Source organism: Notechis scutatus, chromosome 4 (genome assembly GCF_049901735.1).
Source record: "Notechis scutatus isolate UNSWTSFEM ecotype Mainland chromosome 4, rNotScu1.2, whole genome shotgun sequence".
Taxonomy (NCBI): Eukaryota; Metazoa; Chordata; class Lepidosauria; order Squamata; family Elapidae; genus Notechis; species Notechis scutatus.
The window spans coordinates 130,309,213-130,440,300 of NC_142012.1; the positions used below are offsets into that span (position 1 = coordinate 130,309,213).

Sequence of the window (131,088 nt, forward strand, 5' to 3'; positions counted from 1 at the left end):
TCTTTCAGCCCTATGATTCATTTCTTTGTGAGAATACACAGGAGAAAAATAAAAGTGGGTCAATTTCTCTGCAAAGAAATCTTCCTCCTACCCAGCTATGCCTTTTCTCCCTGGCCTTCAGTTCCCCATCAATAAGGTATGTGCAACGACATGTTCCTACTAGGAGTGGCTGTAAATATGCTCTTGAGTCAAGGAGTGTCAAAGATCTTGGGGAAAAATAGAAAGCAGTCTCTGTGTACATGCTTGTGGAGGCACTTATAGTAACTAGGCATGTATTTAAAACTATGTGCTGCTGTCATCCTTCAGAAAGCTCAGAAATCTGCCCCCCCATTTCCAAGAATGAGGCAGATGTGCCCTGTGATCCAGGGACACACTCTGAAATGCATAAACTCGTGTTAAAAATAATGACCCAGACAGTCAGAAATGTATTAGCTATGGAGGACAATCTCCCATTGCAGAAATTTGATTACACAACCTCAGCAAGTACGAGGAATTGCAGTTATCCCAAAGAGACAATGGCTAGTCTTATGCTAAGAGACAATTAGATTTAGTTCTGGCTTAGTATGTTGTATGGCCCATCTATTGTCATTTGTAAACTATGACTAATAGCAGAAGAATGGACAATGGAGACCCAACACTCTATTTTCCTGGAAGCTACTCTAACCATGATTGCTAAAAACTCACAGCAAAATTATCTGCTATTTGGAGGTGAGAGACTCATAGAAATTAACTGATAAGCAAATCCTATAAGTGTTGTTGTTGTTGTTGTTGTTGTTTAAAGTACCTCATACTCTCCAAGCTCTCAGTTGTTCCAAAAGTATTAAGCGTATCCCTTGGTCAATGAAAAGTTGGTCATATCTGATTTGTGGCTTTTGCTTGGCATGATGTGTGAATGAGGTCAATGATTCTGATAGAATACTAATTTGGAAGATCACATTCCTTACCATTTCATCTCTACAGTACATAGGTTTGCTCATTGGTGATTGATATGTTTTACTTATTATTGCATGTTAATATGTATTCTAGTTTTGTTAGTACTGTATACTGTACCGTATACTGTACGGTATTATTACCCAAATTGTGAAGGGAGGTAGGGAGGTAAGAAGGTAGGAAGGTAGGAAGGTAGGTAGGTAGGTAGGTAGGTAGGTAGGAAGGAAGGAAGGAAGGAAGGAAGGAAGGAAGGAAGGAAGGAAGGAGGGAGGGAAGGAGGGAAGGAAATTTCCCAGGGACTTAAATATTGGTCTGCGGCAGAGGTCAAGTTGCACCTTCATTTAATTCTACAGCCTAAATATAAGTATTAGTTGGACCTAATTAGTTGCTGTTATCTTTAACACTATTGCTACTTATCCTTTTCTACTCTACATTTGCCAGATGTACCTACTGAATCAAAAAGACATCCAATGAGTAATGGAAATGGCAAGGGAATTCCAAAAAGACATCATTTTTGTTTTATTCATTAATCAAAGGCTTTTAACTGAAGTGATCACAATAAATTGTGAAATGCCCTCAAAAAAAATGATGTTCGAGGCCAGTTCATTTGTTTATTGAAGTTTGTAAGATTATTAGGAAACAAAAATTAGATCAGAATATGGAGTAGCTAAGCAGTTCAAAACTGAGAAAGGAATGTACCAAGGTTGTTTATTTTCACTATATTTAATTTATATGAAGAATATAACATGAAGAATATAACATGAGAAACGTTAGACTAGAAGAAATAGAAATTGGAATTATATGCTGTGAGAAACATCAACACTCTTATATATGCGCATGACACATCATACTTTGATGACTGGAAATGAAGAAGACTTAAAGAATCTCTTGTTGAAAGTGAAAAAGAAACAAAATGTGAAACAAAATCTGCTAGTGCAATTTTAAAAAAAACATAAAATTATGTTAGCAGACAATACCAGCTCAATTCAAATAGGCAGTGAAGTTTAGGAAGAGCTTTATCTTCCTAAGCTTACAAATTGACAGGGATACTGATAGTATAGCTATAAAATAAAGAAACATCTATCACTTGGGAGAGGCAATGATAAATCTAGGCAAAAAATTAAAGAGCAGAGACATATCATTGACAACAAAGGATGTATTTTCAAGGCTATGGTCTTCCCAGATGTAACAAGTAGCTGTGAAAAGTGGAGCATCAAAAAGGCTACACAAAGAAATATGGAAGCCTTTGAATTGTGGTACTGAAAAAAAGTTATTGAAAATACCTTGAACCTCTATAAGAAAACATTTGATACTAAAGCTAATTAAATGGTTCCAATTATCCATTATTCATTCCATTAATAATGAAGCTAAAGCTTAGATAGTCCAAACACATAATGTGAGGAGAAGAAACATTGATGAAGGCCCTGGTGCAGGGGCAAAAAACCCCCAAAGATTAATTGAAAAAGAGTTCAATAAAAGACAAGGTGGCTTGACATTCTGAAGATAAGGAAGTCCTAGTGAAATTAACCCCATTGGGTCATTAAGAGGTAGAGGTGACTGAATAACTCTATTTCAGAGTCTATAGAAAATGCTAGTTTTGTTCACAGTCTAAGAGATATGATACAATAGTATTTAAAGTTCCATGATATTATTATCTTCATCCTTCACTCCTTTTGAAATATTTTCATACTGCTTCATTGCCTCGTTGCTGGCTCAATATTTTCCATAAGCTAACAAGTGGTCCCTTAAATTGACCAATTGGGGAGCCCTAAAACTTGCAACTAGACAATCCTTTTTTCTGTCATTGTTATATTATTGCACTTAAAGAAAAAAATATCTATTGTGAGAGGAACCTACTCCTTTGCTCAATTTGAAAGAAACAATGAACTCATGATCATGGGGCCCTGACTATAAAGGTAAGAGAAAGTTGATAGGGCAGGATAAAGTTAGTTTTTTCGATAGGATAAGCCTGTCTGTTCTCACTGTTGCAGCATTAATGTTGAATAATTATCTGCAACAAGTTACTTGGCACAGGTGCACAAGAACTGCTGAAGAATTCCAATGACTTGAGAAATAGTTCTTATTTCAGAACATCAAAAATCGTATCATGGAGGGGACTTGAAAGGAAATGGATGTTCAGTTCTTCCTTAAAAGTAGAGAGATCCAAAGGCAGGGTGAGAGAGACTAATCCTCATACTGTTGCTATGATGTGATGGCACAAGTAAATAAACTGAATTGGACCATTGGGGGCATGTTTTTTAGTATGAGTATTCATGAACCTATGAAATACATTTCATGTTTTCTGCAACCCAGGGTAATTGTGAGTTGAGCTCAGTGTTGAAGCAAATAGAAAGTTCTAGACAACATGTAAGTTCTAGGCAATCAAAAAGTTTCATTGGTAGGAAAGTACATAAAGGTCCCTACTGAATTGCTATTAAAAAAAAAAAAACAATCCAAAGAAGAGGGACTTTAAAAGAGGCACTTTTTTGTTTCATGGAAAATTGTGTGATGTTTAATGTATACTATTGTAGCCTCTAGTCATGTAGGTGTTCCAAAGAGGAGGATTGAGAACTTCCTATAGCACCAATCACGTAATCTAAAACTAGAAAGAAAGAAAGAGAGAGGGGGGGGGGGTCGGGGAGGGAAGGAGGGAGGGAAGGAAGGGAGGGAGGGAGGAAATCTGGTCACGTTGCCAATTTCAAAAACCGATACAAAAATTTATGCCACCAGATAAAGACTGAATGCACCAATTATCACATTAAACAAGAGGAAAACCTTCTAAGCACCAATTCCACCCGAGCTTTTTACAATTTTGTAAACAACAAACTAAAAGACTCAAGGTCCATCCCTCCCTTGATAGGACCTGATGGTAAAGACTGCAACGACGACACCATTAAAGCCAACATCTTTAACACATTCTTCGGCTCAGTATTTGTAAACAGCAATGGATCATGCCCAGTATTTCCTAGCCGTACCACAGATAACAACAAGGATCTAATACATATCGATTTCACAGAAGACAATGTCGAAAAATCACTACGCAATCTAAAACCATCTCTATCTATTGGACCGGATGGAATATGTGCCTACTTCTTAAGAAAGCTATCCACTGCCATAGCCAAACCTCTAAGCATAATCTTTGAAAAATCTTTCAGGACCAGCTCCTTGCCTAACCTATGGTCACAAGCCACAGTCATCCCCATCTTCAAAAAGGGAGACCCAAGCCTAGTTGAAAATTACAGGCCAATCTCCTTATGCTGCGTCACCTGTAAAGTCATGGAATCAATTATTAACCAATCCATCATCCTCCACTTAGAGTCAAACAACCTACTCTCCAATAAACAATTTGGTTTCAGAAAAAAACTATCCTGTAATCTGCAACTCTTACACTGCAAAAACATATGGACGACACAACTCGACCAGGGCAAAGCAATTGACGCAATCTACATAGACTTCTGTAAAGCCTTTGATTCAGTGGTACACGACAAACTACTCCTAAAAATAAAATCCTATGGTATCTCTGGACAACTGAATAACTGGATAGAAGCATTCCTGTCAAACAGACAACAAATGGTCAAAATCGGGAGCGTTCTATCAAATCCAGTACCTGTCAATAGTGGTGTCCCCCAGGGCAGTGTTCTAGGACCAACTCTCTTCATACTCTACATAAACGACCTCTGTGATCATATTAAGAGCAATTGCGTTCTCTTCGCTGATGATGTAAAGCTGTTCAATACCACAGACAATACTGCTACCTTACAAAAAGACCTTGACTATGTATCTGAATGGTCAAACAAATGGCAACTCCAAATCTCAACAAATAAATGCTCTGTCTTACATATTGGCAAAAAAAATCAGAAAATAAAATACAAGCTGAATAGTCAAGATCTTGTTGATGACCCAAGCTCTGTAAAGGACCTTGGAATACTCACCTCTAATGATCTAAGTGCTAGAGCCCACTGCAACTACATAGCCAAAAAGGCATTAAGAGTTGTTAATCTAATCCTACGTAGTTTTTTCTCTGGTAATATCACACTACTAACCAGAGCATACAAAACATTTGCTAGACCAATACTCGAATACAGTTCATCAGTCTGGAACCCTCATTACGTATCTGATATTAGCACAATTGAGAAAGTCCAGAAATATTTCACAAGAAGAGTTCTCCACTCTTCTACTCGTTGTAGAATACCTTATGCCACCAGACTTGAAATTCTAAAACTAGAAAACCTCGAATTACGCCGTCTTCGGTCTGACCTAAGCATGGTATATAAAATCATACATTGCAATGTCCTACCTGTCAATGAATACTTCAGTTTCAACCATAACAACACAAGAGCACACAATAGATACAAACTCAAAGTAAACCGCACCAAACTTGATTGCAGGAAATACGACTTCAGCAAGAGTGGTCAATGTCTGGAATACTCTACCCGACTCTATAGTCTCTTCCCCAAACCCCAAAAACTTTAACCTTAGACTGTCTACTATTGACCTCACCCCTTTCCTAAGAGGTCTGTAGGGGGCGTGCATAAGCGCACCAACGTGCCTACCGTCCCTGTCCTATTGTTTCTCTTATTCTTTTATTTTTCTTATATGTACCCATTTCATGTATTCACAACTATGTATACACTTATACTTATTATCTTGTAAACAATTGGCAAATCAAATAAATAAAATAAATAAATAAATAAATAAATAAATAAGGAAAGAAAGAGTTAATATGTATTACTTAGAACAGGGGTCCTCAACAAGGGTCCCCAATTCGGAACCGATTGTGGAAGCCAGCCATTCACATGGAACCTGCCACAGCCAGACTGCAAAGTAGGAAGGCTTGGGGGACTCTGACTTAGAAGAAGAAGAGGATGGGGCAAGAATGGCCATACCATTGGTCCAAGTGCATACAGTGTGAGTTATTTTCAGTAGATGCACTGCACCAGCAGCACCAACTAAGTAAGACATACTGGCTTGTAGAGTTCAAGAGATATTTTGAATAGTGGTATCTGAAAAGGGACGATAAAGCCATAGATTTGCATGGAAGACATTAATCCCTAGCACCTTCTATTCACCTTTTTCTTTCTTAAAAATAAGATAGAATATACTGTGAAATACTTTTTCTGAGATGCCAAAAGGAAAAAAAAAAATCTATTGCTAGATTGCTAGGACAGCAAAACATCCTTGGTAAAAGATGCAGTAGAGTGAGAGCTGGTTTCTATATTTTAAAGAGTTATACAACATCTCCTAATAAAAGCAATGCAAAGGGATCTGCAGGAATTTTTTCTGTTCTTGTGGCATATGAAAACTATTGAGACCAGTGGTGGGATTCAAAATTTTTTACTACTGGTTCTGTGGGCGTGGCTTGGTGGGCGCGGCAGGGGAAGGATACTGTAAAATCTCCAGTCAGAGGTGGTATTTGCCGGTTCTCTGGACTACTCAAAATTTGCGCTACTGGTTCTCCAAAACTGATCACAACCTGCTGAATACCATCTCTGATTTGAGACCTTCCAGTGTTGAATATATCCATTTGCCCCTCTCTGTGTCCATTTTAAACTGATTTTTGAAGTCTTTACCAGGATCAGAAGCATACACACAATAACCAGTTACAGCCTTCTATATCAGAGCCTTTAAAACTAGTAAACCCTAGTAAGTGAAATTACAAGGCTCTATATAGCTTTTGACTAAAATTTATCTTCATGAATTTGGCAATTTTAAAGACCCATTTGAATGTAGGGGAAAACTAGAAAGAAAAAACTGTTAGTGAAGGCAGCAGTTACATTACAAAAATGTTCTCATTGTAGTATTTTTTGGTACAAGGTAGAATCCATACTGCTTTTTCGGGATTTTAGTAAAATGTTTTTGTTCTCCCTTGTGCTTAGGTTAGCAGTCATGTTATACTGATTTTTGCTTTGCCTCTGAAACTTTGTAAACAAAAATGATATTAATGTGTACACCTTTTTTGAATAATTCTATCTATGTTTATGCTTCTGACTCATACAAAATAAAATTGCAGTTGGTGCAATCTCACATGAACTAACTTGCTTTTTAGAAATCACTCTTTTACTGTGTCCCACGTGGTAGACATGAGCTATTATCTTTCTCTTCTTTCATTGCTCCATTTTTGTGAGCAAAAATAGAAGAGTCTGCAGTGCTTCCTTCAGTCTAGGCCAGAGAATTCTATTCGTATTTATTGAACCAGTCTAGCATATGATTAAAAACAAGATGATTCACGAAGTTTCCTGCTGTCTAAGAGACAAGGGGCACATCCACAAATACTCTCCCCCACTTTTTTTTTGAACACCAGTTTGCTACAGCCAGAGAGCAGTTAATCTCTTCCCAAAGAAAAATGTCTTTGGAGAAGTATTTTTCTTTCATGGATTAACATAACTGTGCTCCTACTGGAATCCTATCATAGTGTCATCTGATTGATTCCAAAATAAATTCTTTTCCAGCTATACTACACTGGTTGGGAATGGCAGAAGCTCTAATTCAACAGAAGTGTTGGAAAACACTTGGTTTGAGTAGATTAATTTGATCATTTATATGAATTCATTAAGTCCCAAAGCTTGATTGATTGACTGAATTATTTGCATAATTGAGGCCCCAATTAATGGCTCTAAATCCAATAGAATAGCATAGGGTAGACTGTTGCCGCATCACCAAATAATGATGCTGCAAAGAACAACCACTTAATTCTATAAGAGGGGGGTCATTATTTACAGTATATGAATAAAATATACAGTATAAAACATGTTATAGTTCTAGATAATGTGGAGGCATTATCCTTCTCTTTTGCTAATCAGTCAACACTAAGAAGGAAGAATCACTCATTTCTCAGCAAATGTGAATTTCACTGCTACAGACCCTACAGTCTTCTCACTCTATACTTTGTAGCCAATACATAACAAAAAGAATTTCCATCGGTATAACAGGCAGAGTCTATAAATTCTATATCGAAGGACATATCATAATTGAAAGAATCTAAGATCTAATTTAAATGTACATTTATACCTGGAAGTATGGTGGCAGAATGTCCACAATGTTTTCAAAATAGAAAACTCTAGTTGAAGATTTTGGTGGAGAATGTTGAAAAGCTACAAAGCAACCTCATGCAAAGTACCTCATGCACATGCTCATTCCGTAATTCATCTTAGCATGTTGACATGACATACAAAGTCATCTGAGATACTATTTATGAGTAAACCATCCAGAGTGTACCATATCACATGGCAAGTAGCTGCCAGCCAGAGTTTGGTCTCCAGCTTGTGTACCTGTATGTGTCCATATACGCGTATATGCATGTTTATCGTCCTTTTGGATACTGACAATAGAGATGGAAGTACCAGAACAACATGAATGTTCCATTTTATGGCTGCTCCAGCCTTCTGTTTCTCTGTACAAAGAAAGGCAGGAAGAGAGAGTTAACCAGCACATAGGGCTGAAGTTTAAATGAGCAGATCAGATACAAAATATGATTATAAACTACTCTTATTACAGTTTAATCCATGCTGTAGGTTCGGATGAAATGCTAGGCCTAACTATATTATAACCTAGCTCTCATGTGGGCCAGATTATCAATAGAACTTACAGTTCAGTAGACATGAACACTCATGTAATATTAATACTTTGGTACTACAAAGAAGGATACACCTATAATAGTTTTTAAGCTGCAGAGCATTTTCTGAAATCATTTGTGACTGCTTCCAACTTCCATGAAAACTCACCAGTGGAAAACATAATTCTCAGAATTTGAGGTCACTACACATGCCAATTGCTCTGTGTCCCTCTCAATTATCTGATTTTGCAAAAGAGAGGGCTGGCAGGTAAAGCAGAAGCAGAAATGTAATGACCTTCACATCCCTGTTGGAATAAGAGTCTTGTTGCTTTCATTATCTCTTATATAAGCTTTGGAATGTTCAGCCTATTATACAGATTGATTATTTGAACTCCCAAAGAATGGGGAGACAGCGGTATGAACAGAATGCAGAAAAGGTTTGCATAACAACAAATTTCTCCATACATCAGGGAGTGTGAAAGCTACATTTACAGGGGTGGGGAATTATTTCCTCTCTTGATGCTTTCCTCTTCTTTCCCCCTCCCCTTTTGCACAAGTTTCCCATAAGGATACTGACATGTGTTTTTCACTATTCTTTGTTTAGCTATTTGTGAAATGCAAAAAAGTTCTCTCAACTTCTGTGTTACTTCTGACTTCAAATGTCATAGAAAGCCATCCAGCCTCCATGATACAACCATGTGGTATTCCAACAACAGTAAAAACTTTCATAATGATTGGACTGCTCAGTCATGCAAAGGAGGACAGGGGGAAAATGATTCTGTCTGCCTGCTTGATATTGCTCATTGAGCATCATTGGTGGGTGAGCCACTGCAGATGCAGATAGCTATGCTCCATGACCTGCTGTGCATCACTTCCCACAATTAACCAGCTGCCTGTTGGGAATTGCAAGAACTATACCTTGCCATCATTGCTGAATTTAGATTCAGCTGCCAATCAAGCTGACTTTACAACATAAAATGGACAGCTATCTTGTCCTTGCCAGTTAACTGGTCACTCTGCTCTCATGACTTTTCTTCCCAGGCTTTCTCTTCTCCTAACTAATGTTGGAATTTTAGAGAGATCCTGGTAAAGGAAAGATGACTTCTGTTCATATTCTAAGATGGAGTGATAATCAATATTAAGGGTTCTGGCAGGCTATGATAGTCCAGACTTCCCAGAAACTGACTTCCATTCAATTGTCAGAACATGATGAAATAAATCCAAAAGAATATCAATACTTATACTAGTTCTCCATGTTCTAATACAATAACAATTTTACAAGTAAATAAAATAAAAAATAAAATAAATAAATAAAAATATTTTCTGTTGGGAGACATCAAGAATATTCTAAGGCATCCTGTCATTATTTCAATTTAAAGAGGCAGTTCTTATGAAATGAGAAATACAATCTGCACATATCCAGATTTTGAATCAATTCTCTTGAAAAGAAAAACACCCATTTTTAATACAGATTCACACATTAAGCTAAGCTGTAGTTGATTTAACAAGGCATGTTGAAGAAGCTACAATGATTATGCTTACATATTGGGCTAAACCATAACATCTTCAACCATAGTCCTTTGAATTAACCACAATTGGTTGGGTTTATATAATAATTAAGCCAGAAACCAGTGGCTGAGTTTGCATAGTAAAGGAATAAGATCTGGGTTGCAAAACACTAGTCAATCATGAAATGGCAGTAAAGAGATACAAATACCTCTACCATATTGCTAACATGTTGGTTTTATATGATTCTTAAATACAGGTAGTCCTCAACTTAAAAGAGTTCATTCAGTGACCATTCAAAGTTACAATGGTGGCAAAAAAAGGGACTTACGACCATTTTTCACACTTACAACATTGCAGCATCCTTGTAGTCACATGATCAAAATTCAGATGTTTGGCAACTGGTTCATATTTATGACAGTTGCAGCATCCCAGGGTCATGTGATTCCTTTTGCGACCTTCCAACAAGCAGAGTCAAAGGAGAAGCCAGATTCACTTAACAACCATGTTACTAAATTAACTGCATGTGTTCACTTAATGGCTGTGGCAAGAAAGGTCATAAAATGGGGCAAAACTCACTTAACAAACATTTCACCTAGCAAACATAAATGTTGGGTTCAATTGTGGTTGTAAGTCAAGAACTATCTGTAGTCAAATTGTAATCCCAACCAGGGCCCCCAAATATCTGGAAAACATAATAGAGTATTAACAGTAAAGGTAAGGCAGGGTGAAATTGAAAGTGCGTTCAAGAAATTTGTTGGAAACATAAATTCTTTTCTCATGTTCATAGATTGACCATCTTAGACACATTTTAAAAGTGTAATTTCAAATATGTGAAGTATAAGACAAATGATTCCTGAAGCAGCTGGGTATGATATCCTGATGTCTCATCAGGAGATTGTAAAGGAGAAGCAGTATCTGAGCCAAGGTAGGAATGAGGTGAAAGAGGCACCAGGTCAGTGATGACAGATGAAGGCAAGACAAATCCCCAAAGCAGTGCTGTCATAATTATCTCATACAAGGGCTTCTTTCTTCTAGAGTTTAACAATACTTGCCCAACTTGTCATCATGTCCTTTCAGTCTTATGGGCTGAATCAGAATGAAGGTGTAAGTGACCTACACTGAAAATATGTGATGCTTTTATATGTGTTTGAAGGAGAACAAAGCCAGGATACAGGCCTCTCCTTTTGCTTGAATAAGCAGAAGGTCCTGAATGTCTGAAAAAGCCTGCCAAATTTCCCCTCCCTCTTACCCGCACTGGACAGCCTGCCTTACATTCCTTGCATATAAACAGTAAACAGCCTGTTATTATCCTGACATGCTTGGAATAACTGTGGCTATTTTTTCCTCTTCCCAGAATTTTGAAAAGGCCAAAGAAAAAAGAAAAAAGAGTTGAGCAGTTCTGAGTCAACTCCCTCAATTTTTCTTTCCCACCACCTCTTCAGTTTTGAGGGAAATGGAGAAAAGCCAAAAGCTTCTCTCTCTCTCTCCCCCCTCTGCTACATTCATGGGTGGTTACTTTAACTATCCTGCTATTTGGGCTGCATTACATAGCAAGGTTCCTACACAAGTTCCTGTATAAAATGTGAGGACCCGTGTTTCTCCAAATTGGCAACTTTAAATTGTATGGAAGTTGAAGTCCACACATCTTAATGTTGGAGAATCCTTGATGTAGACCACCCCATGCGTGAGCCAACATTGTATGTACATGCAGTGTTTAGGGTCATTGACACAACAATCTCATCCAATCTAGGATTCTTTCCTAACCAAACATATATAGGATTTTTGTAATTTAAACCAGCTCTGAGGGAGGTTCGATTTATCGGCATATCCTAACCCTTCTGAAGTAAAATATCAGTTTTACTTTATCGATATTTTCCTGTTCTTACAGGATAGTGTGCTACTTTCAATGGGCTAATAAAATCCCTACATTTTTCATGTTGCAAACTGAAGGATGTCTATATGGCTTTACTTCAGGCAAAACCCACAGTTCTTGGGCTACATGTGGCTCTTAGCCGAATTTTCAAAAGCTTCTACAAGCCATCTTTTAAGATCTTTGGAAAATGTAATTGACTTTCCCCTGACAGCCTACTAGGTAGAGAGTGGGAAGTGGTATCCCTATCTGAGTACACAACTCCCAACTAATTACCATGAATAAATGCAACTCAGGGCAAAAAGAATATTTTCCCACCCCTCCCACAAAACCTTAGACTAAGCAGACAAAGTTGGTGTAAGTTTGCCTGGTTTCTTTTCATACTGTCCTAACCGTTGGCTAGCTGAAAATATCTTTGTACTGCAGATGGACTATAGGATCACAAGATAAATATTCCAGAAAATTTGTTCATAGGTCGGAAGGCATTTTTCCTCTTTGCAATCATACAACTATAAGGCTTCAGAGACCCTTTTTACATATTAAGGGCTCACATCCCTCTAACTGCAGCAGAAACACTCTCCAGTAAGCAACTACTGTTTCATATAGTGTCATCATGATGTTGCTTTTGCCTCATCCCCAGCCCATCTCTGGGGCAGTTCAAAGTCATCTTAAGCTGCTTCAGTTTTAAAATACAGTAATGTTTTGCCTATTTTACTGACACAATTTTAATCAGAGTTAAGGTTAGCCCTGCTATTTTCTTCGAGCACTAGCTGATGAGAAGAGTTTCCTTACGGTTTATATTCATTCCCCATTGCTTCATTACCAGAATATTTTATTTTATGTTTTTATTTATTTGTTTGTCAAACATGTACAAATATAAGTATGAACATAAACAAGAACAAGGGAGTAAATACAGATAAATGGGGACAGTAAGACAGGGACAGTAGGCATGCTGGTGCACTTATGTACACCCACTTTTAAAGATCTGTTAGGAATGGGGTGAGGTCCACGGTAGACAGTTTGAGGTTGAAGCTGTGAGGGGTTGAGACTGTAACAATGGAGTCGGGTAGAGTGTTCCAGGTTATATTAGGTTATATTAATATGTTAGTTAACTGTTTTTGAAAGGTAGAAGAAATGACATTTAAACACTCACCCATCCTTTCAAACTGACCTCAGGATGCATTTTTCTGCTTCATTCCAAAACATGCTTCTCTATATTATGTCTCCTTTAAGGTTCCTATCCATTTCAGCACATTTCTGTTTGAGGCAAGTCAATTCCAATAGTTCATTGCTGATACTACAGTCAGCAACTTTTTAGAACTATTGCTACTATAACTGCTACAAAATTGTCAGTTGAAAACGTAGCTGATAATTTAAACTACAAATTTTCTTTTTCTGAGATACCAATATTTCACTGTAGTTAAAAAAAAAAAAGTCAAAATTCACTGCTTTTACAGTCATATGTGGTAGAAGTGTCTCAATCCAGATCAAATACTTTACAAGCTATTGCCAAAAACCCAGTCAGGATTTTTAAAAGGGTGGAACAATAGCAACCTAAGTAAATGTGTCCTTATCTCAGTGCTTTTCTATCTATCTAGCTTACATGTGCTTGTTACTTTATTCACTTTGTCATGTTATGAAATCCCGAGTCCTTGGACTCTTTGTGAGATTGTTAATGCACTCATATTTTCCAATTGGGGAAAATTGTTGGCCACATTTTCTAGAGACAGTATGACGAGCTTTAATTTGCTAGGAAACCTACTCTTTCTTTGGAGATTCTCTCCACCCAATTTAACATTGGTATGCCAGCAGTAGACGCTGATGAACATTTCTAAGATGCCACGTCTGGTCTAACTGGTTGAGCAATGTACAAAACAAGTAAGTACAAACCACCTCTGAACATATGTGCTTAATAGGCCCTGGTAAATGGTATTGAAATACTTTTCCTGAGCTTTACAGAGCTTTCTAACAATGAATACACCAACAGGGGAACTTGTTTATACCTACTGTATCTATGTTTGCTTGGTAGCCTTTTTGAGGCTTAAGGGTATAATGGACAACAGCATTTTTGTGTATCTCTTTTGTCTTAATTACATCTAAAATACAAATTCAACATTTTGATATTTCCATCCAAGTATTCATATCAAAATGCTTGTACCCATTTGAAAGGAGGGAAAATAGACATAGTCAAATGCAGCACTTTATTATAACTAGCTGTCACAGAAAATGTGTACAGATGCTAGCAGTTAATGAACTACATGTAATCAAGTCTGTGAACCTGAAATAGCAGCCATTTGTGTCTTAGATAATACGAAAAAAAAATCACAGAGTTTTTAAAATCTGTATGTGAAGGGAAGAATTTAAATGGTAGCAACCTCATTTTGGGCAGATGATGAACAGTGCCTGGTTTTCTCCAGATATAATGTTTAGAATTGAAAGTTCAATCTTGTTCCTCACAGTCCTTTGGGTGCTTTTTTGCAAACTCCAAGCAGGCTTTCATGTGTTTTGCACTGAGGAGAGGCTTTCATCTAGCCACTCTGCCCTAAAGCCCAGGTCAGTGGAGAGCTGCCGTGATGGTTGTCCTTCTGAAACTCTGTCCCATCTCCACAAAGGATCTCTGGAGTTCAGAGTGACCATTGAGTTCTTGGTCACCTCTCTTACTAAGGCTCTTTGTCCCCAATTGCTAAGTTTGACTGTGCGACCAGCTCTTGGAAGAATCCTGGTTGTGCCAAACCTCTTCAATATGAGCATTATGGAGGCCACCATGCCCTTAGGAACCTTCAGTGCAGCAATAATTTTATTGTAGCCTCCCCCAGATCTGTGTCTCGCAATAATTCCGTCTCTGACCTCATGGCTTTTGCTCTGCTACAGTATCCATTGTCAGCTGTGAGGCCTTTTCTAGAGGGATGTCTTTCCAAATCATGTCCAATCAATTTAATTTTCCACAGGTCAATTCCAGCCAAGGTGTAGAGACATGTCAGCAATGATCAAGAAAAATGGGAGGCACCAGAGCTAAATTTCATGTGTTGTTGCAATACTTATGCCAATATGACATTTCAGTTTTTACTATACACATACACACAAACACATGGTAGCACACTGGTTTGAAGGCAGTATTGCAGACTAACTCTGCCCACTGCCTGAAGTTTGATTCTGACTGGCTCAAGGTTGACTCAGCCTTCCATCCTTCCAAGAACAATAAAATGAGGTTTCAGAATGCTGGGGGAAATATGCTGACTTTATAAACCACTCAGAGAGTGCTTGCACTATGCAGCAGCATATCATCGAAATGCTATTGCTATAAATGAACAGTTTAGTCTAGTGGTTAAGGAATCAGGCCAGAAAGCAAGAGACCATGAGTTCAAGTTCTGCCTTAACTATGAAAGTCAGGTCAGTGACCTTGAGCTAGTCAGTCTCTTGCTCAGGCCAACTATAGGAGGAAAGATTAGATATGTTCATTGCCTTGAGTTATTTGTAAAAATAATAAAGGTGAGTTATAAATAAACAAACAAATAATTAAAATGCATGCCATTTAGAAGAGCACAAATTTCAGAGGAGAAAAATGTTTAGCACCTTCTGTGTGCCGTTTTGATGCTGAAAACCATACTTGCATCCGAGCAGCACCATTTTGTTCTGTGTTCATTATCAAAGTGAAGGACTTTTGTTCCCCTTGATGATCAAACAACAGAAGGAATGGACAATCCATTTAAAAACAAAAGCAAAACAGTTGAAACAAACCATTCCCAGCATTGATCCTTTAAGTCCACATGGCTAAGTTTTCATTTGAAAAAAAAAAGGAGAAAATGGAAGAACAATCCAGGAATAATGTGCAGACAACATTAAAAAAACTCAGTGTATGCCTTTCCCATGAATAATTCTAGATTTTCATTCCTATCCCCCTCCTTTTTATTAGCTGTGCGATAGGCAGACATTCAAACAATTCAGCCTTTCCAGGAGAAAGGAATGCCTTCTTGTGTTTCTGTCTGTAATGCAGCTGTGAAGCCTATAGCAATGGGGATTGCAGAAAAGATGCCAATCCTATTTGCTACATACAGAAAATTAGCCTCTCTTTGCCTGGAGCAGCTCTGTAATGCAAGCCACCCAGAGCAGGCCTTCATTTTTTTCCCCCTTGCAGATGGAAGTCATTAGACCCTGTCAAGGTGGAGAGACCAGTGAGAAGATGATTTTGTCCTGCTACCCTAATTTCAGGGAAATGACAAACATTCCTCCTTTAAAATATGTGCAGATAGCCTGTACTCCCAAGGTTACAAAATAATGCTACTGGACGTGTGACTTCATATCTATTTGCCAAGAAAAGAAAATGATATTAGTTATGGGATATTAAGTAACTGATTGTCAGATGCTTTAATTAAAAAATGTATGATGTACAATATGTTGCAAGGCTCAATATGAGCTGAAAAAGATCTTGAATGTTTAAATCAATTGTTTTTAAAATACTAAATCAGTGGAAATGTAAGACTCCACCAGGATGGAAGAGTTAATTCAAGTTATTGCAAGAGATTTACAGGAACTATCCCACTTTTCTTTGGAACCAACATATGGGAAATTAGGGATGGGGGGGGGGGCAAAGGTACATAACTACATGCTTCATGTAATGCCTTGCATTGCACATTTCATTAATGAAATGATTCACATCTTTAAAAAATTATGTAGCAACATCTCTCTCATGAAAAAAAATGAAGGTACCAGCCAGCTTTTGTTAATTGGAGGTGATTAGATAGCTATATTAATACTATAAGTGTATGGAATAGCATTTATTATGCTAAGGAAGCAGGAGTGAGTCATCTCAGTGGCATAAATCTCCACTTGGGTCAATTGTCTAAATCAGTTGTGGAATCAAAAGGGATAAAGCCATAGGAACCGGATCTTTCCTCAACTTACTGCCCTCCAGCTGCATTGCAGTTTCTTCATCACTAGTCAACTGTCATTCATGGAAGGCACTAGAGCAGGGCCGGATGCGTCAAGTGCTGGCTCCGTCCTCGTCCAGTTTAGCAAAGGGAGAAAAAGTCCCGATACATTATGTGACACCACCGTGACCACACAAGTTTGACACCCCTGCACTCGACTGAGACAGGCCAAAGAGTGTTTTCTGTCAACTTGCAAAAATGCTCTGCAAGGTTCTTTGGTTTCTTCTTCAAAAGAAGCATAAGCAGAGCAGAATCAACTCCAGGTACAAATGAACCCCGGGCAAAGCAGCATCTCTTCTTTGCAGGAGATTAGTTAGATTTACTCAGCTGTACTGTTAGTACAGTACCAGCAGTTATGTCTAATCTCCCAAATGCCTCAAAGCAATGCCAAGTCAGGGTATTCGTGGCAACTTTAAAAAAGAAGGTTTTGCAATCCTAACATATCTAGAGGAATTATGAGATGTACTAAATAAGACGGTAAGTAATGATAGCACAGAAGCAACAAGGTACCAAGGTAAATGTTTTTCTTTTTCAAATTCCTTAAATTGTTTCACAGAATTTTAAAAATAGTTTTATTTGACAAAAAGATTTTAGAACAGCCTTTTTCAATCTGATGACTCTGTCATGTATGGGAACTTCAGCACCCATTGGTTATGCTTCTAGGTATTCTAAAAACTGTTGTCTCAGTAGCCTTTGCCTGTATCTGCAAAATCAGTTGCTGGTCCCAAAGAGAAAATTTTCCAGATACTCTTTATCTTGCCTCCATTTAATAATTACAAATTCAAACATAGTCTGGATTAATCCTTATTTGTTTAACCTCTGGAAAATAGTTGGAATACTTTGGATGCTTGGGTGTCCATTAAGCAACATGCAGTGCTTGCTTTTGCTGTCCCACTTTGTTCAGAAGGAAAGTGAACTTGCTCCTGGGTATTTTCACAGACCATGAAATTCATTTAGAGGGGGTATTTCAAAAATTTGCTCAGAAGCAGCTAAGCTTCTTATATGCAACAACTCACACATTATCCATCACCTCTGTTCCTGAAGGTGATGATTTTTTTAAAAAGTGAAAATCAATTGAGGTTTTTATTTCACAAAGGCCATGTATTTTTTTTAAAAAAGAACACTTTTACGATCTTATAATCCCATTTGGGGTAGAGCCAGGGCAACTGGATGGAACTGTTTGTACAAAGACCATGTATTAACCAAGCACAAATAGGTAAACTATATGTTGATTGGTATGTTTGCTTAGGATGCCTGCATTATGAACAAATCTCTTACTAATTGCCTGTTAAAACATAAGAAAAATCATATAGTATATGGATTAGATGGTTGACATAAACTCATTCCCTCCCAAATATAGTAAAAATTGGGGAGAGGTTGGGTAGCCAAAAAGGGACAAAGGAAAAGTGCCAAGCCAAGGCTGATTGACAGATAATATAACAGCAACTGGTTGCCTTTGGCATTTGAGTGAATGTTGTAGACATTTTTTACAAAAATGAGTGTTCAAAATGAGGTGGACTTGTCTATTTAAAAAAAATGGTTTCAGCTTTTCCCAATTGTCATATTCTATATATCCCATAAATCATAGTTGGTAACATCAACAAAGCCCAATAGAATTCAAGTACATAAGGGAAACATCTCAGTAATGTGTCATTGTTCAGTATGGCTTTGCATAACCCCACATTTTTCTCTGTTGATGGAGATCCAATGGACCTTATATCTCTGCAAATATCTCTACAGGTGTCTTATATGAATATTGTTCTCCAATATTACTATCTTTTTCTGTTTTTCAGCTTTTGACTCTATCATTAATTTTTCACACAACCACAATGTTGCCTGGACTCACATCTTAATATCCTGAATGTGAGAGCTGAGTCTTCTTACAAAGTGAATTATTGCTCACTGAGCTTGGTTTTCTAATGCTCAGTAACAAGCTACTGACTTTAACACTGCAGGGCCCATAATGTGGCATAATCAGCATTATAAAATTATTCCTATCATAATTCAAACTATGATATATTAGACAGTCTGCAGCTCAGTACTCTGCTATTCCTCTGAGCAAAATCTTGGGTGGTGAAACTACACAGGAGCTTTGTGTATAGAAAATACTTCACAAAGAATTTAAACTGAAGCAGAGATCAGCATATTTTAAAATCCCAGGGCTCGGCTATAATATACTACTGAGGACATAGAAGACCTTAAAATGGAGTAATCATAAGTCAAATCTCTCACACAGCCACACAGCAGGAGGTCTGATTTCCATACCCACACCCAATACCTCTGATTTAACAAATTAAACATACACTGCAAACTGAAAAGTGGAGTAATACTGATTACTCATTGTGGGAAGGTTTACGAGATTTCATAGGGAAGACAGACTTTGGAACTACTTTCAAGGAATGTCTTCATTCTAAAAACTATACATGAGCTATTATTATGAAGTGTAGCAGCAAAAATTTTCTTTTTAATAACAGTTTTTATTTTATTTATTACCATTCAGAAGAAGAATATACAAGTACAACAAAAGAAAAATAGAAATTTTTAAATAACAATAAAATAAAATTTAATGTAGCGGAATCAACAAATGGAAAGAAGAAAATAGTAACCAGATAAAATGTTGTAAAATATATATACATATAGATTCAAAAGGGTATATTTTCTAACCTGAAAAATTGAAGCCAGAATGAACAAGTTTTAAATTTTTATCATAATAGACAGCTCAGTAGCATTCAATATATGCTAAAAGATGACAAACTAAAATCTAAAATAAAAAGTAAAAACCAAATATATTGTTATATTTAGAGGAAGATTTTTTTTTTAAAAAAAAATAGTAAAACAACCCATAGAATCACATTTTGTTTTCTTTAAAAGATCTTAAGTAGTTCATTATGCAGGCCTATGATTCATTATGGTAACAGAGAAAAGAACGTTATACTCTACCATTTTTTAAACAATAGAAAATAGACTTTTATTGGAAAATTGTTTTATAAATTGACATTTAAACCATGATTTTGTAGACTGTACACATTTCTGTTCATTTAATCAATGTACTGGCATAAGGTAATCATATAAATGTAAAAAAACACATCAAAAATTTTGGATCTCTACTATTTTGCTTTTAAATTAAAATAAGGTTATATTTGTAATTTATCTTGGAAATTAAGGAAGGAAGTGTACACTTGCCAATCAGTCAATGATGTTGTTTCCAAACACATACCACTATTTTTATAACTCATATAAAATTAAAACATTTCTTTTAAAAAGTTAAGAGAATGAGATTAAAGCAATAAGAACCAGATGTAATAGTTCCTAACTTTCAAGGAAATTGGCAAATGTGATCAGTGTTGACTAATTTCCTAGTTTCCAGTGGAACAAAATCAGCAGGCTTCCTTAAAGATAGAATTCCACATATGGAACACCACAGCAAGGAAGTCCTATTTCTATCATCTTAATTTGGATGATGACTGTACTCAGTTGTGTTCCATAAGTAGGCCTCAAATTATAAAGCTAAGATGTCTATCTTTTCCTTTACTGTCCCAAAATACACTGGATAAATAAACACATTACAGTATAAAAGCAAAATACTAACATACTAGTAAAACAACATGAAACAGCAGGATAATTGTAAAAAAGAAGAAAGAAAAGCCTATGGAACAACAATTAAAAATATTGTGAGTGCACATTAAAATTCAAAAAGTGGGGAGACCAAGTGCGATCAACAACAACAAAAACAACTGTGTTACATATTTAGTAGATAGGAGGAAAGAAAATGAAGACAACTGAAGATTGGAATTTTAGGAACTATGCAAAGAGCTTGATCCTGGATTTTTAAAGACTTTTGAAGCAGTATGGTTGTTTAGATATTTAAAATCTATAGAAGCTATATGTCATTTGTTCCAACAATATTAATATGGAATCGCTATAACTTGTATTACTATTCTTTGTGAAGGATTCAACTCTATGTATTAAGGTATATTTAAATTCTGTAAGATTGGTTAGATACCAGAAATGTGAAAACAAACTATCTTATGTAAAAATGTGGAATAACTGAAAAATATATCCACTCATATTATAACTGCTGTATCATGCAACCTTTTCTCTCTTCTTTTTTTATATCACAAAATATGAAATGATACCATGTTCTTGAACACAATGTTTTGAAATTATATGGTATGGTTTTGAAGCTATATCAGTATTCACTATGCAAAATCTATTGCAAAAATTACTAGCATGGATACCAGAACTAATTAATTTTGAAACTGTAATAGCTTCTCAACTGATTACTTAATGGCCCAGATACATTTCTTAGAAACTATCCAAAGTTTAGAATTGTATTGCCATGGAAATGAAAACATTATTTTTTCCAGTTGTCAGAAATATTGAATCTAAGGGGGGGAATGAAACCAAGAGAGGAAATTCTGAGAAAATGAAATAAATGGGAAAGGCATTTGATTTCAGCTCTCTATTCCCACCCTTAAAGAAGAGGAAGAAAGGAAGGAAACCTCTAGGTTTTAAAGGTGAAAAACTGATAAGAATTGGGGAGCATATGGGTTCAGAAAAATAATTCCTAAAAGATTTAGAATAGATAAACATGTTTATGAATTTCCAAATGGGGGTAGGGTGGATTAAATTTTAAACATCCCACAGTCTATAACTAGATTCAGGCCATTTTTAAAAATTCAATCTTTAATCTGTCCCTTGTCAAATTTTCTCCCACTGTGTTCTGGCTGTTGCAGAATTGTTCTGCTGGCAAACAGATAGCAAATAAACAGAGTCCAAGCTGCTTTACATAATACCTATCCAACATTCCATTGGGTTAGAAAGAATAAAAATAACTATGGAGCTTAATCAAATATTAACCTTTGCCTCATAAATCAAATCAGATGAGAAGAATGAGGAACCTGTGAAAAGCATGAGGTGTGTTATCTGCATCTGGAACTGAGCCAGGGAAAGACAAAAATCTGCCTATTTTCAGGGAAAAGCTTGATTGCACTAAATGTGGAGGCTCTTTCTTTTTACTGGAATTAAAAGTAGTTTCAGCGTGACATGTATGTATTAAATCTCTTTTCATTTGCCATTAAAATAGTGATTCATAGTAAAAAAAAAATCCAACAGCTGGAATTGCAAAGTGGGAAAACATATTCATGCAAAGGAAACATTTGTGTTAATATTAATCATTCTGTTAAAGACACTAAAATCCCAAGCTAATGATTTTCATTTTATATACAGTGATGAGAGATCAAAACTTTCTATCCCAAACAATTAAGCCCGTATTTTTTTCAATTCTGACAGCTTTAAGATGTGTGGACTTCAACTCCAAGAATGTTGACTGGGGAATTCTGAGAGTTGAAATCCACACATTTTAAAGTTGCCAAGGTTGAAAAACACTGAGTTAAACCTCCTGCGGGTTACCCTGGGAAAGATATGTACATATGGAAAATTGTTTCTGATGCAATGCATCACAAATCAATTTAGCTTATAGTAACTTTCTAGTCGGCATACTATAGGCAACAATTTCCCCCTTCCTCCTTTTGGTATGAACTAGAGAACAAGTCAACGTGTATACTTTTAGGCTGGGGTTCAGCAGCCTTTTCAGACAGTGAGCCAGGATATAATCATGCAATTTGAGCCCCAAAAAGAAACAATGTTTTATATGAAGTTCACAATGAAGTTACATAAAAAAAATTCATATGATCGTCATGAAGTACAATTAAATAAATAAGATTGTACTCTTAAGCAGAATATTGTAAGAGATCTCAGATGAGAAAATGTAAACATCACAAGATTTAATGAGCTTGTAATATTTCAGCTTTTTTAAAATTACGTATCCTTTTTTGTGTTGCTTATGGTCCCATTTATGTTACCTCTGCCACCACCCATTTATCCATATGGTCTCTGAGAAGTTCACAATGAAGCTACATAGAAAATTCAAAGCATGTAGTGTTTATGTCCCCACCTGGACCATGCCTCTTGTTGCTGTCAGAAATACTTCAGACATCTTACTGGCATTTGATCAGATGTTGGATGAGACTTCAATGAAGGGGAGGGCCCTTAGTGAGCTGCATAGCAATATCTGACAGGCTTTATCTAGTCTGCAGGCTAGAAGATCAGCACTGCTGTTTTTAGTCCTCAAATATGTTTGGGGAGGATGAGCAACAAGTGATCATTTGCTGCATCAACTAGATGGATAGCATGGCACTTCGGAGTATCAAAAGCTGGTGGTTCCTAGAAGCTGGAACATAGACTCTTAGTCTCCTTCAGCAAAGTAATTCTTATGGATTGATTTCACAAATGGAAAATGGGCAGTACGTAGGAAGGAACAGGCAACAAGAATACAAGTGTGCATCCAGGAATGTCAGACAAAATTGCAACAAAAGTCAACAGGAATATCCTGTTTGAACCATGTTATGCATGACAATACTTAAAAATAAATAGTAATGTGCCTGACTTTTCAAGGGGTGTGTCTGGTGGGTGGATAATTACTTGACTCTATAATTATGATTAACTACTACGTATGAGATACACAAAGGCTAGAGAGTTGGGATTTGTAATTGACAGGAAAAGGTGGATTTAATGCAAGGTTGAAAGTTGGCAATGCCAACTTTTCAAGACCTTCATTCCAAATGACCTAGATTGTATTACTGAATGAAATCCTGATTAGGATACACAATATCTAAAAATCATATTGAATCAAATCTGCAACTGGCTATCAATTCTTCAGAATATCTAATAGACAGTTTGTAGGGACATGCTTATACACTCCAAATGTCCATATTAAAGAAATTCCAGTGCTCTTTTTGTTCCAACACATTGTGATTTCTCCTGTCACAATATTTCATACAAGTGTAAATAGGAGGCGACAATGTTTCTCGATTAATATGCAACTTGATTAGGAAAATATTTCACAGCCTGAATTACAGAAGAGTAATATGAATAATAGCAGAAAGCAGAAAACTGGGGCTTATTCATAAGTGAAGAAAACCAAACATCTCCCCCACATATTTTCCTGTCCCCAATTCTCTCCAGCAACCATCATCACCTCACTTTACATCTGCTATCACTGTGCATAGAAGATGGATGACCTCATATGCCATGATTTGGGAATGAACATTCTGTCCACATTCTTGGACATGGGATTGGAATGTCAGCAATGATGCCAGAAGCCACATTCCTGCCTGATATTGCTCCCAGAAATGCTATGATTCCCTTTGGAGAAAATGTAGGAGTACTGTTTATATTGGGGTGAAGGATCCCAGTAGAATCCTGCTGGAAATTAATTATTGTGCTTGTTTTTGAACTGAAATCTCTGAAAAGTATTGGGAATTTACAACATATAAACAGAAAAGAACGGTTGGAATTCTTGCCTTCAAAAATGCACTGTTCCCGCTCTCTCCACCCCCTGCTCTGCCTATGTTCCAGGCCTTGAGGGCATTTTATCTGAATGCTAGAATTTTCCCTGTTTCCATGATCAAATATTTCTGGGGGGAACCCCGTGGATCAGCAAATCAAACTACTAAACAGCCAGAGGGAGTTTAGGAGAGAGAAGAATTGTTGAACAGATACGCAAAAAATGAAACAAGCAAAGTTGAACCAAACTGATTTTCCATATAAGATGAAGAGATAATGTGACATAGTTTTTAAAATCCTACAAAACCCCCTCCACACTGTGATTAATTAATGTTCAAGTTTTAATTTGGAATGTAACAGTTCCGAAGCCTGTTAAGGTGAACAAGTTTCAGGGTTGTATGCATTTTCTGAAAACTGTGGGAAATCCCCAGGGCCTCTCCAAAAACTAATGCTAAATGCAATTTTGAATGACAGAAGAGGAAATTATTAAATAAATATTAAATATGGTAACATTAATACTTCAAAACCAACTGAACTCCTTGGACAAAACAATTGTACATTTAGGAGTAGAGTAGCTACTTTTCCAATTAACACAATTTATTAACAAGCGTAGACTTTCATGATGTTTTTAATGAAATGTTTAAGGTGCTACCAGACTCCTTTGATATTTTGCCATAGCTCTCCTCCCACTAGACCATCCCTAATAAAAGGTCATGTATTCATTTACTAGGAGCTGGATGAAACCTTCGCTACATTTAGTAATTAATTAAGAGTTTTATCTTCCTTGAATTTGGCTAGTGCATCTTTGACCCTAATTATCCTACTGAAATATATGTATCTTGTCAGTATAAATTGTATGAAAAAATAACTGCCATTTACTTCTTTTTAACATTACTCAAAAGATGACACATCTCTCACTGCCAAGGTTTTCATTACCCAAATTCTCCGATGCTGTTTGAAGGGAAGCTATGACTGAAAATCACCATCACCGCCATACCTGATATGTAGCAATAAAACGCTCATTAACCTGTACTCTACAGTACAGAAAAGAAAACCCTTGGCTAAGCCACTGGAACTTGTTTTCCTGGTAAGCGCAGAATTTAAAAAAAAAAGAAATTAAGGGGAGAATTCCAGTGAAAAATGGAAACATAACATCTCAAAAACTAAGCAAAACACTAGCTTCATAGCAGTTTCAATTATACTGCATCTGAGCCAGGAATAAATCACCTCAGCTCTCTGTTCTTCTGACATCATGAGAACAGAGAAATCTGGAGCTGTTTTCAAACTGGAATAGTATTCACATGTGGAAGTGGATATTAGCTCCTTTGCAGCAACAATACAACTAGTAAACACCAAATGAAAAATAACTCCAATGATAGCAATAACATTCAAGCCAGAAAGATCAATTGCTTACTGATATTGGTTATTCTTTTAAACTTGGATGCTAGAAGGCCATTGTATGTAAATCATTAATTTACCATAGCATTCATTATTTAATATCTCCATACATATATTTTCCCCTAGTTTATTTATCTTTCCACATGAATACATTAAGATGCTATTTGCACATTTTATACATTGTGCACTTTCTCAATGCATGATGGTGGAGTGTTCTTGTTGTTCAGATATCTCACTGTATCACTGATCAGGAATCTGCACAGTTGTTTATCATGTTGATTATACAAACACATGTCTGGGTATGTATTTCCATGCAAAAGCTGTATACAGGAAAAGCATAAATGTGGGGGGGAAATAGCATATGCGTATGATAATGTTAATCATAAATGGACTTCAACAAGAAAACTTATTGGATTGCCATAGTTTTTAAAGTAGAGCATTTTCATCTTAAAAGGAGGTATGCCAACCATGTGAGGCAATAGAGAAGCCATGTGCATTCACTGGACAAAATTATGACCACATGGGAGAACTAGTTGAGTATTGGCTTTTCATTCATATGGAAGAAATTAATTGTCCTATTCCCATTTCTACTATATTCTTTTAAAATGAGATTATCTGAATGTTAGTGAATCAATAGGGTACCATTTAATTGCATGACATTATTTTTTTTAAATTTTCTTTTTAAATGGCTTCTTTATATTACTTGCCGCAGCTTCTTTCAAAGATAAGTTAAATTGCCTGTTTGTTAATTAAAGGAATTTTGTTAATTAAAGAAAGAATAAGTTTTTAAAATTATTTCTACGGAAATATCTGAAGCTTTCCTCTTAAAACAAAAATATTGCCAATGGGAGAAATATGTAACAGTTGATGACTGCACAGATGGAGAATTTGCTTGAAAATCTCCATGCACTGATGAAGCAGGCTATGATTAAGAAAAACTTATGCAATAATAAATGTGCTTGTCATTAAAATGCCACAAAAATCTCTCCCCCCACCCCAAATTTGTATTCAGGATTCCTTTCTCAAGTCATTTTTATTAAGTCAGGACCTTTGAAAACACTGACACCTAGTGGTATGGGGACATGTCTTGAACTTGATTGTTATATTATAAATGTACATCTTTTACATCTTTATATACATTTTTCTGTGCTGGTTTGGTTAATAATTCATATTGTAGAATGTGTCTCAACACAATTGCTGCAAAGATGACCCATTGGACCGAGGCTGATGCCCAGTTGGTTGTTTTACTTTTGTTTGTTTTGTTTGTTTACTTCTTTTAGCTGGTATGTTAAACAAGCCATCTTTATTTAGGAAGGCCAAAACTGGACAAGTTAGTACACCCAGATTGAATTACCACAACATACTTTTTAGTTTCATTTGTCAAATCTATGAAAACTAATCTAGAATAACTGTGTTTGTACAGCAGCTAATCATGTTTTAGCCTAGGGTATTGTGTGAAGCTCAGCCCTTATTTTTGATACAGCATTTAGTAAGATGTACAGTCAGAAACATTTTTTTTTTAATAAACTGGGCTTTAGTTAATCTTGGGTGAACCTGTTAATAGCTGGTGTGTCAACAAGGGGATTTGGTAAGTAACCTCATGCTGGAAAGCATGCAAGACCTCTTTATAGCTAGAATTGGCTTTCAGGACAAGGATATCCATGGCTAAGATGGGGGTGGGGAAGGGGGGCGATTAAACAATCAGACAAGAGAGTTGGGAGCCTCCAGTGGCTTAACAGTCATGTAGCCTTACAGTAAAGTCAAGTTTTTCTCCTTGTGTTTCCTTTCTGATTTACCTGACAGAGCTGACAGCTGCTTGCATACATGTTGCAGTGCAAATAAAAAAGGACAGAACTTCTATCCTACTGTGTACATTTTGGCATCATTGCGGTTAGAGATGGATGTGTCAGTAAACAAAGTTGCAAGTAGTGATTACTCCTTTAAAATTCTTAATTAAGGCTAGCACTCTCCATGTATTTTATTTATTATTTATAAATTTTATTTGCTATCCATCTCACAAAAATACCCTAGTGGTGTACAACAATTAAGTAAGACAATAAATATACAAAAAGTCATATTATTAATATAAATACTCATTATTAAAACATTAACAAAAATATGCAAGGCACAGGAGAGAAAGAGAATGTCAGCCACAATAATGTTGTTATTCTTACAATGTTGTTATTCTTTTGAATACCCCAGACCTGATGATACAGCCTGAGATTGAGGGACTTCTGGAAGATAAACAGGGATAGAACTAGCCTCACTTAAATATTACTAAATATTTTTATATTTTATAAAATATTTTGTATTTTCACAACAATTTATTTAAATATTTTCCTCATCCAGTGCAGTGAATATGACTGGCTACTGGGAGATACGTTTAGCAACATTCCCTGGCATGATGGATATGTCTAAAAGGATGTTTCTTTGCCTGCCTTTTCTTTATGATTTGCAGGGAAGGTTACTGATTGTGTCTTGAGATCTGTTGGTGGGACTTGGATTAAGAAATTCCTCAAATGGTCATTTGCATTATAACTGGCATGTGACATACCATGCTGAGAAATTTTAAACCATTAATACCTTTTTTCCTAGCATTAAGTGTTATGAATATTTTTTAATTGTTTATATTTGTGAAAACTGCTCCAGCATTAAGATCACAACAAAAGGGTTGTGTATAACTATTTTAAAGAAGTTGACACACCCTATATTAAATTCATTATCAGGGTATGTATATTATATTTGCCAACGTGGTACATTCAAGCATAAAAAGGGATGCAGGTATCACCAAGCTTGTGGGGAATCCCAAGACTTTTCACTGAAAAACAATGTAAGAAGCACAATCATAAAGAGGTGAGCCAGTTGCATGGTTTTAAATACCAACTACTTAATGTAAAGATGATGATGGGTCATTGAGAAAGCAAGAATGCAGCTTAATATCTTGGAAGAAGCAATTCTAACTGGCTAACCTGAGTAAAATATCTGCAACATGTACTTGAAAACTGTGGGGCACACTGCCTTCCAAAAACATTTTTCACTATTAAAAGTTAATCATCACCATCTCATTAAAGTAACCCACCATTAAGTGTACCTTTTGATTTTCAAGGGAGATATAAAGAAGTGTGATTTATTTTATACCAATAAAAAGTAGATTATATTGAATAACGTATTGCAATCTTCCCATGATGAATATAGCTAGGAAGGTAACTCTTATGAATGCATTAAATATGTGCTGAATTGCTTCAGGCAAGTTATCTGGAATTATAAGTACGCTTATTTGGCCATGACATTTTACCAAGAAATGCCTAGATGTAGACATGAGCTTCTTTCAAGGAAAAAAGAAAAAATACTATCACATTTTTCCCATGTGATAATTTCAATCAAGTGAAACTAAACAAGAGGGATTTTGATGTCTAAACAGAGTTTGAATCATTGTTTTATTTACTATTTTTTCATTATTTTATCCTGTTGATAAATAGGGAGGGAAGAAATAAAGGATGGAAGAGAAGGAGAAAGAGAAAAAAAAAAAGAAATAGAAAGAGAGAAATAAATAAATAAATCGAATGTATAGGTTCTAACATGTAAAATTGGGGACCATATGAGTTGAAAAAAATAATCCATAAAAGATAATCTTTATACAATAATGATATAAGGAAAAGAAATAGAATATATTTAGAGATATTTTTAGCATTTCAGAGATTGAAAAGTAAACAGCAGATTGATCGATGTTAAGCATATCTTTTACAAAAGGACAAGAAAAGGGGAATACCCTCATTTTCTCTGCCACATTACGCTCTAATCTGCTCAATAGAAAACAGAATCATATATGACTGGAAAGTCATATGTTCTTGCAGCTTGAACAATCATTAGCATCTGATCACCATGACACTGTTTCAGAAATGTATGATAAATATTCAGATTACACTGAAGTCTGGCCAGAATTCACACAGAAATAGAAATAGGAACAGTGGCCTAAATATAGAATGGGTGGGGGGGAGGCACTTTCATGCTAAGTCCACACATCACTCAGCCCCTTCAATCTTATAAGCAAACAAAGGAATGGTACATAAGCTCCTAACCACAGAGTATAATAATGTGCAGATGCTTTACTTTTTTTGTAGCTTCAATCCACATGTGTGTGCTTATTTCATGTAATTGTAGAAAGAATTCACTTATTAATGTTTTAAGGCTGTGTTTCTCCCAAATTTCCCAAACATTGAAGGCTGTGTTTTCCAAAAATGCCCATATGTTCATTGCTAAATTTCCTAAATGCTTCACCATAGAAAGGAAAGAAGCATGCCCTAAACCACTGTGAATTCTCTTATAAAACTGTACTAGGTGCCCAGCTTCTGAAAGGCAGTTTCCTCCATAAAAGAGATTGAAGAAATCTCCATGACTATGAGCATTGAGATATGAATCATTTCTATAGCAGCTTAAACATTAAGCCCATTTTTATGCTATCTATTGAGCACATCGTCCCCATCTACCAAATTGTAGCTTTACTGATGCAAAAAATGGAAGGATTTTCCACAGTTCTGCATGGATCTCTATTCAACTGCTGTTCTGTAGAGAGAGAAAAATGAATTCCAACTGGAATGATCAAAGCCACTCATTTAAGTATTGTCCCTGGTAATGATCCACACTACTGTATTTCTAGTGTCCCTGAAAAGTTCTGTTTCAGACAGATGGATAGTCTTGCATATTGCTCTTGTTTCTCTTGCTTTTGCCTGCCTTTTTATCTTTTACCAGGTAACTACGTTGAGTGGATTGTTGATGCTTAATAAAAAAAAAAAAACATGAAGCTATATTTTTACAACTGAACTGTATACATTACATGCTTGCTTTAATTTGGCTGTAGGGATTAACTGGGATTGTGTAGGGTGCAAACTAAACTGTATATTACGAGCAGAATTTTTCCAAATAACAGGAAGTATGCCTATTCTGTGGTGCACCTGCATTCTGAAAGAGCAACACCTCTACCAAATCCAGATGGATCTGCTAGTATTTAGAAAGATCCTGAACACCTGGCACTTCAATTTGACCCTGGATCAGGATGTTGTGTGAGCAATCAATATGTGTCAATTTGTGTGCATAATATTGTGTTACATATATCTCAACTCTGTTAAATTTGGGTTCATGCACACTCAATGTTAAACAACATTGCCAGATGTTCAAACTGCATTTGGCATTTTTGTCCACCTATCAAGTCCTTCCCAAGGACCTGGGATAGGTAGATGTGAAGTTTGATACTGACAGATATCATTGTAGGATGCAAGCTGTTTCTTATTTTAGGGAAATATCTTTTAGAACTGCCTAAAATGGCCTGATCTGCAAACAAAATCTACAGTTCACTGAAAATGTATTAGCTGACACTGAAATAAATGTCCACAATAAAGTATTGCTGATAGAACAGTGAGCTGCATGAGAGAATTGTCTAAAAGAAACTTTTTCTGCAAGTCATATGAAAGTCATTATCTAAAGTATGCAAAGAAAACCTTGATAAGCTTGAAAATTTTGCAACAAAGTGCTTGGGATAGATAAATCTAAACTGAAATGTTCAGCCACAACAATACACAACAATTTAGAGGGGGAAAAAAGTTGAAACATTTGAAAAAATGAACACTTTGCTATCCATTAAGTGGTCGAGGTGCAAGTAGGCACCTCTTTTATGCTTTAGGAAGATATGACAGCCTGTGGCACAGGAAGTACAGTATTATTATACAAGTGAAAGATGGATTCAATTAAGTACAGTATTAACATACCCTAGAAGCTAATCTTGCATAGTCAGTGAAGGAACTTAAACTGGAAAAAAATTGATATTTTAGCAAGATAATTAAGCTCATCTCCAAATAAACTGTAAAATATTTGTCAAAAAGAAAGAAAGGCTTTGTACAATCTTCACAGTTCTTAAACTTAAATATTATTGAAAAATTGTATGGTGAATCACCAACCTACAGTTGACAGAATGAAACCTGAGAATCTTTCTAAATTAGAAGAATTATAAAAGAAAACATTTGTAAAATAACAATAGAAGATTCATAAGAGGCCACAGGAAACCTTTGGAACCCATTATTTCTGACAAAGGAAATTTTTACAAAGTTTTGACTGAAAGGTAACCCAGACCTTTGCACCTGCGATATTGACTCAATCTCATGTGCTTTGTAGTATTAGAACTATTCTCCAACATCCTTACTTTTGTTTTTTTAAAAAAATAAAAATAATTCCTTGTTTGTTGCACTGTCAGCCAGATATCTAGACGGCATTGGCATTTTTATCCACCTATTGAGCCCTTTAGAATGTGGGGTAGGCAGATGTTGTTTTTTTATGTTATTAGAAGTATTGTTAAATAGCCATAACCCAATATCCCAGATTTTAGATGGAAGATTGTGGGAATTAGGGCTAGAATTAAAACTAAATGCAATTTCTATTGGAGGTAAAGAATTTTCCTGCCAGGGACTTCAATAGGAAGAAAATAAGAAAGCCATCACATGAATAATTCTGCCGATTTCACCATAGCAAATGGTAGGGAATTGTAGGAAATGGAGGAAAAGATATGTTAGTTTGCAGTCTGCTCTTATTGAATATAGCTGTGGCCCAGGATGGGCTTTAAACCTGCAGTCTATCATAATTCTGGGACTGGGTACTTCACTATTGATTGCTGTTATTGGTTTTCTATTGTTGAATACGTTTACACATCATTCTAAGTCAGAAGTCCACAAACTGAGGATCTAAGATCATACATATTCCAAAGGTTAGTCCTGAACTATAACAAAGTAATAGAAGAGTAAAGTTATTAAATGCCTGCAAATAAACATTTTTTCAGTAATTTAATCTTCATGGCAGAATAAAACCCAGTTTAATTTTTATCTTGGTCTCCCGTTATTTAGTGTGACAATCAATACACTATCAGCCAGAAAAAAGTTAAGCAGGTCTACTCCAAGCCAAAGTTTCTTTAATCAAATGACAAATTTAGTCAATGACATCTTGGGATCTTCCAATTGACCCAGAAGCATTCTTGGAAATAAAAAAGATTGTGGAGATTGGCACTTTCTTTTCATGTATATTAGCTCGTTTACATTTTTTTAAAATGAACAGTGTAAAAGAATAACAAAACAGCAAGCGGCCTGAGAATCTGATAGGTGCAAAATGCTTCAGAGTGACATACCACTAAAGGTGCCAGGTGTGGTACATATAGATGTTGGATGTTATCCTTTTAAGTCATGTCCAACTCTTGGCAATTCTACGGATCAGGTCTCTCCATATCTTCCTATTTTGTGCTATTTCTTTGGCTTTTCTACCCTCTGGCTAATGTCAGCTTTGATAGTGTGCAGCCACCGTGTTATTTGACAGCCTGTTTTCCTTTTTACTGCTAACTCTTCCAAACGTAATTACTTTTTCCAGTGAATTCCATCACAGGCCATGGTCAAAGTGAGGCAGTTTCATAATTTTACCTTCTAGTGACATGTCTGCTGTTATGTGCTCCAGAATTAAGTATGCAATGCCACCATTATAAAGCAGTATTTCTCAACCTTGGCAGTTTTAAGATGTATGCTGTTTCAATTCTCAGAATTCTCCAACCATGCTCTTGAATAAAAAACATATACATGTAACAATATGAACTGTTACATTATAAAAACACTGCTTTCTTTTTTTTACTTTCATCAGGCATCAAAGGCTCTTTTCTTCAAATAAAGCTTCTATTAATGGTTCTGCTTAGGTATAGGCTGCAGTAAATGGATAGGTCATGCAATGACTGGATTCACACATCTTTGAAATAATTTTAGAATTCAGAAAGTGGTAATTTAATTCAGGTATCAATTTTCCAGCCACTGTGGTCAAAGGACGGTCCACTACAGCAAAACTAATTCCACAAAATAACTTATTATGCTCAATAAATTGTGCCAATGATAATAAGTGAGGTCCGAGTACCAGATTCTGGGAAGGACACTACTGTGTTTTAGAAATCTGACAAGAGGAAAAGGCGCTACGACCGAAGAGAACTTTCCATGTTTATGTTAAGGTTCTTTTGCGCAGGCGCGAAGAGGCCGCGGGAAAGAGAAATGCGCATGCGGAGAGAGCCGGGCCTTGCCTGTCCTCGTCGGATGTGCTGGCTCCTCGACCAGAGGGGCGGGTCAAGGGAGCGCGAGAGCGCGCGCGGGGAAGGGAGCTCATGAACCCGGCCCGGAGGGCGCGAGTGCGCGTGGCCGGAGCATGAACGGTCGTCGAGTGTGAGGCCTCGGGCCGGGACCCGGTTCCCCTGCTCTGTGGGGAACCGGGGGCAAGCGATGGTGCGGGACAGTCGGCGGGATGGAAGCTTCGACGCTGCCGCTGAGACGCGGCTAGTCCGCCGCCTCGGTTCCCGCCTGTTGCCGCTGCTGTTGTTGTTGCTGCTGCTGCTGCTGCTCCCTCCCGCGAGCTCCGAAAGCCAGAAGGGCCCGTTCCAGGCACCCATTCCAGCCACGGGACCGGGCCTCAGTGTTTATATGAGTCAAGAAGAGGTCCTGCGCCTTATCGGTGAGTGAGAGGCGGATGTGCACTCACTCTTGGCTCGGGTGCGCGCTCCCGTGTGTTTGTGTGTGAGTGAGTGAGAGAAAGGGATTTGACGTGTAATCAGAGTCTCTTTCTTTGGTAGGGGTGTGTGTTTTTTTTGGCGAGGACCAGGGAGAAGGCCCGCCGTCAAAGGGCTCAGATCGTGTGGGAGGTTGGTGGGTTAAATGGCGGGTGTCTCTCCTGGATAGGCGTCGGTATTATTCCTCTTCCTCCGGCCGAGCTATCTCTCCCATCGCCTGGCCCCTCGTTCCTTGTTGGGCCTTGCTGCGTTCCTGCAACTTAACCATCTTTGTGCCGTGAGCGCACCGCCTGGGATGGGATTTCGGGGTGGAAACAAATGTACGTGACTTTGGAAGAGGAAGAGTGCCCGTTTTAGGTTTAGCTTTGCGTTTTGATGGTCACTTAAAGGTGCTTCTCCGAGCACTTTCCAAATTCTGTCTTCGTCAACAGCCGGCTGGGATTATTTTCCCCTGATTTTGCCATCCAAGCAAAGTCACGGGCAGTCGTACCCCAAATCCAAAATTAACGTTACTTTGCAAATTAAGATTTCATTTTGTAGAAACCAATGCCTTTGACAAGAAATGATTTCTGTTTCCTATTGACAGGATGATGTTTTTATAGTTCCTTCAGAAGAAATAATTTAGAGCAGAAGTTAAATCCCCATCTTGAATAGTTTAACTGCTTCAGAAACAAAATTGTTATCTTTACAGCATGCATACCTAATTGTTTCATTTGTTGATTTCATGTGGAGAATAAGTGGAAGAAGATAGCACTTTAAAGCACTTGGTTTGCACAATTTTATCTAATTAATTTGCCATTTAAATTGGCAGTTAGAGCATCATTTTTTGTAAGTAGGACAACCTTCATTTTGAATAAACACTATAAGTGTTTATTGGTGGCAAAGGATAGCTAAGCTCCCTGCGAACCTGCATAAAACATGAAAAGAATAGTAACACCATTGACATGTAGTGGGAGGGAGTTGAGTTTGTGTTAATGCCTAGGACTGAAACTTGTTACTTGGCAAACCTATGCAGTGTAATTAAAATAGATATTGGGTAAAGGAGAATAGACCCCATTTGACATCCATTATGGTGGAGATAGAGTCAGTGAGAAAATCATGCTTTATTCCAGAGGTCTCCAAACTTGGCAACTTTTAAGACTTGTGGACTTCAACTCCCAGAATTCTCCAGCCAGCATAACATGGGAGTTGAAATCCACAAGTCTTAAAAGTTGCCAAGTTTGGGGACTCCTGCTTTATTCTATAATAAGTATTCTCCCAAAGTAGTATCACAGCAAGCAGCAATTAATAGAGGTTGCTGTTAGTTTCTCCCACAATCTTTGGATTTGTTATATATATAGGTGCCTAGTATATAGTTGACTAACTGTGTTTAGAATATACATTGGATGGTAGTTGAATGGATTAGATTTTTATCTGAATTTCTTCACATATAACCCAGAGAGGGAGAATGTGTTATGTATCACTTGAGTTGATTGGATAACTGAAACAGCTTATAAACTGAACAAATAAATTCTCCCATGTTATTGCAAAATCTTATGTCACATTTTTTAGCTTTTCTTTTGGTCCCCTCACCCAAAAACATAGATTAGGCATGACAAACTATAGTAACTCTTTATCTTCACCATCAGAGATGTTATAAATAAAGTAATAAATAATCATTTGAATCTGCCTTATAGAGCAAACATAATTCAGTGTCTCCGTTCAGACATAAATGCAACATTGGTTAATTTTTGTAACTACTCTCAGAGATTAGTTGAATAAACTGATAAACTATGGTTTGTAGTCTGTTCAAACAACACACTAAACCAAATCAATGCCATAATATGCCTAATGCAGAACGTTTTTCCTGGAGCGCAGAAAATTGGCTATGCTACCTATAGAAATCTATAAGTTCTGAATTAGCATCTGAAAGACACACAACTGTCTATCCTTCACTTGGCATTAAATGTCTGAATAAAATAGTGGATGTTTATTTCCTGTTGGTTTTTATAATTCCTTTTCTCAATTAAGCTTACATGAAGTTGGAAACAATGTAATATTTGACAAAAAGAACTGCAAAGTCCAATTTAATCATAAACAGTCACACTGAAATTCATTTAAACACCAGTATAGTTCACAGTATAGTTTCTATCACAGATCTGATAGAAACCAGAGCTTATCACTACATGTGGAACTATAAGCATGCATACATATGTGCTAATGATGCTGTTCCCTTTTATGGCAAGCTGTGTTATGTGAAGCACAGAAAAAGAGGAGGAAATTAAAGGAAAGAAAGAAAAATGAAATAAATTTAAGGCTAATTTACACCAACTCAATTCATAATACCTGTACTTTTCTTCCTTTCAAACCTTTTTTGCTTTTATCATATCCATACACTGATTCATGTTTTGCATGCTATTCTTTAAACTTAGCTCCTCATTAATTCAGCATAAGCATTACTTTCTCAGACTTCTCTATCTCCAAGAAATTCACTCTTTGTTCTTATATTTATTTTGCAATTCATTCCTATTTCATTCTTTATATGACCTAGCTCATTGTTTGTGTTGGTCATTTTTTAAATACTCAGTCTGAGCATTTATTCATTCATTCACTTTCAGTATACAGGGAGTTAGTTAACAACCACTAGTGTATCTACTGTTCAAAGTTATGAAGGTGATGAGAGTAGTAGTTAGTAGTCCAATGCTTCCACAATCACATGATCACAATTTGGGCATTCAGTGGTCATGTGATCATGTTTGCCAACATTCTGTTTTAGCTACCCATAAGTTAAAGGAATCTGGTAGTGAAGGTTGCAAATTGCTGCAATACGTTTCCCTCATCCACAAATTATTGCCTGCTCCCTCTGTGTTCATGCCTTGCCTCAAAGAACTTTGTGTGTCTACCCTAGACTCACTGCACTTGTGCCAGACTCTATGGCCACTTGCACACTTTCTCTAGCCACCCACACATCCTCTCCCAGTTGGCAGCAGCCATCCCAAGCTGCATTGCCATTAGGCTGAGCTTCCCCAGCCACCTGCATATCTTCTCACTCTCTCTTCCACTTACTTGCCTGCCAGCCTGCTTTTAAGTCATTCAGAACTTAAAACTTTCTGATGGGTCCTCCACTGACTTTGGTTGTTGGAAGCCAGCAGGAAGTTGCGAGGAGATGCTCACTTAATGACCTACATTCTCACTTAAAAGGGGCAGTCAGGATCACAGGGATTGCCATCACTAAATGATGCAGTCATGTGACATCACCTTTTAGGACTGTAGCACTTTACAAGAGACATTCTGGTCCTGATTTCTATAACTTCTTGAGCATCTGCCCTCAAATAAAAAAATAATTTTAGTAGTTTGTCACCATCTCTAAATATAATAACATAATCACTCTTTCCCCTATAATTCATTTGTATGTTTAAAAATCCATAAGCTTTTCAATTCCTTATTAGCAAAAGTCCAGCAAGGGAAACCAAATATAACTATTTTCCTGCTTTAGCCTTGATCAAATAAACCAACTTTTTAAATTTTTCCTAATTTTTAACATCCTCACTTTTAATCCTTTCAGAAAGAACCCCACAGCTAGTTTTCTATTTATCTCATTTTGTAGTCACAGGTCTTTCAAAACTTTAACAAATTTCTTTTGCTTATCCAGTAAATAACATTTGTCCTTTTATTCATCCCTTCAAAAGAAATTCTTCAAGACCTTAGCAAAATTCTCTTGTATATCCAATATGAAAAAAAATTCCAAATCCAATTCCTGCTTCAGTAGATGTACATCTCCTTCAGAAAATAAATTATCCATCAATTCTATTTGTATGTCCATATTCTTCTTCACATAGGTAGTCTTCGATTTATGGTTGTTTAAGTATCATTCAAAGTTACAATGGCCTTGGAAAAGGTGTTTTACAGCACATAAAACATTTTTGGCCATTGTAAAATATAGCACTATGCCACCCCTCTGTAGTCATTTGACTGCATTTTGGATGATTGGCAACTGGCTCACATTTGCAACCAATTGCCAAGCAACTTGTGATCGCAATTTTCAATGTATTCTGCCAGCTTTCCCAGAAAATCAGTGGAGATTTCAGCTCCATTTATGCAGCTGAACAAAGAAATTCTCTTCCATGCATAGAAGGGAGGAGTAATCCTTCAGGGAACTGCAGGAACAAAGCTGAAATGCTAAAGATTTCAGCTCTGTTTCTGCATCACCATGAAAGATTTCCCTTCCGTGCATGGAAAACCTTTTGCAGGTTGCAGGAACTAAGCTGAAATTGTGAAGATTTCTGCATCATTTCTACAGCTGAAATCCATTGGCAGGCTGCACAAAAGTTTGAGACCAAAAGAGCTGTCTGCTGGGAGGATTTTCGTTCCACAAAGAGTTGAAACCATTTGGCAGGCATTCCATCTAAAAACCTAGGAGGTTGTTTAACAACCAGAACCAGGAATGCCAGGATTGCAGTTGTTGAGTGAAACAGTCACATGAACATTTTATTTAATGACTGCTTCACTTAACAATGAAGATTTTGTTCCCAGCTGTGATTGGAAGTTGAGGAGTACCTGCATCATTGCTTAGACTAAATCTCTCCTCAAAGAAATTTCAAAAATTTTCATTGCAGCTTATTCTTGATCTGCAACTTCATTGTAACATGCTCTGCCAATTTTATGAGGAAGGTTGTTTATTTTTTCACAAAGATTGACCAAAAAAATGTGCAATAGCTTCTATTATAGAATTCTGCTCTATTTTTTTCTTTATTCTCTAACTCCCTTTAGTGCTTCAGCCTTCAAGGTCCCATTATCATAAAATACCCAAACCAAATGTCATTGTCTCATGAGAAAATTTGTTTTAATTAAATGAAAGGCATAATTTCAAATCAATCTAGACCCTTAATCCATTATAACATTCTAAAATCTATATTCTGACCATCCCTTTTCTGTATAATTCAAAAACTTATATATTGCAAAGTTTTTAAAAAGTCACATTAGCACCATGTGGAGGTGGAGAGAACTCGCCCAATGAATATAGAAAAATCTTGCCAATCCAAAGCGCCTTAATCTCTCCAACAGAACACTATTTTTTTTAATCTGAAAAGTGATTAAGTAATGAGGCTTGACTGATGTTAATGTTAGTCAGGGATGGGATTCTACCGGTTCTGTCTGGTTCTATAGAACCGATTGTTATGATTCTGCGCAATTTGGAGAACCGGCAAATCGCGCCACTGGCTGGCCCCGCTCCTCCCCATCCTTCTTGCCCACACAAACAGCTGATGGGCGGCGGGGTGGGGAGCTGGTCCTGGAAGCCCTGATGCCACCAGAATCGCTGCCATTGCCTTCCTTGGACACCATTGCAACCATCGCCATTGCCATCTCGCTGCCGCTGCATCCCCCCCTCCCAGGTATGCAAGCCCTGGGCTGGGGCTCAACAGCTTGCCTTTCCTCCCCTCACTATGTTTTTCCCTTGGGGAAGCGAGGCTGGGAAGTGTTGTTGACTGCCATCCGATCGCTGCGGCCTTAAGTTGCCCTGTGCCTGCCTCCCGCCTGTCTGACCTACCAACCTACCGGTAGATCCGCCTCTGCCTCCTGCTCGGCTCGGCCACTTCAGCAGCCGGTAAGTACAGTGTGGTGCCCACTTTGGTAAGCGGGCCTGGGAAAGATGGTCGAGTGCGGCCTCACCCTGTAGCCTGCCTCTTGTGCAGCACATTTCAACTTTGTGTGCTTCACAAATGGGGAGGAGGGGACACCAGCGCCATTGCCACCAGTGCCTCAAATGTGAAGTGCACTAAGTTTAAAAGTGCCGTGCAGCACGAGGCTGCTCGCAACAAGAGAAATATAGGGGCAGAGAGGCATGCTGCGCAGCACCTTTGAACTTAGCATGCTTCACAAATGAGGTGGCAGCAATAGCACTGGAATCTCCTTCTCATTTGTGAAATGTGCTAAGTTTAAAGGTGCCGCGCAGCGTGAGGCTGCTCACAGTGAGAGAAATATGGAGGAGGTGCGCTTCACAAAGGAGGCGGTGGCGGCAATGGTGCTAGAATCCCCTTCTCATTTGTGAAATGTGCTAAGTTTAAAGGTCCTGTGCAGCGTGAGGCTGCTCGCAGCAAGAGAAATATGGGGGGGAGATGCGCTGCACAGCACCTTTAATCTTAGTGCACTTCACAAATGAGGCGGTGGCAGCAATGGCACTGGAATCCCCTTCTCATTTGTGAAATGCGCTAAGTTTAAAGGTCCTGTGCAGCGTGAGGCTGCTCGCAGTGAGAGAAATATGGGGGGGGGGAGGTGCGCTTCACAAATGAGGCAGTATTGGCAATAGCACTTGGAATCCCCTTCTCATTTGTAAAATGCGCTAATTAAAGGTCCTGCACAGCACGAGGCTGCTCGCAGCAAGAGAAATATGGGGGGAGGCACGCTGTGCAGCACCTTTAAACTTAGCATGCTTCACAAATGGCTCCTCATTTGTGAAACACCCTAAATTTGGTGCTGAGTTTGGTGCTGCGTGAGGCTACTCAAGGCCAGACAAGAGGAATATTGGAGGAAGGGCGTGCGACTTTTCTCCGGAGACACTGACGCTGCTGCTCTTGCCATGGAGGAGAGAGAGAGATGAGAAACAGAGGGAGGGAGAAAGAAAGAGAAAACTATACTACCATAAGCATTCCAGAAGCAACATGCTCCCTTCCAGTTTCCACTCCCCCAACCAATCTCCCAAGCAACAGGAGCAGAAATTTCATCCATGCAAAAGCTGCATGACAGGAACAGGAAATTAAGTCTTCAAGTTCCTGTATACTGTTTCTAGCCGTCATTGAGCTTCAATAAACCAATGTTCTCCCCCTCCCCCTTGGGATAATTGTGTTATAATTAAGTCCTTATTGTATTCTATGGTTTATCTAATATTTCTTCTGGCAAATTGTTTGGGTTGTTAGCTAATATAGTAACATGCCATTGTCTGCTTATAATAGTAAGACATTGATGTTGCAAGTCGTCATATATCTGATGTCATTGATTGATGTCAGTTCTTAGCGATCACACAGGTGGACTTTCTCTAAAATAATTTCTTCCATCCTTGCTCTTCAGGTCTTTCCATGGTGCCTTCTGGCCACTGAATGGGTCCATCTGCCTTTCTTCTGTCATCCTTTCATTTTTGTTCCACTTTTTCAAGTATTATAGATTTCTCAGGAAACCTATATGTTTGTATAACATGTTCATAATAGGCGAGTTTCAGATTGGTCATTTGTGCCTCAAATTAGAATTTTGAATTATTTTTTTCTGTGTTAAATTTGTTTGCCGCTTTTCTATCCATGGTCTTTTCAGAAATACTGTCTATTCATAATTGTAAGCACTCTATTATTCTGCTCCAAACTCCCAAGTTTTGCTTCCATAGATTGTGATAGGAAAAACTACTGTCTGCACCATTTTCATCTTTGTAGTATAAACATGGCATGGTACTTATTTTTTTCAAGATATTAATTTCTACTCAGTCAAGTACTATTGGTGACATATTTCTTGACTGCTGGATCTTTAGTGTTAATAATTGACTCTAAAAGTGTCCATTACTATACTAACTTAATTGTCAGTTCTGTCACTTGGTGCTCTAACTGCCATTAGTTTGGGCTTTATATTTACTCTTGGTCCCATTTTTTTCACTATGCTTATTGACTTAAATAAGATGAGCTTCCAAATCATTTGAATTTTCAGCTCCAAGAGTAGTGTCATCAGCAAGATGCAGGTTATTGATTTTTTCCCTCCAGGTTTAAATTTATGTTCAACTTCTTATTCTACATTTTCTTTGTCAATTGTTTACAAGATAATAGGTATAAGTAAAAACATAGTTATGAATACATGGATACATATAAGAATATGGGGTGAGGTCAATAGCAGACAGTCTAAGGTTAAAGTTTTTGGGGTTTGGGGAAGAAACCACAGAGTCAGGTAGAGTATTCCAGACATTGACCACTCTGTTGCTGAAGTTGTATTTCCTGCAATCAAGTTTGATGCGATTAAACTTGAGTTTGTATCTATTGTTTGCTCTTGTATTGTTATGGTTGAAGCTGAAGTATTCATTGACAGGTAGGACATTGCAATGTATGGTTTTATATACTATACTTAGATCGGACCGAAGGAGGCATAGTTCTAGATTTTCTAGGTCTAGAATTTCGAGTCTGGTGACATAAGGTATTCTGCAACGAGTAGAGGAGTGGAGAACTCTTCTTGTGAAATATTTCTGGACTTTCTCAACTGTGTTAATATCAGATACGTAATGTGGGTTCCATACTGATGAACTGTATTCAAGTATTGGTTTAGCAAATGTTTTGTATGCTCTAGTTATTAGTGTAATATTACCAGAGAAAAAGCTCTTCTTCCAAGTTCCCTCTCTATATTTATAACACTGTAGGTTGAATGAATAAATAATCTTTGTGTAAATAATCTTTTTGGTTTTCTTAATTAACCAACACATTTCAGCAATATTTTTTATCCTTTAGTTTTTTTCTAAAACCAGCTTAAATTTTTAGCATCTCACTTTTCATGTATGACTTTAAACTCCTATACTTTATTTTGATAGCATATGAAGTTAAAATATATTGTAAAATAGTTTTCACACATTGTTATGTCTCCTTATTTGATATTGTTTGGTCATTTTTCAATTATGTGTCTCATTTCTACTATTACCCATCAAGTCCTATTACTTTCCAAACATGGTAATGACAATAGTGCAGATTTAAGTTTTAGTAGCTTTTGTAAATAGGAAATATCTTCTAAGCTAAGGTATCTTGAATGTTGACTCCTTTACAGATAGTGCTCAATTTATGATTGGTCGCTCAGGGACCATAAAAATTAAGAAAGATCTCCCCAGGGCTATTTACTACAGATTCAAAGTTCCAATAGTCACTACCACCCTCACAGTCACATTATCACATTTTGGGCTCTGTTTACTTCCATTTTCTGGCAAAAAAATGCAGTCACCCTCACTCCCTTGTATTCTGACGGCATATATACTATATACTTCTGACCTTCACCATTTTCTTGTTCCTATTGCTGATGAAGTGTGCCCAGCCTGGGTGCTATGGGGTGAAAAACAAATTGCAATCCCAGGGCTTCAGTTTGCCCAAAAAACATCTTTGTATGGTACCTGTCAGCTGGATTGGAGAGTGGTTTTTGTGCTGCGAAAAAAATAAAATACAGTCCTGTTGTGCATTGTGAAAACAATTGTTGAGGTAATTCCCCATTAGGAGAATGAGCGCACACAGGGAGACGTAGTGAGAGTGGTGAAGAATAACACACAATCAGCACACAGATACACTGTATAGTAAAATGTAGGTTTTTACTTCCAGTAAAACGGTTAAGCAAAGTTCAACAAAACAGTCCAAGTCATTCACGGTTAAAGCAGTCAGTTTTCAGTCCAGGGATAATCCAAATATCAAAGTCCAGTATCAAAAACAGTTCAGTAAAAGACTTACATCAAATCCAAGAATAACGATGATCAATAACAGTCAATACAGGAACGGCAACACTCTCCAGAAAAGGACAGAACAGAACAAACAGACCAGGTTTCTGGTTCCATCTTATGGCCGTTTGGGCAACCACACCCAATTATAATTTTAGCATTCCCTTAAAGAGACAGTATTAAAATGTCTATCCTGGTTTATATATTTCCAACCCAAATGTTAGGTGACTTACGTTCCTAACAACTACTATTGTAGATTTTGGAATCTGGCCTCCCAATTCTCATAGACTCAAAATCTTATTGTTTGCTGCTTCATTATCTGTGGCATTACATTGTAACAGAACTGTTCAGATTTCAATCCCCTGTTATTTATTCATAAATTCATTAAACAGTATTATTTTCTGCTTTATTCACTATTCAATATTGAAGGATACTATTGAATAAATAGAATATGCCATGCATATTTACTTCACATGTTCCTCTCAGAATATCCAATATTTCAATTCTATATCCTTACAAAACATTTCATAATTCAAACATATACACTTTATTTCTCCAAACCAACAATACTAGAATAAACTTTTTCATGTCAGTACATTTGAGGAGGAGGAAGAAACCACATTTTAAAACTATTTTAATATGTGATTTCTATATTTCTGCCAAGAAAACATTATTGGAGTGCCTTGTTTACTTGTTTTATAGCCTACTTTTCCATCAGGAGTTCAAGACAGTGGGTACATTACTCTTCCAGTGTTTCTTTTCAGCAGGATCACTGTGGGATATGCTAATCTGAGAGAGATAATAAATATCTTAAAATCAGTTGGGTGACCTTCCATGAATCCCATGCTATTCTATCAGCTCTAGGCTATTCCAACACTTAAGCTCAGTTCAAAAGAAATTTACTAATATCTGCTTTCAGTCTTGCCTTACATTTAATCTCTCCTGCCATACACCTTAAATTATGGGAAGGAGGTAGCGGGACAGTGTATAAGGGTGGGATAGAACAAATAAATTGTAATTTATAGTACAATATCTTAGTATTTGTCACCAAGAAGGAAATATATGTGTCAGGGCAACATCTGCAAAAAAAAAAAAAAAAAGTTTGACAGTATTTAAGATGAACAGAGCTACTTTATCACTTAAAAAGACTGAAGAAGGTGACAATATAATTATTACCTTCTACAATGATGTTTCTCAGAAGTGATAACATATGTATGTTTTTGTGATGTTTTATTGACATTAAACATTAGCTTGTTTCTCCTGAAAAAGTACAGCAGTAAGCTTTTTCTTGAACTGATTTTGCAACTGTTTTCAACCTTCTTTTATCATTTTAAAATATTTAGGTATTGATGCAGAACTTTATTATGTGAGAAATGACCTTATCAATCACTTCGCTTTGTCATTTAATCTACAAGTACCAGTAGAGACAACCAACCTTCATTTCACTTGGCATGCAAAGTCTAAGGTAAGCAAAAGCTATCTTCAGTTTGCAAAATAATTTATTGTATAGCTGTAACTGAGATTTGTAAAAAAAAAAAAAAATCACTCAGGGGTTTCCACAGAGACTCGAGCTATTCTCCAAAGCACCTGCAGGCAGGACAAATAAAGGATGGAAACTAATCAAGGAGACAAGAAACCTAGAACTAAGAAGAAATTCCCTGACAGTTAGAACAATTAATCGATCGAACAACTTGCCTCCAGAAGTTTTTAAGAAGAGATTGGACAACCATTTGTCTGAAATGGTATGAGTTTCCAGCCTGAGCAGGGGATTGCATTAGAAGACTTCCAGTGTCCCTTCCAGCTCTGTTATTGTATTCTACAATCCCATATAGGAATAATAGAGTTCTTTTGTGAATTTACGAGCTTTAAATTATTCCAGATGGAAATCTGTGTTGGTACATACCTAATATATATAAATGTATTTAATTCAATTTTGGTGAACTATAGATGACAATTCAAATAACATCAATTCCATTATGAGTGAAATAATGAGTGCAATATGTGGTATTTCTTGGTTTCTTATGTATTTCAGTATGATTCAAAGATTAAATATTTCACTACTATTCCAACATGTATATTTTATCACCTAGTTTAATAAAGCAAAAAGTATTAAATATTTAAACATTGAATATATTTATGAAGAAATGAATGTGTATTTTTCTATATAAAATAATTTTTGATTCATTCTCTTTGATTATTCCTGCTTCTTGGTATAAAAGTGATTTACAAAGCATTCTCATTTTTTTATCTAAATCTCTCCCTCAGATATGATATTGGCACCTAACAAACATGTTTTGTAAACAGTGTAACTAACTTGAAACATAATCTTTTGTTGAACATATTTTTAGTTTGATATCTTTCTGCTTATTATTATAGATTGAATATAAACTGGGATTTCAAGTAGATAATCTGTTGGCTATGGATATGCCACAGGTAAATATTTCTGAACAAGGAGAAGTTCCTCGAACTTTATCAGGTGAGTGCATTTTCCATTAGATCTGGCAGACAACAGAATATTCAAATACAGTTAACTGTTTACTTTAATGGACACACACATGGACATGGGACACACACACACACACACACATGAGAATTCTATAGAATTTGTTAGTTTGGGGTGGAGTGGAAAAGCAACTTAACATAGACACAGTCATTGTATTAGAGCATTTCTTGCCTCGTTTTAGGAAATTGATTTTACTTCCAATTTTCACCCTTTATCCATCTTCATATGCAAAATATAATTTAAAACATGTTCTGTTTATAAATGAATTGATATTTCATGCTAATTTACTCACATTTTGTTCTTGAGTTATTATTTGTCATTGGATTTTTTTTACTACATCTTGCATTTAATTTGTTGTATCCTCAAGTACTTAATTTTGATATTTTTCTGAATAATAATGATAATGATAAAATGATAAATAATGATAAATATAATAATAATAATAATAATACCGTGTTTCTCCAACAATACGACCTCCCCCAATAGGAAGACCCAGCATGTTTTCTAGGCATAAAATCAAATTAAGCCCCTCCCCCAAATTTAGGCCTATTTTAAAACATGCAAAATGGGGGGAAGGGCGGGGGACTTGCCATTAGGAGCGCCCCGCGGGCAGCAATTCCTCTCCACCAGCTGCTCCTAATGGGCGATCATGGCAGAGCGCGGAGAGCTCCCTACTCCTGCCAAGCACCTTTGCGGCAGATCCAAGACCTTCAGCGCCCGCTGCTGTTGATTTCCCTTGTGCCCATGCCACCGCCACGTTTGGAGCTGCCACTTCCACGTTTGGAGCACCGCTGCCGTTTGGAGCTGCCGCTTCTGCATTTGGAGCTGCCGCTGCGTTTGGAGCTGCCGCTTCTGCATTTGGAGCTGCCGCTTCTGCATTTGGAGCTGCCGCTGCGTTTGAAGCTGTTGCTTCCACGTTTGGAGCGCTGCCGCTGTTTGGAGCACTGCTGCTGTTCGGAGCTACCGCTTCCGCATTTGGAGCTGCTGCTGCGTTTGGAGCTGCCACTTCCGCGTTTGGAACCCCACCGCTGTTTGGAGCATTGCCGCTGTTTGGAGTTGCCATGTCCGCATTTGGAGATGCCGCCACGTTTGGAGATGCCGCTTCCGCGTTTGGAGCACTGCCGCTGTTTGGAGCACCACCGCCATTTGAAGTGCCGCCACCACTCCAAACACGACGGCAGCTCCAAATACGGAAGTGGCAGCTCCAAACATGATGGCGGTGCTCCAAATGGCGACAGCACTCCAAATGGCAGCGGCACTCCAAACACGGAAGCGGCAGCTCCAAACGTGGCGGCGGAATGGGCAGAAGGGAAAGCAACAGCAGCAGGTGCCAAAGGTCTTGGGTCTGCAGCAAAGGTGTTTGGTGGGAGTAGGGAGCTGTCTGCGCTTCGCCATGATCACCCGTTAGGAGCAGCTGGTGGCGAGGCTGCCCGCAGGGCGCTCTAGATGAAGATGCAAGGGGGGGAATTAAGTCACCCCCGAAAAGACGGCCTAGCCATTTTTTCGGGGCTCAAAAAAATATAAGACTTGGCCTTATTTTATGAGAAACACGGTAACAACAACAACAACAATAATAATTAATAATAATAATAATAATAATAATAATAATAGTAGTAGTAGTAGTAATAAAAAGATGGGGACAGATTCCATCTCCACAATAATTATATTCCATAGGGAAGGAGCTACCACAAATAAGATCTTTCTTCTTGATCCCAGTAGATGTTCAGGAAGTAGATGTACTTCTTATTAAGTATCGTAATAGGATGCAACCAGGAATTCCTGTTTTTTTCTCCAATAAAATGTTGCAATTTTGATTTATCCTAATTTATAATGAATGGGATCTAGTCAACTGTTTTCTTCCCTGAAAGAAATGTGATTTGTATAGAGGGCATTTTTTTTCCAATAGTAGCTTCTTACATTAATCCGTTGTTTTTTATTTTATTCTGAATGGTAGAAAACTATTGTTTACTTCTTACTAGTCGCCTTTAACTGCAAGAGAGGTGGCAAATAAATGTAATAATAATAAATAAAAATTAGTAGATTATTCAAAGTCAGGATCTACAATTATTGGTTGATTTTTTTAGTTACAAAACCAAACATTGTTACCTCTGCATGTCGGATGAATAATAATAAAGGAAATCTGTTACCTCCCTTTTCCATCATGCTTTGATTTTATTGATTGACTGATAAAAAAAATTACATTGCCATCCAGCTCGCACAGGGTCTGAATGGTTTAAAAATTATATTATAAAGCCCCTAAACACCCCCCCCATCCCCCACAGTGGCAACAGAGATATCAAACTAGCCATATCAACCTGGGTGCCCAGGCCTACTGAGAGAACCGTGTTTTCAGGATGTTCCAGAAAAGTATCAAGATGGGGACAGATTCCATCTCCACAATAATTATATTCCATAGGGAAGGAGCCACCACAAATAAGACCTTTCTTCTTGATCCCAGTAGATGTTCAGAAAGTAGATGTACTTCTTATTAGTATCGTAATAGGATGCTACCAGGAATTCCTGTTTCTTTTTCCAATAAGAAAGAAGATAAAATAGGTTACCTGAGTAAAACCAAAATCTCTGGGTACTTCTGTTCTACATTGACCAAGGAAGTGCCATCTTTTTTTCGTAGTTGTAGAGTATGATAGGTTAAAGAAAGATGCTGCCAGATTTTGCTGCTGTTTAATCAAGCCATTTGAGCTTATCATGTTCATGTTTTGTAAGGATATATGGTGGCCCACTCACTGGAATAAGTAAATAACAGGTTGATGATGCAAAAAAATGTATGTGATTTGGAAACAAAGATAATGAAAGAATCGTGGTTTCTAAATTATAGTTATCTTTGATTTTTAAATTATAGAAAAGTTTTGAAGACATTTAAAACAGTAAGATTAGCCATTTTGTTTTATCTTTCAATTTATAGTATTTCGGATGGAACTGTCTTGTACTGGCAAGTTAGACTTTGATGTTACAGTACTAATGCAACTCAACATGACTGTTAATACTTCTAAAAATATCACAGTATTAAATTTCAAACGGAGGAAAATGTGTCATAAAAGTAAGTTACAGCTTTTTTGCTTTTTTTATTTTGCAAGAAATCAATTGCAAACTTTTCATAGAAACTTCTCCATTGGAAAGCACTCTATCACTGCACCTCTTTTTTTAAATTCACCACTTTAAAGTGCAGAAAATTAGTTTGTAGGTTTTGCCACTAAAATAGATAGCTACTATGGTAGAAATAAAGTATTGAGGACAACAGAATTATGTGCTTGTGAGAGATAATTTAGATTTTCAATAACAATATTTTTGTCAATATTCATAAATTAATGGAAATGAAATGAAATGCAATAGTAACCGATAACTACAGTGAAATTGTAAATTGTCTTTTTATCATTGTTTACAATTTCCTGCTAGATAATAACTACTAAACTATTTTAATATGTTTCAATATTATGTATAAATATTTTTTATTGATTACAGCGGTTTCACAAGACTTTTTCCCCCAATAATTTACATTTTTAAGTATATAAAAAAATCAGGATTTGAATTCAGAATATGAATTGAATTTAGAAAGTTAAATATTATGTTTCCTTGAAATAAGTTGGCAAATTCATTCAACTATTTATCTCTTTCTTTCCTGGGATCATAATACATTCTCAATTTAATTTTAGTTTATATTTCTCCCTGTTCCCTATGAAATAATTATATTTATATGAGAGTATTTTGTTTTTATATATATCAAATCAGCTACATAAATTGTAATTCCTTTGTTACTGGAGGTTTGGAGGCAATGGTACTACATGCTATGGTATTTCCTCTGTAGATCATGGATTGGGTAGAATTTTTTAAATTACCAAACTTCCAAAGCTTTGTGTTTCTGTTGGTGCTTGGGTAACTTATTTTTTTAATTCTCGTCTAATAAAAGAATTTATAAGAAAATTTATCTAAAATGCCCCTTTTCTCCTTTTATCTTTAGAACTTGATTTGGAAGTAAAGTTGCCAATATTAGACAAAAATAACACTAAAGCCATTTGTAAGTAAATGTTTATACACAATGATGGGGATTTTTGCTCCTTATTTTAATTCATGTTATTATTTGCATGAAAAGAGTCATATATATTCTTTTTGAATTATCTGCTCATATAGGAATCAGAAACTAAATTCTTCCCAAACTTCTGTTGAATTAAGAAAATTTGCTCAGACTTTCAAACTCTTTTTTTCATTCCTGTTATTCATTTAAAGATCCTAAGTTACTTAGTATTTGGACACTATATTGGGCGCTAAGTGTCAGCAGCAAGAAATCAGGTGCCAGGATAGCACTACATGTTTATTTCATGCTACCTATGTTCAAGAATCTGAACTACTAATGGTCGAGGCAACTTGGTGCCAAATAAGAGCCAACAAATTTCAAGTGGAGGCTGAACTTACATCCCATGCTTACATATGGGTGCCTGGGGACTCCAGATTGATGATGTATTTGACCACCTCAGCCTGGTCATCTCCTACTCTTAAGAATTATAACCAAATTAGCAGTTTGTGCTTAAGCATTATCAATATAATGAAGTAAAATCCTAAGACAGCTTTCCAGCCTATTTGAGTGTACCTATTAGTAAATCTGGTTATTCAGCAACAGGGAATATTTTGAATGAAGAGCAGAATCTGGCAGACACAGACTTTTGTATGCCACAAAAACTGCATTGTCACAGCTGAGCAGCCACATAAATAAAATATATATTCTTAATTTATTTTTACGTTATGAATGCCTTTACTATTTTATAGATATTTGGAATGGAGGTCTTTTTATTTCATGCTGTTTTTGATTGCTAGCCACTGAGTCTTCATGAATGGATTATATAGATCCACACAGGAATAAACAAATAAGCTGTTCCAATGTCATATTATTATATTCTTGCCATGTTGTTTTTATAGTAACCAATTCAATAGTCTGTATATTAAATTTTGCTATCAGTTACGTTTATACATAAATAATTTTATATTTGTTATGTACTGAATATAACCAAATTTAAATCTGGCATAAATGCACTTTTAAAATTTAAAGTTCTGCAAATACAAATTTGAGCTCTATATAACATAATGCCGCATAACATATTCTTTTTCTTGAGGTAGATAAAGGTTCCCCTTGCCATATGTGCTAGTCATTCCCAACGGGAGTGGTGCTCATCTCCGTTTTTAAGCTGAAGAGCCAGCGCTGTCTGATGACAATTCCGTGGCCATGTGGCTCGCATAACTAAATGCGAAGGCTCATGGAATGCTGTTATCGTCCCACATTTTTCTTCTTGCATTTTTACATGCTTTCGAACTGCTAGGTTGGCAGAAGCTGGGGCAAGTAATGGGAGTTCACTTCATTACGCGCCGCTGGGATTCAAACCACCGAACTGACAACCTTTCAGATTGACAAGCTCAGCGTCTTAGCCACTGAGCCACCACGTCCCCTTTTTTCTTGAGCTAAGATCTGTCAGATATGTGCATTTAATTTTCACTAATTGTTGAATTTTATGTTCAATTTCAGTTGATCCTGTAAATGCAGCTCCCACCACTTCTACGCGTGTGTTTTATATCAGTGTTGGAGTTTGCTGTGCAGTCATATTCCTGGTAGCAATAATACTAGCTGTTTTGCATCTTCACAGTATGAAAAGAATAGAATTAGAAGACAGGTAAAAGGGTCTTTCCTTTTTTGTCTGTGCAAGACTGATCCAATTTTAAAAAGCAAATATGATTCTTAAGTTACCTGTGGCAACCATTCTCTGATTATCCAGCTTTGTGCCTCTGATTTTCCTTCAAAGGGATGAGAAATATGCTAAAAATGAGAGATGCCAAAGTTGTTTTAAATGTTTTTAATTGTATTTTAGTGGTTGTGTTTGAGTTATATTGATTGTTTAACATTGTATTTTAATTATGTGTGCTGCCAAGAGTCACATGCATGAGATAGATAGCTATAAAAATTAAAGTAATAGGGTAGGCTTAAAATGGCAACATATAACTTATTTATTATATGCATACACTGCCAAAATCATATGCTAGTTGTTAGTTCACAAAGTGGACGAAACATCTACAATATAAGACATGAAAACAGTAATAAAGATATATACAGGTTAGTTTTCCTATAGTGTTCATATTGGATGTGTTTCTTCTAATTATCAAGGCTCATACTCTGATGATGTCCGTTATTTTGCCTTTGCTGTAATTAGTGCATAACAGACGAAATTATTAGCACAATAATAATTGAACAAACTAATCTTCTTGAAGGTACCCTAGTATCAAACCACATTTTTTATAATTAGGAAATTATATTCATAAATTATTGATAAACAACTATATATTATGTCAGTGTCATGTTCTGCAAGTTAGCAAATGGACCACATATTTTGTTCCAACCAAGCAGTCTTAGAAGGTACCGTAGCTCCTAATAGAGCATTTCTTAGTTATCTTCTCTCAGCCTTTTTCGTTTTAGTAGTGACTGCATGGAAGGAAATAGACCAATATGGATATGTGTATAATAGTAAAATAGATAAGAAATATGCTATTGTCTCCACTTTTCATAGCCTTTGTAGTTTTGTAGAAAACTTAAAAAGTACTTCTCATTCTGAATATTTCAAAAACCTTATACCGTATTTGCCGGCGTATAAGACGACTGGGTGTATAAGACGACCCCCAACATTTCCACTCAAAATATAGAGTTTGTTATATACTGCCGTATAAGACTACCCCTCTTCGCACACCTTCCACATACCAAATAAAAGGTAAAAGAACATCAGATTTGATTTCAACATGTTAATTTATATTCAAATGCTTATGACATGCAGGAAAACTCACAAGGCTGTGAAAGTATGCCAAATAATAGAACATAAGTAATTTTCCGATTCAGAGCAGGTTATAGTTCATAGTTTTATAAAATGTGTGTGTGTGCCTAAATTTCAAATTACCCATTTACCATGACTTGTCATGGACAGGCAACTTTATTAAAAGAATTCTATTTCAGCTAAGCCGGAAAGACACAAATATGGCCTGCAGAAGCATAATTTTCACTCTGATATTAATTCTGGCAATGTTGCATTTTAAACTAGCCATGATTAATTATATCCAAATTTTCACACCCACACTCTCCTTCCTTTAGCTTTCTGAAAACCCCACATTTGCAGATCCCATTTTAGCAATGCATCTAAGATTTGACTTGCCAGCCACTATCATTAAATTATGCTTGCTAAAATATGAACTGAAATATGAACTGAAATATGAACTGAAATATGAACTACCCTGCAAAGCTGCCCATAATGAAGATAAGTTGATCTTGATGTCAATCCTCCTCAGCCTTTCACTTGTCTTTTACTTGATACCGCTGCCAAACCTGCTTTTCCATCGATACCAGAGTAAAAGGTGACATTGCTCCCGCAGCAAGAGAAGACAATGTGGGATGTGAGAAAGAGGAGAAATCGCAGTGAAATTAAGGAAATTAGGCGTTTGTTTTTTTTCCTTTCCCCCTTCGGGACTGGATCTAGAAAGTTGTCATTTTAACATGATCGCTCCCCTTCTTCTCTTCCCACCCCCAACCTCTGTTTCGTCTTTAAAGAGAAAAAGACACCCATTCTGCTTTATTGTATCTGACATAGTGGGCTTTAGTTCAGAAGCTGATGTCACTCAACAGGCAAGTCCTTTCGAAAACGCCAGGCCCTGCCTGGTCTTACCTAACGCTGCTTGCCAGGGATCTGGCAGGAAAGAAGGAGTTCCAGATCCTTTTTCTTTCTAGCCTCTCCACCTGCCTTTCCCGAGTCCATCCAAGGACGCGCCTGAAAACCAGGTTGATTCTGGGTAACGTCTAAGCCCCAGAGGCGGGGTCCAATCAGTCCCTTCGCCCAGCTCCACAAAAAGGTGAAATCGCCAGCGAAGCAAAACAAACGGAAGGAAGAAACCGAGCAAGCCGGGTCAAGAGCTGCGCTACCTCTAGCTGAGCCTTAGCAGTAGTAGGGACCCACATCCCACCTCCGCCCCACCTCAGCGAGAGGGAGCCGGCCGGATTGCGGGCGTAATCCCTCCCTGGCAGAGCTACGGGTAACCCGACGCTCAAGGCTACAACTGAATGCAAAGTCCCCGCTCTGAGATCTGCAGCTAATTTACGAGGAACCCTTTGCACGCCAGCGCCTGCCATGACCTCAAGGAGAGGGAGAATCGAGCCTCCTCACCAACAAGGCGAAGAATATACCCGTTTGCCGGCGTATAAGACAACCCCCCACTTGGAGGCATGTTTTTCAGGGCAAAAAAGTCGTCTTATACGCCGGCAAATACGGTATGTTTCATAAGCATAGTCAAACTTTGTTTCTGGATTTGGAGCATCAGAAATTCCCTTGTAGTTTTTTGTCATAGGCCAAATTTCTAAATTTTGTTTTTCTTTCTTTAGCTTTTATGATTTGAAAAAGAAAGCATAGGTAAAGCATTTGAATATAAATATGCAAATGTGGACACTATCACTGCCATTATACTACAAATTGTATTTGGTCTTTTAGAAAGGTATACAGGGCTTAAAGTTTGATTTGTTTTAAATTATATTCCTTAGAAATGCTGCTGAATGGCTTTTTTCTATTCCCTAGCTTGATTGAGGTTGCTTACGTTTTTTAATATCTTTGATGAATGCAAACTACATTTTGTAGTGTTTAGACTAGAAGTGCAAAAGTAATTTAGAAAAGTTGAAATTATTCTGTTTTCCTCAGAAAATTGAAGATAATTTTTGAAACTTGATGTGAAAGTTTTAGAAACAATAATGTATTTTGTGTTTGTTTTCCAAAGCAGCATTAGTAACAGCAGTAGTTCTCAAGGTTTATCCCAGCCTTCAACTCAAACAACCCAGTATCTGAGAGCTGACACACCTAATAATGCTACACCAATTACCAGTAAGTGTTTATCCAATTACAGGTTTTGCATTGTGCATTAGTTGTTTATGTAGTCCTTTACTCCCAGATTTCCCCAACTATCACATCCATTGTTAAGAATTTAGGGAATTGAAATTCATATAACTGTAAATCAGCCAAAGTTGAGGAAAACTTGTAGTGTTACTGATTGTTTCAAAAAATCAAAGTGATGTTGACTAAGAGTTAAAGTAAGAGGTGAGATAAAAACAGTTAATTTTTCCCTTAAATGTTCAGGGCTACAAGAAAACAAAGATGCACATATAATAAAAAAAAAACTTTTCTTCTAACTTAAATTAAGGATTCAATCCATCATTTTGAGAAACCAATTTTATTGCACTTTCAACAATAAAACTTCAGAAGGTATATCTGTTTTATTACCTAGTAATGTTAGCCCTATTTTTTTTAACCTGGAGGCAAAGCAATGTAGTGAAGATTTGCCATGAACATAGATTTATCATACCATTACAGACAGATATCAAAAGAGCTAAATGTTTGGATTATTCATTGTCCTTGTGCCACTGAATTCAAGCGTTCTTTTATTGGCATAATTAATCATCATTAGTCAATATATGCTTATATTCACAAGAAAATAAGCATGACTATTCTCAAGAAAACTATTTTAAGTGGACCTGCATTTCAATAAATGTTTTAAAATTTGCTTAAGTGCTATATAAATCATGGTTTGCATATTGTTAAGCATATTGTTTTATGTATCAATCAAGGACAAAAAACCCATTAAAGTTGTTTCCTGAGATTTTTATTATAGTTTCTGACTATTTAGGTCAGATTGTTTTGCCTCTAAGTTAAAGGCTAATATAAAGAAATTTACAGAAAAAGAATATATCACATGCTAGTTTTAGTTTCTATGGTACAAGAAGCTAAATACTATAATGACAGCAGTCAGCAATTATACTGTATATCTTGTGCTAATATCTGAATTCCAGTACTAATTCTCTGTGATACATTAGTTGTTTTATGTCTTTTGTGACATTGCTGTCTCAGAAGTCGTGGGTAAACTAACTCATTTTTAAATATGCTAGCTCTTTGAAATGATTGTAATTATTTTGTCTGTGACAGAATCAGTTAATCCCATCAGGCTATAAGGTAGAACACTGTTCATTTTCCTTGAATGATCACAGAGAGTTTCTTAAAATAAAGGAGAGTTATTTAATTATCAGAGCTCTTTTAACTAATAGGAGGAATTGAGGGCTTCCATCAACATATCCTGCCTACCAAAGAAAATTTTCAACTAATTTACTGCTAAAATATTTTTGAACATACTTTACAATATACTTTAGCAGTGTCCATAAATAAGCAATATCTTCATGAAAACAATTGCTATAATTTCTAAGAGACTTTAATATTTCAAAGTATATAGGGAAATAAACAGCTTTCATATAACAGTACCATTTAAAGCCCAGAAGATGGCAGTGTGCCTGCTTTCTTGACTATTAAAATATTGTATAAGCTTGTGTAGTATTTAGTAATTAGTCAAAAGGAAATTGTTTTATTATCATGTAGAAAACATTGAATTGGGTTTTGGGTTGGGTTTAGTTGGTTCGGTATTGGTGTTTTTATGTTCTAGCTTTTTATATATTTAGTTTTTAGGTTTAGTCTGCAGAGTAATTTTTGAATCTGTCTATAAGTTAAGTAAAATAACAGCATACTGTATTGTTCAGGAGCAGGTATTTTTCTTGCAGTATTAAAAATGACATTTCTTTAAGTTGCAACATTTTTGTCTCTAATTGTTTTATTAAACTTGCACTTCAAGTATTTATATTTGATATTTATATTGGTATTGTTTGGGTTTGCTGGTTCCTCAGGTTATCCTACTCTACGGATAGAGAAGAATGACCTTAAAAGTGTAACTTTGATGGAGGCGAAAGCTAAAGTGAAAGATATAGCAATCTCCAGAGAGAGGATAACACTGAAAGATGTTCTTCAGGAAGGTATTATTTAAGCATTGCTCTTTTTTTTAACTTTTTTTCTCTCTTTTCACAGTTTCTGTAAATTATTCAGATATATGTTGGTAGTTTTAAGCAGTTAACCAAAATAATCAACAAAATGGTCAGTTTAAAAAACTGATTTTTATATGAGTTTTTTGTTAGGTGCTTGTCACAAGATAAAAAATAACCTGGTCTTTTTGATAGAGAAAATAATCAAATTAATAGTAAACTGCCATAGAAAAGCAAAAAAAATGCCTTTCATTGCAGCATGTTCTTTAGAAATATTTTTAAACTTCCCAATCTAGCTGGCAACCCTGAAATTATATATGGTTTCCATATGCAGTTTACTAACCAGAATTGATGCTGCTTAGGTTCCAAAATAAGTCAAAGGTGTTAGCAAGATGCTGCACCCCTGAGTCTGATTTCTTCTTGCTTAATGCTTAGGGAAGAGAATTTATTTGAGTCAGGATCTGTACAGTATAAATTATTATAATAATAAAATACCTATATTTTACTATTTTTATGTTAATTTCTGTTCTCAGAAATCACTTTTCAATGTTACATAATATACAGCCATTACTATAGTTTGTGCATTCAAATGTCATGTCCAAGCCCTTGTAATTGATGTAGCTTCTTAAGCTTTTAACTTCTGGTTAACTTGCTCATTTCCCAGCTTTTCTAATCAAATTAATTTAGACATAACATTTTAGTGCTTGAGGCAACCAAAGTGCACAGTTGGAAGAACAAGTTTGTCAAATTTAAGGAAAGATTGTGATTTTCAGTTTATCTGTGATCTGACTATCTTAAAATGGATTTTAAAAGTCTTCAGCAGTCTATATTTCATTGTATTTCAATAATTAATAATTTATTATGTGTATGCCATGACTCTCAGTGACATTGTTTTGAATTGTGGTTGACTGGATGGGTTTGATGAGTTCTACAATTTTTTGAAAATGAGGATTTCGCTATAACTGCGCTAACTTCTACAGTTTATATTAAAGTTTATACTGACACGTCTTTTGTTTTTGTTTTTTTGTTCCTCCAAATTATACAATAACAAGTTCAGTTGTCAAATACTGTGTGATTCAAAGCAAAGAAGCATTAGTTATGAATGTTCTTTTTTAAAAAATTTAAAAATAAACTTTATTAAACATTAAAAAATATATACATAGTACAAAACATTTCGTAACATACGAAACCAAAAAGATATATCTAACCAATAAACATAAAAACATAAACATTTCTAATTGCTTAGATGGTGTGTTCTTATCAAGCAAATTTCCAATACTTATTTCATATATCTGGTAAATACTCCTATCATAACCTCTTTATATTTTCCCTTCCCTATCTGTTTTACTCGCTGGTTTCTATCCTTTATCCAATTATACCAGTTTTCTCAAACTGTATAATATTTTGAGTCTTCCTTATCTTTTAACTTTTGGGTGAGCTGTGAATGTTCTGAGGAGGAGGATCAATTATTAGGGTTACCGTATTTTTCAGAGTATAAGACGCAATTTTCCCATCCTCAAAAGTGAGTAGAAATGTCTGTGTGTCTTATCCAGGGAATGTTGCCGAAGCCCCACTCACCCGTTGGCCCCCACCCTTTGGCCTCTGTCTCCCAGCAATTTGCCCCCTTGCAGCAAACAGCCTGTTTCAGCTTCAGCTTCAGCACAGCCTGATTAGCACAAGCAGACGATTGTCAGTTGGATCACTTCCTGACAATCAGCTTATTTCAGGCTGCAGGGATTGCCTATTGCCCTCGCGTCCTGTTTTTGGCTTCTGCGCCCCCCATTTTCCGTCCATTCTGATCCCTGCCTCCCGGAACAGGTGTAAAATGGGATGCAGAGGCCGAAAATGGGGCACGCGGAGGCAGCCATGGCAATCCCTGCAGCCTGAAACAGCTGATCCTCAGGAGGCCCATCCACCCAAGGAAGCAATTTTTTTCCCTTGTTTTTTTCCCCCAAAAGCTACGTATGTCTTATACTTCGGAGCATCTTATACTCCAAAAAATACAGGTAATTGCTCTTCACAGTTGAGTTGTTTGAAGTATGTACAAATATTTTTATATAAGGTTTTTTTTTTCTTTAATTTTTCTTATTCTCAGGCACATTTGGTCGAATTTTCCATGGTATTCTAATAGAAGAGAAAGATCCTAGTAAAGAAAAACAAGTCTTTGTTAAAACAGTAAAAGGTAAGTTTTCAACATTGAATTTCATTCTTGGGTAGCCATGCTTCTTCATCAACATTCATTTCTAGGTATATCAAAAGAAATGACCTTTAGCACAGGTTTTTTTCCACTCACAGAATAGATGGTCCCATTATATTATAGATATGTGTACATTTCAAGCATATTTTTAGAAGCCAACAAAACAGTAAAGATATTGGATTAGTGAATCTGGAAGTTGGTGCCTTCTACTGAACCTTTAGAAATATGTGTTTTTAGGGGGAAATCATTCCAAATTCTATTGGGAAATCAGTTTTCAATATAAGTGATAACAGGAAGAAAGAAAAATTGAAACATAAAACATATTAGCTTTAAATTATAAATTGAAAGGGCATCTAGCTTGTACTTTTCTAGTAAAAAGAACCAAGTGCATGGTCTTGTGAAAAAGTCTAGAATTAAGAAAACTAGAATGGATCTTGTCCACCTATTTTGCTAATGAATTGATAATCAGAATATACTGCTACCTTTTATCATGAGGTTTTAAAAAAATAGATTGCAGATGTTTCTATGCCATTTCAGTTATATAGTTCCTAAGCGGTTTATAGCATAACATTAAATACATAATATATAAAACAAAATTATTAGACATAGCAAACAAACATAAGTACTATCAACACGTATATTTGATAAATGATAACTGATTGCTGTAAGTACTATCAAGAATTAACATGGATTCAAAATGACATTAATAATACATGAAAACAGCAGTAGCCAAATTTATTTCACCTTAGGTATTTCTCTTATCCTCACCTTAATCTCCATATTCACATTTAAAAGCCATTTTGAAAAAGCTTCCTGGAAAATAGGAGTAAGGATGCAGTTTGATGGGAGACCATTCTGTGGGAGGGAACTCTTCCACGTCCCCTTTGGTTGCATCTTAGCTAGAGTGGGTATCCATTTTAAATTACTGACTATGGGTTAGATTTGTTTTCTTAGAAAAATGAATGATGTACTGTATACGAAACAACAAGGAAATTATATTGATAAGAGAACACAATAGGTTTGATCTAGAGTTTATATTGTATGAATAGAATAGTTCTCCTTTGGAAATGATCCTATCAGGCATGGTTCAAATACTTGGGATCAAATCCAAATTCCTGGAACTGTTTTAAAAGATAAAACATATTGAATAGAACAGTATTTTAATATCATAGTTTTAATTTGAATGTAAGGCAGCTTTTTGACTTGGCTATTCATACTTGAAAGGTATCTAATTACTCAAACAGGTTCTTTAAAGAAACTTAGGTAATAGGTAATTTCCATGCAAATAACTTGTATTAACATTTTATTCATACCTTGTATAGAAAAAGCTTTCAAAATATTGTTGATGTGCTTATGGTGTCCATCTTTTGCTTTTGTTTGTCTGTTTTTATTTCCCAATCAAAATAGTTTATCCAATATGTACAAGAGAATGAATAGTTTTGTGTGACACCCAATAATTTAGATACACTGGGAAAATGTAATATGAATCGATCCATGTCTGCCAGAAAGATTAGTTATAGTTACTAAGTTTTTTAAAATTTACATAGTTATTAACTTAAAACTATTGTAGTTTAAGATAAAATTACAGGTACATTTTAAATTCTTTAACTTGTTTTTGTATCATATGCGTGCATTCTATGTTCTCTGAGTGAAACGTTTCATAATTTAATCTAATAAATATGCTTTGGTATCTTACTGCTTATTCCAATTGTGGAGTTATATGCAATATCTAAATGCTTAATATTTCATGAGTACATTTATTTAGGCACATTTTATTTTTTGATGTTATGTATGCACAAACATGCACACACATTTATAATTGGGATTTATTCTACTTATTCTCTTTTACTATTATTATTTTTACTGTAATTTTTATGTCATTTCAATTAGATTTCTTTCCATACAATCTATATACTACCAAAACTCTCATGTCTGTTTATTTGTGACCTTCAATTGGATGAAACAGTGCATCACAGGGTGATGATTTTTGAACCAAGGTACCTGAAATTAGCTAATTTACAGAATGCATCCAAAATCTGGGACCCATCAGTTCTGTGAGATTGAAATTAACCAAAATTGTGGCTGCTTCACTGCCACTACAAGTTCTGGTTATACTTCCCAGAAATTTGTGCTTTCCATAGAACAAAGGAAGATGAGAGGGTGCCCACCTCTTTCCCATTTTCTTCTTGACCATGTACCTACATCTAGCAAAAAGGCCCGACCAAAGCTGCAATTCTGAGATTTCTGAATGGGCAATGAGGATAGGACAAGAGAGTGACCTGGATGCTTACTGTCAAAGTAGGACTGGATAGGGAACATGATGTTTGAGGGGTGAGCCCTCTTTCTCCCTGAAAAGGAGGGCTCTTGAAATGGGAAACAAAGGTGCAGTTTTCCTCATAGTCTATGGTTCCCTTTGTTCCCCTTCCTTTCAACAAAATGGTAGACAGTTCCGTGTGTCAACCAAGTAATAGAAAGGGTGATTTCCAACATTCCCTATCACTTCCCACAAGCAGCGTCGATTTGAAAGCAGGCAGGAGGTTAGAAGTCGTTCCTGCTTCCACTGCCTTTATGTGTGCCTGTGGCTATTCTGTTTCTCTGTTTAGGTAAAGAAATATCTCTGAGAGAATGACCCAATGGGCCACAGATGTCAAGTAGTACCTAAAATTTGTATTAGAACTTTAATACAGCAGCATACTCTTATTGCTTTATTTTCCTCATAGCTATTTTCATGCAAGTGAAACAATTGAATATATTCCTTATCTTCCCAGTTAATACTTGTGGAAGTGTATGTGAGGAAAAAGGTGCAATGTAATATATTTATTACACAAACAAGTTTTCATTGAATGTAGAGAATTATATATAATCTGAATCTTGTTTTAGTCATTTTACATGGAAAAGTTGGTATGATGTATCATATAACAATTGAAGTATTCAAGATTGTTTCAGATAAATCTCATTAAAATTGTGCTATATATAAATACCTGTTTTTGAGCATGCATATTTCATTTATTACTTGAAGAACCTAACTTATTACAAAAAAAGAAGGAATTGAAGGAACCGGACCAATCAAGAAAAAATCATTTAAAAAATGCTACCAAATTATTCTGCACCAAATTTAAGAAGTTAGGAGATACACTCCTTCATCCAGTTTCTTTATTCTTTAGGCATTTTGAGTTTTTATATTTAAGTCTGCAAACTCATTTCAAGAAAGCTTTTTTCCGTCTATACAAATTGGCTTTAACAAAAATTTGGCTTTCTAGATCAAGCTTCCGAAGTTCAAATAACAATGATGCTGACAGAAAGCAGTAAACTCAGAGGCCTTCATCACAGGTTAGTGTTCTTTTAAAATCATGCTAACATTGTTTTACGGGATTGAATGGTTTATTTAAGATTTATTTCAGCAAATAGCTTTTTTAAAAAATTATGAAAGATTCAAAATTGTCAACTTCTGCCTTCAGCAATATCTTATTCATTATTTGCAAAGGGCAAACATAAAAGAAAAGAGAACAGATGCATTTGAGGGTAATGAAAGCATGTTTTTCTAAGAAACCTTTACAATAATTGAAAATGTCCAGAAATGTAACTGAAAAATATTCAGAAAGAATATTTTTAAAATGAAATCAACTTTTTCTGCAGTCCTAAACATGCTTTTAAAAATTTAGTAATTTCTTACTTTTGCCCTTTGATAAATAGGAAATTAGTATCCATTTCATATCTTTAGCCGTTTCTTAATATTTAATTCATAATACAGAGAAAATAATTTTCTAATTTTTGTGTGACAGACTGAAGCCACATAGTTTTTCTTTTATTTTCTCAGTATAGAAAGATATAAAGAGATCGTGTATTGACCAATATACAGTATACATAGTTGTGGGTATTTGTTCTCTCCTGACTAGAAGATAAAGTTCTTGTTGAATGTGATTTCTTTTTATTCGCTATGTTTATCAAACAACTAGTAGGGCTATTCCCCATATATTTCATTTTATTCAGCTGCTCCTTTTGAAGTAATTATGAAATTCCATAATTTACCTCTCCTAGATATATTTTTGTATATTTTTGTATACTATTATACAGAAATGTATTGTGGAAAAATAGAAACAAAAAGGATAAGAATGATAATTCTACAATTTATGCAGTAGTACTCATTGGTCATGGAATATTAATTGACAGTGAAATGACATAACATTATAACAAGCCAACACTATATTTCTTTCAGAAATCTACTCCCAATTACTCACGTTTGTATTGAGGAAGGAGAAAAACCAATGGTGTTGTTGCCTTACATGAACTGGGGGAATCTCAAGCTTTTCTTGCGACAATGCAAACTTGTAGAAGCTAATAACCCTCAGGTAAGATGTGCTTAATTGTAAAATTCTTTTGGTCATAAACCATAAATAAATAATAACTAAACTTTGCTTGAACAAGTTAATTAAATGTCACCTTTTATTTCAGGCAATTTCTCAACAAGACCTTGTACATATGGCAATTCAAATTGCCTGTGGAATGAGCTATTTGGCCCGAAGAGAAGTTATTCACAAAGACTTGGCTGCTAGAAACTGTGTGTAAGTCTTGAGGTGTAAAAAGATAAATACATAAAGCCGTAGTGTTGGAAGAACAATATTTTGAATGCTCTACTGTTTAGTCAGGTCAGGTCACCCTTTCTCAGAGGTAATATAGGAATATGTGGATTCTAAAATTGTATTTCCTGGCTCCTGAAAAATGCAAGTTATTCCTTGCCCATATTCTGTTGCTTTCAGCTCCAATATTTAAAATTAATGAAAAGTTTTCAATTTATAAAATTTTTATATATTTGGATGAACCATGGTGGCAGCAAAATGGGACAGGATGCACTTATGTTTTAAGAAGTGTCAAACTCTAAGCAATAATAAAACGAATTATGTTTGCACTTCTAATATTAGACTATATTATACAGCGTGATTTTCTGAGCTCTGTATGGGAAGGATGACTTAAGACAATTAAGACTTGCCTATAAAAGTTTTACTGCCTTGCCTAAATAATTGTCCATATATATTTCAATATGCAGCATTGATGATGCACTTCAGGTAAAGATTACAGATAATGCTCTATCTAGAGACTTATTTCCAATGGATTATCATTGCCTTGGAGATAATGAAAACAGACCAGTGCGTTGGATGGCTCTTGAAAGCTTGGTTAACAATGAATTTTCTGGTGCTAGTGATGTGGTAAGTTAACAGAAATCATTCAATATTACATTAGAATCTTTTAAACCATGTAAATATTTTTAAATCACAATTTCTATTTGCAGATAGCTTTCTTAAGATGATCAATATGGTTATTTCTGCCAATGATCTTAAAGCAAAATAGTTTGAGAAATAGCGTTGTATACATCATTCATAACTGGAAGGGGTTTGAAGGAGTTACCCTTATTCATTACCAGCATCATAGCCACAATGCTACTTTGCCTCCGTTGGTTATTTAGAATATGCGTAAAAGCTGTATAAACTGTATAACAGTGAAGACAGAACATGTCAGCTTAAATTTTATTACCTACGAAGTTCAAAACATATGACAGTATCCTTTCTTAAACTTTAAAGTGAGATGATATTACAAATTAGCCTTACATTGTATTTTATCTAATAAGATCCAGAGCAATTCCCTTTTGTTTGGGCTCATCATTGTTAAAGTAACATTTTGTTACTTTTAATGTTTCTCACTCCTTTACCACTCTTTCTAACCAGCCCTTAAAATTACATGTAAAAGTCAGTAAACCAGGAAATACATTCCAGATGAACCAAGTGCAGTATTTGGATTGTTTTAATGATTTTTAATTATTATATGATATATTGGATTTTACATCTTTCATGGCTACAATAATTTAATGGCTGAAATCTTCCTTAATTCTTTTTGCTAAGTCTACATGCAGATTACTTGATTATGATATATAAGCTGTTTATATATTGGGAGGGGGAGGTTAATTTTAGATCAGGAATCTCCAAACTAAACTTTTAACTTCTGATTGGGGAATTCTAGGAGTTGAAATCCACAAGTTGCCAAGTTTGAAGACCCATGTTTTTTGTATTTAGAAATCCTTGTAGCAAAACATTTTGGTGAATTGCTATGCAGTCGTGGATGTTATTTGACAGCAAAAAGCATCGAACCACCAGACACCGTAATAGCATTAAAATTCTCCAGAATAATAAGGAATAAAGACTACAGCTTTAAAATTTTATCTAACTTTTGTCAGATTTAAACCTATTTCCTTTTTTTGTAAGATTTTCATTGCTGGTACTCTACAATGACAGTTGTTCTTCCTGGTCTTTGGGAGAGTTTTAGGACTGCTTTAATTAGCAAACTTATCTCAATACTGTAACTATTTCTCACATTTTTATATTAAGATTACAGGAAATGTTTAATTAGATTACTTTGAAACTTTTAAGCATGATGATGATAAAAATGATTGTTTAGTTATATGATCCTAAATATAAAATAACTCTTTTTAAATTGACTATATTTTAAATATATGTTTGTGCATTCAAGTTGTGCTATCCTGCATGTGTGTTTCTATTATGCTTGAATACAAAGTGGTAACTTTTTCAAGCACTTAAAACAGTAACTAAACAATTTTGTTACCATGTCTGTTACATTGCAGCTCACCTATATTTAAATGTTATATTTAAAAATATTTAGAAACATTTGCTTTGAATCCTAAATATGAAAAATGTTGAGACAATATTTTAAAATTCTAATCAGCTGTTCTATCTAATGTTTTCTAGTGGTCTTTTGGGGTGACCTTATGGGAATTAATGACTTTAGGACAAACTCCATATGTAGATATTGATCCCTTTGAGATGGCTGCCTATCTAAAGGATGGATACAGAATAGCTCAACCAATCAACTGTCCCGATGAATTGTAAGTAAAGATAGTTGCAGTTGATGGTGACTTACACTTAATCAGTGAGAACTAATTTAAAATAACTATAGACTTAACATTTCTTTTTCTCTAGGAGTGGGCAAACAAGGAAACTTGAGAGCTTCTTTTCCAATTTTTCATAGTCAAGGCCATAATAGCTAAGACCATAATTTCAATTAGTGAGTTGAAAAAAAAGTACAATTCCAGAAAAAGTCCCAAAATGTTTTATATTAAAATGTATACAAAAATAACTTTTGGATCTTAAATGGTGTACATTGTGCAAATGTACAAAATGTGCTGCGGTAAGTATAACAAGTTTGAATGACTTATGGTTGCTTTTATTTTTTTTAGATTTGCTGTGATGGCTTGTTGCTGGGCACTAGATCCTGAGGAGAGACCTAAATTCCAGCAGCTGGTGCAGTGTCTCACTGAATTTCATGCAGCCTTGGGAGCTTATGTCTGACAATCAACATTCAACTTAAAAAACATTGCTGCATTCACAGAGAAAACATTGCCATCTATTTATGCAACTGTAACCTCTATCTTAAAATACCTGGAAGAAAATTCTATTAATTTTTGTGGAGTCTTTGCGTAATATCAACATCAGAAATTCAACATACTATGCAGTAGCTTCAGTGGAGGATCTTTTTCCAAAATCACTGTGCCTTAAAAGAGATAACCTATCCTGGGGAAGATTTGGGGATTATTCAAAATGACAATTGTTTGAAAAATAAAATTCTTCCAATTTCCAAAACAATTTATGTAAACGAGTTGACAAAAATATAAGGTTAATTTTGGCACTGTTAAAGTAGATGCGAAACTCAAGGAAATAGCTAAGAAATGGGAGATGTCTGTTTTTTAAAAAAAAGATTCAAGGGACAAAAGTCAACCATCCCCCCTTCCCTTTCTCCCCCTCTTTTCCTTATCCCCAAAAGTCTTATGTGTGTTGCAGCATCAAAATATTTAAAATTGCTTGACTGGTTTGGGTGATCGGGTTTGTAGTTGGAATTCTTTGTATCAATTGCTTTTATTTTAAGATGATAGCACAGTATTGTTGAAATCACAAGAGGCCTTTTCTTATTTTTAGTCCCATTTTTCAGTAGCAGTTTTATTGGGAAAAATACTTTTAAGGTCATTGTACCCCTTCTAAGACAGCAAGAAATTATTTAAAGATTATGTATTGTTCACTGAAAGTGTATGAAGATTCTCAGTCATCCATGTCATGGTTGTCCTAAAGGTGCTTTTTCAAAAGGCAACTCTACTTTGTTTTTCCTTAAAGACGTTCCCTTTTCATTCAAGAACTGAAGAAACGAAACATCTTCAAGGAAAAATAAAGTGCAATTGCCTTTTGAAAAAGCATCTTTGGGACATTCATTGAAAGTAAAACAGCCTCATGCTAAGTGGTAAAAATCTGGTAACATATTACTAATGTTAAAAATGTTGAAGCTGTCTTTTTATTAGAAGTCTTTCATCCTGGTTTATAGAATACAATTTTCTTGTTAAAATGGTACTGGTTTGTACGTGTAGGATTTTTTATGACCTGAAAAGGAATAAAATATATATATATTTTAAGGACACAGTTGATGAGTAGAAGAAATTGTTGTTACGATTAAATGACAGATTCTAAATTTGATACTGTAGTATTTCATGAAATGCATTAACATTTAATTCAAAATTTGGGAAAATGAACCCATTTTATTATTTCTCACATACTGAAATCCATTACCAGTAAGTCACATTATTTCTTAGATCTCATCCTGATAGTAAAAATTGGCTTTAAAAATGTTGAAATTATTTTTATACTTAGGTAACGCTTCTGCCATTTTGTTTGAATTCCTGTTCTCAGACAATTCAGATGTAATTGACAGATTATAGAAAAATCCCTGCTACAATAGAAATTGAATATAGTTTAAATCAAACTTTTTAAAACATACAGTTATGTCCAAAGATTTTCTCATACACATTGAGGAAACATGTTTCTGTCCAGTGAGAGTTGCTGTTCTGCCATTCAACATCATAAAACATGCTTAGTGTTTTTGTCAATTTTTTTCTGCATTTCTTATTAGTGTCACATGGGATCACTCACAAAACTACAGCTGAGTATGTCTAGAGTATACAGCAGCAAAATGGTGGAACAAGTGAAAATAAAAGTCTTAATTTTGACACATTTTCTTTTGATCCAGGAGATCTTTTCTTAGTTCTAGTTTATGCAGTTACAGATAAGATATATTAGGAATTCTATCTTTGATAGATAGAATGGATATAGTGTTCAAATTTATATAAAGTATTAGCTTTTACCAGTATGTGCTGTAGATATATTGGAACTTCCATTGGCTTCAAACAGAATGGAGGTGTGTCTGTGTATGTATGCATATGTATGGTAAAGAAGATAAAAGTCCAAAACATGATACAGGAGAGAAAATTCAGCATGAAAACTTACTTGGTTATTTCATTGGGACTTCAAAAATGGATAGAAGATTTAAATTCTTCCTAGTATGTTGCACTACAATTATTGTAGAATAACATTAAAACAAAACAAAATTACATGAACAAAAAAGAGGATATGAAGCAAGTCAACATGATGTACAACTTATACGTTATATGAGGACCTTTGTCCTCCCCAAAATTACTTGGCACTATTGAGACGAGCAGCAGTGAGTGATTCATCTTTTAGAACCTGATACTAATCTGAAAGTGAATATTCATTTAAAACAGCATATTTTTCTAATAATTTGAATAGCAATGAAGTTAGGCCAAAATCAAGCACTTCAGAAAAGTTCCAGCCCATATGCTTAGCTCTAGCTTCAGGGAAGAGTACTTCTTTCAAGTTATGTACACAAAATTTACAAAATCAATGGTTATGCAACACACAGTGGTATTTAGTAAGCTTTAAAGGGAAATCTAATCTGTAGCAAGTAAATTCTGTTGATTTTTGCTTTTGCTTTAATCTTGTTTTCTTCTTAACTTCCTCTTTTACCACTTTGGGTGTTGAGGGAGATACAAAGTATTTGCAATATTCATACACTTTTTGCCTATTAATGTAAAAGCAGTAGAAGAGAAGTAGCATGCAGGGCAATTTTCCACAATGCTACAGTTCTTTTGTAAATGTATTCATGTATAAATTATCTGTTTCATTTTTAAAATACTGACTGATGGCAAAAGGTGATGTACTCATTGTAAAGGGAGATCTTGAATTGGTTATTATTAACATAGCAATAGGACTTAGACTTATATACATACCACTTCTACCTCTTTAAGCGGTTTTACAAATGTCACCATATTGCCCCCAACAATCTGAGTCCATATTTTACCAACCACAGATGGTCAATTGAAACAAACATAGCAGGGGCCTTGGGGAGGGGGGAGGAGAAAGCAAATTAAATATATTGAAGCACACAGAATAAAGAATGCAATTTATCTGCCCATTCTACAATAGCCTGCCATTATATTTCCACATACATCCCACTATCTTCTGAACATCTTATAAGAGCCGTGGTGGCACAGTGGTTAGAATGTAATATTGCAGGGTAATTCTACCGACTGCCAGCAGTTTGATTCTCACCGGCTCAAGATTGACTCAGCCTTCCATCCTTTCCAATTTCTCAAGGCTAAATACATTTAGTTTTTTCAAGGTCTCTTTGTACCATTATTTTCTAGTTCCTTGCTCATTCCTGTTGACCTAGTTTGCATCTATTTCAATTTGTCTGATTTTTTTTTCTAGCACTGGAATTCCAGAATGAAGGATGTAGAATCAATGTAGAATGAAATAGGCACAAATCATATCCTGTGAGCATACTGGTAGAAAAAGACAAACTGATAAAAGTATATATGATTTTAGGCAATAATGTGCCATTTTCTGTACCTGTTTTTCTTTTTACTATTAATATGGATTTTCTTTAAGAGAAAAATCCAGAAAAGGGAAAAATTATCCCTTTTCATACGCACACTCACGCCAAGTGCACACACACACACACTTAGTTTTCTTATAATGTGTGGGACTACCTCCCAGAATTCTCATAAATGATGGACTAATTGGTCAGGGATCATTGAAATGGTAGCTTCACATAACTATAGCTATTAGGTTGGAGAAGTCCATATATAATTTTTTATTGTAAACAATAGAATTCATTGCATGCCTCTCAATACTCCATTGAAGTTGCTTGAAATAACATTTCTTGGCTATATACAAGTCTATTGAAGGCTATTTTGGAAAAGTTATGGTACCACTTGTTCCCTGAACAGTGAGTGAGGTCATTCAATTAGCAGACATCCCACCCTGCCCTCCACCCTTTATATTAGATTTACCTCCATTGTGCAATTCATTTACATGTGCGTACACATGTGAGCAGTCACAAAAGTATAAATCAGAGCTGAAAGATTTATGAGGGGGCTTGAACTGGTCAATTGTAATAAACTGAGGAAATATACTAATCAGAGGCCAAACAATAAATCATAAGGGTCTTGGATCAGAAAATAGAACTGAACATATGTTCAGGGAAGCTGAACATAAAGAGGGCATTCTGTGTAAATAATTGCCAAGTGAGCTATTAAGTATTTGAGCTTCAGAATCGTTTGGGTGAAGTTATCCCTGGAAAATGTCTATGGAGACATTTTTCATCCATTATCTCTGGGAATTTCACACACCCATGGGATCCATTCTGTATGTTTTTAGCTCATATTTGACCCCTTTGTCTAAAGGAACAGCAATGCCAATGGATGCAGTTGCTGATCTAGTAGGGAGATCGCCAAAAGTTGATGCTTTGGTTCCTTCCTTCCACAATAATTTACAATCCAAATTTGGGGTCAGTTGGAATCTAACCTAGTCATACAAGATTTCTCATTTCCAAGGAATAAGTCCAGAGCTGAGTATGTGGACATTATCTGAGTCTAGAGATACCCAGGAAGGTTTTATGAGAGCATTCCTATATGGCAGTCCTGAATATTTCTCAAGATGCATTGAAAAAGTGTCCTCACAAAGGCACATTTGTGCAAATACTATTTTCTGCTATCATAAAAACATCGGGGGATGGCAGGAGTTCCAAAAACTCAAGATGGAGCCATGATCATATGATCACTCGTGCAATGAATGCAAAAGAGGGGCAGGCTTTGATCACTAGCTATCTTGACATTTTTGACCAATTTGGAGATTTATTTATTTGATTTGTCAATCGCTTACAAGATAATAGGTATAAGTATAAATATCAGTAGGAATACAGGAAATAGGTACAAATAAATGGTGACAATAGGACAGGGACGGTAGGCATGATTGTGCACTTATGCATGCCCCTTACAGACCTCTTAGGAATGGAGTGAGGTCAATAGTGGATAGTTTGAGGTTAAAGGAGGGAGGGGTTAGAGGAGTCAGGTAGTGCATTCCAGAGTCAGGTAGTGCATTCCAGGCACTTTCTTGTTGTGTGGTCTTGTAGTTGAAGCTGAAATAGTCATTGACTGGTAGGACATTGTAGCAGATAATTTTGTGTACTATGCTTAAGTCCAATTGTAGATGGCGTAGTTCAAGGTTGTCCAAGCCCAAAATTTCAAGCCTGGTGATATAGGGTATTCTGTTGAGAGCAGAGGAGTGTAGTGCTCTTCTCGTGAAATACTTCTGGACTCGCTCAACTCTATTAATGTCCGATATACAATGCGGATTCCAGACTTATGAGGTATGATGTATGTATGTATGATGATGATGATGTATGTTCCTGTCAGTGGAGAGCTGATAAATTATAGATTTTATTCATACAGGTATTAGGCTAAAAAGATTAATAAATAGACTCAACACCATTTGACTCAACTCTGCACATAGCCTTTTAACCAAATTCTTGTTACTCTATGTGTTAAAATTTCAAACTGGCCACCCTTTGTTGGAACCAGAATCACTTGATCACATGCTCATTTAACCCTAGTTATGGACTTGATTCACTGATCACACAATTGCCTTAGTGCAATTTTCTTTGATTTTTGGCTTAATGTATTTCTGTGAAGAGCCACTGTGATCTGTAAACTACAATTTATAGTTTAGTATATTGCATCAATATACTGTGATGTCCTAAATTATGATTATACAAATTAAAATGATGTGTGATCCCAACTGAGAATAAAAAGGGTTGAGAAAGAGCTCTTCCCAGAAACAGAAATTTTAGTGGAATGCTCTGTCCTAATCGTGCTCCATTTTCTATGCTTGCATGTAATTAATGAAAACATTTGAACCAATATATTTGTTTCTCAGCAAATTACCCAATTTAAGCTTTAAAAAGAATGTGACACCCCAATATAGTCAGAACAGCCTTTATACATTGTCATTATGTATTTATCATGTGTCTAGAAGTAACTGGTAATAATTTGCAATAGTGCCAGATAGACATTTTCTCAGTTTTTCCCTAACCATTCTAATTTGGTGATGTTAAAAGGGATTTCCTTTAAAAATCAGGATGTCAGGATGTATCAAAGTGTGTGCATGAATGTCTTGTCTTTCAGTGTGTAGTCGTTGTTTGAATAACTTCTTTTCCTGGAGAAATTTAGAGGAATTATCACCACCTCCATTGTGATGGAACATTTCAAAAGCCATTTGTGCTGTTGAAGTGGGCTTTAAAACCTGAAAGTTCAGCTCAGCTGCTTTCATTGATCATCACCCTTTTAAGCTGCAGGGTTTTGGAAAAAAAAATTTTTTTCTTTTCTTTTTCTTTTCTTTTTGAGAAAAGTGCTAATGTCCTTGAAGAGTTTTTCTGTTCTGGATTAGCCAGAACAACCTCAGAAGAAAATTGTTCTTCTGCCGCACTTTTGCCCAAGATCAAGAATTTAGTCATCTCTTTCTACACTCAGTGTCTCCCATGAAGAATATCTGCCCCCCCCCCCCCATCTTGAATCCTTGAAACCAAAGTTCTTTGAATTTGAAATTCTTGGTAGAAAGCCTCCTACTCTGTAAAGCAATCATAGTATATATGCATTTTGCCTTTTCTCTACCATGTTTGCTTATTTATTTGCCCACAGAAGTATTGCTTATGTGCCCGTTGTGTGAGAAGCAAAAGAACTACCTTTCATCAATTTATTCCCCCTGCCAAGTTTTAAACACTTTTATTTGACAACTAGTTACCTGTTGACGTCAGTTTAATAGCTCTGGGGGGTTTCCAGAGAAGTAAAGGCAAGCCTCTACTCAAGCCTACTTGTAGAAATGCCTGAATAGCTGGCTTGCAAACAATTGAGGACCTTCATTATGAATCCATAACTTGGCAATATCAGACTATCCTCATGTTAAAACAACCCACAATAACACTTAAGAAAAGTTATAACTCTATACTCTACAGTATCTTTTGAATTCCTTCAGTTTTGGCTCCATATGCTTGCTTCAGGCAATAGAATGGCTTATATACTTTACTGCACAATTCATTAGTGTTTAGAAATGTAAACTTTTGTATGCAATATTGGGAATGATTACTTGAGGGTATATGTAGATTAATTAGCATAGCAAACAGCTAATTCAGCTCCAAGTTGCATCCGGTTCTTTTAGTACGTCAACCTCCTCCTGTGTACGTAGAAGATTGTCTTGGCCAAATTTTCTGATGAGTGTTCACTTATTAAGAAATGCTGATATAGCAGCCCACTTCATCATCTGCCTAGTCACAAATGTGCCTCTGTTAAAGGGTTTTCCCAATTTTCTAATAGGAAGCAACAATTTAACAGATGTTTCATTGGTTTGAAGAGAAACCGTGTTTTAAAAACATTTCAAAATAGGTGTACAGAAAGTTGTTTTACAGTCAGACCATTTCTTATCCCTTCTGAAGATGTAGCATGGCAAAACCCACTAAACTTAAAGCATATGTTTTCTTTGAATTATTAGAATTGCAGTTGTGATTACAGGATTGCCTGCCCTCATCCAAAGCAAAACTCACTATGAATGATAACTCCCAATTGTCTTATTCCAAGTTACATACATTCTGGCCTGACTTTTGCAAGGCCTTGCTTCCTAGAAAATTGCTGGACAGTTTCTTCCTAGTGCTATAATTTTTTGGTTAAAAAAATTAGAGGTTAAAACTTTAGAATTTGCAAAAATTGGCAAGATTTGCTATTAAATAAAAATAGCTTTTCCAGCCTGTTGCCTTACAGATGACATTTCTAAGATACTGAAGAAGTTTAAGAGTTATATTATAGCTGTAGGAACTAGGTTGATGAAGACTGAACTGGATTTACAATTTGATATGATGGGAACAGTTATTAAGAAAGGAGAGTGGAAGTAGAAAAAGCTTTCTATTGATGTCAAGATCCAGAAGAACTTTCTTGGATCTGGTATTATATCAATTTGCTCTTCAGTTCTGATTCCCACTTTCAATTTTTGATTCCTATCCAATGATTGTATCTGGCTTGATAGGGATTTGCCAAAATACAGGCAAAACTCCTGTATTTTTATTATTTGTATTTTATTGACATTGCTTTATACAAAAATTATTTAAAGCCTTGAACATTATAATTAGTATTGTAATCTGTCTAACATGATATTTATTGGAAGTATAATAAACAAAGAAAGAAACATTTCACATAGAAAGGAAACATGGGAGGGAAAAGTTAGCACAGAAGAAAGCTATAATGATGGAAAAAAGAAGATAGAAAGTCTTCTGAAACTTTGACAATAATAGCAATTCTTCTCAAGCCAAAGGCCATCAGTAAGTGTTGAATTATGATTTCTTCAAAAATCAGTCCCAAAAAGTAGGTTTTAGTGTAATTATGTTTAGTGAGCTTGAATACATTGGCAGTTTTAATAAAAGGATTCTATAATGTTTTAATAATTGAATTATTAAATTGAATAATTGAATACATTGGCAGTTTTAATAAAAGGATTCTATAACATCTATTGAAAAATTTGTGAGATTTCAATGATCTAAGTTTTAAAATCCCAAAAGGCAAAGTATAACATTGTGTTTTCCATCTTCCTGTATAAAATGGAAGGGTAACAGGTGGCAGCCAGACTTATAGTAAAAAGACTATAATAAAAGTACTGGATGAGGACTTGTGGCTGATGTTATGGTGATATCAGACGTGTGAAATGGGTCTTCACGCCTCCCATGTTTCTCTTCTTTTTTTGTACCCAAGTTCACAACTATACCTAGCTGGAGGATTTCTTTACCACAGAGCCACTTTTAAAAAATTCTGAAAGAAGCTAAAGCCCCTCTGTAGAGGTGGTGAAGAAAAGAGGGGTGCCCTGTAGTTTAGGGAGAGCAGCAACTGAAATGAAAATGAAAATGAATACAAATAAAAATCTGGAGAACCACTTGAACAGCATTGGCATTGACAAAATCACTATCAGTCAATTGCAAAAGGCAGCTTTACTTGGAATAGTTTACATCCTGCAGTGATGTTTTTAAGACCATGAAACAACACTTGCCTGTCCCATGTGGATAGGTGGATAACAATGCCATATCTAATCCAAGCAGTTGGCTGACTATGTGACTAAACATAATAATGGTTGTGTTTCACTAGTTAAATCAGTGAAATAAAGGAAAATGAAAAGTTTTTTTTCAGGGCAAAATGGCTTTGGAGGGCAGTGATCAATATGACTGCAAGAGAGAGTATGTTCCTACCACTGTGCACAGTAGTCAGTTGTACCAGCACAAGTTGAAAAACGCTATTTTCCATGGGTGCTCCCTAAAAGAAAAGAAAAAAAGCAGATGGAGGTTGCCTTCCCATTGGCTGGAGTTGGGCTGAGGATGAGTCATGTGTGTTCCTGTCTCAAGAAATAGTTAGACGCTTCTCCTGACACTGCAGCAAGTTGGTTATTCAGATAAGCCCTGACTGTTGTTTTGTTCAGTCAGGGGTAGTGCCCAGTCTATGATGTCTTGCGGCTAGTCAAAAATCAGAATTCATCTAACCTTCTAAGTAACCTTTGGAATTTGAAATGTTCAATGTGATTTTTGTTGTTGTTAGTTGCTAAGTCGTGTTTGACCCATCATGATCGCATGGACAACATTCCTCCAGGACGTCCTGTCATCTACCATCTTCTGGAGTCCATTTAAGCTCATGCCTACTCCATCCAACCACCTCATTCTCTGTCGTCCCCTTCTTCAGTCTTCAGTCTTTCCCAGGATTAGGCTCTTCTCCAGTGAGTCCTTTCTTTTCATTAGGTGGCCAAAGTATTTGAGTTTAATCTTCAGGATCTGGCCTTCTAAAGAGCAGTCAGGGTTGATCTCCTCTAGGACTGACCAGTTTGATCACCTTGCAGTCCAAGGGACTCGCAGGAGTCTTCTCCGGCACCATAGTTCAAAGACCTCAATTCTTTGGTGCTCAGCGTTTCTTATGGTCCAAATTTCACAGCCATGCTTTGCAACTGGGAAAACCATAGCCTTGACTATATGCACTTTTGTGGGCAGGGTGATATCTCTGCTTTTTACTATGCTGTCTAGATTTGCCATAGTTTTCCTCCCCAGGAGCAAGTGTCTTTTAATATCTTGGCTGCAGTCCCCATCTGTGATCTTAGAGCCCAGGAAAATAAATCTCTCACTACCTCCATTTCTTCCTCATCTATCTGCCAGGAATTGAGAGGGTCAGATGCCATGATCTTAGTTGTGTTTCAAGCCAACTTTTGCACTCTCCTTCTTCACCCGCATCAAGAGGCTCTTTAGTTCCTCTTCACTTTCTGCCATTAGAGTGGTATCATCTGCATATCTGAGGTTGTTGGTATTTCTTCCAGCAATCTTTACTCCAACTTTTGATTTATCTAGCCCTGCCTTTCTCATGATGTGCTCTGCATATAAGTTAAATAGGCAGGGTGACAACATGCACACACACACACACACACACACACACACACACACATATCTCACACATACAAATCAGAAGTTTTAAGGGCACTATTGTGCCATACTGAAACTAGAATAAATATCTATTTTTTATATTTAGACTCTCCCTATTCTCCTGTCTCTAATTTCTCCAACTGATGCTTCATTCTCTTGCTTTCCCATAAGCTCCCATCAACTTGTGTGGATTGAATCATGGGGAAAATATACCTATGTGGTTGCTAGGAGTCAGAAACGGCTTGACGGCCCATAATCAATCAATTAGTGGATTTGTAATAAGCCTAAAGATTAAGCTTGTTCAAGGCTTTTGAAAACTTTGAATTCGTTCACACACTATAACTAACTAGGTTACATCCCTAAAGTTATTTTTAACTTTATTTTGTGGCTTAGAATATTAGAATAGTTTATTAGTTTACAATTCAGGACATTCAGTGAATTTAGAAAATGTTTGAATATAGTCACCACTATATTCAGTATGCTGTATGAGATACCAGCACAATAATCATAAAAATGGAAGGTGCCTTTGAACCCTTCCCACTATATTTTGATTCTACATACTTCCTTCCCCATGGATCCATGAGGAAAAATCTAAAATACCAAAAGAGATCCCAGAATTATCTTTTAAATGCTTGAGTTTGAACTGAATTAAAATACTAAAACAATTGTATCAGATCCTGAGGCATCCTTTGGAGGGGCTCCCTCTACAGTGTAATTAAGACTCAGGGTAGTTGCTTTACCCTCCACCAAAAAACCTTGGATTTGCTGAGTTACATATATTGTAAAAGAGAATATTTGTAGCTCAGGGTTGAAACAAAGGGTCTTTGATACTCTCTGAGCTTGGTTGTTTTCTTGCAGATGTTTCATTGCCCAAAGTAGGTAACATCATCTTGATGATGTTATCCAGTTGAGATAATGAAACATCTACAAGAAAACAACCAAGCTCAGAGAGCACCAAGGACCCTCCACATACTGTGTATGTGTGTGTGTATGTATGTATGTATGTATGTATGTATGTATGTATGTATATATATATATATATATATATATATATATATATATATATATATATGTGTGTGTGTGTGTGTGTGTGTGTGTGTGTGTGTGTGTGTGTGTGTGTATGTGTATGTGTATATATATATATATATATATATATATATATATATATATATATATATATATATATATATATATATATGTTTTCTGAGGTCTCATGGTATTTGTATGTGGATCTTTGGTTATTCAGGTTTTCTCCCGCGTAAGATTGGAAGTATCTAGGCAACAACGTTTCGATGAAGTCTCATTCATCATCTTCAGGCTTCTGTCTTCAGCTCTGTGCTTCTCAGAGTGATGTGAGCTTGCAGCTGCTTCTTCCTTTTAACTGCTAGTGGGGTGTGACTTGATTGGTTGGGGGCTTGGCTGTGTTCTGATTGGGTGGGGGTGTTCTCATTGGTTGGGGTTTGGCTGTGTTCTGATTGGTTGGGGTTGGCCATGTTCTGATTGGCTGGAGGTGTGTTCTGTTCAGGTGGGGGCTTGGTTGTGCTCAGGTTGGTCTTAGTTACTGGGGATTTGAGCTGGTGAGCTGTGATCTTGCAGGAGAATAAGTGCACGCGTTGAAGAACATAAGAACTCAATCAAAAGAAGAACCGACCTCTTCCTGGTCCAACACCTCAAAGCCACAGGACATGAGATTGATTTTAAAAATACCAGAACTATCGCCAAAACCGAACACTTCAACAACAGAATAATCAGAGAAGCCATAGAGATAGAAAAACGCCCACACAGCATGAATAAAAGAGATGACACCTCCCGCTTACCAGCCATTTGGAAACCCGCCTCATGAACAGACGAGTACCTAACATGATGAATGACACCAGACCCACACCCACGAGGGCCACACAAGATGCCACCACCACACTTCCACGTAAAAAGCAGACTCACACCCACACAGAAGATGAGACACGACCACAGACCAGAAGCCGCACTGCAGCTGCATCACTACCACTTCACCCCCTGAGCCATACATGAAGCGAACTGACCCCCACCATGAAGATGCAGCGCGACCACGAACTCGAAGCCAAACAGCAAGATCACAGCTCACCAGCTCAAATCCCCAGTAACTAAGACCAACCTGAGCACAACCAAGCCCCCACCTGAACAGAACACACCTCCAGCCAATCAGAACATGGCCAACCCCCAACCAATCAGAACACAGCCAAACCCCCAACCAATGAGAACACACCCCCACCCAATCAGAACACAGCCAAGCCCCCAACCAATCAAGTCACACCCCACTAGCAGTTAAAAGGAAGAAGCAGCTGCAAGCTCACATCACTCTGAGAAGCACAGAGCTGAAGACAGAAGCCTGAAGATGATGAATGAGACTTCATCAAGCGTTGCCTAGATACTTCCAATCTTACGCGGGAGAAAACCCGAATAACCAAAGATCACACATATATATATATATATATATATATGGATCTTTGGTTATTCGAGTTCTATCTCGCGTAGATCTCAAAGTATCTTAGCAGCGTTGTGCTGGCAGTCCCACTGCGCCATCTTCAGGCTGGTGCTGGCTTAGTGCCAGTGCAAGCACTGCTTGCACTGGCACTAAGCCAGCACCAGCCTGAAGATGGCGTGGGACCTCGCCAAACGTTGCCTCAGATACTTTGAATCTTACGCTGTGGATAGAACCCGAATAACCAAAGATCCACATACAAATACCGCGAGAACCTCAGAAAACATATATATATATATATATATATATATATATATATATATATATATATATATATATATATATATATATATATATATATATATATATATATATATATATATATATATATATTCTCTTACTGGGATGAGGGAAGATAGAACTTTCCATTTTTATGTGCCATTAATAATTAGATTCACATTTTCTTTTCTCCTTCCCAAAAATAAATATTTTAGGGTATAGTGATCAGGAATCTTATGGCAATGAGAACATTCTGTCACTCAATGAGGCTATATTAATCCTGTCCACCACAAAGCCATAAATAACCAGTTTTACCCATTCTGTGACTATAAAAGTGACCTCCAATAAATCTGTTCTGCTGTATATTGACATTTGTCTACCTGAGCAAAGATTTCTATTCTTTTGCTTATCCAAAGAAACAAGGCATTCTTTGGTTCTTCATGCAGAATTGAGTCATTGCTTAACCTTATGCCAGAAAAATTCTTACTTCAGTTAGCAGCCAAACTAAAATGATAATAACCAAAATGGAATGCTTTGCTGCTTGGTGTCAGTGAAGTGTATTGGTTTAAGAAGGTTCCCTTGGGACATCTGAAAGATATCACTTCTTTATGCCTATCCTGGCTGTTGTGATTAATCCTGTCTCCAGCCAATATGATGCTTGCTGAGATCTGTTCTTCATTTCCCATATCAATGTTCCATGCCTGGAATGTGTACTTAACTTTGTGTGATAACAGGATGTACCTTGTGAATAGGGCTGTTGCATCTCAGCAGGCCTTATCCTGTCTAAATACCAAATAAATAAAAAGCAGCCAAACAGGCATCTTGAGAAAAGACAACAAATAGTTCACAATTGGTCATCTGTGAAAAAGGAGGAAGGTAAAGGTCCTGCAGGTTCAGAGTAACAGATAATGTTTTCTCAAAGATTTTTGTTTTAATCAGACATGTGCAATAAGACTGGAAATATATATTTATGATTATTATGAAGCATTTATACCAGAAATAGTATGTGATACAGCTACAAAGTAAATGGCACCCTACAGATAGAAATCCTACCATTGTGCAAAATACTTTAGTTTTGGACCAGATCCTTGCAGCCAAATGCAGTGTTTGTATAGTAACCAAGAAGAATGCTGCACCTTTGTACTTGAGAGCCAAGGAAAAAATCCATTCTGCACCTTCAGGACCCAAAAGCTACAAGAAGTCAAGGACCTTGATCTTTCTATGACCTTTTGTGCCACTGGGGGAAACCTTTCCATGTTAAGGACCAGTTCTTCTAAGCCAATGGGACAACCAAAAGGAGAAACTTGTACTTACATGTATGGACTTGCCTCAAGCAACTGCTCGTCACACTTAGCCACTCCCATATATGGGCTTATGCTTCTTGGCACAAAGTCAAGTTGTGGCTTTATGCCAGGGGTGGGATTCTACCAGTTCACACCTATTTGCTAGAACCGGTTGTTAATATTCTAAGCAGTTCGGAGAACCGGTTGTTAGAAGAAATTACTGGCTTAATCCTGTAAGGAAGGCAGGAGGGAAACATTCTGGTGTTGCTTACAGAAACTGCCTCTCCGTTAACCCTTATTACATTCTTGGCAGGACTAGACTTCCTGTCTCAGGAACTTCTCTGGAGTTTTCTTCCCCCTCCTTTGCTGGTACTTTGCTTGTGTGGAGTGACCATGCAAAGTTACAATGGCACTGAAAAAAGTGACTTATGACCGTTTTTCACACTTACAACTGTTGCAGCATCCCCACAGTCATGAGAGGCCAGGCGAGGAGATGCGTCCCTCAATGTGAGTGATGTTGAGTTGGCCACGCCCAGCCAATAACATGACCACCAAGCCAGGTCCACCCAGTCACATGACCACCAAGCCACGGCCACCACCTAAGCCATGCCCACAGAACCAGTTGTTAAAATTTTTGAATCCCACCCTTGCTTTGTGCCAAAAGTGACTGTAGGTATAAATTTATAAGTGAGTCACAGGCAGAAATTGGATTGGTTGTCAGAACTATGTGAAATACTTTCTATTTGCAATTTTGATGTGGAGACGGCTGGAGACCAGATTTCTGCATAAGAATCTGCTCTGGCACTCTTGCCTACATTTTGGGCTCTCTTGCATTCATGAATATTGGGACAAGCGTGAATTCCTCTGTCCCCAAAGGTCAGTCTTTCTTTTCCTCAAGCAAATATCTTTCATGATGGTGCAAATTGACAAAAAGTTTTTTTAAAATTGATTTGCATAATGATTTACAACCATATATTCACTATCTAGGTGTACATAAAATATTCTAGTCTCTGCACAAAGGGGAAGAGGGTAGGAAGGAAATAATGTCCTGCTGTATCACACCAGGATAAAAATTACATGAAATAGGCTCAACACAAAGATTAAAATGTGGCAGAAGTGTCAATCTATTCAGGTGAATTTTCTTTCCAGGCTGAGATTAGCTTACTTCCTAAAGAGTGGGTATACTTCTGCGTACTTTCAAGGAAGAAAAGTAAGATTTTTCTATATAAAGATCTTTCAGGAAAGGCTCAGAATGTATGCCTTCAACTGTGGACTCTATTTTGCACTGTCGGAAATAAACTTCACCTCTGGGTCAGCCAATTGCCTGTGTATTTCATCACCAACTCAGAAACAATCATGGTAAGATTTCTTTCTAACAATGCTAATTTACTCTAGACTGGAAATGCGTAGGAACTTTCTTGGTACAAAGATGATGATGATGATGATGATGATGATGATGATGATGATGATGATGATTACTACTACTACTACTACTACTACTACCCTGTTTCTCCAACAATACGGCCTCCCCCAATAGGAAGTCCCAGCATGTTTTATAGGCATGAAATGAAATTAAGCCCTTCCCCCCAAATTAAGGCCTATATTAAAACATGCGAAATGGGGGGAATGGTGGGGGGGCTTGCCATTAGGAAGTACTTTTGTTGCACACCTGGATATGGTGCTGCCTGCGTTGACCCCGATACGAAGTGCCCCACCAACGTCGAGGTCAACATCCAAGCCGTCGCCGCCCACCCGAAGATGCAAGGGGGGGGGAATTAAGTCACCCTCGAAAAGACGGCCTAGCCATTTTTTCGGGGCTCAAAAAAAACATAAGACCCGGCCTTATTATATGAGAAACACGGTACTATATACTCCATATCCAGCTCCACAAACACTGAGTGCTGGGCATGTGATGGGAACTCCTCTCCGCAGAAGCAACAGGTCTCAAAAGTGAGCCTGCCAATCATCAGTCCAGCATTCTAACCTTGTGAATCACTGTGCTCCTTTCTAAGGTGGGGGTTGACACAGAGTGAGAAGATTGTCTCATCCAGTCACTGGCTTAAGTCAAACACATGTGTTTCTGGGGATGCATAGTTATTGTTTACCTCAGGAAAAGCCATAGCTTTATTAAGAAGATGCTGAGAAATTCAATGAAAATGTCAACACCTAACTTTGCAGCAATATTTTTACTTTGGATCCATAAAATTGTATGTATCTACTGATACATTGTGAAGACTTAATACAATGTCTCCAAATGTTATTATAAACTAATGGAAAAATGAGAAACAAGTGGCATGCTTGCCCAAAATCCAACCTAACACAAATAATGGTTAGATCATGAATGTGTAATGCCAAGAAAGATATGTGAATAATTTATTGTGAATATAAGGTAAACTCATGTTACTCTACAGTTGACGTTACAGCATAAAAAGCATTACAGCTGATGTCAAAGAGGAAATCTATATTAGAGAATGGAATCATCTGCTAGCAGTTGGTATATTAAATGATGCTGCTACTTTGGTATCTGCTTATCTGTATATGATGTCCCATATTCTGTAACTAGGTGGAAGGTTTTTTTCGTGAGCTGTACATAGAGTTGATTAATTCAATAGACTTGCATTAGGCTTTAGACTATTGCTACATTGGGCACAAACTAAAGGTCAGAAAACTCTAGACTGATTAGTCAGCTGAAATATGGAATGGCACGGAATGAGATGTGATCCACCCTAAAGGTTAATAAAAGTGATTTGTCCTCAGTATTCACATATTGCACATGGGCAAAATGACCAGATTCCCTCACTATTGGGGTTTGACTATAATTATGCCAGTCTTTAAAAAGGGGAGAAAGATGTTTTTGATAACAAGCAGCAAGCATTATTAAATAAGTCACTTAAATTGATAATTTTGGATGAAGTTATAAAATATTACAGATAGACAGGAGGGTTTCATAGCTGCCAAAAGTACAAAAGAGCAGAAATTTTCATTACACTATTTGGTGGAAAAATTGATTGCAAAATTATTGTCTGCCTCCTCTATTGCATTTATTGATTTTAAGTAGACATATGATCATATCTCCAAATGGAAAAAGCTTAAAAATATAATAATTATGCCAACTCTTTTCTCCAAAGTGTATGAAAATACAATCTTTAAGGTATAATAGGGCAAGTCAATTATATAACTTGATCCCTGTTTATCTCAGTCTTGAAGTTGTTAATTCACAACTGACAAGTACAATATTGTTACAGCCAATATGTGGCTCAAAGTACTATGAGTCCACTCACAGTATAATCTTCAATTTTTGTTATGATTTTAACTTCTATCGTCTTAAATCTAAGTTCATTAGAACTTCTCCCACATATTTCAGCCAAGTTTTCTTTGGAACCAATTGCTGTACTTTCCAACCCACAGGGTGTGATTTTTCAAAATAGTTGATAAGGAAATTATCATGGGGCAAAATGTGTCAAACTTTTACATTCAACATATCTGAATTTCACAGGCTATAATAAGCTGTTTGCAGCACCATTCTTTCATTTTTTGATTTTCTTTTTTATATATACATTAACATCCCTAATATTAGGGTAGACAATATATGTGGAGTATTTTGAGCTTTCCCAAATAATTTTGAAGCAAAGTTCAAGATTCTGCATCATATAACAGTATTTGTAGATAGTATTATTGACTGATAGATGAAGATGTCTATAGAAATGTTTTATGCTGCTTTTTTCCAGAGCCACCATGCCAGGGCTCTGAAGTCTGAGGCAATCTAGCAAGTTGATTTGTTGATATTGGCTGTTACAGTTATTTTGTTCTTTAAACTGTTCAATTTGAACTCCATCAACTTAGGTTTCCTGAGAGCCAATATTTGTAGGTACCTTAGTACTGTCAATATTGATAATAAAGCTACTGTATGGATAATCAGCAGTTTTTATAGTGGGTAAGATTTCAAAATCTTCTCTTTCCCTTTCTGTAAAAATCATGCTTTCAACAGCTAATATTAGGCATATGATGAATTCATCTTGCCCAAATTTGACACCATACCAATCAAGATTTTCAACATGACTGCATTGATCATAGTATTGAACAGGAAGAAAGATTCTTTGCGGTCTTATATTAGCACATATAGGAAAGTCTTTGGATAGGTTGACATTAATGGATAGGTATGACTTTATGATTTCTTACGTATCTGCAGAAAACTATTATTTTACCAGATATTCATTCTGCAATGTTGGCTGATGGATACTATTACATACCATTTCAATGTCAACAATTGCAACAATGAGGCTGTTTCCAAACTTATTGTGTTCTTAAAGAATTGTTTAGTACAAATATTTGATCACAGCATTCACTTTCAGAAAACCAGCTTATTCATAGGACACAGTAGATGCTTTTGAAGCCTTTATTGTTTAGTTCCACAAATACCTTGCCTGCATTTTAAAATAAACTAATCCCATGGTAATTCTTGCATTCTTGATTGCCTCATTTCATTTCATTGAAATGGATTTTTTTTTGGAGTGGAACCAAAAAAATTAACACACAATTCAAATTTGAACACTTCTGCAATGAATTCATTTGTTCCAGCAGCTTTGCCTCTTTGTAACTGATGAATAGTCTCTTTTATTTCTGAGAATATGGACTTATATTCTTGAAATGTTCATTTTGATTCTACTGGAGTAGCTCCCTGTACAGGGGGACTTTAAAATGGTAGCAAATACTTTTGCTAATGATTCAGTTATGCAGTTCCACAGCATACAAAACTGCTTTCTGATTTTCTGTTCTTGTCCTTTGAATATTGAAATTATATGAATATTTAAATTTACTACACAATATAAGGTAATAGTCTTGGCAATGTGTGGCTTTTTCAAATTATTCTATTATTCCAATAGGCATTCTCTTATTCACCAGAGTTTTAAAGGAGCTGGCAGAGGTCATCTCAAAACCACTGCACCATATCTTTCAAAAATCCTGGAGCACCAGGGAACTACCAGAGGACTGGAAAAGAGCTGATGTAGTTCCCATCTTCAAAAAAGGGAAAAAAACAGGAAACTATAGACCAATCAGCCTAACATTAATGCCCGGGAAGATACTGGAAAAGATAATGCAAAAACAGATCTGCCAACATCTAGAAACAAGTAAAGTAATAACTAGCAGTCAGCATGGGTTTGTTAAGAACAGATCATGCCAAACCAATCTTATTTCATTCTTCAACACAGTGATTAAATTAGTAGATTAGCAAAATACTACGGACATAATATATTTAGATTTCAGCAAGGCATTCGACAAAGTAGACCACAACTTACTCAGGGGTGGGATTCAAATTTCTTAACAACCGGTTCTGTGGGCGTGGCCTAATTTGTGGGTGTGGCTTGGTGCTCATGTGACTGGGGTGGGCGTGGCTATGTGGTCATGTTTCCAAGGCCTGTGGAGGCCCTGGCAAGGCCAGGAAGGTGGCCATGTGGCTGGCAACCCAAATTTAAGTGGTACTCACTTAATGACCATGTGCTCGCTTAGTGGCCAATTGCTTAGCATGATATAAGGATTAATGCAAATTGGAAAGGAAAGACTGCAGAGATTGTTCACAAGTGATTTGTCCCCAACCAACACACTATGTAACTGAAGATGGTTTATGTTTTATGTTTTTGTTTATGTTTAAAAAAAATAAAACACTTTTATTTAAAAAAATTCATTTATGTATGCATGCAGCTTCTTGTTACATTGACATTGCTATATATATATATATATATATATATATATATATATATTAAACAAGTTTTATTAATTTTCAAAAACACACAAATCATCATTATCCATTACATGCTTAAACCTTTTTCCATTATAAATTTAACAAGTCAGATAAAACCTTGTTTTATAGACTATAATTCTGTTTTAAACCATTTCCATATAAACATACAAAAACCTCTTATCCAATTTCTCTTTACTTCTCTTTACTCTTATTCAATTTCATTATTATTATTTCATCTATTTCTTTCTGACTTAGTTACCATTATTCTCATTCTATATTTCTGCAAGGTTTTATTAATTCTCCCAAAAAAAAAACATATACACACAACACACAAAACATAAAAAAATCTTTTTGGAAAGTAACCTGGCCCCAGGTATCTCTCTCTTCATGGACTTCAATTATATTCATGCTCATCTTACATGTCATTACCCATTTTATTTACCATTCTAAGTCTTCTATATTAACTTCTCCACACATTTCACTCTTCTCAATTCCATCTTAATTAATCATCTCAATTTAAATCCTTATATTTGTATCTTTTGTCCATTCTTTATTGTCCCTTTGTCTCGCTCCTTATATATAAAAAAGAAGTTTCTCCTGAAATCACTAATCAGAGTATGACGCCTTTCTATCTCCCCTAAATTAATCAAATTAACATTTAGAACAACACCCAATACCCAATCAGATTCTGCTTGGTACATTCTATCTAAATAGTACATCCAAAATAATTAAATAAATAATTAAACAATAGATCTAAATATTACATCTTATAACATTCCCATTGCCTTTTCCAAAAAAACAAATACTATAATAAAAATTTTATAATAACATCAATACCATAATCTTATTAAACTCTTTAATTAAAACTCAATATTCTAAGCCTCCCTCATATTATTTAATTTTAAAACCAATCATTATTAAACATTTCAACATTTTAATCTCTTATCAACTCTTAAACCATTTAAGTTGTCTATTTCTAATACAATACTACAATATCATCTTATGTACCTTGCAAAATCTCTTTTGAAAAAATTATACTTTAACCTTTATCCCTAAAAAGATTCCTTTTTTCCCATTTAGTTTCAAAACTTTGTAACTTTTCTCCACCTTTTCCTTCCTTTCTTCTCCCAACAAACCTTTCTACCCCTCCTTCTTCTAGCCTCTGCCTTACTGGCTTCCCTTCTCTGTCGTGTTCCTTTTTCCTTTTGTTTACTATCATTATATTGATTTTGCACCTTATTTTTCCCTTTCTTAAGTATTTTTTTAGATCTTAAGTCCTTTATTTCTCTTCCTTTCCCTCTTCCTTCTTTCTTGATCGAATTCTGAAATTCATTAAAAATGGCTTCCTCTCCTTCTTCTTCTTCTGCTGTCTTCATCTGTTGTAATGTTTGTTGATAGTTAATAAGCGCCATTTCTAAAAAAAAGGAAGGCTTCTTTCAAACCAGCTTTACCATTTTTTTTGCTTGCTCATAATCTTTTCTCAGTTCCTCAATAGAAAGAGCCATTATAAATCTTTTCTTTTCTTTTTCCCTTCTTTCTTCTTACAACAACCAGAATATTCCAAAGAAAAAATAAAACAGTCCCAAAGTTATCAATCAGTCCAAACCAAGGCAGAGTTCTCACTTTCTCCTCCTGGGGTAGTATCAATCAGAGAAAAAGAAAGTCCAAATATGTTTCTTAAAGTCTTATTGCAATATATTTCAGTCTTCAAATCCTTAAGGCATCTCCTCCAACAAAGTCTTAGCATACAAATATTTTTTTTTAGTCCTCTCCTTCCCACTCATCACTTAAAGCCAGTTTTCACCTAAAAAAAATAGGTTTCTTAATATCCACTTATTAATTCCGTAGGGAAGGAGAGTAAACTTTCCTTTCAGCACCACCAAACTGCCGCTTTTTTCCTCTTCTAGAAGGTATCATTCAGAAAGTCATACTTTTCAGGAATTTTGTTAAATATGTCTTAGAGTCCTGGGAGCCAAGAAAACTTTCTCCTTTCAAAAACTTTCTCCACTTCCTCCTGCGCATTCTTACCCGGCTGCCAGCTTCTTTGTGGCGGCCATTACGGACCGCCGCTGCACCGTCTTGGGAAAAGGGGTTCTGCCGGCCGGGAGGGGTCTGCAACACCCCAAACCCCTCTCCGGATCCGCCCTATCTTCAGCTGCCCCTACAGGGCAGCCTAGCTCCGACCCGTCCGGATCGGAGCACCAAAGCGGCTAGCGCAGCAGGATCGCGCAGCTTCGCGAATCCCTGCCGCCGCGGCCGACAAACCGGAAGTCGCCGACATTGCTATATATTGATTTAAGCAGAAACAGATAATGTATAACATCAATGTAACAAGAAGTTGCCTGTCTCCTTTTGGTAAGTTGCTTTTTTATTTATGTATTTATTTATTTATTTACTATCTGTTTTTGTTTTTATTAATCATAAAAACAAAACAGATACTAAAGAAATAAACAAACACATAAATAAAAATTATTTTACTGTTCATCTTGATGTTTCTTTAAGCAATCAGAAAGAAACATCAAGATGAATAGTAAAATAATTTTATGTGTTTATTTATTTATTTAGTATCTGTTTTGTTTTTATGATTAATAAAAACAAAAACAGATAGTAAAAAAAATACATAAATATAAAAAAGCAACTTACCAAAAAGGAGACAGGCAAATTGGCAAGCCAACTATGCCGGGGTCCTCCTCAGTCTTCCAGCTTGCTACGGCGAGGACGGCTGGCCCAGGAGTCGGCTCTCAACTGGCAGGAGGAGGTAGAGGACCAGCCCAGCAGTACTTGCTACTTTGCCTCCTCACTACCAATCGGTGGTGGGAAGGCAAAGCAGCAACCCTTGGGCCGTGGCGGACGAGGGAAGGTGGTGGGCCAGTGGCCTAGCCAAGATGGCAGCTGCCATGTGGGCGAGGCAGCAGCGCCCAGCCCAGCAGTTGGCTCTCAACCAGGCTGTGGGCAGCGGCAGGAGGAGGTAGGGGACCGGGCCAGCATCAGGAGTTGCTGCTTTGCCTCCTCACTACCAATCGGTGGTAGGAAGGGAAGGCAGCAACAATGGAGGGCCGTGGGTGAGGGAAGATGAGGGTGGGTGACCGGGACTGGCGGTGGTAAGTAGGTGACCAGGTTGGAGGATCGTGCTTACCGATCTGCGTCTTCGGAGGCTGGGTAGGCAGTCCGGGCAGGTGAGGACTACTAGCAGTGGTGGCAGGAGGCAAGCAGGGCAAGGCCGGCCGGCCGGGCGAGGACAGTTCGCAGCAGTGGTGACCAGGGCTTGTGGCTTGCCCTCACTCAGCAGGGCAGCAGAAGGCAGGCAGGTATGGACAGCTGGCTGGCTGGCTGGCTGGCCGGCTGGCTTGCTCAGCTGCTACTGCTGCTGGTGTGAGCGATGGCGCCGTGCGGGTAATTTTTTGTAATTAGTGCACATGTGCTATAAGTAGGGGTGGGGCAGGGAAGGCTGGGAGAATGACAAAGGGATTTTTGTGCGTGCACAGTAAAAAAAAAACTGTTTTTTTAAAAAATGGGTTTTTTGTACTTTGGAGTGGCGGATAGGGGCGGGGGCAAGGGCAGTGAAGGGAGGGGCAGGCGGGGGAGAATGTGGAAGGGATTTTCACACGTGCACAGTAAAAAAAACCAGTTTAAAAAAAATGGTTTTTTTTTTTACTTTGGAGCGGTGGATAGGGGCGGGTCTGGGGCAGCGAAGGGAGGGGTGGGCGGGGAAAATGAGGAAGGGATTTTCACACATGTTCAGTAATAAAAACTGTTTTTTGGCCCGTAGGAGCAGTGGAGAGGGGTGGGGCCAAGCAGGGGTCGGTTTTACCGGTTCTTAGAGCTACTGGTGACGTTAACAACTGGTTCTATAGAACCGGTGTGAACCGGTAGAAACCCACCCCGAACCTACTTTTAGTAAGCTAGAAAAAAGTGGAATAGATAGCAACACCACTAGATGGACTCGCAACTGGCTGGCAAACCGTACTTAACGAGTAGTCCTTAATGGGTCTAAGTCTACATGGAGGGAAGTAAGCACTGGGGTGCCACAAGGTTCCATCTTAGGCCCAGTACTCTTCAATATCTTCATTAATGACTTAGATGAGGGAATAGAAGGGGAACTTACCAAATTTGCAGATGATACTAAGCTGGCAGGAATAGCTAACACCCAAGAAGATAGGCTCAAGATCCAGATGGATCTTGACAGACTAGAACACTGGGCCATATCTAATAAAATGAAATTTAGTATAGAGAAAAGTAAAGTCCTACACTTCGGCAAGAAAAACCAAAAGTACACATGTAGAAGGGGTGAAACCAGGCTCAATAGCAGTAACTGTGAGAGGGATCTTGGAGTCTTAGTGGACAACCAGCTAAATATGAGCCAGCAGTGTGCAGCAGCAGCCCAAAAAGCTAATGCAATCCTAAATTGTATTAACAGAGGGATACAATCAAGATCAAGGGAGGTTCTAATACCACTCTATAAAGCCTTAGTAAGACCACACCTAGAGTACTTCATCCAGTTTTGCTCACCACATTATTAAAAAGATGTTGAGACTCTAGAAAAAGTGCAGAGAAGAGCAACCAGGATGGTTAGGGGACTGGAGACTAAAACATACAACGAACGGTTGCAGGAACTGGGCTTGGCTAGTCTAGTAAAGAGAAGGATCAGGGGAGACATGATAGCAGTGTTCTAATATTTGAGGGGCTGCCACAGAGAGGAAGGGGTCAAGCTATTTTCTAAAGCACTTGTAGGCCAGAATGATGGATTGAAACTGAACAAGGAGAGATTTAACCTGGAAATAAGGATAAACTTTCTGACAGTGAGAATAATCAACCAATGGAACAGCTTTCCCTCGGAAGTTGTGGGAGCGCCATCAGTTGAGACTTTCAAGAAGAGATTGGACTGCCATTTGTCAGAAATGGTGTAGGGTCTCCCGCTTGGGTGGGGGGTTGGACTAGATGACCTCCAAGGTCCCTTCCAACTCTGATTATCTGTTATCTGTTATCTGTTCTGTTTTGAAACAGATACATATTTATTAAGTTGCCGATACTATGTCACATTTTTGAACGTGCACTGTTTTTGTTTGTCAATTATTTTTAGACATTGATCTGAAATCCATAGTTGTGTTCACTGTCTTGCAAGACAAGTTTCTTTGGTGCAGTCTTTTTTATATTATTATTATTATTGTTATTATTATTATTATTATTATTATTATTATTATTATTATTATTATTATTATTTCCTTTCTTACATACCTCAATCAATATTAAACAGTGTTGTGACATTTTTTTTATACAGCTACATTCTTTATCTAATATAATCTATACATCCCATTTCTATACCTTTTACATCTATATAATACATTTTCTTTTCTTATTTCTATCTTTTATCCAGTCATACCATCTCTCCCATATTGCATAAAATTCAGAATCTTCTTTTCCTTTTAATTCTATAGTCATCTTATCCATTTCCGCACACTCAAGATTTTTTTTGATTACTAGGCCTTCAGATGGTATGTATTATTTTTTCCAACATTGTGCAAAGGCTATTCTGGCTGCTGTTGTTATATGTAGCACCAAATATTTTGTCCTCTTATTGTATTTTCCTTTAATTAGCCCTAGAAGAAATAATTCTGGGATAAATGCTATTTGACTTCCAATTAAATCCTGTATCCATTTTTGTATTCTCTTTCAGTATTTTTTTCACTTCGGGGCATAACCACCATGTATGATAGAACGTACTTTGTTTTTGTCCACATTTCCAACATTTTGAATGTAAGTTTGGGTAGATCTTTGCCAGTCGTGAAGGCGCCAAGTGCCATGGCACGTTCTTTATTAATGAGAATTATAGTTGTTCTGTATGTTGAGGCATGACAATAGTGCTTGATCTTTTACATCTTGCAGATGTTTAAGGATGGCAAAACAATTGGTAAGTAGCAGTTGAAATTTTTGCTGGCAAGTAGGATCTTGTAGCTTCACCCAGTCATAACATTTGGGTGTGGCTAATTACAAGCAATTTGTTTCAATTGAAGTTGTAAGAATAACTGTACAAGGGATAGTTAGAGCCACAGTTGGTGCCTCTCACTGACCAGACATCCATGAGTGATGTTTAAAAACTGCTGTTTGTTAGGACATAATTAAGGACTTACATATCTTTTCCACTGAGTGAGTTTGTTTTATGTATTGTTTTAGCGGATAATGAAATAAGCTGTTTCCAACTATTATCTCATTTGCTGCTGCAAATGATAGCAGGCACAGGTCATTGTTGTTCAGCTCTCCAGCACCAAATTTGTCCAGGATATTTTCTCAGCCTTGCAGGTTTTTAACAACATGGGAATTTCGGTTATGAGTTATCAGAACTAATTCCCTCCATAGCAATGAATCCAGGATTATTTATATATTGCGTAGAATTTAATTGCCTTATCTGTATTTCTTTGTAGGAACATAAAGTGCAGTTATATGCATTTTTATTATACAAGCAAGCAATGGAACTATTAATTTAAATGATTATTTAATTGGAAATTCATAATACTTGGCAAGTTATGTAACGTATAGCAAAGCCAACACTTTTGAAGGTATTTCTCACCTCCAGACCGATATAAGAGCATCCAATTGCCACTTTCTGGTATATGGACATGGACATTTCCAGATCCTATGTATTCTGACAATGCCACAAATAAAATTTCATATTGAAATAGACCATAAACAGACATATTTTGTTACATCTGATCTACAACCAGCTTGAGTATTTCAAATAACCACTTTAAGATATTTTCTTGATTTCACAGTTCTGGTTGGATGTATCGTTTTCATCAGCACCTTGTCCTCATCTGCTAAATCTCAAATGTGATGTATGTTTTTTTCTTCCCACTTGGCCACGTCTGATTTATGATTCCTCAGCAGGGAATCCAATCTCCTTTTTCCAAACTTGAAACTGACAGACCTTGCAGCGTAATATCAGAAGAATGTTAAACAAGACTGTATTATTAATGAGGACTCAAATTGTTGGGGGCAATATGCTGACTCTGTACACCGCTTAGAGAGGGCTGCAAAGCATTGTAAAGCAGTATATAAGACTAAGCGCTATTGCTATTGCTATTGTTGTCTCATTGTTATTTAATTTTTGTATCAGTTCCATGATCAATCATTTAATTAAAACAGAATTTCATCCACAAAATATGGCAGGTGAGCAAGTACACTGTCCTGTTATTCCACTGAATATCACAAGTAGGTTGCCATGTTACTATATGCAGATGATGCAGTGATACCATCACTCATAGGGTAAAGCAGATGTTTCAGTCTATCATTCTTCTTTAGAGAGCAGCAGCTACTGTGAAAATGGAATGCAAACAAGTTCATGGTATTATCAAAAAGATCTAAAATGTTGCGGGTGGAGAGACAAGGGGGTAAAGAGGACAAGGAGAAGAAGAAGCAAGGGAGAAAGGAAGGGATGAGTAGCCTTATTGGTAGGGAGCAAGATGCAAAGAAGCAAAAGTTTTTTAGAGATAATGGATAAATTTTATTGAAAAAGGGATTCTAGAAAGGTACATAAGATTGTATTTCTACATTTGTACTTAGAAATAACCATAGAAAATTGGAAATAATATGCAATTTAAAATGTGATAAAATATTTAGTATAATTTAGTGAAATTTTTGTTAAGAAAAGGGGAGTACTTCAATGAAACAATGATTTAAGATATGTGATGTGGGGGGGAAATAATTTTGAAAAGCATAAGTGTTCCCACAAAGCCATGATATTTAACTGAAATGGGTAAAATGTTTAAGATATAAATGATTGTTAATATTAATGATTAGACTATGTTATCTTAGTGAAACTTTTTGTGAAATGAGAGATTTGAAGTAGGAGAAGGGGGAACATCGTAATGAAATAATGATCTATAATATGTGATGTGGGGGGGGGGAATAACTATGGAAAACAGGTGTTCCCATAAAAGTATGTGACTTCACTGAAAAGTAACGTGCTAAATGTTTAAGATATAAATGAATATCAACATTAATGAATAGATTTGTATTGGTTTTGATAATACTGTATAATTTTAGAACGTACCAGACAGAATCCCAATGTAAGCTATGTATTTTATATTAAATATTATAAAATAGGGGGAAAGAGATAAAGGCATCATACTCCAATTAGTCTACAGGAGAAGTTTTCTTCAAAGAAGAAAGATAAATGGATAGCTGGAAATAGAACAGACAAAGAATAATAAATATTATGATTTGAATTGAAAGGAGATAAATAAAATAAAATTGAGAAAATTTAAAAGAGAGGAGAAGTTATATAGAAAATTGAAAATGCTAATAAGATATGGAATGGTATGTAAAATGAATATGAATTTGAATTTGTGTCTGTACCAAGAGTTTTAACCTGGGACTAAGCAACTTTCAGAAAAGAGATTTTTTATGCTTTTATGTTTTGTGTTTCTGTGTATTTATGTTTTGTATGTCTTTAAAAATTAATAAAATTTGTTCCAAAAAAAAAAATCTAAAATGCTGACCTGGACCATTAATAGGCAGAAATTTGTGCAGGTGCTTTGTTTTAACTATCTTTGGGTGCTATTCCATTCATTTGATAATTGGAAAGCAATTTTTATATACAATCCACAAGTTTTGTGGTGATTTCTTTACTCTTTACTCAAAGTGAGCCTGATATTGTTCAAATGCCATTAAGGTTTTTGCAGTCAAACTCCTGCTGTACAGAATTGTAGAAGTCTGATACCGAGATTATTCAATTCAAATTTTTAATGAAAGGATTTCAAGGGGCATTTGTTATTCCACATTTTGAACTCCACTTGGAGGTAGGTCTAATAAAAATTGAAATTAGAGCTTGGATGAGATATTTTGCTTTTGATTAAGCAAACTTCTCATCACAAGGATTGTGGTAAATCTTTATCATGCTTTCTGGAAGTTCAGTGGAGAAGGAATAATGTTTCAGGAGTTAATACAAATTATCATTAAAGAAACATCAGAGGTGCTGATTCATAGACTTACAGTTATGATCATGTGGCTCTTTGGGTAGCCCTGCCTTTTTTCAGGGTGGTCAGTAGTCCTGAACTCAAGAAATTGTCTCATAGAGGAAGACAACAGCCAAAGAATCCCTACTACTTCCTTATCTAATTCCAAAACCAAACACTTCAACCAAGCTTGATGCTAACTCTCCAATTAGAAGGTGGTTCTAAGGACTGTCCTCCTCCCCAACAAGATGCAGATCAACAGCTTTATTACTAAATCCAACAAGATGCAGATCAACAGCTTTACTACTATTTGCATGGAACTAAAGTTTGAAAAATTTTATGTTACTACGTGTGTAATCAACATATAGATGCACTAGCAGGTTTTCACAGATACAAGGTTAACTTCAATAACCACAAGGAAAGTGTTTGAATCTCAGCATCCAGAAGAAGAGTTTCATTTCTGGCAACTTGCACTTTCTTATATTTCCCCTCCTGGTCCTGACTTGCAAATTCAAGTCAGCTGTTCACCTCAAATGAAACACTATTTCCTAGTCTCTTGGCTTCAAATCTTTCTGCAGTGAACATGCCATATGAGTGTTTTCCTTCATGGATGGAACATAGATGGAGGCAATCCACATCCCTTGAAATTGCAGACATGCATGTCCACACAGCATATTCACTTTCCTTCTACCTCTTACTTAGAAATAGTTCTGACTCTCCTATATATACTATTTACCATTTATCCCCCTGTTATATTCTTCAGTTTTCTGACCCTCACTTTAAAGCCTTTTTTCCTCTTACTGTCTCATAATCTTTCTGTTTCATTTTCAGAAGGACTCTTTTTTTTGTCCAAAGTTTTTTATTAGGATAAACAACTTTCTTTTCTTTTTCTTAGTCATTTCTTCCATGTTGAAAGGCACTCTGGAGGACTTCTAATCCGAGCCCCTGCTCAGTCAGGAAACACTATACCACTTCAGATAAATGGTTGTCCAATTTCTTCTTTAAAATGTCCAATGTTAGAGTAATCTGATTAATTGTTCTAATCGTCAGGAAATTTCTCCTTAGTTCTAAGTTGGTTCTCTTCTTGATTAGTTTCCATCCATTGTTTCTTGTTCTGCCTTCAGGTGCTTTGGAAAATGGACCTTTTTCTTTCTGGCATCCCCTTAGATATTGGAACACTGCTATCATGTCACCTCCCCCACCCCACAGTCCTTCTTTCCATTGAACTAGACATAGTTGTAATTAAACTAGACATTAAATTAGTTTGTCCAGGTCAAGCCTGTCTGCATCAAGCAAAGTCACTAGGTTTGCTCCTTGTTCCTCAATAGATTTCTTGCCATTTGCTCTATCTCATCACAGCCACATTTCCACACTTTTTATGCCTTTTCCAAAATTGGTTCGTCCCCTCAGCTCCACTGGATAGCCTTTCCCATTCTTCCAAAAGTCCTGATTCTGTTTTCTTTGCAAGCTATACTCAGTCTCTTGAATCTCCTTTTAATTCATCTCATTATCTTCTCTCTGAATGCCACCATTTTATTACTGTTCTATGTTTTATATTTTATATTCTGATATGGCCTAATGGCTGATCAATAAAATATTATAATACATTAGCTTTACATTCTGTTTCCTCTTCTGACTCCTGCTAATTATAAACTCTGGGCATCCAGATTCTTAAAACACAATTCCATGCTTCCTATGATAACTCTCTATCACTTTAAAGTCATCATTTCCCCAACTTTATTGTCATTCTCTGAGTTACAATACACAAGTCAGAATAGAATCTCTGAAATACCAGTGCTGGATCTGGTTAGTTTCAGATACTGTAGTAGTATAAACAACTTATTTTTCATAATATCTCAGAGTATCCACCTTTGCACATTTTAATGTCTTCCTTTTAGAAATTCTTAAGAGCAGATATAAGAAAATATTACTTAGCCATGTGGGGAAGGTGTCCTAGAAACAATGGGCCATGTTTATTTGTACTGCCACTATTTAAAATACATCCATAGTTCCATCATAACCTTCCTATTATAAATAAATCTCAGGGACAAGTTTTACATAAATGTTCTGCTTTCATATAAAACTGTTTGGCAAATAGCAAAATTTTGTTTGGCAGCTTGTTGGGTACAGCCCTGTTGTAATGAGGAGCACAGATCTGTAGAAACTTAAAAATCTGTGGTCTTCCCCTTTACTTCATTCTGAATTGCTTTTGAAATGTTATGTTGTTGCATTATTATATGAAGTAATATAATGAATGTTAACATTAGCTTGACATGAATAGTATTTTGCTAGTTATTTGATTGGTAGGTTATTAATTTAATATTTTTACACACTAGTATTTTTGTATTTTACTGTTTCAGCTACCCAGAAATTCAGTAATTATTTTTAGGCATACTTTTATTATCATTTTAATGTTCGTAATTATATTGTGGTTTTGTTCATTTCACTCTTACATATTTCTTTTTTTTCCAATATTTTCAATTGTATTTTTCTGTCTAATTACATAATATTCAAGTCAGTAACAGCATTGAAGGTTATCAGTTAATCCCTTTAGAGCAGGGGTCCCCAACCGCCGGTCTGCGGACCGATACCGGTCCGTGGAACAACTCTTACCGGGTCGCTGGTTGCTGGGCGCCGCCATCTTTTGTAAAGCCCGGTGAGCTTTTCCGGTAGAAAGCTCACCGGAAGCACTTTTTCATCAAAAAGATGGCGGGCGCTCAGGCTTCTCCGGTGAGCTTTTCCGGCAGAAAGCCATTTCTACCCGAAAAGCTCACCGAAGCGCTTGCGCCGCCATTTGACGAAAGTGCTTCCGTGAGGTCACCGGAAGCACTTTTTCGTCAAAAAGATGGTGGCGCCCAGTTGATGCCGGCACCGGGTCGCGGCGCCCAGCTGATGCCGGTACCGGGCCGCGGCATCAAAAAGGTTGGGGATCCCTGCTTTAGAGGATTGATCAAGTTGTTGAATGTTGGTATATGACAAAAGATACTTGTTTAATAAAGGAGAATATTTGTAGCCCAGGGTTGAAATGAGGGATTTTGGTGCTCTCTGACCTTTCATTGTTTTCTTGCACATGTTTCATTACCCAAAATAGGTAACATCATCAGTGCTAATAAGGAGTGGGATTTGCTCTCAGTTTATATTCTAGTGGCTTGCACTGTCAGTGTTGGTAGGGGTGCTCTTAGAGGTTCTTTGGTTGGACTGCTTACTGTTGGTTTATTTGACAGTTTTGTTGACTGGAGTATTGTTTATATGATTGTTGGTCTAATGTTCATCTTGAATTTATCTATGCCTCTCTGGGTGTTGATTGCTGGTGGACCTCCTTAAGTTTATTCTAAACTCATTGGCTAACATCAGACCAATCACTATTTCTCAAACCAGCTTCACAGGTTGGTTGTTCTGGAGAGATATCATAGGCAGAAGTGCTGTGCACATTGCCTTGAGTTCCTGGAATAAATCTGGATACAAATAAAACAAATCATTAAAAAGCTATACAGATTTTGGGACTGTTTCCAACATTACAAGACTCTGTTTTATATTTTGCTCCTATTGTTCAAATCAAACCAAATCTTTATTGTCAATGCACAGCATGTGTGTAATGGAATTGAATGAGCCTCCCTTGGTGCAGCCCCTCCCCCCAAACATGAAATACATTTCAAAATATGACAAAAGCGCCCTCAGGCTGCTTTGCTGTTTGCTGCTGTCTCTCGATGGCATCATGTAACTTAGAGAGTACTGTTGCATCAGGTGGAATATAGACAGCGGTGATAACTATAAAATAAATATCTCTAGGTGATCAAATGGCTGATAAAAGACAGTTAAGAATTCCACATCTGGAGAACAGTGTGTATAAGTAACTCTACGGTTAGTACACCAGTCATTATGTGGGTAAACACAAAGTCCTCCACCTTTGCTTTTACTGGAGTTGCCATTTCTGTTGAAGTGGTGTGTAGTACAGTTAGTTACCTGACGTATCCGGTACAAGTGGATGAAACCAGGTCTCCATGATAATCATTGTTGTATTGGTCTAGATGGACACACCAGGCAGACACAGGAGCTGAAGAATAACGTTTCTTTATTTGAAGTAGTAACAGATTAACGTGGCTGCCCAGCTGGGCTGGCAGCCGGCTGGCTGGAGCCGGAGCCCCAAAAAGCCCAGTTGATGCCGCTTGACAGCTCCTTATATAGTCTGCTGTCAAACGGCACCAAACAATGGGAACAGTCAGGTGGTCCCGCTCAAAATGCGGACCAGGTTGAAGACTTAGCTAGTCAGGGACACAACACCCCTTTCCCCTAGCTAAGGGCATGCGCTGCCCAGCCTTTTGGGAATACAATGGTATAACGAGGAAATTGAACTAGTAGCTGCTTTGCACACCTATCCACTAGGCTTACAAAAAAATGGCACCCCACCTGTCACAAGGCAGGAGCCTGAGAAGGGAACCAGATAAGATGGTGAATAAACATGTCTGGTGACTGCCTGCATGGGGTAGGGCAGAGGTGCCTGAACCCTAAGGCTGGAGGCTCAAGCTGTGCTCTCCTGGCCCCCTTGGGACACGAACATCCAACCTCCCACCTACCTAGCTTTCGCCCCCCGTGGGGAGTGTAGTGCTACTGTCAAGGGAGACAAGCCCAGGTGGGGAAAGACCCTGGAGGTGGGTGCATGGAAGGACTCTAATGGTGGGTGCGCCCTCCTTGTTCAACGCCTGACACCCACCACCCCCAAATATCGGATCCATCCCCAGAGCCACTGGGAAGGAGGGGTGCAGAGAGAATTTTAATTAACATAGTGAGAGAATGAAGAAAAGTCTCAAACAACTCAGTGAATCATGGAAACGAACACCAGCCATGCTCAACCCCGGAGGGGCTGCCAACCTGCAGAGCCAATGGCTGCACCCAGTCCACAATGGTGAAGAGCTGCACCGGCAGTGTGTTAGGTATAACATTGATACCAAATATGGTTTGGGTGAATAAATATATAAAACTTAGATATCATGGTTTAAGTGCTTATCACTTTAAGCACAATGCAGCAGGCAATTAGCCGATTAAGGGTGCGGTTAGAAGTTACAATATAAGGAAGCATTAGAAGCAGGAAAGCTTACTGGCTGTAACTGTGTACTGTAACTGTTACTGTGTGCTGCTGCGACTAACTGTGATTACTGACTGTGAGTGCCTGTGACTGAACTGTTATTGTTTGCTACTGTTTGCTGAATATCCAGCGCTTGTTTCTCTGGAGAGTGAAACCGAGGAGGAGAAGATATCTTTATCGGCTGATAAAGATATTGCAAGGACTCTTAACTTGGACTATACTAGTGAGTCTTACTGGATGGAAATACTGTGAATGACTTAATGGACTGAATGACAATGCTTAAACTCTAACTGGATTAAAAACTATTTAAACTACAAACAGTGTTTGTGTTCAGTGTGTGTATACTCTGGGGCCCTTCCGCTCTCCTTTGGTTGCCTGGCTTGACTACTGCTGCAATACTCTTCTAGGGTTAATCCTCAAACCCTAACATTGGTTATGGGCCCAGCAGCATAGTCTAACTAACCAGGATATAGCAGAGAGAGTTGGTGTGAGTTGCACATTACTGTAAAAACAAACTGTTTTAATTAGTTTAAAATAGTCAAAATATCTGAAGAGTAATGGCACAAGTAAATTTGTCACAACTGTCCATGATATCCAGGCTGGATGGAACAAACTATGTTTCATGGTCAATGAAATGTAGTTTACTTCTACGCAGAGAAGGTTTGTGGGACATTATAGCAAACCCACCAGATGTGAGTAGCTGGGATCCTGCTAATGATGATGATAACGAAAAGTTACAAGACTTTAAACTGAAGAATGAGCAGGCTTTATGCATCATAGGACTGACTTTCTGTGATCAGCAGCTTGTCCATATTCGTGGAGAAGAAAATGCTGCAAACTGCTGGGAGAACCTCAGGAAGATTTATGTTCGGGACAGTGTAGGAGCACATATAAATCTTACACGGAAGCTTTTTCGAACGCATCTTCAGAGGAATGGAGATATGTTAGTTCATTTAAACTGTATGAAGAGCATTTTTCAAGATTTGCAAGAAAAAGAGCTTATATTTAATGAACTGCAACAAGTCTACATAATATTATCTTCATTAGATCAAAGCTATGATGACTATGTGACTTCGTTAGAGGTATTGCCAAAAGAAAGCCTCTCATTAACCGAGATTACAGGCAGGCTACTAGAAGAAGCCAGAAGAAGGCGGAGCGTGACGAGCTGAGAGAAGATAAGAAAGAAGAGAAATTATCTTCAAAGCTTGAAAGAAACCAGCAAAGCAAAGTAAAGCACCTGGAAGAAGAGAATTTATCTTCAATAGCATACACAATTAAAAAGTGTTTTAATTGTGGAGGCAGAGGACATTTGGCAAGATTCTGCAAAAAGAGAAAAAGCCAGAATGTAAAAAAGCCAAAGAAAGCATTTGAACTAGCCACATTTAGCAACTCTGATGTGAAGAATAATTTATGGGTGGTTGACAGTGGCGCATCCCACTGCATCACAAGAGATAAGACAAAATTTATAAAAATGTCTACAAGTTCTCAACATATATCTCTTGCCAACGGCTGGAACCTGAAAGCGAAAGGTCAAGGTTTTGCACGTTGTCCATACATAAACCAGGATATAAAAATGTTGTATGTACCGCAACTAAAGTTTAATTTGCTTTCAGTAAGGGTATTAGATAAATTAGGTTATGTAATTACTTTTAAAGATAATAATTGCATAATTGAAAAAGATAACAAAAGGGTAACTGCAGCTTTAAATGGAACATTATATGTATTAGATAATAGTAAGAAAGGGGAGGCTCAAACTGTATTTAATAATATAAAGCCTCATGATGAATGTATCCATTTATTGCATAGGCGTTTGGGGCATGTAAATTTTAAAATGCTAAAACGTACAGTTGAGTTATCTGAAGGAATAAGGTTAAAATCTTGTGATAAATATTTGCGTTGTAATGTTTGCTGTGAAGATAAGAGCAAGGTATTGCCTGCAAATAGGCTAAATGGTTTCAAAACAAAAGAACCTTTAGAAGTAGTATTTGCAGACATAATAGGTCCAAAGAAACCCAGTATGGGGGTGCTAGATATATACTGAGCATTATGGATCATTATTCTAGATATGGGTTTTGCTATTTAATGAAAAGCAAAACTGAAACATATCAACATTTTTTCAATTGGCTTAGGTTTGCTGAAAGAAAGTCTAAACGACAACTGATAACCCTGGTGACAGATAATGGCACGGAATTTATTAATAACAAATTCCAGAACAGACTTAAGGTAGCTGGAATAGAGCATAAGAAGTCTGCTCCATACAGGCCAGAACATAACGCTTTTATTGAAAGAAGAGGCCAAACACTACAGGCAATGGTTAGAACAATGTTAAATGATTCTGGGTTACCTGATTCTTTGTGGGGGAGGCTACAATGTGTGCTAATAACATATTGAACAACGTTGTTAATACAACAACAGGTGAAATACCATTCACCAGATGGCATGGCAGGAAACCTGATCTAAGTTACCTGCACACATTTGGTGCACCAGCATGGGTGCATATTCCTGCACAACTCAGAAAAAAAGGGCAACATAGAGCTAAAAGATTTTTCTTCGTTGGTTATCAGGCAAACCATAGGGCATATAGATTTTGGGAGAAAGGCACATCTAAAGTGTTATGTAGTGCTAGTGCCCAATTTCTAGAACATGAAGGATGGGAGAAATTAGAACAGGATGCCAATAAAGATGTAATTATTGAATCCTATAGAAATCCCATTAGTTATCCCTGTAATTTTAAAAATAAAGTAAAGAGACAAATACAGGATGAAATAGTGCCCATAAAGGAAGAAACAGATTCAATAGCTGAACAGGATGAGGAAGATGAACAGGTAGTAGTTCAACAAAGTCCTCCTGTAAGCCCTGTAATTCCCAGAAGAACTACACGTATATCTAGACCGCCTGATAGGTACCAGGCTAACACAGTGTGCCAGATTAATCAAGTTCCTAATTCTGTAGAAGAAATTAAAAAGTATCCTACTAAGGAAAAAGAAAGATGGTATGCAGCAATGAATAAGGAACTGAATTCATTAAGTGATATGAAGGTGTATGAAAATGCCAAATTACCTGCAGGAAAGAAATCCATTGGCTGCAAATGGATATTTAAGGTAAAAATAGATAAAGATGGTAATTTAATCCATAAGGCAAGGTTAGTAGCCCAAGGTTTTAGGCAGAATGCTAATGACTACGATGAGGTGTTTGCACCTAGTCTTAAGGCAGCAACCTTGAGGGCAGCTTTAGTGTGGGCAGCTAGTAAAAACTATATAGTTAACCATTTAGATGTGGAAACTGCTTACTTGCACGCCCCATTAAAACATATTATTTATATGAAAAACCTGTTGGTATTAAAAGTGAAAATAAGGATAATAATGATTGTTGGTTGTTAAAGAAAAGCCTCTATGGTCTTAAACAATCAGGCTATGAATGGAACCAGTATATTGTAAAGGAACTAGACAATATAGGATTTAAAGCTGGTTTAGCCGATCCATGTCTGTTTAAGAGGGAGACAAATGGGAAAGTATCATTATTATTACTATTCACAGATGATATTGCTTTGATAACTGAAACTAATGATGAAGCAAATAAAATAATAGCATCATTAGGAAAGAGAATAAAGATCAAGCAATTAGGGAGATAAAGAAGTATCTCGGTTTGAATATAAAGAAAACACGGAAAGGTTTTAAGATATCTCAGGAAGATAAGATAAGCAAATTACTAAAAGATTACAAGATGGAGCTTTGTAAGCCAGCTAAGACTCCAATGAGTCAGGAGTTTAGCAACACTGATGTACAAAGCCCTGAGTTTGATAAGGTGATTTATCAATCTTTAATTGGTAGTTTGAGTTATATTTGTAATTGGTCTAGACCAGATATATCGTACTGTGTGAATCAGTTGGCTAGATTCAATTCTGCACCATGTGAAAGACACTGGAATGCAGCTAAGAGGATATTAAGATATCTTAAAAAGACAATGAATTATTCATTGTATTTAGAACCAAAGGGTGATTTAATTCTGTGTGCTTATGCAGATGCTAGCTTTGCATCAGAAAGAGACACTAGAAAGTCGACTTCAGGAACAGCCATAATGCTGGGTAATACATTAATAGGCTGGAAGTCAATAAGACAACAGCATATAAGTTTGTCTACTATGGAGGCAGAATTCTCCTGTTTATCATTGTTATGTACAGAATTAATAATGTATAAACAAATGTTAATTGATATAGGTATAACTGTAGATTATCCTATAATTATACATGAAGATAATCAGGCAGCAATTCAAATGGCCACAAATATTGGAGTAAAAACAAGGAGCAAGCATACAGATCTAAGATACCTAAACGTGAGACAATCTGTAAGAAGTAAGATGATTCAGCTAGAGTACTGTATGTCGGAGGACAATTTAGCTGATAATTTTACTAAAGCCCAAGGTGCCTGTAAGCACCAGGAGAGTTGTGAAAAATATGGGATAAGATTGTAAGGTATTATATATTTATTTCACCCAAAAGGGAGTATGTTAGGTATAACATTGATACCAAATATGGTTTGGGTGAATAAATATATAAAACTTAGATATCATGGTTTAAGTGCTTATCACTTTAAGCACAATGCAGCAGGCAATTAGCCGATTAAGGGTGCGGTTAGAAGTTACAATATAAGGAAGCATTAGAAGCAGGAAATCTGTACTGGCTGTAACTGTGTACTGTAACTGTTACTGTGTGCTGCTGCGACTAACTGTGATTACTGACTGTGAGTGCCTGTGACTGAACTGTTATTGTTTGCTACTGTTTGCTGAATATCCAGCGTTTGTTTCTCTGGAGAGTGAAACCGGAGGAGGAGAAGATATCTTTATCGGCTGATAAAGATATTGCAAGGACTCTTAACTTGGACTATACTAGTGAGTCTTACTGGATGGAAATACTGTGAATGACTTAATGGACTGAATGACAATGCTTAAACTCTAACTGGATTAAAAACTATTTAAACTACAAACAGTGTTTGTGTTCAGTGTGTGTATACTCTGGGGCCCTTCCGCTCTCCTTTGGTTGCCTGGCTTGACTACTGCTGCAATACTCTTCTAGGGGTTAATCCTCAAACCCTAACCCTAGCTGCTTTGCACACCTATCCACTAGGCTTACAAAAAAATGGCACCCCACCTGTCACAAGGCAGGAGCCTGAGAAGGGGAACCAGATAAGATGGTGAATAAACATGTCTGGTGACTGCCTGCATGGGGTAGGGCAGAGGTGCCTGAACCCTAAGGCTGGAGGCTCGTTGTGCTCTCCTGGCCCCTTGGGACACGAACATCCAACCTCCCACCTACCTAGCTTTCGCCCCCCGTGGGGAGTGTAGTGCTACTGTCAAGGGAGACAAGCCCAGGTGGGGAAAGACCCTGGAGGTGGGTGCATGGAAGGACTCTAATGGTGGGTGCGCCCCTCCTTGTTCAACGCCTGACACCCACCACCCCCCAAATATCGGATCCATCCCCCAGAGCCACTGGGAAGGAGGGGGTGCAGAGAGAATTTTAATTAACATAGTGAGAGAATGAAGAAAAGTCTCAAACAACTCAGTGAATCATGGAAACGAACACCAGCCATGCTCAACCCCGGAGGGGCTGCCAACCTGCAGAGCCAATGGCTGCACCCAGTCCACAATGGTGAAGAGCTGCACCGGCAGTGGCCCATCGCTCGGCAGCCGGTGGAGTCGAGGAGGCGCTCGGGTTGTCGGCGGCCGCGGCGGAGGCGGCAGCGGCGGCGACGGCCGGGATGGGGAGGCAACTGCAGCGGAGGTCGCACGGCAGCGGCAGAGGCCGAAGAGGCCGCGCAGCGGCGGCGGAAGGCCGAAGAGGCCGTGGCGCGGCGGTGGCGGAGGAAACCGAAGAGGCCGGCGGGCGGCAACGGAGAAAGACCGAAGAGGCCGGCGCGGCAGCGGCAGAGGCCGAAGAGGCCGTGCGGTGGCGGCGCGGCGGAGGCGCGGCAACTGAAGAGGCAGTTGCAGCGGAGGCCGCGGCGGTGGAGCGAGGCGGCAGTGGCGGAAATGGCGGCGGTGGCCGGAACAGGAAACAGCTGCAGTGGAGGCCGCGGCGGAGCGGAAGAGGCCGCGCGGTGGCAGCGGAGCGAGGCCGCGGCTGCGGAGGCCGCGGCGGAGCGGAAGAGGAGGAGGCGGCGGAGGCGCGCGGCGGCGCGGAGCGGAGGCGGCGGGCGGGCGGAGCGAGGCGGCGGCTGCGGAGGCCGCGCGCGCAGCGGCAGAAGAAGCGGAGGCAGGCGGCGGCGGCAGCGGAGGCCGCGGCAGCGGCAGAGTGAGGCGGGCGGGCTGGCGGAGGCGCGGCGGCAGCAGAAGAAGCGGAGGCCGTGGCGGCGGCGGCAGAAGAAGGGAGGCGCGGGCGGCGGCAGCGGAGGCGCGGCGGCGGCAGAAGAGCGGAGGCCGCGGCGGAGGCAGCGGTGCTACGCGGCAGCAGCAGAAGAACGGAGGCCGGCGGCTGAAGAAGCGGAGGCTGCGGCGGCGGCAGAAGAGGGCGCCGACGGCTGCAGCGGAGGCCGCGGCGGCGGAGCGAGTTGGCAGAGGCGGCAGCTCGGGAAGCCACGGCGGCGGCAGCGACGGTAACGGCGGCTGAGTCGGAGGGGGGCAGCGGAGGCCGCGCCGGTCTTCACGCGGGCCTTGGAGGCGACGTCTGTCCCTCGGCTAGGAATTGTAGGCTTTTGCGCCTTGTAGCGCTAACGGGGTGCCCTTGGCACAGGAGGCGGCTCTATGCCTGCTTCCACGGGGGTTTCGCCGGCCTTCACGGGCCTTGATGGCGACGCTCTGTTCCTCGGCTGGGGAGGCTTTCAGACTTCCTGCGCTCTTGATAGCGCCAACGGGGTTTCGCCGGCCTTCACGGGCCTTGATGGTGACGCCTGTTCCTCGGCTGGGGAGGCTTTCAGACTCTGCGCCTTGGTAGCGCCAACGGGGGTGCCTTCGCACGGGAGGCTAGAGTGCCTTTCTCTTCAGTCAGGGAGATCTTCAGCTTCGCCTCGGTGCAAAGGGCGCACGCAACAGGGCCTGTCAGGCAGTGACTTTCTCCTCAGCTCAGGGAGACTTTCTTCTCCCTCAGCTGAGGAGGCTCTTTAACTTTGGCGCACAGAGACTGTCTGCGGCTCCAGACATTCTGTGGCTTCAGCTCTTTCTTCAGTGACTTAGCTTCTTGCCTGGGTGTCTCTTCTGCCAATCCCATCCTCGTCGCCAGTGTTGTATTGGTCTAGACGGACACACCAGGCAGACACAGGAGCTGAAGAATAACGCTTTATTTGAAGTAGTAACAGATTAACGGGCTGCCCAGCTAGGCTGGCAGCCGGCTGGCTGGAGCCGAGCTCAAAGCCCAGTTGATGCCGCTTGACAGCTCCTTATATAGTCTGCTGTCAAACGGCACCAACCAATGGGAACAGTCAGGTGGTCCCGCTCAAAATGCGGACCAGGTTGAAGACTTAGCTAGTCAGGGACACAACAATCATCACACAGCAGCTGCGAATGAGCTTATTCATAAGCCGCCATCCATAGCTCTAGTTCATCAGTTTGTTGACAAAGGATCTAGCGTTGTTCAGAAAAATACTTGGTAATGCTGATCTGTGAGGCTGCTTCTGTAACCAAGCTAGCAAACCAGCTCAACTCCCTGCTTCTGCTTTCTCTCTCTTTACTGTCGACGGTGCCTCCCAGGCCCAACAAAGATTCATGGAGAGCCTGGCAGTCTTACTATATCACTCGGTATATTATGAGACCACTGGAAGTAGCTGGTAATATCTAGTCGCCTAGAGAATCCAATCTTTAGTAACTCCCTGTAGATAGAGGTTTTTGCGCACTCATTCCATTATAACACCAGGAGCTCAAAGCCGCAGTGTCTATGCTCACTGTAGACTGCAACTACTAATAGGATTAATACTAATAAAACAAATAAGGAGCATGTCATTAAAATCATGTTATAGGGTAACTATATTCCCTGTTTTGTGGGGACAATATGCAGTGAGTCTCATGCATATTCACTTATCCACTCATGATTATGGCTTATAACACTTTCAAATCATGAGTTGAATCTATAGATCCATGAGTTGTTATTTTATCTTGTACTTGTTTCCACAACAAAAGAACAATTCTAGCTTATGGAAACTCCTTCAGCATGCCACATCTATCCAATAGAGCTCCTTTAGGAGTTTATTCCTCAGGTGGGTAAGAGCATAAAGGGCGGCCTTCTGAATCGAGCTGAATATCCATTTGCAGCTTTGATTGATTTTCCATATCAGTCATCATAATACTTCCAAGTAGCCAATAAACTTCTCCTTCCCCCAATCTCCTGCAGCTACTGTTCAGTGAGATTCTGTTCTGCAGTCATAGTCAGAAATTGATTTACTTATCCTCTGTTCATATTAGTCTCCTAGACTTTTCAATGGAGGGTGTGAATATACTCTTATTCATCAGAAGATAAACTATTGGGGATGCTCCCTACCATACCCTTTAGACCTCAAAGGTGTTGCTAAGTTTCCTCAGCATATCTTGATTCTAAATGAAAAACTGGCCTGCAGCCATCAACCATTTTAATTTTTAATCATGCCTCTGAGACTTGAAAATATCCTTGAAAAGAAGTGTGCTAATGCACATAATGCTTTTTAGTAAGACAATTTTTTTTCTTTCCTAAAATAAGTCCAGCTGGAATGGGAAATTTGAAGAGGCCCACATGCAGTGGAAAAGTTCCCAGCTGTTCATAATTTCTGAAGGCTAGAGTATAATTATTTCAAGATATTAAATTAATTAAATACACAGTAAAAAGACACCATAGTTTTGTAGATCCTCCCCTCAACTCCTTCTAAATCCATATTTGAATATCCCCATTATTGAAATTAATCTGAAACAGTCAAAAGAACGAGCAACTTTTCAAGGGCTCCAGAACCCTTCCTCAGGCCTCATATTACAAAACCAGTTGGTTAAGAAAGGAGGTTCATGTCTAGACTACTAGAATGAGTGCTGAACTAAAATGGTCATTAGGCTTCATTTATTTGTTTGTTTTTCTAATATGCTGGCTGTGAAAGAAAGTTCTGTATAACTGAAGTTCCATTAGGGAGCAATGGTAACAAATTGTAGGGGGGTCCCTCTTCCTTTCTTTGATAAATATTTGCTTTTTCAATTTGCCATTTTCTAAAATAATTGAGAAACAGTTTCCAGAATGCCGCCTTGCTGTAATTAGCTACTATTAGAGCTTTTAAAATAAATAGTCAATCAAGCACGGAAACTCCACAGTAGGAAATGATTGCTTTCAGAATTCTTTTGTTCAAGAATGATTATTGAGAAGAGATGTCAGGAAGAGTTCACCTCCAGGAAGGTGAGGGCTGCTGTCTGTTTCCATTGAATTGAGCAGCTGAGTGACTATTCATGTTTTTAGTTAAGAAATGATACTGAAGGGAAGGTGGGGGATAAGCAAGGAAAAGCTTTTAGGAGAGGCATTCCCATCAATGCCTCTCTTTGGAAACAGATTAAAAGGGTATAGAATTAAGGGGTCAAGTAACAGGAAAAACTTCTGTGGAAAATGGCATCTTAGATTGCTCAAAGTACTTTGGATTGAGTCATGTGTTTTTTCCCCCCTAAGCCATTTAATAGGGAACACAAAATAGTCTGTGTTATTGCCTTTTTGGCGCCACTTATGAGTGGACAGGGTTTGCCTGTGTTGATTAGGGTGAGGCTTCGTTTGCTTTGTTTAAGGAATTCAACACAGATTCAGATTCTTATTATAATCTGATCAATCTGAGAATACTTCTCCCAAGATTAGGAGCCTGTAAGACAGAGGGATGAGGGAGAAGAAAGTCAGAAAGTCAGTACTGGAGGGATAAACCATTAGTAAAACATCTTACAGTATACTGTTTTTTTTCTTCTGACAGTTATGTTAATGGTAAATATACAGTATATTTTTTCTATTGAAAATCCCATTGTTGCTTATCAATTATTCTGCCTAAAATTCTGCATGTATTTAATGATACAATTTTTACACTTTTAGTTTATGGGTCATATTTCACCAGCTATTTGGCCTTGCTAGGCCTTATGTGGTAAATAAAGCCCAGCAAGTGCTTTGAATTTTTTGTTTTAAGGTTTTCAAATTGAATCATATTTCTAAGTAATGCCTTGTTTTTAAAATTCCTTTAAAAGAAGAATATATTACAATAATATCTTATTTGAAGATATTGGAACCAGTCAAGTGCTTCTCATTATTCCAAAGATAGTCTCAAAGATTTTCATCTTTCCCTTATCAACAGTTAAACCTTGCAAATTATTATTTTTCCATGGACCAAATTATTTTCATATTCCTGAAACAGAATGTTTAACAGAAATTATAAACCTAGGCTAATTATTTTTCTAGTTTATTGATTTAGTTTATTTCATACAATTATATCTGCTAGCTATGGAATGATCTCAAATTTTTATTTATTAGTATTTCTTTGCTATTTTACTTTTTAGTATCCTGCAAACATGACATGCTTCTTAATATGAATTTATCCAGTTCTTATTAATTTATGACTCACATATCCACACTACTACTCCATATACTGAATTTTGTAACAGTCCATGATATAATATCACAGTCTTTCCAAAATTGCACCACACAGATAGGTTGCACTATAATCTTACTATTCCCAAGCAACAAACCAAACAATGGCTGGAACAATGAAAACCAATGGGACATTGGTTGTCTAAAACTATGAGCCCTAGTTTAGTTATGTAGGCTTTATTGGTGTTTTAGACAAACCATTTTTATAATAAGTGACTTGCTGTTACTGGTTTTTAATGATCTTAAATAACACTGTGGGCATAGAATTTGATAGATTATACTTTCCCTACAATTGCATTAAGTCTTACAATTCTTTATTCAAAAAGTATAGCTTGTAATCCTAGCCAAATTCATATTTATTATGCTTCCAGACAAAGACAAACCTTCATCACAGTAGGTACAAATGAACTTAAATGACAAATCAGCCTTTAGTCTTCTTTCCCAACATTTGCATTACCTTGGATGGATTTATCTGTGGTGTGTGAGTTTGCCCAAAGAAAGCATATGACCTGAACTCTTTTCAGCCCTTTCCTAGCAGCAGACATAATAACAACAGAAACAGAATCAACTGGATAAATCTACTTCTCTCATTCCTTTTCTCATTTGTGGGTTGCTATGTTCTGCTCAAGCAAGGGGCTGGACTAGATCCCCAAGTTCCGGTCCAATCCTAGGATTCTAAATTGTAAGAATGCTGCCACTGAAACCAAGTCCTCAGCCCTAGGCTTCTAGATAATCCATACTTTATTGTTCTTTCCCAATAGTTCCATTACATTAAAAAGACATTTTTATCTGTTTTTAATTTCTAGCTTCACTATGTCATAAGAAAAATAGATCTGCAAGGAGAAAAACATACAAACTATTGTCTCAATGCAAGCTGTCTCTCAGAGACTCAGGCAGGTTGCATGTATCTGTGAAAGTAGATAAAAGATGAACAAATATAAATTGGAAAAAATAGCTAGAGAAGGAATAACAGAAGAACATATCCATCCACAGACTGGAATCCACAAAAACTGAGCTATATGAACCAAAATAAAGCAATTGTGTTTAGGTAAAGGGTCATCAATTATATACTCCATGTTCTAACAAAATACCCAGTACATCTGAAAAAAAATGTACCAAAAACAAAAACACTAAAAAAAAATATTGCTTCCAGCTTCCTTTTCCCCCCATAGCAATGGGTTTTGCCTCAAAGGGAAATATGTGGCAATATTTCCTGAAATCATTCATGTCTTACAATAAGTTTGATAACGACACTGATTATTTTTTTCTGAGCAAACCAGGAACAGCATTTTTTCCACCAAAGGTTTCTTATGTAATGGGTGTATTAAGAAATATATATTATTCTTTACAAAGGAAATACAAATTGATCATAAATCTTTGCTCCACAGTAAAAGAATGTGCTTTAAAAAAATCTACAAGGACTGCTACTGTTTAAATCTCATTCAGTCCTATTTTAATTTTAATATTTTTGTTTTCTCATGTACCCTGTTAATGAAATTGTTTAGATCTTTTGCTCCATGGTAAAAGAACATGCTTTAAAAAATTTAGAAGAACTCTTACTTTTAAAATCTCATTCAGTCCTATTTTAATTTTAGTATTTTTGTTTTCTCATGTTCCCTATTAATAAAATTGTTTCAGATCTTTTTCTTAAAATATCTGTTTCCCAGATATTGTTAATTGCAATTCGACTTCCACTAAACAATAAAAAGAATTTATTTGAAAAAGAGCAGGAGGAGGAGGAATAATAGATCTTTCCATTGAAACAAGCTGGTTATCCCTTTGGTGTGCTACCTGCCTTAATTCCCAGTTAGATCCCTTGCTGGGCTCCTTGACTTTTAGTCCAAATTGGAGTCCCCTTGCCTTTTGGTATTGGATTTCAACCTATACCTTCTTGAATATAGAAGAAATTAATGGTGTCGATGGTAATAATGGGCTTGTCCTAGGTAATCCTGACTCACATGATTTAATTATAATTTTATTTCACATCTTTAAAAATGTAACGGCAGAGTACACTTTCTCAGATAGCATAAATATGTTTCAATTACAGTAAGGCCAACACCCAATGATTTGGACTTCAATAGTAGCCAAAATTATTTAGAGAGGGAATCACAAAATGTCTCTACACTGAAGAACTACACATCCAATTAAACAACATTACATGGATACAAAAATCATTACCAGGGTAAAATAAATTGAAGCATTATTGAAGCATTCTCATAAAGTATGGTAAAAAGATTGCAACCTTTTAATATATTTCTTTTTTAAATCCCTTATTTAGTTGTTGAAAATGTTCAAGGAATCCAACTCTTGAGGCTAAATTTAAAATGCAACATGATGTATAATAAAGATTGCTCATCAGGAAACAGTAATGTAACTAGTTTCATTTTGCAAAGGACTCAAGAAAATATAGGCTCTATATTATGGGAGTTGAACTTGCAATGTTGACTAATTTCCACTGATAGTCATTTCACCATCTTACACTTGATCTTTTAAGCATTAACCCAAATATTTGAGAACTTGTGGAATGAAACATGAAAATACCATGGGTGGGAGAGAAAAAAGCATCAGAGAGCCTGGAAAAGATTATTAAAATAACCTGGCAAATAATTAACCCATCAAAAATAACTGGAAAAAAATGAGGGAAGAAGGCAGAGCCTCCTCACTGACGGACCATAGATCGCGACTCTCTGCGGCTATGGTCCGTGCTCATTGGAGAGCCCCAATTATTATGATTAGGGGCTGAAGCTGCCTTGGAGGGGTGGCGGAGTAAGGGGAAGCCCCAAGCCAGGTTGAGGGGAGTCGCATCTCCCCCCATGGGCTTGGTCTTTTTCCCCCCTGAAGACGACTGCAGCGGTGGTTTAAAATGGCCACCCCGAAGAGGAGGACTCAGCTGGATTAAGCTTTGTGCAGGAGGGAAGAAAGAGATGGATAACATCTGAACCGGGACAACTGGGCAATACAACAAAACAAAAGTACCCCGGGATTAAGGTAACATGGAATTTTTAAGAAAAGAAAAGTGAGTGGTGAAATTACAAAGGGACAGGGGGGGGAAAGAAAATATTTTTGACAGCTAAGCGGGGCTTCGAACCAGGAAAGGAAGAAGCTGGAACTAAAGATTTAACTAAATTGGACTAAAATATTTTGGGAATAAACAGGCATAAAATAAAGCTGGACTTAAAATTGTCAAAAAATAATAATAATAAAGTTTACAAATTGGAGACTGGACTGTGCTGGAATATTGAGGTTCGAAAAACCCTAAATAAAAAAATAGGGGGAAAAGGTGAAGATTTTGTATAATGGAGAGTGCCACTTTTTGACAAAAACTTGAGTTCAAACAGAAGGGAAAGCATCCTGTTTCTGAATGAACTTATGTGGATATAACATTAAAGAAATATTGAAACAAAGTAAGAATCTTAGAAAGTGAAAGCAGAACCAGAATAAAGAAAAAAGCAAGGAAAGACTGACTGTTGGATTGATTGATGTTTTTGGTATAGACCCTCGGCTGGAATAACTGAGAACTTTAGAAAATTGAAAGAAGAAAGAAGGAAAGTAAAAGTTTTTTTTTGTGTGTGTGTGGACTTTAACAATCATAAAATATAAGAGTGTGTAATGATGATATCTCTTCGGGAATTAAAAATGGAATTTAAAAATATGAAAGAATTACTACAGGAAAGAGGCGAATCACTTTGCTCTGTGTTAGAAAAAATGGAAATGGCGATTGAAGAACAAGAAGAAAGTGCTTCAGAGGAGGAGGAGTTGATTCAAGGAGAAGGCATTTTAAATAGACAATTAACATAAAGAACACTACAAAGAAGTGGGGAAAGAAGGAAGGTTAAAAAGTTGAAATTTAAGAAGGCAATCAAAAGGGGGAATACCTGTGAAGTCAGGAAAGGCAGAAAGACCCAGCAGAAAAGGGGAAAGGAAGATATTAAGAAAGAGAGGGATATAAACTGGAATGAGAAAAGATATGGGGAAAAGAGGGGGAGGAGAAGCAGTAAGAAACAGGTGCATGAAATAAAGAAATATGGAAATAGTAAAATGTTGAAAAGAAATTGTTTTTTCAGAGATAATGGTTGATGAATTAAAAAGGGGATTCTTCAGGGTGACAAGGGGTAATAAGAATATTTCTGCAATTAAAAATATTTAGAAAATAGGGTAATATAGATATTGATAACTTATTAAAAATCAAGGGGGGAAATATGCTGCAGAATCCAAATGAAAAGATGTAATGATTATTCTTGTAACTTCTTAAAAATAATGGTTTATTGGGAATCAAGATGAGGGAATAAAGGTATATTTTAATAATTGAGGTGTCACACTCAAAACAGTAAAAGGGGGGAAACCTGTACTTGTTTGTTTTTTTTAGTGTTAACATTTGTATGAATGTAGAATTTATAAAAAGAATGTGTAATGGAAAGGGAATATGACAGACTAAAGAACCAACTAAATTAGTAAGTTAATATAGACTATTAAAAGCAAGGAGAGACATTGGTAACTTTTATTATTATTATTATTATTATTATTATTATTATTATTATTATTATTATTATTATTATTATTATTCAAACACATATTGTTTATCTTTATTTTTAAAATAAATATTAAAGGATTATATTTGAAATAATTGAAATGAAACAAAAAGATGTTTCGATTGAGATTAATGAAAGAGGCTAGAATTAATGTGTTTGTTTCTTTCCTTACTGAAAATTTGGAATGGAAAAGGTAATAATAGAATTAAGTATGCATATATGAATGTATAATTGCTGTCATATTTGTATGTAAAGGTGATGACCCAGAAATATGTTGTCCACTAAAAAGAGATTTTTGTTTTTAATGTGAAAAACTGAATAAAATTTGTTAAAAAAAATAACTGGAAAAATAACATTTTAGTGAGCCTGAAGTGTGAAGTTGTGTCAAATGTGTCAAATAACATTTTCATTTATGTTAATAAATATTAAATCCAGGCTACAACCAAGGGGAAAAAGTAGCTTAATCTAGAATGGAGTGATGTGTTTTCCAGTTTTTGGTGCCTGATATCATGTATATGATTTTACAGAAGCTCAGGTCTGATGGCACAACTACAGGTAGTTCAGTCATCTACTAATTACATGATTAATCAAGCCAGATGCTTCATACTGAATGTTTCTGATTCCTTTCAGCAGAACACTCTGAGACTACAAACATTATCTGGTACCTCTCTCAGATCACTCAAGATTGCAGGCTCAGATCCTGAATGTGGGCATTAAAGATATCATAACAGTAAGAAATATTGTGAGAAAGGTATAAAAAAAAAGGTTATAGCATTCTGTTCTGAGCAAACTTTCTCCAAAATAGTTGCCATACTCGTTGGTGTTGTACACTTCACAAAAGGCATTGACAAATGAATAAAAGTTCAAAGACCAAAGATAAGGAGTGTTTGGAATGCAAGAACTATGAAAAAATGCTGAAGCAACTGGGCATATTTATTCAAGGAAAGCATGAAGGGAGAAAGCAATCAAATGTTCTTTGAGTAACGCAACCCTCTTCACACACACCCAAAAAAATCAGACTGAAGCAGATCATCTACTATACGGGTAGAAGATAAACTTTCTAGTGATTTTTAACTCATTTTAATCACAGGATGCTATGCTTGTTTGGCAAAACATTCCTCTCTACGTTTCTCCAATAGCCAGAATATATTCTTCCTTCTGCTATGCCATATCTTAGTGTATCCCTCCTTTTGCAAACATTTGTATCTTCAAATTCAGCATTCCCTTTCAGCAAACTGCTTGAAAGAAACTCTGAAACTGTCAGCTGTTGTGAGACATTTAATCTAGCCTTGCACGTGAGCTGAGTGGGTAATATTTTAAGCCCTGAAGGTGAAGCAAGATGCTAAATGGGAATCCAAGACTGCATTTGTATGTTCCATATTACCTTGTGCATCTGCGCACACACACCTACCTCTTATCCCTTTCTTTCTCACACATACATCAACTTTCTAGTACTGTGGTATGTGATCAGTGGCATGCTTTTTCAGCCCATTGATTAGCTAGTGATAGGAGCTTGATGGGTTGATTTCCTGCCATTATTCATAAAAGGAAACTTCCTGATCACTAGGTGGCACTCTTATGCTCTGCAGGCCACCCTTTTTTGTACCTGAGGGGCACTTAAAACTACCAAACCATTTTGGCAAATGTGAGGAACCCTCTTGCAGTTGTGGGATACCCTTTCACTTTTAAATGTTGGGCTCTTCAAGATTGTAGTAGAGCAGGGGATTGCAATGTTAGATGTTTTCCGGTTAGGCTTATTAAAGGGCTACATAAAATACAGCACCCAATGCAGAGGTGGTATTCAGCAGGTTCTGACCAGTTCTGGGGAACCGGTAGCAGAAATTTTGAGTAGTTCAGAGAACCGGCAAATATCACCTCTGACTGGAGATTTTACAGTATCCTTCCCCTGCCACGCCCACCAAGGCATGCCCACAGAACCGGTAGTGAAAAAAATTGAATCCCACCACTGACCCAATGATAACAGGTTTGTCCTATATTTTTTCCAAACAAGATTAAAAGAAAGAAAGAAAGTGCCCAATATTGGTGCTTTTCTTGTCAAATTTCAGCAGTGTGATTCTAGAATGTCCGGAGACTGTTGCTTTGTGGTTGGACCCTCTTTGGCTTACACTCCGCACTGCTAAGATGAGGCTTGTTGTACAAGTAGTTCTAGACTTTCAACCACAATGGAACCCAAAATTTTTATTGCAAAGTGAGATATTTGTTAAGTGAGTTTTGTCCCATTCTACAACCTTTCTTGCCACGGTTGTTAAGTGAATAACTGCAGTTGTTAAGTTAGTAAGATGGTTGTTAAGTGAATCTGGCTTCCCCGTTGGCTTTGTCAGAAGATTGCAAAAGAGGATCACTTGTCTCCTGGGCACGGTAACCGTCATAAATATGAGTCAGTTGCCAATTATCTGAATTTTGATCAGGTGACCATGGAGATGCTACAATGGTCATAAGTGCGAAAAATGGCCATAAGTCACTTTTTCAGTGTTGTTGCAATGTTGAATGGTCACTAAATGAACTGATGTAAATTGAGGACTTCCTAAAATAATCTAAGGTAATCAGAAAGGCTACAGGCTTAGGGAAATCCAATCCAGAAACAAGGAACACAATGAAGATTCAGGATCATCCACAAATCTTTGAATGTGGAGTTTCAGGGAGCTGAAATCCCTGAATCCTTTCATACCATCCCAATTTTTCTTAACAACTATACAGCTTTTCTAATCAGCCTTTCTCTAATACTAAATCAAATGCTCTTTTGACATCCATAGGCATACAAGCGCTACTTTACAACCCATTTTATTTAAAATATTAATATGGTCCTGCTTAAAAAACACAAACAGCATGCAGCAACAACAAAAAAACAACTAAAACATTAACATATTACAATTGGTAAAAACTTACATTAAAATAGTGTATTAAATGAAGCACTACCGCCATTGTCATCTCTCTATGCAGAGGAATTAGATAAAAAGTATTTATTCTGAAAACTCAAACATCACAGTTATTTGCTTTAGAAAATATCCTGGCACAGATCACTTTAAAATTCTTCAGAACATTATCTTTCACATGATTGTTTTAGCTTGCTTCCTGTGGCAAGTGATAAATAAAAGCTGGGAACTCAGAATACAATCTATTGAGAAGGATTGCAAAGCAAAAGCTGTCTCCCCTCACACACACACCCCCGACCACCACCACTGCAAAATGGGCATAGGGCAAGAGAAAGCAGGAGATAATTGTCTGGCTTCCAACCTGTCAACTATTTGATATTTAGCTGATGCTTCAGAAGCTTGTCATGATTCTTTGAATTGTTGAATTGTGTGAAAATGCAAAATGACGCACAAAGAAGCATTCTGGAATTCACTTCTGTTTTTTCTTGTTCCTCAGAAAAACATATTATGTAACAAGAGCTGTGGAAATTCAAAGTAATTATAAGAAGATAAGGGAGGATCAAAACCTGTATGATTCAGCATCCCATTTCTGACAACAGAATCTACCAGGAGCATAAATAGGATATCAGAGAATAACTACTGCCACTTCCCATGATCCCCAGCCATTGCTGATTCAATTTATACTGTTTCTGAGAATTCTCAGAAATACTCAGTTGAATTTTTAATATGACTGTAAGGGAAAATTATTAAAAACATAAGGAACAATCACAGTAAATGCATTAAATAAGCAAGCAAACAATCTGAACTGAATTGAAATGTTCTTCTTAATCCTGGCTCCACCGTTCTCCAATGGATGTCTTGACATGCTATTCAAATGCTAGGTGCAGGCCCCCACAAAGAGTACTCCAATAAATGCATCCATTTTGGCTCCCAAAAACACATTAGTGCTTATTTTCCAGTTAGGTCTTATTTCTGGGGAAATACAGCACTAAATCCGTCCATCTGGTTGACAATCTTAATGGGGGCTTATTTTGGGATAGTGCTTATATTACGAGCATCCTGAAAAATCATGCTAGAGCTTATTTTCCAGCTGGGTCTTATTTTCAGGAAAACATGGCACTAGTGGGAATTGAATAAGAAAAAGCCTCAGCTTTGGAGGTCGAAGAACAAAATCTGGTTTTGTTAAAGCTTCTCACAGAAAACTTAAACCTGGGAGATGCCCAACATAATAAAAATAACAATACAAACATGTCTCTCTTTAATCTACTGCAGAAAATAAGGTAAGTCCTCGACTTATAATCATTCATTCAGTGACCATTCAAAATTACAATGGCACTGAAAAAAGTGGCTTCTCACCATTTTTTCACACACTGTAGCATCCCCATGGTCACGTGATCAAAATTCAGATGCTTGGCAACTGGCATGTATTTATGATGGTTGCAGTGTCCCAGGATCATGTGATCCCCTTCTGGGACCTTCTGAGAAACAAAGACACTGGGGAAATCAGATTCACTTAGCAACCATGTTACTAACTTAACAACTGCAGTGATTCACTTAACAATTGTGGCCAGAAAGGTAAAAAATGCTCACTTAACATCTGTCTTACTTAGCAACAGAAATTTTTGTCTCAATTATGGTCATAAGTCAAGGATTACTTTACAATGATCCAAGTTCCTAAATCCTTCATTTGTCCTTCATCTCAAAACTCTTAACATCTACCTCAATACATTCTGGCATGGAGTCCTCATTCTCCCAGCTACATTGTGCTTCATTATCCCAAAGTCTCTTGAGCCCACAAAAGAATTTGTCCTTTAGTCTTGCTTTCTCTGTGCTTGGAATTATCTTTTGGAACAGTTGCTCAATAAAAGCGTTCCTCTCATTTCTTACAAATCTGTCCTTAAACCCAGTTTCTCCATGAAATTTTTGAAACAATCACTAGTCCTCAGATCTTGTTACCACTTAGCCAATAACAAAGTTTAGCTAATCATGTTAAATACCCCATGGTATTATTTAATGTTTTGTAGGGATAGGTATCAATAAGCATCTTCTCCAGCTAATAATTGGACTAAAATGATATCCTGGTCACCATAGAAATGATGATGGTAATCCTTGCACTTAAAATATTCCAAGGCAAGGTGATGGCTAAAATGCTATATGGAGCTGACATCTGGAGTAGAATGAAAAAGTTATCACCCAATAAGGAAGAAGCCTTTGATAATAAGTAATAAAAATTCAAAAGATTTACAAGTATGGAAGCCCAAATAAACACAGAGTGTAATCATTGCTTTTTATGCCAAGATCGTTGATCTGGTTTTTATTCCTTCCACATTGATGATAGAATGATTATGAAAAATATAGAAGTGCCAACAGTATTTTAATGATTTATCAGGTTAAAAACGGATCATCTAGCTGGGAAGCCATGGAGTTCGTTCTAAATTGCTTCTTTTCAGGCTTGATGCATAATTGTCTATGCTCACTCTAAGTTATGAGAACAGAAATCTAGATTACCAGGAGGGCACCTAGACTTTTGTTCAAGATTTCACTATGGGTGCTTGAAGCTGTTGTTTTTCTTGTTAACAGTTGACTCACAACAGGTGAGAATGCCTTCTGCATAAAAACACATGTGTACAGCACTGAGTCACTGAACCAACATTCCAAGGCTCCTGAATAGAATAGAATGTTAGCTGACTTTAGGCATCCTTATTTAAAATATGCTCAAGTTGAACAGAATGTTATTAAACATGGTTCATTTTTCAAGCAAATGTTTACATCTTAATAAAGAAATATCTATCAAAACCTTCCCCTCCCCATATTATCTACATAGGCTAAAAGAGGCTCTTTGACATTTCAGGTACGGTCTTTTACCAGCCTTTACAGAAAAGTCAGGGGGAACTCTGGTTTTCTCAGTCAGACCCATCTTGGATTACAAGGTGCAGCCTTTCTGGCAACCTATTGTCTACTCACACATTCCTAGAGTTTATGCTTCTAGAGAACTGCAACTCTGGTTTAAATGGGGAAAGAAGAAAGCAAGGGATTGGTTAATCAGTCCCTGCCATTGTCCAAACTAAGCATCTGCCTAGGTCTGCTGTTAATCCATCGCAATCCGAAGTAGAACATTTAAAACTCCCTTTTGGCACAGCCAAGAATTGCTCTCATGTGTAAGAATGCCAAACTTCAATCAGCTGTCCTGTTTTTCCATGCCTATTCTTCCAAGAATATAAAAACTAGTGAAAGAAGAATAGCCGAAAAACTTAGAAGCACAACAGCTTACTCCCCAACAGCCAATCCAAGGCTGTTGCTTTCTACCTGTTTGGGGGTGTGAGGTGTTTGAGGGACCATGACAGAGATGCCATGATACTCTTCCAGGGCTCTCATGGCCCAGAGATTCATGAGACATCCGGCATTTCCTGGAGAAAGTTGGTAGACCCATTGTATTCTCAAAAGGGGACGTTCAGTAAATCATAAACTAAACAAATGATTTGAGTTCTTACAAAATAAGCCCCCACCCTTGAAACCAATGATCTGTAACCAAAGCTAAAACTACCAATTAGGTGTATAATTGATCTTGTTAAGCCTATTGTCTGAACTGAGGCACACATCAGCAAACTGTTCCCCAATGATTTTTTTAAAGTCTAGCTCTCTAACTGTGCTTCAGATTAACTAGGTTTGAAGTGATGACATATCCCAGACTTAGAGGTCAGTCTCTGTGAGCTGGGTCCCTGAGAATCTCCTTTTTTGTTCTCCTATCACTCACTGCTTGGACAAGTGAGGATGCACCCCTCACAGCCCACTAGTGGGCTGCGGCCACAGGTTGGGGACCCCTGTTTTATTTCATTCTAATGCTATTGTACTTTTTACTGTTGTATTTTTGATATTTTTATTCTCTGTGCCACTCAGAATAAGGAAACCTATAAATTACAAATAGTTCAATATATTATAAATTTCCAGATACTCTTTCTGTTCTTTGCATTTTTTACCAGAGGGCTTTTTATCAATGTCCAATAAATCTGGTATGTGTTGCAGGGAGCTTCCTTTCCTTTCTTATCATATATTTTCTCATCTTTATCTTAGTGTTGTAACATGCTGCCCTTCTGGTCATAGTGCTACCAGCATACATTGGCATAAAGATGCTTTTGGTCCTGTGTAAAGATGGAATCTTTAACATCACAAAAACCCGCGGTCCCTACAGCATTGTAAAAGGTGGAAGAGTTATATGGTTAAACTCATCTATTTTTGCTGCTAGGTACCCTGTCAGCACAACTTAACAAACAATAATAAAAAGAATCTGAAATATCTTTCTACTCATCCTATAGCTACAATAAATCAGTTTTATGTCTTCGGTGGCCTAATACCACAGAGAGATTTCTGTGGTCACTAGGTGTCAAAAACAATTTGATGGCACATCATCATAATAAAAAAGAAACCCAGAGACTATGGAGCTTTAAAAAGAATTAAAAATGACTATGGAGAAACAAGGATCTTAAAAAGGAAGAAGTTTTTGAAAAATGTAATGAAACACACACACACACACCCCACACACACAAAATGCAAGCTCAATGCTGAATATTGTTGTTGCTATTCAGCAACATTTGGAGATTGATTGCACCTCCAGGGATATTTTCTTGCTATTTTGCTGAGATGGTTCCTAATGATGACAGTTTCAGATTTACATTTGGTCTATAGAAACTTTAGTACAGTGATGTAAAAAAATATATGAAAGAATGATATGGTTTGGCTCATCTATGTAAAATAACAGTATGAATGCCGATCATCAAATGATGATTTTTCTTAAAAGCATGAAGATCATCTACTCCAGCTTGTGATGTATTATAATTTGAAGTGTTTGTTCTGCATATTGTGTTAATATTTTAAACTAAAAATTTGCATCATAGTGGAACCTGTTTCACTTAAGAAACCACACATCCCTTCCCCGACACACACAACATGAAATAAAAGAAAGGAGAATAAGAGAGCAATTCTCTACGCAGAGTTTGCTAATCTGTAGGTTGCTATCATTTCAACAGAACAGCCTATGTATTCAGTACTTACTTATCCTAGGTGGAATAACTTTTGATAATACAAACATGGTATAAAAATAGCAGATCTTCTCCTCTTTCCCCTACAGTGAAGACTCAGATAATGCCAGCTATGTCTCCTAAATGTTACTTATTTAGCCAGTAAAAGCATGTAGAGGGCAACAATCTAACGAAAAATAACTCCAGAGTGTTTATTATTTATTTCCTACTTTTATATTCTGCTGTTTTTATCAAGGAGATTTAAGAACTGTGTGATTTCCCAGCCAGATGTTTGTGGTGTTCTGGGAAACAGATTCACTTAATAACTGCAGTGATTCATTAAACAACTGTACTGATTCACTTAAAAACCATGGCAAAACAAGGTTGTAAAATCAGGTGCAACTCACTTAACTGCCTTGCTTAGCAATGGAAATTCTGATCTCAGTTGTGGTTGTAATTTGAGGATCACCTTTACACGCTTTACCTAACAATCAGCATAGGAAAAAGGGACAAAATAATAAATATCCGCGGAGGATATTGCTAACTGAGAAACTGCAGTGAAAATACCTGAAGCTCTTCCTTGTTGTAGTTTGCAGTGGATCTCTGTGGACCTGTTAGCCAGGATGCTTACTTAGGTTAGAGAGAGGTTAGTCTGTTTGAAAAACCAGAAGACTGGATTAATTTACCTTGTCAGAGCTTGGGAAAATTTAGGTTTAGCCCCAAACGGCCCTACTCTTGTAATTTATTTATTTAAGTTTACATTTATGTGCCACCCACGTCTCCGTGGCAGTGATTCTGAACAGGCTACCAAGTAGTAAAAGGATAAAAAAGATAACACAAAATGATTAAAATTAAGAAGATTAAATAAGAAACTAAAACCAAGAGGACTCATATTGAGTAATGTCATACCCTTCAAAAATGAATTGTGTGTGAGTATATGTGCATGTGACTAAGGCAGGACTAGAACTCAGTCTGCAGTTTGTAGCCTGATGCCTTAACTGCTTCATCAAACTTGGTTCAAAATAAATAAGTAAATAAAATAAGTAAGCAGTAGAAAATAGGAAAGAGGAACTTACAGCCTCTTAACCTTCATCACATTAGCCAGATGTCAAGGTAGCTGGCAACTAACAGACTTGTCTGTCTAAGACTGTGTGCTATACTGTAAGTACACAAAAGAGAGTCAAGCAATCATCCTTAACTATGAATCCTATACACAATAGGCCTAGCTACCAGAAGTGGAAGGGTAGATGTGGACATTGGCATCCAGAAGGCGCAGCCCGTGAGGAAATGGAGCTTGTCTTCTGACACTCAAAAGACTTTAAAATGCCATGGCTTGTGCACCAGCACATAGAAGGCTGTGCTCAGACCATTTTTTTCTCATGAGAAAACATAATGTCTACCATTTTGTGCATACATGTGCAAAACTGAGCAGTGGTATGGGAAGAGGGGAGAAAATATCTTTATTTATATGATCTATACAAGTGACTTTGAGTAGCTTACAAGATTGAAATAGATAAATCATAAACTCATCATAACTCATCATAACTCCCAGCACCCAAGGCTAAGCAGTTAACCTCACTTACCATTAATATTAGGTTACTCACTTACCATTAATATATTACCATTAATATATCCACCCCTTGATCCAAATGCTTGGGGAAACAGCCATGACTTCAATGTCTTGCAAAAGGTTAACAGTCCAACAAGATGACATTCATTAATAGAAAGTACCTGGAATATACCTTATTGAGTATATTTGTGTTTGTGCACAAACAAAAAAGACGGTTCTAAAAGTTTTATCTCTTCCACATATTTTTCCTTCCATGTTCCACAGTGTTATTTTTCCAGTTATAGCATGGGCAACAAATACATGGAAATACTGTTTTTATTGCCATCATTAATTTATATTGAACCAATTGAAAAAAATGGTGCTTTACATTTATTTATTTTTATTTATTTGATTTGTCAATTGTTTACAAGATAATAAGTATAAGTGTATACATAGTTATGAATACATGAAATGGGTACATATAAGAAAAATAAAAGAAAAATAAAAGAAACAATAGGACAGGGACGGTAGGCACGTTGGTGCGCTTATGCACGCCCGCTACAGACCTCTTAGGAAAGGGGTGAAGTCAATAGTAGACAGTCTAAGGTTAAAATTTTTGGGGTTTGGGGAAGAAACTACAGAGTCGGGTAGAGTATTCCAGACATTGACCACTCTGTTGCTGAAGTCGTATTTCCTGCAATCAAGTTTGGTGCGGTTAACCTTGAGTTTGTATCTATTGTGTGCTCTTGTGTTGTTATGGTTGAAGCTGAAGTATTCATTGACAGGTAGGACATTGCAATGTATGATTTTATATACCATACTTAAATCGGACCGAAGACGGCGTAATTCAAGGTTTTCTAGTTCTAGAATTTCAAGTCTGGTGGCATAAGGTATTCTACAACGAGTAGAGGAGTGGAGAACTCTTCTTGTGAAATATTTCTGGACTTTCTCAATTGTGCTAATATCAGATACGTAATGTGGGTTCCAGACTGATGAGCTGTATTCGAGTATTGGTCTAGCAAATGTTTTGTATGCTCTAGTTAGTAGTGTGATATTACCAGAGAAAAAGCTACGTAGGATTAGGTTAACAACTCTTAATGCCTTTTTGGCTATGTAGTTACAGTGGGCTCTAGCACTTAGATCATTAGAGGTGAGTATTCCAAGGTCCTTTACAGAGCTTGGATCATCAACAAGATCTTGACTATTCAGCTTGTATTTTATTTTCGGATTTTTTTTGCCAATATGTAAGACAGAGCATTTATTTGTTGAGATTTGAAGTTGCCATTTGTTTGACCATTCTGATACATAGTCAAGATCTTTTTGTAGGGTAGCAGTATTGTCTGTGGTATTGAACAGCTTTACATCATCAGCGAAAAGAACGCAATTGCTCTTAATATGATCACAGAGGTCATTTATGTAGAGTATGAAGAGAGTTGGTCCTAGAACACTGCCTTGGGGGACACCACTATTGACAGGTACAGAATTTGATAGGACACTCCCAATTTTGACCATTTGTTGTCTGTTTGACAGGAATGCATAGAACAGGTTTGACAATTTTCTATTTAAAAGGCCTTACAATCTATTGGCAATAGTGTTGTTTACTGTCATTTCAAATGGCATTCCATACATACCTCCATATGTATATTCAAAAGAATGAGGGCTAGGAGCTTCTTAATGAAAGTTGTATATTGAGTTTTAGAAGCAAAAGACTATTAACAGCACCCATCCTGAGATTGTGTTGAATTGCATATTTAGATGCTATCAAAAAGTCTTAATGTCAAATAAATTATTTATATTAAATTATTTTTTTAAAGACCTCATTCCAGATAGATCCTCTTTATACTATATGGCAGCAATCAATGTGTATCTTACCCCTACTTTCAAAGCTTAAACTCAAAGCACATGTATACTGCTGAATCTAACGGGATTTCTATGTCAACAAGTGTTATATCTTTTTTTAAAAAAATGAGTTTTTGATAACTTCGATTAGAGAAAGCTGACTAATGTTAATGCTGATTGGAAACCCCTTTTGGATTTTTGGGATAAAATAGGAAAAAAATAAAAATTATGACATGGATTTGATGATTAGAAAAATGTTAGATAACAAAAAAAAATTGAAGTTTTGTTGAAAAATAAGAGTTTAATGTGAATTTATACTTACATCTACTATAAAGAAAATTGGAAGTCACTTTTTTCTATTTTTTTTTCTTTTTACACTTTTGGCTTTGCTTTCTTTTTCATTCTTTATCTGTCTCTTTTTCTATTTTAGCCATTCATTTTTGTTAGGATTTTTAAAAATTGAATAATCTAATAAAGTTATTTTTTAAAAAAGAAGATAGGTGTTTCCTGAATTCCACAGAAAATAAGTCCAATTATGGCAGAGAAATGCCATAATCTGAATCTATTGGGTTTATCCAGGAACATCCCAAGGAAAAAAGGAGAAAAAGTGCTTTTACTGTTGCACAACTGATACAAATTATGAATGTTATGCCATTTGCATCATTTAACTGATACAAATTATATAATGATAGTATGAAGCATGCGAAACCTTCATGTTTCTTTGGGACACTCTGGGACTTCCCAACAGAATTCTTGCCTTGCATGCGCTGGCCTGAAAAACTGCAAGGTTAACTCGGTTCATTGGAGCTTAGGACTTTACAAGTCATTTTTTTTCTCTTGAGTTGAAATCCAAGTTTTGAAATCTATTTTTAAAGCATAATTTGTATTCTAGTATGGAGCAGGAGATTAGAGCTTTCCATACCTCTCTAGGTGACCACCACATCCAGATTATTACAAATTATTACCAATAATCATCCCAATTATTTCAGTCAACATACCTAGACCTGGTTTATGAAAAATATTTGGTATGGTTTATAAGAGTAGCTTCCAATTAAAATACCGATAGCAGAGGAAAAGGGTATAGGAAAATAATCAGATCCAAGCAGCACTTGCTTTTTATCCCTGACAATTTTGCAAGACCATGACTTGTTCAATTGGACAGTAAGCCATTGCAGTCTTACAATATGTGAGCTCAGCTATTGTGGCTCTTAGCCCAAGAATTTGGTGAGGGTGATCAAAGCCCTTTCCTGGATAATGCGGGTTGCTTTGGTTGTTGTCCCCTTTGTGACATCTTTTGTTACATTGCTTGTTTTTATTATATCCATGTTATTTCCCCTGATTTTATAAGTGAACCACCTAAAATTGCTGGGGTTGTGCAAAGTAATAAATAAATAAACCATGGACATTGGTTGAAGGTGTTATATGAACAGGTTATTTAATAAACCACAGTGAAGCATATTATAAACGTTAATGCCAAATGCATTGCATCTGTGTGCTTCTTTTCATTTAGGTGTTTGTGTGTGTGTGTGTGTGTGTTTTCATTCAACTACCCTGTCTCAACCAGCTTAAAAACACTGTAGGACAAGGCTGTCAAACTCCCAGCCCACAGGCTGGATGTGTCACATGCTGGCCATGCCCATGCCTGGTTTAGTGAAGGGGGGGAAATCCCCATGTCACATGATGCCACAGTGAAGACGCGAATTTGACACCCCTGCTGTAGAAACTCTTTTTAGCATTAGTGTTCCCATAACGTTGAGGTTCAACAGCTGAACTCTTAACCTCCAGTTCCACAGCAGCACAAGAGGATGAGCAAGGACTGTTCTGCAGGTTTAACTGAAACCCTGAGCATGATGGCCTTGTCACTGCTGAAAATTCTTGCTTGCTTGTATCTTCATGATGAAGACAATGTGACTTGCATCATTTTATCATCTTCCTCAAGAATAACTTTTCAGCCTTTTGAAAGATTGAAAGGACTTTTTTAAAAAAAAAACCAAAAAAGTACACAGAGCACTGTGTCTGACATACTGTAATTATTTCCCAATCCTGCCCAGGATAAGGAATGGATTTGAATGGGAGACCGTTTCAATTGTATTTTATTACCAGGGTGGGAGAGCCAAGAGTGGAGATTAGAGGGCGGGAAGCAATCATGGGATGATCTAAAAGTAGTTCTCATTAACTTCTGCTGAGCTAGAATTAATTTGTTCCTTGGTTCATTAGGGAAAATTTATTACTTTAGATCCTACTCTGAATTTCCATGGGTGGTGCTCTATTTCAAGGAAGAAATAATAATAGGTGCTTTTGTTACTTATTTATTAAACTTGCACACTGACTGATTCTTGGTGACTGAGTTAAAGAAATTACAACAGAATCACTAAAATATAAGACAGGGACATCATGTCTGCAATGCACATTTAAGAAATGTTCACCAGTGAAACTTAATCTTTAAGATGATGATGCTGTTTTCTCTTAAGTAATAGAAGTTAAAAACTTAAAAGGCTAGAATCAAACAGGCGCATCCCTAGAATACCAGGAAAAAAAATGAAGATTGAACCCCATTCCTTTTTTTTGCTTATTTGCAAATCCCATCTTGACATTCCCTACAAAGCCCCTTAGACCAAACAAGCAACAAAGCATGCTTGACTTCAGTTGGCCCAGCCAATTTGGTAGTGCACATTTGATCGCCTGTAAACCTGTTTACATTAGCATTTAAGGTTGCCAACAGTTGTAAAATATTTGATGATTTATCACTTGTTACTTGTATATACACTGAGAGCTTATGCACTGGAGACAAATTCCTTATGTGTCTGTTCTTTTCTATTCTGTGTCTCATGTAGACTTCTTCTTGGTAAAGGATGACCTGGAGAACAGAATGTGCTTACTAAGATGATGGAAAGTGGATGTGACTACAGTGAACAAGCAGCACAATGGAAATTATGGTAGAATGCTAGGAAGTACATGTGGGTATGCTTATCTTAGTACTTTTGTTTTAAATATAGTTCAACTTCTTAAAAGTTTAAAATAGTATAGAAATAAGCTGCTTTTGGTTGTAGATTTGTAGCTTTTGCTACAAATCTTTGTAGCAAATCTTTGTAGCAAAGCTACAAAAGCTTTGTAGCAAAGCTACAATTTTTGTAGCTTTTGAAATAAACCAGTCCCTCCCATTATCTCATTCAGCTGAAATAAGGCCTGAGTCTACAGTGTAAGCCTAGATGCTGAGGGTGGATAATATTTAATTGATCTGCTTCATTCATATAGGTACTTATCAGCTGCTGTGTTTGTCAACCTCTGCAACTTTAAATGGACAGCAACTCCAAAAGTTTCCCCTCCTGCATAAGAAACACTGGTCCAGAGCCAGATAAGTTAATCTGCCCTGTAAATTCAGCAAACTATATTCAAATTACTTTATCTTAGAGAATGGGTTTCATATTTTAGTAAAGCACAAAACCCTTTCTGTCTTTATTAGCTGTTGTACTGTTAAGTTTTAAAAACGTGTACAAATTTTACAAAAAAATCCCACAAAATAAAAAACAAGACACATAAAAAAGAAAATGCAATTATAATTTTTTTTAAAAAAGCAATGGAAAAAAAAAAGCATTTTAGACTATCCATATCATGGGCCCATTAAATATTAAACAGCATTTAAAAATTTCTAAGTCAATGTCAGTGGCTTACAAAGAGAATTTGTAAAAGATGTTTTACAGGTGGCACTTGCCCCCAGCAAGAATAGCGAAGATGTTTAAAGAGAAATCGGCATAATGTTGGAAATGTCATCAGATACCTGGATCATATTACCATATGTGGTGGACATGCATTGAAGCTAAAAGATACTGGACTAGAATACACACATGGTTGGAAAAAATGATAAAACAACACATAGATTTAAAACCAGAGATATTTTTATTGGGAATTATGCCTGAAGGTTATAATAGAGAGATAACATACTTAATTATTAATGTATTAACAGCAGCCAGAATTGTATTTGCACAAAATTGGAAAAATGAGAAAATTCTGACAAAGGAGGAAACAATTAAGAAAATAATGGAATGTGTGGAAATGAGTAGACTGACAATGGCAATTAGAGAACAGGAGGAAAAAGATAGATTTATAAGATTTGAGATTTATTTTATGAATGGTTAGATAGAAAAATAAGAAATT

The 131,088-nt window shown here is 37.0% G+C and overlaps 1 protein-coding gene and 1 long non-coding RNA gene across 9 annotated transcripts; both read left to right on the forward strand.

Annotated features, from left to right (window-relative positions):
- The first annotated feature begins 33,672 nt into the window (after nt 1–33,672).
- Nucleotides 33,673–67,558, forward strand: RYK (receptor like tyrosine kinase). 8 transcript variants are annotated; one of them, XM_026691584.2, is made up of 15 exons: nt 33,673–34,048; nt 44,859–44,980; nt 45,892–45,991; nt 48,942–49,076; nt 49,995–50,051; nt 51,549–51,693; nt 54,818–54,921; nt 56,754–56,888; nt 58,990–59,076; nt 62,352–62,421; nt 63,308–63,440; nt 63,544–63,653; nt 64,136–64,295; nt 65,847–65,983; nt 66,335–67,558. In XM_026691584.2, the coding sequence occupies exons 1-15, from the start codon at nt 33,820–33,822 to the stop codon at nt 66,444–66,446; spliced, it is 1,836 nt and encodes a 611-aa protein (XP_026547369.2). In that variant the 5' UTR covers nt 33,673–33,819; the 3' UTR covers nt 66,447–67,558. The 8 variants fall into 8 exon arrangements, with proteins under 8 accessions (XP_026547369.2, XP_026547506.2, XP_026547439.2 ...); XM_026691721.2 differs by having other exon boundaries at nt 56,763–56,888; XM_026691654.2 differs by having other exon boundaries at nt 54,821–54,921.
- Nucleotides 67,559–82,646: 15,088 nt separating this feature from the next.
- Nucleotides 82,647–119,321, forward strand: LOC148130911 (uncharacterized). Its single transcript, XR_015749459.1, has 3 exons — nt 82,647–82,734; nt 116,267–116,366; nt 119,027–119,321. It is a non-coding gene; the product is annotated as an uncharacterized LOC148130911 (long non-coding RNA).
- The last annotated feature ends 11,767 nt before the right edge of the window (nt 119,322–131,088 follow it).

What these genes read in the sequence shown, in the direction of transcription:
- RYK (XM_026691584.2), top strand. Translation starts at nt 33,820, where the DNA reads ATGGTGCGGGACAGTCGGCGGGATGGAAGCTTCGACGCTGCCGCTGAG. An exon ending in CTTGGCATGCAAAGTCTAAG is followed by an intron (nt 44,981 to 45,891) that starts GTAAGCAAAAGC and finishes TTATTATTATAG; the next exon opens with ATTGAATATAAACTGGGATT. An exon ending in TAGAAGCTAATAACCCTCAG is followed by an intron (nt 63,441 to 63,543) that starts GTAAGATGTGCT and finishes CTTTTATTTCAG; the next exon opens with GCAATTTCTCAACAAGACCT.